Source organism: Caretta caretta, chromosome 10, assembly GCF_965140235.1.
Source record: "Caretta caretta isolate rCarCar2 chromosome 10, rCarCar1.hap1, whole genome shotgun sequence".
In the NCBI taxonomy this organism is placed as follows: domain Eukaryota; kingdom Metazoa; phylum Chordata; order Testudines; family Cheloniidae; genus Caretta; species Caretta caretta.
Window position 1 is genome coordinate 26,095,853 of NC_134215.1, and position 144,179 is coordinate 26,240,031.

Genomic DNA, 144,179 nt, shown 5'->3' on the forward strand with positions numbered 1-144,179 from the left:
AATGGGGGTTTCTGAAATAGTTATATTTAATGGTAACATGGGGTGGCACAAGAACCCGAGTGGATAAGATATGGTTTATTTTTAATATGCAGTTCATGTTTTAAACTTACACCACTCAATTTATTTTAGCTAAGTATAGAAACGTAGAGGCAGGATCCTCAGGCCTGTGATAACATTGAGTTGCATGCTCATTGGATCCAAGCAGCTGCAGTCCAAAAAATCAATTATTGCTTCAGGGAAATTTGGTGGGTCTAATAGGTTGATCTATGCTCATCAAATCAGAGCATTCCAGGGCACTAATATAGAAGGTTAGTTATCAGCAAATCATTAGAGACCTTCTCCTGGGTTCTTTAAAATTCAGTACACCACTTATTTCCTAAATTACAGTAACTGTGAAGGGAGAGGGCAGGTCAAACGTTGCAGCTTGTGTTGACTGAGCTCACTGCACACACCAGGGACTCCTTCTATCCCTCTATTCCCCCACCCCCACCAGTTCCCTGCTGTGTGCCACTTTCCCACCTCCCTCTATTTCAGTGTTGACAGAGTTCCCTCTCCACTCTGAACTCTGGGGTACAGATGTGGGGACCTGCATGAAAGACCCCTAATCTTATTTCTACCAGCTTAGGTTAAAAATTTCCCCAAGGCACAAATCCTTTCCTTGTCCTTGGATGGTATTGCTGCCACCACCAAGCGATTTAGACAAAAATTCAGGAAAAGGACCACTTGGAGTCCCTATTTCCCCAAAATATCCCCCCAAGCCCCTTCACCCCCTTTCCTGGGGAGGCTTGAGAATAATATACCAACCAATTGCCTTTAATATAAGTACAGACCAGACCCTTTATCTTTAAGGCACTAAAATCAATCAGGGTCTTAAAAGAAGAACTTAGTATAAAAAAGGACCTCTGTAAAATCGGGATGGAAGGTAACTTCAGAGGGTGATAAAAAGATTTAAAACACAGAGAATTCCCCCCTAGGCTCCGCTTCAAAGTTACAAAACAAACAAACAAACAACAAAAAAAAAAAAAACAGGAATAAAACACTAATCTTAGCATAGGGAAAATTCACAAGCTAAAACAGAAGATAATCTAATGCATTTTCTTGCCTTACTTACAATTTTTGTAATCTTACATGTTCATTTCAGATAGGCTTTTAGGAGAGGTTTTTTCCTGCCTGGTCCCTCTCTCTGTCCAAGGAGGGAACAAAGAGAGCCCAAACAAACACCCTCCCCCAGAATTGAAAGTATCTTCTTTCCTCATTGGCCCTTTTGGTAAGGTGCCAACTAGGTTATTTGAGCTTCTTACCCCGTACAGGTAAAGATTCAGTACAGCTACCCGGGAGGGATTTTATGCTACCCTTAGCTGTATGTTTATGACAAGTGTGTAGCCCTGGCTTGACGTAAGTAACTTGCCTCATTTCTTGTGGGCATGACTGAGAGGTGAACTTGTAAATAAGGGCTTACCAAGCAGTAGGCTAAAATGATAGAATATGTGAGCCAGCTAAAATAAGCAGGAATGTCCTGAGGCTAGGAGCAATGGACAAGATAAACCTGGAATATAAAGATCAGGTTCTACATGGACAATGCATGGACAGAACACACTGAACATAGATTGGTTCCTGAAAAGTAACCAATCAAAAATGTGTGATATAATGCAGAGTAAATGCAATGTAATATGAAAAAGTATTCAAAATAAGGTTTCTGTGTAACTTGGAATGTGTGGTACACTCTATACCAGGGATCGGTAACCTTTGGCAGGTGGCCCGTCAGGGAAATCTGCTGGCAGGCTCTGACGGTTTACCTGCAGCGTCCACAAGATTTGGCCGATTGCAGCTCCGACTGGCCACGGTTTGCCGTTCCAGGCCAATGGGGGCTGCGGGAAGCGGCGCAGGCTGAGGGATGCTGTGATCGGCCACACCTTCGGACACTGCAGGTAAATAAACCATCCCGGCCCGCCAATGGATTTCCCTGATGGGCCGCGTGCCAAAGGCTGCCGATCCCTGCCCTATACCCAACCTACGCTTGAGTCTGATCAACTCAACATAGCTTTGCTGTATGTAAAATAAAGGAACCTCAGTGACGAAACCTGGAGTTTTTTGGATCCAAAAGAACTAGATGAAGTGAAGTGTTCTCCCAGATCGAACAAGGTGTTCTGGATAAGCCAAGTGGAAGAGATTTCAGAGGGAATGCCAACACAGTGATTACCTTTGACTTCCCACATTATTTCCTCTATGCTTGAGGCTCTTTGTGCATCCCTTTCCCAATCTCCACTACGGGCCAGGTTCCCTCTCCCTTTCCCCATCTACATTCCACCTAGAAGCCCCATTTTTCTCTCCCCCAACTCCAGATCCCCGCTTCCACACATCCCCAGGTTCCTGCTTCCTTAATCACCACCACTTTGCAGGTCTCTGTCCCCGCCCCCACCCTTCACCAACCTTCCCTGCAGAGCTTTCTTGTTTCTGCTAGAATCCATGAGACAGCTAACCTCTCAACACAGGAAGTTAAGCTGCTGCCTTTAATATGTGTAGGTAACAGCAGGGGGTGGCAGAGAGATTCATTGCGTGCAGGTATAGGCAGACTAAAGGTTCTAATCTTCCCATGAATCAGGCTTTTCTGGTGTTCCAATTTGCATCAATATCAATAGGGTTGTGCTCCCTGGTACCTACAACATTCCTGGAAATTTTGGAATCGACTGAATGCAGCATTCCAAAGTTACCTTAGTCAAAGGAACACCCTCAAACTGTGTGTTAGACATCACCTCCTGTGGCCAACTTATTTGCAAATTACATGCAACAGGGGGCTAAGAAACATCCAGAAGTGGAAAACCTGGGAAATGGGGTCAAGGTGCTATGAGAAAATACTTTAGACCAATGTCTCAAAGTGGGACTTTGGCACTTAACATACGGCTCTCTCTGCCTATGGAATGTTCTAGGAGTCAAATTGGAGAGTGGATTTGGACAAAATGGAGAGAGTCCAGCGGAGGGCAATGAAAATGATTAGGGGGCTGTGGCACATGACTATGAGGAGAGGCTGAGGGAACTGGGGTTATTTAGTCTGCAGAAGAGAAAAGAGTGAGGGGGGATTTAATAACAGTTGTGACAAAATTCCCCCTCTACTTTGGTGGGTCCTGCGCTTATTGGCGGATTTGCTTGCCTCAGAGATTCACAGCAGCCCTCAGTTTGGCCACTTTCGTGGCTCAGATTTGCCGTTCACACAGATAACCTCATCACTGGCCAGCATGGGGAAAAGGAGAAGAACAACCCCTGCAGTCTCTGCTGATCCACCATGTAGGTCGGGGAACAGCCCAAAGACCCCCCCTCTGGTGGAACCCACAGTCCAGGACAACTCCTCCTGTGTCTGATCAGGAGTTGGGAGGTTTGGGGGGAACCTGGGCCCGTCCTCTACTCCGGGTTCCAGCCCAGGGCCCTGTCGATTGCAGCTGTCTAGAGTGCCTCCTGGAACAGCTGTGTGACGCTACAACTCCCTGGGCTACTTCCCCATGGCCTCCTCCTAACACCTGCTTTATCCTCACCACAGGACCTTCCTCCTGGTGTCCGATACCGCTTGTACTCCTCAGTTCTCCAGCAGCACATCCTCTCACTCCCAGCTCCTTACGTGCCTCTCACTAACTGAAGTGAGGTCCTTTTTAAACCCAGGTGCTCTTATTAGCCAGCTGTCCTAATTGATTCTAGCAGCTTCTTCTTAATTGGCTCCAGGTGTCCTAATTAGCCTGCCCACCTTAACTGGTTCCAGCAAGTTCCTGCTTGTTCTGGAACTGCCCCATCACTTTACCCAGGGAAAAGGGATCTACTTAACCTGGAATTAATATATCTGCCTTCGATCACTCTTCTGTAGCCATGTGGCCTGACCCTGTCACTCAGCCTTCAACTACCTGAAGGGGGCCAAGGAGTTTCCAAGGAGGCTGAAGCTCGGCTGTTCATCTGGGCTTGTTTAGTCTGCAGAAGAGTGAGGGGGGATTTAACAGCAGCCTTCAACTACTTGAAGGGGAGTTCCAAAGAGGATGGAGCTAGGCTGTTCTCAGTGGTGGCAGATGACAGAACAAGGAGCGATGGTCTCAAATTGCAGTGGGGGAGGTCTAAGCTGGATATTAGGAAATACTACTACAACAGGAGGGTGCTGAAGCACTGGAATGGGTTACCTAGGGAGGTGGTGGAATCTCCATCCTTAGAGGTTTTTAAGGCCCGGCTTAACAAAGCCCTGGCTGTGATGATTTAGTTGGTTTTGGTCCTCCTTTGAGCAGGGGGTGGGACTAGATGACCTCCTGAGGCCTCGTCCAACCCAAATCTTCTAGGATTCTATGAAAGTGAGTGACGTGCAGCAGATCAGGCTGTAGGAATGGTGTATGAACAACCACCTAAAAGTGAATGTATAACAGCAAATAAAGTAAACAATGTACTAAATAAAAGTAGGTAAAATAATCCTCTGGCAACTACATCAAGTTCAATACTATGCATGTTTTTGCTAGTACTGAGGCAAAGTCAAACGAACTGAACAGCTCAACCAGAGCAGTGAAAGTGAGCACACTCACCATGTGTACGCAAGGTAAAAGGAGGAGGAACCTTTGGAATGCACGTCCACCTAGAAGCTCAAATTGTTCCTTTAATCGATCAATATCAAAACTAATATTGACTAGAGTTTCTTTCCAAAAACCGCTGAAGTTGAAAGAGGACCTCAGACTGGTAGTTGTATGTGAAAGTCATCATGTTGAGCTCATGACATCGTTTCACTTTGGAGAAAAGACCCATAAAGTGGAAATTTAAACTGTGTCTATATACACTGGCAGGGTACTAAGGTAGATTTGCTATAAATAGAGCTGATGTTAGAAGCTAGTATTTCCAGGATTCAACAAACTTTCCACCTCAGGAGGTGATTGATACTCCTCCTTTCAGCAGAGATAAATGCCAGGGTCATATTTTCTTCAGTGACTTCTTCCACACACAGCAACAATTTGTCTGAATGTTTGTAACTAATTGGACTAGTAGATCAGAGATTAAAAAGTTAGATGTTTGGATAGATGAGTGCTCACTTGGAAAAGAAACGACCTCCTCCCCCTCCCGCCCACAAAGGTGTCCAAATGCAATTGTTTCAATTATCAGCTACAAAAGGATAGCTATGCTGAGCATTCTCTTTTCCTTTATAACGTTCACAAAATTACAGGACCTACAGGAGTGGGTGATACTGGCTTATCCTACACCTGCTAGTTTGTAAATGGAAGCATAAGCCTTTAATTCTATTACTAGCTACCAAAATGATAACTGAAATTAGAAAAAACGAGGAAGGGGAACTGTGTCTACAGTGATTGGGGAAAAAAGGCGGGGGGAGAGAGCATGAAACCTCCTCCCTTCTAATTCCCATCCAAGATAGCCCATCTTAATGATTTTGTCATCTACCACCTTAGTTTGCTTGGCAGGCTACGTGAATGGAATCGGAGGCCCCATGGCAATTTCTAGCGGACAGCTATCTGCATCATGAAAGTGACCAACAAAATTGGCACCCTTGATTGTTGTCTCAATAGAAAGGACAGGCAGTGAAAGAGAAGGTAGGCTGAAGATCACTCAAGACAAATCAGCAAGAATCTGAGCTATATCTGTTTGGTGTCGAGGATTTGGTTTCCATTGCAGCATCTTTGCTTATGTATTCAGCTCCTTCCACGAACGCTCAAATTCACTGGAAGAGTTGCTTGCTTAAACTACCCACTCAGTAAAAAGGCAGAAAAACTATCAGGGAAGACCTGAAGCCTGTTGCTTGAGCTACTGAACCCTAATAACCTATATTGTTACACTACATATTCTGGCCAACATTCTAAGATCTAAAGTTGTGTCCAAAACACAATTCAGGCACCAGACAAAAAAGTCTTCATGTCCGCCACCATCTGGCACACCACAAGTGGATATTCTTCACACAGGCTTAGTGGCATTTTCTAAATCATGCTTTATTAGGAAAACATATCATTTTGCCAAACATATAATGGAAGTCATATCAGATAAGGTGAAAACTAAATTTCTGGGTGCAACACTTGTGTACACAATATTTGTACAAACTTTTGGTTTTGTTGCTATCAGTAGAACAAATTAAATTGCTTTAGGCTAAAATGTGCATAGTAAGTCCTCAGTAAGGTCACACGCTATTAGTACTATTTAAAAGTGCTGTTATGGCAAGAAACATGGCTATGTAAGAGCTGCACATTCTTACTCAAAACTTTTATTCTAGGTATGCTGAGTAATACCTGCCTAACTTTCTGGCATAGGTTTTTCCTTTTCTTATGTGTTAGTACTGGACAGCTAAGTACACTGATGAGAGTGCAAGTTCCCTTTCTGGCTCTTGTACCCTCAGAGCTGTTACCTATTTTTGGTTGCAGAATCTGTTTTTGGTGATAAGGGGCAACACAGCAGGACTTCAGACTGAAACTGCAGCCAGAGCCATTTTTAATCGTAATGGGAGCAACTCTAAATGAAAGTCATTGGTCCAAACATGTAACCATTTTTTTTTTTAAAACAACATCACTTTTAGAGTAAAGCCAAACTTAAACATTCCAGAGAGATAAAAGAATTACCTTTGATCACCTAGAAAATATTTTAAGTGAATAAGTGTCACACTCCCTTTTATTTTAAACAGCTGGCTTTCACCCTTCCTCATACAATGGATCTCAGCATGCAATACTCCATTTAGATCTAATCAGAACCAGTTATGTTAAAAAAGGAGAATAAATCTACAATGTCACTCTACCTGTATAATCCAAAGTTTCCTTCTACTGATGGTTGGGTTGACTTTTCAGGCTCCTCTGAAAGTGAAAAATCTGCACAGCAAGAGTAAACACACTACCTTAAGCACACACAGCTTTTCCACATAAAGGGTCTGTTTCACTTATCTTGTTACACCACAATTTCAAAACACAAATTAATTTTCAAAGTAAAACCATGCCGTTAGTATTAACCCAAAAACAACAAAGCCTTTGGCCACACTGATTACACAGCATAACAGTTTAGCAAAAGCACATTCCACAACCGCAAAGGCTCCGCTTCCTTTCAGTAGTCACCACTGACCCAAGATCTTCATGTTTTCTAAAGCTTATAACTTGGTTGTAAAAGTCTGCTTCTAGCTGAAACTTCTTTGGCAGCAATTTATTGACATTATGCCACAAGCTAAGAAATTTGAAACAATTGCTCATTTGTTGTGTTAATATCACTTTAAAAATGCAAAAATGCAGAGTTTTGATATATTAGATAAATGGCACATTTCAACACACATTAAATTGTCAATGCATTTTAAAAAATTAAATACAAGTCCCCCCCCCAAGAGTGATCAACATCCACAGCTGAGGTCAGTTTTTTCAGAACAGCTCAGCTCCCACTTAGGCACCTATATGAAGTGACCAGACTTCTAACACCACTCAGCACCTTGCAGCTGCTTGTCTACTGCTGGGCATGATGCAGTTTTAAAGAGCTGACCACTTCTTTAGATGCGTAAGTGGGAGGTCCTGGGCTCTTGAAAATCTGGCAAAAATCTGAACAGTCAAATATTTACATGAGCAGACTCTAAATGCATGTTCCCCCAAACAGTCCCCACCAGGTGCCACATTTCAGTCTTCAAGAAAAATACATATTTTAAGTCTTCTTGGAGAGATTTTCTGAACCACAAGAAAATTGACAGATTTTCTTCATGTCAGGTTTGTGACTCAAACCGAATATATACAGAATAACATTTTAATAAGTTCAGAAAGCATGCATGTGCACCTTGTCCCCCACTACATCAACTCAGATAACACAACATCCGTAAGACTTTTTTCTGTCACTTGGACCCTAAATCCAACAGAGCATCTAAGCCGATGTTTAATTTTAAGCACCTGAGTCGTCCCAATGAAATCAATTGGACTACTTGCTAGTTTAATAGTTTTGCTGGATTGGAGCCTTAGCTCCCGTCCCTCTGCTGACCAACTCACTCTATTCCTCTTCCTGGACATTCCCTTGCAACTGGCAGCTCCACTCTGCCCCATGATCCTGTTTCCTCTACTTGTTCATGTAGCAGTGCCCCTAGTGGAAGCAGCTAAGTTGCCTCGTTATTTCCACCTATTTTTACTGGCTACTAGACTCTTCTTTGCAATGAAGAGCCTGGATATTTGAAGAAACAAAAATCAGCAGCCAGGACTACATGAACCGTCAATTCTATTGGATCACCAGTACATGCTCTACAAACCAGTAGTATCCCATGGACAGCAACTTGGGAACCCTGAATTAAAACATGGTTTTTATCATTGTATTTGAAGTTAAACAATACTAAAGAAATCCCTGTTTACAGAAGCATTTTTGACATTCATTATAGCCTTTACATGCTCCCACCTCTTTTCAAGGTGTGCAATCCATCTGCATTCAGAGCCACAACTTTGTTATTTAAAAGCTGTAAAAAGTTCACTAACCCCAATGACATACAGAAAAGCAAAGTTCAAAATTAAAGATGCTAGTCAGTACTTAACTCATATGGTTAAAGAAAACTTGTATGTTATGAATAAAATGCCAGACTAAAAAACACTGTGAAGATTATGACACAAGATGATACTACCTAGAAAAACAAAGCTAATCTCATCTTTCTATATTCATTAAATAACACAAGTCCCAGTGGAACTAAGTCAGCCTGATCACATACTATCCAAGATACAATATGTAGCTTCTCTTATCAATGCACCTATCTGGTATAATGAACTATACCTGGGCTAAGAACATCATTACAAAATAATATCCAAGTGTTTTAAGATAGTTAACTAAGCGTTTTGACAGACTGATGTGCTACAGAAATCTAGCCAAGGATATATTAACCATATGGTTAATGGATCAACTGTGTTGTCTAAAGTGCCTCTAATCAAAACAAAACAAAAAAAAAACCCCAACAAAACCCTCCCACAAAACTATTTTAACCCAACTAAGATCACCACGTAGAATATCCTCATGCATGTAAAGAGAAAAATCAGTAATTACTGCCCTAAAAAATTAACCAAATCAAGCATAAAACCTCTTTTAAAAACTACTACTAGAGGCCTTGTTTGGCAATCTAGTATAAAGCGCAATACATTACAACATGAAAGATCACAGCTCTCTGGGCTGGAAGAACTACGGAACCAACACATTCAGAGACAGGGAGCATCATGCTGCACTTGAACCCACTGAAAACAACTCTAAAGAAAGAAGTCTAGAGCTCTTCAGCAGGAGGAAGAGTTCCCACGACTGCAGGTGTGGGGAAAATGGGTGACCATGATGGACCACCAGCACCACCCAAAAAAAAGAAAAAAAATTATTACAGAAATATAGAACATATATCGTGGGGTTTGTGTTTATTAACCAGGAGAGCCGTGATCAACAAATGCTACTTTTATTTTTATAGCCAAGAAGTCCAAGAATATGTGAGTGGGCAATGCAAAAGAGGCTCCATGGCACTAATTTCCTCCTCCTCCCAAAATCTCACCCACCCACAGGAATGTTGTGAGGCTAGAATTCCACGGACTGAAAGAGGGTGGACAATTCATACCACCCTCAGCTTAGCAGGGATTGAACAGCATAAGATGCGAGCAGAATTGCTCCAGAGAGAGGCATACAAAACCTGAACTCTGTGCGTCAGTTGAAATCCTGGCTTCTACACTAGAAAGGTCAAGGTAGGCGAAAAGGTAGTCCTCCATTTTCGTAGTTCATTCTGAAGTTTTAAAAATAGATTGTTTCCTCAACTCAGAGCAACCACCTGGTGAAAAGCAGCTGGGCCTTTTGCAGATCACTCCACAAGTGTCTAGAATACTAACCTGGTATGGAAGTAGAATCTGGCTCTGACTGAGTTTACTGATTATTAGATATAAATGTAAGTGTATGAGATTGACACTTCTGTAACATGGAAAGAGGTTGGATGGGTGGTTATTAGTGTACAGGGACAAAGTCATAGAAAAAAAAATTACTGGTCCCAGGAGTAAAGACACCTTATCACGACTGTTAGAGAGCCAGTATCTGTGGATCCATCACAAAGTTGATAGAAGTAGTTAAGAGTAGTTTTCAGATCTGTACTATGAGGAGCAATTTAAAAACAGCATCATTAAAAACTATAAAGAAATCATCCTTTAAGTGCTACAAGATATATTTAATTAGTTTAAGGCAAATCTGCATCAAAATCTTGGCTTATGGTTCCACTGGGAGCACATCTTCTGGAAAAAACTCTACATTGTTTTATTTGTAGAACAGCATTAATTTTCTGCCTCAAGGTCTTCAGCTGTCTTATGTGAAAGAGGTCACATAAGTGGTTCAGCAATGATCTTCCACAGCTCCTGTGCAAAGGGAAAAAAGTGTATTTTTAGAATGCACTCAGGCCACTATAACATGATAATTATTAAGGAATATTAAATTAGTTTCAACACCCGCCCGTTACATAAATTTGCTTGCAGCATGCATAAGGCAAGAAGTATCTTTGAAGACTAATTTAATTTAGCTATTATTCTTGGAGCTTTGTACCTTTTAGCTACAGCAAGAGAAGTTGAATCTACCTATTCCTGAAGTTAGCAAGGGAATTCAGTATTCTAAATAATTAATATTGCCATAAATTAAATGTCATTACAATAATTTCACAAATTCTGGGGTCTGCAGAAGGTATGTTTTGGCTGATAACTTGTTCTGTGTTTTTTTGCTTGGTTCTGCAAATGGTTCCTCATACAGCCTTCAAGGGTGTAACTGAATATATACATGCACTCAATATATTTTACTACAAAAACGTGAGGAACAGGAGACATTGAAAAGTGTCTCTATTTCTGGAGAATGAACAGTAGAGCAGATGTGTGTTTGCTAAATGGAACATTAGAAAGAAGACTGTCTTGGTCACAAGTGTAATTTATAAGCAGTCCTCTATCACCACCATATTTTAAATTGTGATTAGAGATTTCACTTATAGTTTCAAGTAGAATGGAAACAGTACATTACGGTTTTATTACATACAGAGCACTAAAGACCAACACGATCATAATACAATCTTTGGCAAAAAACATTTATGAAGCATATGAGACCTAGAAAATATATAACACAAAAACAGTATGTTGTTATTTCTTATGGCTTTGGTCATTGTACATATCAAAGCTGAATAAAAAAAAAAATTAACTATGAAACTAGGGTTCCGTCCAAATCAGGTCCTATTACAGACAGATATTTTAAAAGAAAAACACAGAATATTTGACCAAATGAGTTTCAATCTTTACGAACCTCCAAGAGATTAAAAATCTAGTTCAAGGTTACTTATTTTTTCTGCAACAGCAGATAATCACTATTAACATCTAAAATGGTACCAACGGTTACATTCTCTACGTGACTTTAGGTATTACTGAAATTATATACAGTTGGGACAACAGAGCCCTCTGGTAAAATAAGTAAATAAGGAAACCATTTAAAAATTACTGCATCTGGTAATTTTTAAGATTATTAAAATTTATTAATAATTTGATATGATCTCTTTTTCAGTACACTTTAAGTAGCAAAGGTTTTTTTTTACTCGAAACGTGGAAAGGAGCTTTTCTTACATAGAGAAACATACCATGGCACTATTTTAGACATTTACTAGCAAATAAATTAATATTTTAGTTCTGTTTTGTAGTTACTCTGAAAATCATGTTTTCTGTTGCTCTAGTGAGCATGTTTATGATGCAGATTATATTAATTTACTCAAAGGTAAAATAAATCTTATCAACATAAGCTTTGCCAGGGTATGTAATTGATAAAACCTTGATATGCTGTGACATAGCCCAGCATAAAAAATGTAAATATAAAGGTAATTTCTTGGACAACAAATAGCTTCTTTATGAACGTAAATAAAATGGTGAATTGTTTTGTGTTTTTACTCACTATATTGACTGAACTGAAAACTTTTTGAAGTAATTCTCTTAACACATTACATTTAGTGTGATAAACAACACTCACCAGTTGCTCAATCCGTTCATAAACGAGAAATTGGCAGAAAGCAAGCTTAATGGGCTCAGAAGTATATTTCATTTTGCTATCTTGTAAGTTTTCCAGATCATTCAAAGTATTTCGAAAATGATTGTAAGCTTCACATGTAATGTCCATATGTCTTAAGGTAAAGTTCAGCCTGGCAAGAAAGTATCCATTTAAAGTGATATCTCAAAGCATTTTCCCTGTCCCTTGTATCTTAAATAGATACTTAACTTCCCCAAATATAGCAGCAGAGAGAAAATGCAATATAAATTCTTTTTATTGATGTCAAACAATAATGACCATGTTCTTTTCATAGCAAGTGTGTTATCTTAATTAAGATCAGAATACTGATAAGTTCTGGATAATACTTCTGTCTCAAAGAAAGAAACTACCCTCCCTTCCCACCAATTTTAGGCCTTTTTCTCATTTAGCTACATTTGCGTAACTCTACCCAAGGATAGCATGACATGACACATAGCGAGAACAATGAGAGAGAATCATAACTCTTTCTCATGACTTTTGTAGGTTCAGAACCTGAGAACGCTTGGAGGCTAAAGAACATACTGTGCATTGAATACTCATTGAAATGTCTGATCAGTTAATGAGAATCAAAAGATTTGAAGCAAAAACAAAGATCTTAAGGAAGGTCAAGGTGGCACTTACCTCTTTTCTATTGATAAGTAAATTGTGCAAGAGTTTTTCAAGTTGTGGGTGATTTTGTACAGTGTTTTGAATAAAGCATCTGTTAAGTCATCTTCATAAAAAACTAAAATACAAAAGAAACATTAACATAGCGATGAACGTTTGACTGTTTTAGTCATACATGATTTTAAACACAAAACAATCATCCTTACTTATGCAGATTATTTCTAATGAACAATCTTTAGGACAAATCCAGACAGTAGTGTAGGAGAAAGTAGGAAGAGCTTTTAATGGCAACAACTGACTCTGCTATATTAATCACAGCTGCTTTTTGTCAAGCCTTCACTGGTTTCTCAAATGTCAATGCAAATCATTAGTCTGGCAACTTGCATTATCTATAAACAGGCTCTCTCCCAACCAAGAAATACCTTACTGTATGTCTTAAAGGAAGGAGGAGATATAAATCATGAGGCTGTTCAGTGGTAGTGGTTCCACTGAACTCAAAGTTAAACTTGTGTGAGAAGAGAATCAGGCCCATCAAGTTCCTTAAAGTGAAAAGATACAGTATGCCAAAAAAAGGCATCCAGCGACTGGTTACATCATCAGCAACGTAATCATATGATGTATAAGAAACGTTGCCTCCTGATCTGACTGTCTAAAGACACTAGGCAGGACTTATACACACAACTGAGTTCAACAAATCCAGGCACTACTTACTAAGAAACATACTGCAGAACAGCTGCACTAGAAAATATTCACCACTTTAGGATACAAACGAAAGGCTGAAAGTGTGATCAAATTACATAAAAAGAGTAAAGGGCATGGTTTTCGAGGAAAAAAATTTCTCTTGTTTTTTCCACGGTCTACAGTGAAGGGTACAGAGTTAAAAAAATACCATCTAGATAATTTTCATTTTCTGAGAGATAAGGCGTGGTAACTTCACTACTGACTGTATGAACTGTGCTCAGTTTACAACAAATTTGCTTCAGAGAAGTTAAAATTTCGTATGTGGTAAAAGAATATCTATACAATCACAACACTGCCTGAAACTTTTTTTACCCAGTATTGTTAGAAGTAACACCTATGACAATTATAACTCAAACATCAGAGAAACACGTCCCATCAGTCTATTTACTTCATTGCCAATATTTCGCTGTTTCTCCTATATAGTGAGGTCAGTCTGTTTGCTTGTTCTGTTATTTGTAGGAGTCTTTCACTCAGCAACAGGACAGAGAAAAACATGTAAGAAAACCACACAAGTTGGCAGTGAGACTCTGGGCAGATGTAGTTCAAGAAACTACTTGCAACTGTTTTAAAAAATTTACTAAGTTTCAAGTTGCTGCTCCCGTTAAACAGTTTATTCAGATTTTGTTACCAAGTTTATCACCACAAATGAAAGAACAGGCTGTTTCAAAAAGGTTTCCAATTTCTAATTTGTAATTATAATCTATAATTTTTGAAGAAAGACAGCAAGAAACTTTAGATAGTGAAGACTATCATAACTCCGCTGAAGTCAATTAAACTTTACGTCAGCTGAGGATCTGGTCTACTTTAAAAAAAAACAACCCTGAGTTATCCTATTCAAGATTAAATACTTGACATTTGCACATTCATATGTCACTTTCATCAAGTTCCCTGGCTTCGGTTACATTCTCTTACCATCAGCTGCTAGTATCACCGTGGTGTGGTCATGCAAATCAGCAATCTCTGCTTCAGACCAACTGTAGGGAGCTTCAGGGTCTATAACAAAGAACATACAAATTGCCATATTGGGTCAGACCAAAGGTCCATCTAGCCCAGTAGCCTGTCTTCCAACAGTGGCCAATGCCATATGCTTCAGAGGGAATAAACAGAACAGGGCAATCATCCAGCGATCCATCCCACTGTCCAGTCCCAGCATCCGGCAGTCAGGCTTAGAGACACCCAGAGCATGGGGTTGCATCCCTGACCGTCTTGGCTAATAGTCACCCGATGGACCATTCCTCCATGAACTGATATAATTCTTTTCTAAACCCAGTTATACTTTTGACCTTCACAACATCCCCGGCAATGAGTTCCACAGGTTGACTGTGCGTTGTGTGAAGTAGTACTTTTTTGTTTTAAACCTGTTGCCTATTAATTTCAATAGGTGACCCCTGGTTCTTGCATTATGTGAAGATGTAAGTAACACTTCCCTATTCACTTTCTCCACATCATTCATGATTTTATAGACTTCTATCATATCCCCACACACACCCCAGTCATCTCTTTTCCAAGATGAAAAGTCTGTTTTTTTAATCTCTCCTCATAGACAAACTGTTCCATACCCTTCATTTTTGTTGCCCTTCTCTGTACCTTTTTCATTTCTAATATACTTTTTCGAGACGGGCAACCAGCACTGCACGCAGTACTCAAGGTGTGGTAGTACCATGGATTTATATAGAAGGATTATGATATTTACTGTCATATTGTCTATCCCGTTCCTAATATTGTTAGCTTTTTTGATTGCCGCTGCACATTGACTCAGATCTCTTTCTTGAGTGGTAATAGCTAATTAGAACCCATCATTTTGTACGTATAGTTGGGATTATGTTTTCCAATATGTATTACTTTTTATTTATCAACACTGAATTTCATCTGCATTTTGCTGCCCAGTCACTCAGGTTTTTGAGATTTTGTAACTCTTCACATTCTGCTTTGGACTTAACTATCTTGAGTAGTTTTGTATCATCTGCAAACTTTGCCATGTCACTGTTCACCCCTTTTTCTAGATCATTTATGCATATATTGAATAGCACTAGTCCCAGAGCAGACCCCTGAGGGAAACTACTATTTACTTATCTCCATTCTGAAAACTGACCATTTATTCCTACCCTTTGTTTCCAATCTTTTAACCAGATACTGATCTGTGAGAAGACCTTCCCCCTTATCCAATGACTGCTTACTTTGCTTAAGAGCCTTTGATAAGGGACCCTGTCAAAGGTCTTCTGAAAGTCCAAGTACACTATATCAACTGGAACCCACTTGTCCACAAGCTTGTTGACCCCCTCTAAGAATTCTAATATATTGGTGAGGCACTATTTCCCTTTACAAAAGCCATGTTGACTCTTCCCTAACAAATTATGTTTATTTATGTGTCTGAATTCTGGTGATTCCTATCGTTTTAAACAATTTGCCTGGTTCTGAAGTTAGGTTTACTAGCCTGTAATTGACAGGATCATCTCTAGAGCCTTTTAAAAAAATTGGCGTCATATTAGCTATCCTCCAGTCATCTGGTACAGAATCTGATTTAAGTGATAATTTACATATTACAGTTAGTAGTTCTGGCATGGTCAATGCAAAAGGCATCTGGCCTATCGAATGAACATTCCACTGCCCCCAACCCACAATAATCTATCTCCCACAACTGTTACTAGGGCAGCAGTAAAAGCTACAATGTGGAGAAAGGAGTGGATGAGAATTCACAGAAGGCTCCTTGGGGTTGGGTACTGATGAGTTTGTTTACATGAAACTCTTATCCCCTTCAGGAGCTCCAAACCCCACTCCAATGAAGTGCTCTGCTTTCCTTTCTCTATTATGACTGATTCTTCTCAGAATCGGTTGCCTGGGGTGCAAAGTTTTGCTTATATGAGTATAAAGTCTTGCTGCATCCCTTACCACCACATAGGCAGATCTGAATATTTGATTCTCAAGCGATTAAAAGAAATATCACAACAAAGAAAAAACAAAACATAAATAAATGTGAGTTTTGATCAAAATTCCTATTTAATTTCAGCTATGCATTTTAGGTATAGGAATACTGATAGACTGGATTTTTAAATGTCCAAAGACACTATCCAAGAGGCAACATTGCTACTACATATTCAATAAAGTTAGGAGTCAGCCTGTAAAGTCCAAAACCAGAATAGTAATTTTTTCTTCTCTCAAAACTCCATCTGCATGAATGGGGCTTTTTTAATCGTAAAAGAGAAGCACTACTTTTTCTGAAGGCATTAAATCTCATTCCTGCTGCTTGAATGATTACATTGAGACAGGGTCCAAAGAAAGTGTAGTTGTCTGGTGCATACAGCTGCTTGTACAGTTCAGTGATGACAACTTCATTGTAAAGAACCTACAATTTTAACCCAAGAAAAATAGAGGTCCCTTTTATTGATACTGATATTCATTGCCCCCAAATTAGCTGTATTGATTTTCATTTATTCAGAACAAAAAGAACGATCCCCAGCTATGTGCCCTTGCCAAATATTTAAAGTATCATAAGTTCAGCTAAAAAACCCCCAATCCTCTCCCCGCCAAAAACCTCACAAAAAATGGCATACATCCTATCACAGAGCTACTTTAATTGTTCTAACCACCCCACCCCACTTCCCTTCCTAAAGGTTTGGAAGAATAGATGTGTTTTGCAGCCAGCCGGTCAACAGATTGGGCATTAGTGTATGTGCATGACGTGCATTATGTATGCTTACATACACTTCACAACAACATTAAGATAAGATCAAAATGTGACCCATTTAAGATCTTGGAAGCATGAAAACTTCAAAAACTTCAAAAGACTACTATAGTGAGGAATGCCAGACACTATAGTCCCATGGAATATTCATCGACTTTGGTATCTCTAAGTATGGCATAGATCTTTGGGAGCTAGGGACTGCATTCTGGCTCCATGCAGAGAGGAACTACAATCTAGGAGGGATAAATTCTGCAGATTCTAGGACAGATAAGCAACTTCAGAGAAGTACCACCCCCCTGGAGGGTATTGCACATAGATTCATAGATATTAAGGTCAGAAGGGACCATTATGATCATCTAGTCCGACCTCCTGCACAACGCAGGCCACAGAATCTCACCCACCCACTCCTGCGAAAAACCTCTCACCTATGTCTGAGCTACTGAAGTCCTCAAATCATGTTTAAAGACTTCAAGGAGCAGAGAATCCTCCAGCAAGTGACCCGTGCCCCATGCTACAGAGGAAGGCGAAAAACCTCCAGGGCCTCTTCCAATCTGCTCTGGAGGAAAATTCCTTGCCGACCCCAAATATAGTGATCAGCTAAACCCTGAGCATATGGACAAGATTCACCAGCTAGATACCTAGAGAAGAATTTTCTGTAGTAACTCAGATCCCGCCCCATCACATACTGGTTCTGACCAGGTTCAAGAGGCACCGTAGGGAAAGAATGGGGTTTTGGTAACAAGGGGCAGCCTGAACTGACTCAGGGTCCCTCATTTGATCCTTGAACTCAGATGAGACTATAACCAGGAGGTCAAAACACTGTTGGAAGAGTCTGAAGGACTGGAAACCTACCAGTGTCTCCACGTGGTAGGCTTAGCATGAGTGTAGAATATACTGGTTTGTATGTTTTTTTCATGTAATGCTTTTGTCCTAAATAAATGTACTATACTTTTAAAGCTGGGTGGTCATTCTCATAGCCCCTGGGAGATAGCAGAATGGCAGGAATAAGACTAAGGTCAGAATTGCTGGGATAAGCACAGTAAATTGCAATAAGACTGCAAGCGTGTCCACCGCAGTCTGGAGGGATGCGAGTCCCTGCCCATAGAGAACTGATGACTGGAGGCCTGAAACCGAAGGGGGCACCCTTAAGGAGACCATGGAGGGAGAAGAGGTGCAATTACCCACTGAACTGTGACACTTATTGGTTTAATGCAGACTTTTGTAACTCAATACTCCTGCTCTTGGAAATGATCACTAATTTCAGAAGGGGCCACTCCGACTTATTAAAAAGTGATTTTTACTAGAACCTGATGTAACTGAAGAATTGTTAGTTGCAGTTTAGTACGTTTAACTATTTCAAAACTATCATGGAAAACAGTTTGAACTAAATGCATCACAACTACTTACCAGTACAGAACTCATCTTTCAGCCAGTCCAGCTCTTTTACCTTAACTTCACCTCCTGTACATACACACACACAAAATCATCATAAAAAACCTACAGCTGATGGGCAAATTACTGCATCCACCCTTCAGATGGTAACTTAGTGGAGATCATGGGCCAAAAATCAGCAGTGAAGTGGTGCTGTAAGTGGAAAAATGGTGGAAAAAGTGAAAAAAAAAATTGACATGAACTGATTTGGGATTCAGCCAAATCAGACAGTTACACATGCAGAAGGAAACGATGGGAGAAGTGCAGAAGAGGGAGCCTGCTTTACCTTATGCGCTCCTGTTAGCTATTTTACCTGCAAGATAGCTCCCTTCCAACCCTTTAACATTTGTTTTATACATTCCAATGAGAAACTATTACACCACTTCACCATTGACACTCAATTTACAACACTGCTGACTTTGGCCCAAAGACTTCCACGACTCCCAATTATTCCAGGTGACTCTTGAAGGATTCCGTATTACACAATAGCTTTGTGCAGCAACCATGGTTGCCTGTATCTGACTGGAAGAGAGCAGTGCCCTGAAAGAGTCCTGCGCTGTGCTCAGAAGAGCAGCAACTGCAATGTGGACCCTATATAGAGTTTTCATGTCTTTGTTTCTATGAGACATATTTTCAATTATGATAAAAAGTTTCATTATTTGTAAACATTTGGATAGTGACATCAACCTATATGGCCGCCACTGTATATTCTAGGAACAGTTCTACTGACAAAGGCACAAACTTGCAATTGAGAAATAACAAATGGTTCTTACCTGCTGGCTCAGTAAGATGCTTGTTTAATGTTACATTTTGCTCACACATAGCCAGAAGATCTTCACCAACATCTGGAAATAACTGATAATTGTACTGAAAACAATATTATATTCGGAATGTGCTGAAGCCCTGACCTACGTGATAGACTCCTTCTTGGGATGAGAGGATAGCTTAATCTCCAGGGCCTATTCATAGTTCCTGTGCTCTCTGCTGACACTGCCAATAACAAAGCCCAATATTAAGGCCAGCAGTGATGAGCAAATGTCATGATCTGGACACTTCTTCATGAAGAGGTGAACTTAGACTGCCAAACATTTTCACACAGACAACTAGCAGTTAAATACTTAGGATGTATCTGAACAGGAGACCTAGAGTTGAAAGGCTCTCTCTGTTCATAAGAGCAATCATTTTTGTAAAAACAACAGTTTTCTAGAGTGTTACAATCAAAGGCAGATTCATTTCTTCGGAAAACAAATTTAGGCAGGATCCACAATGTTAGTTGTTCTTAGTATTGTCTTTTTCAGACTTTTTGTTTGTTTTAAAAACTGCAGTTTTAGCAAAAGCTAAGCTAATACCTAATTGACTGACAAGGTTATCTCCAACGTGCAGCTGAAATTTCAATGGTATATCTGTCAATAAAATAAGATCTGCAAACGAATACAAAAATAGCCACAGAACTGGTTCTTCATTTGCCTGTATCAATCAAGTTTGAGACACTATGCAAGCTGCGCAAATAAAACAAAATATACAGAAGCTAACTTTCCAAAATTCTGTACATTAGAGACAAGCTAAATAATCAGGACTTTCTGTTGTACACAGCTAGCTTCCTTACGAGAAATGTAGCTGCTACCCAGTCATGTTCTATTTAAATTCAATGTAAAAATGTAACATTCCCTAAAATGACAGGTTTCAGAGTAACAGCCGTGTTAGTCTGTATTCGCAAAAAGAAAAGGAGTACTTGTGGCACCTTAGAGACTAACCAATTTATTTGAGCATGAGCTTTCGTGAGCTACAGCTCACTTCATCGGATGCATACTGTGGAAACTGCAGAAGACATTATATACACAGAGACCATAAAACAATATCTCCTCCCACCCCACTCTCCTGCTGGTAATAGCTTATCTAAAGTGATCATCAAGTTGGGCCATTTCCAGCACAAATCCAGGTTTTTTCACCCTCCGTCGTCGTCCCCCCCCCCCCCCCCCCCAAACTCACTCTCCTGCTGGTAATAGCCCATCCAAAGTGACCACTCTCTTTAAAATGTGTATGAAAATCAAGGTGGGCCATTTCCAGCACAAATCCAGGTTTTCTCACCCCCCCACCCCCATACACACACAAACTCATTCTCCTGCTGGCAATAGCTCATCCAAAGTGACCACTCTCCTTACAATGTGCATGATAATCAAGGTGGGCCATTTCCAGCATAAATCCAAGTTTAACCAGAATGCCGGTTAAATAATGCATTGGAGGGGTTTTAGTTGGGGGCTGAAGGTGACGGCTAGTGGCGTTCTGTTATTTTCTTTGTTAGGCCTGTCCTGTAGTAGGTGACTTCTGGGAACTCTTCTGGCTCTATCAATCTGTTTCTTCACTTCCGCAGGTGGGTATTGTAGTTGTAAGAATGCTTGATAGAGATCTTGTACGTGTTTGTCTCTGTCTGAGGGGTTGGAGCAAATGCGGTTGTATTGCAGAGCTTGGCTGTAGACAACCTATCCTGAAGGATGACCCAACACTCTCACAAATCTTGGGAGACAGGCCAGTCCTTGCCTAAAGACAGCCCCCCAACCTGAAGCAAATACTCACCAACAACCACATACCACACAACAGAACCACTAACCCAGGAACCTATCCTTGCAACAAAGCCCGTTGCCAACTGTGCCCACATATCTATTCAGGGGACACCATCAAAGGGCCTAATCACATCAGCCACACTATCAGAGGCTCGTTCACCTGCACATCCACCAATGTGATATATGCTATCATGTGCCAGCAATGCCCCTCTGCCATGTACATTGGTCAAACTGGACAGTCTCTACGTAAAAGAATAAATGGACACAAATCAGACGTCAAGAATTATAACATTCATAAACCAGTCGGAGAACACTTCAATCTCTCTGGTCACACAATCACAGACATGAAGGTCGCTCTTACAACAAAAAAAACTTCAAATCCAGACTCCAGCGAGAAACTGCTGAATTGGAATTCATTTGCAAATTGGATACTATTAATTTAGGCTTAAATAGAGACTGGGAGTGGCTAAGTCATTATGCAAGGTAGCCTATTTCCCCTTGTTTTTTTCTACCCCCCCCTCCCGGCGTTCTGGTTAAACTTGGATTTATGCTGGAAATGGCCCACCTTGATTATCATGCACATTGTAGGGAGAGTGGTCACTTTGGATGAGCTATTACCAGCAGGAGAGTAAGTTTGTGTGTGTGTGGTTTTTGGAGGAGGGTGGGGGGGGTGAGAAAACCTGGATTTGTGCTGGAAATGGCCCAACTTGATGATCACTTTAGATAAGCTATTACCAGCAGGACAGTGGGGTGGGAGGAGGTATTGTTTTATGGTCTCTGTGTATATAATGTCTTCTGCAGTTTCCACAGTATGCATCCGATGAAGTGAGCTGTAGCTCACGAAAGCTCATGCTCAAATAAATTGGTTAGTCTCTAAGGTGCCACAAGTACTCCTTTTCTTATTCCCTAAAATGAAGATCCTGATTCCATTTCACACTTGTAAGGCACCACTTCTTTTTTGTGTCATCTACTGAGAAATTTTTTGCACGGTATTATCAAGAAATCAAGAACCTGTTACTTGGTGTCAGTATGTATAATCAGAAAAAAAAGAAAAAAGGGCTAAACGGAAAAAACCCAGCAGAAATAAGAGATGCTTCATTCAAATTTCCTGTGCTTCTACACAATTAGACTTTTTTCACGTTAGTGTTTAATTAAAAATAATTGCATCAAAGTACCTGTGCAGTACACAGTCTTCGCAACCATTGCCATGACAATGCTTGTAATTCCAGTTCCTCCTCCAAGCTCTAGTACTGTGCAACATCTGAACATGTCCTGTTTGAACAAGATATAATCTGCAAGAAGAAAGGCTCCTCGCCAGACCTTCAGGAGAGAGCAGAAGGCATAGAAAGTTAAGGCTCTGATGAACAGTTCACGAAGTGCAGGATACCATGAAGAAGATACATACTTGTTTACCAACATCTTCCAGTGGTGTTGCCATTGTATGCTCTGGTAAAATGAAAGCAAAAAAATGAAACAAGTACTTTAACAACATTTTTTTAAATGAACAAGTAACATAAATAAGAGTCATAGCTAAAGATTTTTTTTAAACTTAATGTCAAAGGACACTATCTTTACCGTCTGGGATCATATTCTTTTTAAGTTACATTTTTAAAATTTGTGTTTTTAGACTCACTCATAAAACACAGTAAAAAGTAGGGTGCTTAACACTATACATGCAGTCTCTGAACATAAACAAGGAACTGTTTACAGTAACATAACAATGAATAGGTATTTATAAGTGGCTGTTTTTATGTTAGAACATTTATCACAGATCTTCGATTTAACCAGATAACAGGTGGACTACAGGCAGCGGTAGCATAAGCTTATTTTGTAATTTATCAACTTGCCTCAATCCTGACTTGAAAAAGACAAACTCTATGGATGAGAGATATTTTGTTGTGGACTCTGAGACTACTAAAAAGTATGCTATTGTAGTGCCAGCTATAATCGTGGTTTGAGAGGTGGACAACTATCCTCCAACAAATGGACTAAGATCACATATTCCACTGAAGAGCCAAATGTCAGCAGCTTTTGTTCAGTAACATCTTAAACTGGTATAGTTCAGCAGAAAAAGCTTTCTGGAATTTTGGATCCCTGGAAACCATCGGACAAATTCTGATTCTCTGTATAATCAATCCCCTTCCTTACGAAGGAGTTTTAAATAGAGTAACAGAAGCACTGTTATTGTAGCAATGTCGGTCTCAGGATATTAGAGAGACAAGGAAGGTGAGGTAAACATCATTCATTGGACCAACTTCTGTCGGTGAGAGACAAGCTTTCCACCTTACACAGAGCTCTTAGTCCTGAACGAATAATCATACTATGTAAAGAACTACACACCTAAACATTTTGCTTTAGCAGCTAAAACATGGAAGAGTCAAATATAAGTAGATCACATTCTTCTTGCACTACTGATAAATACCAGAAAAGGTTAACTGACAATACAAACTGTCGTATACACCAACATGTTTACATGTCCCCCCATACTTTAGGATTTATTATAAATTAAAAAAAAGAAGAGAACCCACTTGAACCAGATTAGCCATAAAAACTACACTTAAAAAGAGAAGAAAGTGTCTGTTTTTCAAGCAAATGAAAAGATTCTAAATCTGAAGCTTGAGTTTATGCTCTGCAACAACTAAAGGCCATAATAGCTATATTTCAGAGCCTTGATGGGTGCAGAGAGTCAGGAACTACCTGAGTTACATGACACCTGGTTGATGGGGAATTTAATTTTCAAAAAGAAAATTTCATATCGAGTTACTAAAGTGTTACTACTCAACTAAGTATCAAAGTAAAAGCAAATCAGGTTGGCAGTACCTGTTCATTTGGCATAAAATAACCGCTACTGCTGTATTATATAGCCCATGTTTTCTTTTGTATGAACAAAAGTAAATGATTAATGTCTGCGTATCAGCCTATAGCTTTGCTTACCTATTTTAATAATATTATTGCAGGTACTTTCCTGCTTTACATCTTCAAAAATATCTTCTCCTCCTTTAGTCAGAATTATGGGATATACTTTGTCCCTTGAAAGATCCTCCACGTCTGGATCAGACACATATTGAGGTCTTCTGACCACTTCCAAATCCCCATCATCATCCAGCAGAGCTTCTATCCCTTTAAAATTATTTGCTTCTCTTCCATTTTTGTTGAGAAAATCTAGATCATTACTACCTTTGTCACACAATTCCTTCCCATCTCTGGTTTGGTGTCCCATATTTTCTGTTGTAAGTTCTTTTTCATTTTTTCTCTCAGACTCCCAATTATTTTTGTTCAAAAGGAGCTGGAATTGTGATAGAAATACTAACAGAAAAAAAGGACGTCAAAGACAAACAATGAAAGATTAAAGACAGAATCAATATGAAACTTGCATTTTCTAAATTTATTTCCGTATAAAATATCAAAATAAACATAACAGTATTTTTTTGATAAATCACTTAGTTTACATGAGAGCTAAACCAGATTATGAGACAGTTCTCTGTAGCTGGAAAAATTGGCACTATAATTACAGTGAAATATGTTACTCTGTAAACGTTAACAACTCTTAAAATATTTTATAACTAAATACAATTAGTGCTGACATTTCTGTCTTAAGGCAAATTTTTAATGTCCAATTAAGAATTTAATTTAATCCTTGACACCAGGTTTCATGGTTACAAATAAATTTAAGATAAGATAAATAAATAAATGCGGAGCTCTTATATTGAGTTTTTCATCTGTAGATCACAAAGCACTTTACAAAGGAGGTCGATATTATTATCCCCATTTTACCAATGGTGAAACTCTAAGCACCATCTGATTGTACATTACCTGGCTGTCCAACGGTATTCAATCGCACCATGAGATGTCTTTTGCTTGGGGTGTGTAGATGAACATCAGAAAGTACAGTGTTGCTTCTAAATGTGATGTCATCCATTGTCTTTTTCTTTGCCACATCTACCATAGTATGCTAGGGACATCTACAACAAGACGACAGCACCTTGTGAAATGCTGTCACAACAGGAGATGCTTCTCTTCTCAATACATTTTATTTAAAATGTTTGCTCATTGGAATAACTTCATAAGACAGTTATGGTGAAGATCCCAGGCAAGTCAGAATCATGCAAACTTAGTACATCACTCTCCAATAAGATATTAAAAAAAAAAGTAAAGCAGGATGTCCACTGTAAAAACAATAAATATAAATATAGCTTTGAGTTATAGTCTGGTAGTTTTAAAACTTGCCATATCATTCCTTATAAGAAAAAAACTACAGATTATATCGTTTATGCATTCAGTAAAGTTGCTGACATCTCATGCTGTCCACTACAAAACAGAGGCTTCAATGTGCTGTCAATACACAACCCCGGGTTTTCCAGGCTGACTGGCACAAATCTTGCACCAAACCATTTGGAAAGGGAAGCTGTGTAAAAAAAAATTGTACCACATTCTGAAACCACATCAAACAGGTCTTTACTTCGGTACATACATACACAGATCAAAGTTTTCAAAGCGACTAATGGCTTTTGGTGGCCAGCTTGAGACACCTTTAAAAGGCCTGATTTTTAGATGGTGGGTGCTCAGCACTTTCAAAAAGTCTGGTAACTTTAATGCATTTCATTTTGGGCACCCAAAATCACCAGTCATTGTTGCAAGCTGTGGCCAGTGTGTCTAAATGTTTCATTACAAAAGCAAAGTAAACCCCAACTCTTGGCAACATCAGTATTTCAACATCTTGCAGTGAACATTGGCACTGACAAATCGATTTTCTGCCCTACAGCTTCAGAATTAGAGGGCAAGAGATTTTTAAAATATTAGTTACATTCTTTCTAGTCATTCCTCCATACATGCTTAGGAGCACTAATGTCGAGGGCTTAAACCATGCTCCCTCTACAGAGGCGCAAACATACATTAATAGAAAATAACCCCTCACTGTGGAAATGTTTTTCAACATTTAAAAATCTCTGTAACTTACATGATAATTTTGAACCTTATCTGTGATCCTGTGGATAGACAGACACAAACATCAGCTGTTTGGTTTCTCTTTTTGAAAATGGAAACTTTTGGTCCCTTTCTTATACATTTTGTGGACAGTCTATTCTAACCTAGAACTGTATCTGAATCAGAAAAAATGCACTTAAAAAAAAAATGTTCCCAAAAGTGGTCTTTTATCAGAGGTGTTAGGGAAGCTGATGTGTAGACCGTAGTAGAAAATAAGAAACTAGAAGAATGCGGTAAGCTCTGGGGTGAATATAGGAGGGATCAAAAGTATCTTGTATTTTGTCTCTCGGTCTTTGTAACCAATAAAGCAAGGAGTGTAAGCTATTTCAAATAAAATCTGGGCTTCTATGTGTCTTCTCAAGCAAGTAAACTCCCCCCAGACTACCCGTGACTCTTAAAGAATCTGCTTCTCTCTTCACATGTAAGAGTTACACATTCTAGTGGAAGGAGATGATAACTAAGGTGGAAAATGGTGTGACAGAAAATCCTGTTTACCCTTCTCAATGCATTTCTGACGAGATACAGGAGATTGGGAAAAATTAAAAACAAGATATACACAAGGTGGCATATAACTCTTGGTGTAGCTGCCAACAGTCAACTTTCCAGTCCAGCACACATCATATAGGCTCCTTCTCAGAGACAAAAGTATCACAACAGGGACAGGCCGCTAAGGATACCACCACTGGTTGGTCCTTTAAAATTCAAATAATAGATATGCTCCCTTTTCTCATGAAAGCTCAGCTGCTCGGTGCACTTCTCCACAAAATGAGGCCCAAACCCCTCTATGTGCTTTCCTGATAAGGAGTAGGCTTTTCCTCCATGGGAACTGAGATAAATTTTGATTTTCTGTTTGTTTTAAATTAGGAGTAGTGTTTCCAGTCCAAAAAGCAGTGTGTCAGTATTACAGCATAGAAATGTTCTGAGAACATAATAGCTGTTTTGTTGTCACAGAACAAAAATAGAACATAATCTCTTATTAAACATCTCTTTACCCCACTTCATTTGTATCATGTCCATCTTAACTCATTCTTGAGACCTACAAGGAAAGGACCGCTCCAAGCTACACTTCACAACTTGGGATGCAATTGCTGTACTTTGGGCATTCCCCACCCGCAGGCTTCTCCATATTTCAGGCAAGGAAGTGAGATGCTATTTCAAAGAAGTAGGTGGTAAGCCATAAAGGCAAGCTGTAAAGAAAAGCTGGACTCGTGCCTCATCTCCCCGTTGCTTCTTGATGACAAGGGGAGTTTGCTAACTGACTTCTTTCTCCAAAACACGCTGAGCTAACCCAAACAAAACACGCCGGGCTGCCCAAGGTGGCGGAGAACTCCTTGTTCTGGGGACTGCGTTTCCCTTCCCTGCAGAGCGGGGCGAGCGGTGCCCAGGGGTCACAGACCTGCTAGAAACAAAGCCACGCGGGGCTCTCGCGGACAGCGGCGCCCGGGGTGCGACAGACAATCCGCCCCCGTTCCCAGCCCCCTCTGCACAGCCCGCCATGGCTGCGGCAGCTCCCCAGGCCCGGCGGTCCCAGCCCCGGCGGACTCCCGGGGCACTGGAGCGCGGCCACCGCCGGGAGCCCGGCGTTTCAGGCATGGACGCTTGTGGGGAAGAGGCCCGGCGGCCCGCCCCGGCGTTACGGGACCGCAGCCGAAGGAGGGACCAAGGCCTGGGGGAGCCCGGCCCGGCGCTCACCTCCCGCGGCAGAGCGAAGGCGGCTGTCTCCGCCGCCATGGGGCAGCCCCAGCTCCCCCATGACGCCATCACCCTGCGTCCCGCCCAGGCGATAGGGGGAGGGAGGGACCTGATCAGGGGCGTGGCCTGTTGAGAGCCAGAGGGGGAACAAAGCGCGGCAGCAGGGACCCGGATGCTGCTGCTGTCCGACCACTTACCCAAGGGCCCCCTGGGTAAGGGGCGGGGCTAGGCTGGATTCTCACCTCTAAGGAGCCTGGCTCAGTGGCCCGAGGCCTGGCTTTTAACCCGCCCCCGCCCCCGGCTTTGGGCAGCTCCCTGGGTACTTCGCCTGCCCCCGGGCTGCCCAGCAGTTCCTGCAGCCTCCCCACCTGCGCGTGGGCACCAAGGGGAGTCAGCTGCAGCGCCCCGCGTCTCGAACGGGCTGGCGGCCGCTGGGGGGCTTGCACCGTCCCTGCTAGCGCTTCGTGTCCGATGAATTGGTGCTGACACAGGATGTTCCCTAAAACCCTTTGGAGACATACCGGGGGATTGTCTCCATAGTGTGGCAACGCGGGCTACAGCGGTGTGATTGCTAAGGCACGCTAACCTGTTACGCATTAGTTTGTCTGGGTAGACCAGGGGTGGTCGATTATTTTTTGTCAAGGTCCAAATTTCTCGGTCAGGGTATAGTCAAGGTTCAGAGTCCAGAGAAAATAATAATAAAAAGCAATATAAAGCGCTTTCAGGCTCTGAACAAACGTGTCTGGCACTCCAGATTCAGCCCACGGTTAGCCTATTGAATACCTGCTGGTGCATACTAAAGGTTTCCCCGTGCACTGTAATGTAGAGTTTGAAATGCTAGTATATTAAAGTGCACTAAGGAACCTTTGCTTTCAAAATCACACACCTGTAGTGCACATTGCCCCACTGTGTAGACAAGCCCTTATTTCCTACAAGAGTGACAGGGGCTCAGAGGATGAGGCAGCCTAGTAATTAATGCATCCAACTTGCAGCTCTTTGCCCCTTTGTCAGGGCAGTAACAATATTTGTGCCTGAACTTAAGCCAGGAATCTTCAACTTTCCATCCACATCTGGGCTTTTACCCTTTTAGGGTGTCATAAGGGGGCCTGGGCCCTTCCTCTCCATTGTGTCCCACCCCAGGGTCCTGTGGGAAGCAACACAGGCATAGCTGTCCCCACAGGAAGTCCAAATTAATCTCCCTGGGCTATCATGAGGTCCCTTCAGTTTGGGGTATAACCCTTACAGTCCAGTCTCTCATCCAAAAAGAAAGAAAGAAAGAAAGAAAAAGTCCAAAGGTGCAAGGCCCTGCATTACCTGCTGGTTCTCAAAGAAAGCAGTATTTAAAGAAGGCACCACCTGTGGGCCTTACCTGCTCTCCCCTCTCAGGCTCAACCTGTAGGAAACCAGTCAGAAGAATGGCTCCTTTCTCTTGTAGGCTGTCCACCACCCTTCACCTTGGCTTCTGAGTTGCATTTTAACCAGCTCCTCCAGTCACAGCATGTTCTGCAAGCCCAGAGGTGGGGGCTACATAGGCCAAGTATTGCCTTTTAACCTGTTCAGACAGTGTGAGATTTTTGTACCCCATCACAAGGCCCCATGAAGGTCCTTGGAATTACATGCATCCAATAGCAGGAAAATAAGGTCAAAGAACTGTCATTTACAGCAGACTTAACCTTGACCTGATTTTCACAGCTGTGCCTGTAACTGGTCCTTGAGAATCCCTTATACCTTATAGGGTTGCCAGGCATCTGATTTTCGACCGGAAATGCCTGCTGACTGAGCTGTTGAAAGTCCTCCTGCACCCTAACTCCCTCCTGTACCCCAACCCCCTGCCCCAGCCCTGATCCCCCTTCTGCAGCCAAACTCCCTCCCGGAGCCTGCACCCCACACCCCCTCCCACACCCCAACCCCCTGCCCTAGCCCTGAGCCCTCTCGTACACCTCAAACCCCTCATCCCCAGCTCCAGCCCAGAGCCCACACCCCCAGCCGGAGCCTTCACCCCCTTCTGCACTCCTAACCCCTCAGCCCCAGACCAGAGCCCCCTCCTACACCCCAACCCCTCATCCCTGGCCCCACCCCACAGCCTACACCCAGAGCCCTCACCCCCTCCCGCACCCCAACCTCCTGTCCCAGCCAGGTGGGAGGGGGAGGTAATGATTGGCAGGGCTGCTGGGGGGCAGAAGGTGCTGGGGGTGAAATGGGGGTTGACTGCTGGTAGAGGCTCAGCACCCGCCATTTTTTTCCTGTAGGTGCTCCAGCCATGGAGCAACCATGGAGTCAGCGCCTATGAATACTGTGAATTATTAGGAACTTAGTTCTGTGGCACTCTTAAGGTCCACAATGTACAGTTGTAAGGGGAGAAAAATATCCAGCCTTTCACATCCATTATTGTAGTTACTGTTATAAATTATTTTGGGTCAGCATCAGAGAAAAGTGCTTTGAAGATTTTTTCTTCCTTTCATCTGGCTCTCATGAAAAGACCAGAATATTATTTTGACTTTTGGTGTGATATGCAGTCACCTAAGTTATTACTGGAGCCTCTCTATGCTAGCATAGTCCCTGCTGCTGCAAAGTGCTAAAACCATTCACAGAAGCAAAGCAGGTCATGTTCATCATGAAATCTTATCAATTCACAATGGAGAAAAACAACACAAAAACTGCATCAGTAAATGTCACTATCTAAAAAGTTAAATACTATTACTTTACACAAAGAAGTTTTTAAATCAAAGTGCAAATTAAATGATATAACAATTAATTAGTTTTGGAATTGCTGTCTCAGGGAGTCTGAGGAAGAATGAAATTATCAGGCCTCTGCATGTTATTTACCCAGTGAGCACTGTAGGCCAAATCTTGTGGGTGGCAAAGGGGTCTCCAAGGAACTGGAGTTGCATTGTGCAGAGGTCCAGCTCTGGAGAGGCTCTGCATATGGGGACTCTTTTTGTGGTGCAGGATTCCACAGTAGCTTTCTGTGCCTCTGCCCAGCAAGGCTTTGGGGTCAAGGTAAGCCATGGATGGAAGAGGTAGGGCATGGATGATGGGGCCCAGCTGCTTGATGTTGGCCTAAGTCCCCTGCAGAGGGGGAGAGTAGAGAATGATAATGATGTTTCAGGGGACAGCTATTGCAGAATGGCACTGCCAGTGATTTTAAAATTAGGCAGAACTTTTATAGAAATTAATCCTATTTAGTGGATGTGAAAAGACCAGACTGTGTGTCTGCCAAATCTGGAGCTAAGAAAATAGAAGCCATACTTAATGCTTACATTTCAGAGCCTTTCATCCATAGTTTCTGAGAGACCGATTCCTAACTAAGCTGCTGCAGCCTCTCATAGAATTCCCAGAAGCAGTTATAGGTCAAATGGGTTCAAAACGAAAATGATAGCTTGTCCTATACCTAGCTGACATTTTCATTGTGTAACTCAATTCACAATTTTTCTCTACTGAGCTCTCTCTCTCTCTCTCTGCAGGTACTGTACATTACTGTCAGGGATGCAAGCAGAAGCATGATGAGAATTCAAACAGTTTTTAGTTTTAATTGATAAAACATCTCATCCACAAACTGCTGATTTCTTTTCTTACATCTCATTCTTCCTTTCCCCTCACTTGTTTCCACACACCCCCCCACAAGCTGTGTATCAATCACATGCTGCTAAATAACAGTATTATAGTTCATGTGGAATTTATGTGCCATAACTTCATTACTGAATTTATTCTACAATTTAATTTTTAAAAATGAATGTGTATGTGAGGTGCCTAACAGACAGCCTTGCTGAAGACTGAAGCCTTCTGTTTATAAAACATGGGCTGGGGGGAAGCCCCACTGCTGGGCTCTGTGGGGTAGTGGGTGCAGGGTGTCTGGGCTGGGAGGGAATCCTTCAGCTAGGCTCTGGGTGTTAGGGTGTGTGGGTGTTTGGGCTGGGGGTTGTCCCGCAGCTGGGCTCTGGGGGTAGGTGTTGTGGGTGTCTGTGGTGGGGGGTACTCCAAGGCTGGGCTGGGGGGAGTGAGAGGGAACAGCTGTCTGAGCTGGGGGTGCCCTGCGGCGGGCTCTGGGGGGAAGAGGTGTGGGTGTCTGAGACCAGAGGGGCAGAGTTTTCCCCCAAGATGTGTCCAGCTGGCATGTGTGACACACCCAGACTGAGGTGCACAGTTGCCAACTTTCATGCGGTAAATAAGCACCCAGACTTTCACAATAAGCCAAAAATCAACCTAATCCCACTTCAAAACAAGCCACCTCTATGTGACTAGATCCCCCTGGCATGCAGTCTGGGCCCACTGTGCACCTCTGACTCTCTCCTCCCCTTGCCCCTGCTTGCCAGGAGCCGATCAAAAAAAAGAAGCAACAAGCTACAAGCCAAAAAACTAGCCAACAAGCAACTCACAAGCCAATTAAGCCAAAACCAAGCCCAATTTCTGCCTTTTTTTCACGGGTTTGGCATGTCTGCTGAGGTGCACAACAGAGAAACAGGAATTGGGTTGTCACTGGGCTTTCTTTAACTCTCTACTCCTGGGGGAATCTTTGTTGTCTGTATTGTTACAGACATAATTGCTGACAGATATTTTGAAATAAATTACTAAAATAATTGAAACTGGTGTGATTATATTGTGTTATTTTGAGAAATAAAATATGCAGATTTTTTTCATAATTTAAAAATATTGTGTGCAGAATTTTAAATTTTTTGTTGCAGAATTCCCTCAGGAGTAGTAAATTTTTCTAATGGTTAATTACTTTCACTGCTAAAATGTTATGCTTTATTTCCAGTCTGAATTTGTCTAGCTTCATCTTCCAGCAAGTGGATTGAGTTATACCTTCATCTGCTAAACCCATAGACTTTAAGGTCAGAAGGGACCATTATGATCATCTAGTCTGACCTCCTGTACAATGCAGACCACAGAATCTCACTTACCCACTCCTGCAATAAACTTCTCACCTATGTCTGAGCTATTGAAGTCTTCAAAGTTCATAGTTTAAAGACTTCAAGGTGCAGAGAATCCTCCAGCAAGTGACCCATGCCCCATGCTACAGAGGAAGGCAAAAAACTCCCAAGGCCTCTGCCAATCTACCCTGGAAGAAAATCCCTTGCCGACCCCAAAATATCGTGATCAGCTGAACTCTGAGCATGTGGGCAAGACTCACCAGGCAGATACCCAGGAAAGAATTCTCTGTAGTAACTCAGATCCCACCCCATCTAACATCCCATCACAGGCCATTGGGCCTATTTACCATGATCCATGATCAATTAATTGCCCAAATTATGTTATCCCATCATACTATCTCCTCCATAAACTTATCAAGCTTAATCTTGAAGCCAGATAGGTTTTTTGCCCCCACTGCTTCCCTTGGAAGACTGTTCCAGAACTTCACTCCTCTGATGGTTAGAAACCTTCATCTAATTTCAAGTCTAAACTTCCTGATGGCCAGTTTATATCCATTTGTTCTTGGATCCACATTGGTACTGATCTTAAATAATTCCTCTCCCTCCCTGGTATTTATCCCTCTGATATATTTATAGAGAGCAATCATATCTCTCCTCAGCCTTCTTTTGGTTAGGCTAAACAAGCCAAGCTCTTTGAGTCTCCTTTCATAAGACAGGTTTTCCATTCCTTGGATCATCCTAGTAGCCCTTCTCTACCTGTTCCAGTTTGAATTCATCCTTCTTAAATGTGGGAGACCAGAACTGCACACAGTATTCCAGATGAGGTCTCACCAGTGCCTTGAAAAAGGTACTAACACCTTCTTATCTTTACTGGAAATACCTCACCTGATGCATCCCAAGACTGCATTAGCTTTTTTCACGGCCATATCACATTGGCAGCTCAGAGTCATCCTGTGGTCAACCAATACTCCAAGGTCCTTCTCCTCCTCTGTTACTTCCAATTGATGCGTCCCCAGCTTATAACTAAAATTCTTGTTATTAATCCCTAAATGCATGACCTTACACTTCTCACTATTAAATTTCATCCGATTACTCCAATTTACAAGGTCATCCAGATCTTCCTCTATGATATCCCGGGCCTTCTCTGAATACCTCCCAGTTTTGTGTCATCCGCAAACTTTATTAGCACACTCCCACTTTTTGTGCCGAGGTCAGTAATAAAAAGATTAGATAAGATTGGTCCCAAAACTGTTCCCTGAGGAACTCCACTGGTAACCTCCCTCCAGCCTGACAGTTCACCTTTCAGTATGGCCCACTGTAATCTCCCCTTTAACCAGTTCCTTATCCACCTTTCAATTTTCATATTGATCCCCATCTTTTCCAATTTAACTAATAATTCCCCATGTGGCACTGTATCAAACCTTACTGAAATCAAGGTAAATTAGATCCACTGAGTTTCCTTTGTCTAAAAAATCTGTTACTTTCTCAAAGAAGGAGATCAGGTTGGTTTGGCATGGTCTACCTTTTGTAAAACCACGTTGTATTTTGTCCGAATTACCATTGACCTCAATGTCCTTAACTACTTTCTCCTTCAAAATTTTTTCCAAGACCTTGCATACTACAGATGTCAAACTAACAGGCCTAGACATTATGCAGCCATAGACTGCAGTTCAGCTGATTAGCCACCATGACTCCCAAATCATTTTCAGAGTCACTGCTTTGCAGGATAGTATCCCCCATCCTGTAAGTATGGCCAACATTCTTTGTTCCTAGATGTATACATTTAGCTATATTAAAATACATATTGTTTGCTTGCTCCCATTTTACCAAGCTATCCAGATTGCTCTGTATCAGTTTCCTGTCCTATTCATTATTTACCATCCCCCAGTTTTTGTGCCATCTGCAAACTTAATCAGTGATGACTTTATATTTTCTTCCTGGTCATTGATATTATATATATTATATATATATATTATATATATATATTATATAATATATATATAATATATATATATTATATATATTATATATTATATTTTCTTCCTGGTCAATGTTAAATAGCGAAGGCCAAGAACTGATCCCCTTAGGATTCCACTGGAAACATGTCTGCTTGATGATGATTCCCCATGCACAATTACAGTTTGAGACCTGTCAGTTAGCCAATTGTTAATCCATTTAATATTCTAGTGTTCATTTTTTTAATTAAAACATTATATGATACTAAGTTAAATACCTTACAGAAGTCTAAGTATATTACATCATTGTTACCTTTATCAACGAGACTTGTAACCTCATCAAGTTAGTTTGATAAGATACATTTTCCATAAACCCATATTGATTGGGATTAATTGTATTACCCTCCTTTAATTCTTTATTAATCAAGTCCCATATCAGATGCTCCATTATCTTGCCCAGGATCAATGTCAGATTGAAAAGCCTTTTGCTACCCAGATCATTCTTTTTACCCTTTTAAAATATTGGCACAATTAGCTTTCTTCCTATCTTCTGGAACATCCCCACTGTTACAAAACATATTGAAAATCAACAATAATGGTCCAGCAAGCTCCTCCATCAGCTTTTTAAAAACTCTTGGATGCAAATTAGCGAGACCTACTGATTTAAAAATGTCTAACTTACTAGCTGCTGGTTAACACCCTCCCGAGCGCCTATTGAAATGGAAAGAGAGTCGTCGTCATCAATATATGATTTGCAAGTCTTCTACCTTATTTCACTGCTTTCTGCTTCCAGTCCTTAATGTTTTTGCCATGTAGTAAAGAGCTTCAGATGCTTTTAGAGATAGCTCTACAAATAAAACGAAGCATGTTTATAAACCATTATATTCTTAACTGCACTCTTTTGTGTCTGATGCGTTTGTGCTTAGATGGAGAATTTTCCTTGGGCGACTGCTGCAAAAAACCCTCTAATTCCTGCTCTTGCATTTCAGTCAGCTGCCAGCCTTCCCCTCTGTTATAGCAGTGTTGAGGCCGATGAGACATTTGAGCACCATAATCACATCAGGGCTTTCAAGCTGACATTCTTGCTTGTCCATATTTTATATTTTATTAAGTTGCTTCACTCTGGTCTGCTTCTCTTCCTATTAATAGACTATTATGGTTACTATTCTCTTTAGCCCCTTTGCTACCAGCTGTGACAGGGTCGGGCAAGATGGCTACAGGAGAGTGATCCTATTGGAATCCATGAATTGGGCAGGTGGAAGCCTGGCCACTGCTAAAGGACCTCCCCACAGCCTAAGGGGAGGATCCACAGGACCTGGAAGCCAAATGATTCCGGGGGACAACTAATGAGATAACAGGGACGCTCCTCGAAGGCGTCAAGGGAACTACAGGAGAGTGATAGAGAGTGATAGAAGCAGGGCCAGCTCTAGGATTTTTGCTGCCCCAAGCAAAACAATTTTTGGCCACCCCCACTTTTTTTCATGCCCCCCCGCCCCCGGCTCCACCCCAACTCTGCCCCTTTCCAAACCCTTCCCCAAATCCCTGGCCCCACCTCCTCCCCTGGGCATGCCGCATTTACCACCCCCCATTGCTTCCTGCGGCTCCCCCCACCACAACCCCCTGCCCTAGCTCACCTCCGCTCCACCTACTCCTCTGAAAAATGCCACCGCTCTGCTTCTCCCCCCTCCCTCTCAGGCAAGGGAGAGGCAGCGCGTTCAGGGGAGCAGGCGGAGTGGTGGTGAATGAGGGTGGGGGGCACAGCACATAAAGTAATGGGGGGGTAGAGGAACCACTCCCCGCCCCAGCTTGCCTCCGCTCCACCGCCACCACCGCTCAGCTTCTCCTCCGTCCCTCCCAGGTTTGCTGCATGAAACAACTGTTTCACGCGCGGCAAGCCTAGGAGGGAGCGGGGAAAAGCGGCAGCACCCTCAGGGGAGCAGGCACAGGCGAGCGGAGGCGAGCTGCGGAAGCGAGGACACATTTCTAGGGGTGGCCCCAAGCACCTGCTTGTTTTGCTGGTGCCTAGAGATGGCCCTGGATAGAAAGCAGATATATTAGCCCCAGATTAAGCAGGTCCCTTTTCCCTGGGTAGGGTAATGGGGTGGTTCTAGAACAATCAGGAACGTGCTGGAACCAATTAAGGCAGGCAGGCTAATTAGGACACCTGATTTAAAAAGGACCTCACTTCAGTCAGTGAGGGGTGTGCAAGGAGCTGAGAGTGAGAGGGCATGCTGCTGGAGGACTGAGGAGTACAAACACTCTCTGGCATCAGGAGGAAGGTCCTGTGGTGAGGATAAAGAAGGTGTTGGGAGGAGGCCATGGGGAAGTAGCCCAGGGAGTTGTAGCTGTCACACAGCTGTTACAAGAAATAATAGCTTATCTTAGTTAATTAGCCTCTTACAGTTTGTATGGCAACTTCCACCTTCTCTGTATGTCTCTATATATCTTCTTACTATATGTTCCATTCTATGCATCTGATGAAGTGGGCTGTAGCCCATGAAAGCTTGTGCTCTAATAAGTTTGTTAGTCTCTAAGGTGCCACAAATACTTCTATTCTTTTTTTGTAGACAGCTGTGAACCACAGGGCCCTGGGCTGGAACCTGGAGTAGAGGGCGGGCCTGGGTTCTCCCCATCCCTCTTTCCCCTACTGGATATAATAGGAGTTCACCTGGACTATGGGTCCCACCAGAGGGGAAGGTTCCTGGCTTGTCTCCCGATCCACTAAGTGGATCAGCAGAGACTGCGGGGATTGTTCTCCTTCCTTTTCCCCAAGCTGGCCAGTGATGAGGTTAGCTGAGTGAATGGCAGGTTTGAGCCATGAGCAAAAGTAGCCAAACTGAGGGATGCAGTGAATCTCTGAGGTGAGCAAATCTGCCAATAAGCACAGGAACCACCAAGGCAGATGACAGGTTTCAGAGTAACAGCCGTGTTAGTCTGTCTTCACAAAAAGAAAAGGAGTACTTGTGGCACCTTAGAGACTAACCAATTTATTTGAGCATGAGCTTTTGTGAGCTACAGCTCACTTCATCGGATGCATACCGTGGAAAGAGTGATTTTGTGTGGGGGGGGGCGGAGGGTGAGAAAACCTGGATTTGTGCTGGAAATGGCCCACCTTGATTATCATGCACATTGTAGGGAGAGTGGTCACTTTGGATAAGCTATTACCAGCAGGAGAGTGAGTTTGTGTGTGTGGTTTTTGGAGGGGGGTGAGGGAGTGAGAGAACCTGGATTTGTGCTGGAAATCGTCCACCTTGATTATCATACACATTGTGAAGAGAGTGGTCACTTTGGATGGGCTATTACCAGCAGGAGAGTGAGTTTGTGTGTGTGTGGGGGGGGCGGAGGGTGAGAAAACCTGGATTTGTGCTGGAAATGGCCCAACTTGACGATCAATTTAGATAAGCTATTACCAGCAGGACAGTGGGGTGTGAGGAGGTATTGTTTCATGGTCTCTGTGTGTATATAATGTCTGCTGCACTTTCCACGGTATGCATCCGATGAAGTGAGCTGTAGCTCACGAAAGCTCATGCTCAAATAAATTGGTTAGTCTCTAAGGTGCCACAAGTACTCCTTTTCTTTTTGCAAGGCAGATGAGGAACTTTGTCACACAGCATAATACAAGCTACACACATTTTCCCTTATGTTTCCCTATAGATTAAACCATTTTCTCTTTCTTATCTTGAAATGAAAAGCATTATCTTTTTCTGAGCAGTTCTTAACAACTGTGTATTTTTCCCCTCAGCATTTTGATGATAGTATCTCATAACAAAACTTGCTTTAGATCTTGAAACATTACATGGCAGAGCAATCTTTTGTCAGCAATAGATTTGTGATGCTAGCTTTCCTTATTCAATCCAAAAGCATAGAACTAAAACACTATTAAATGTTGGTGCTTATTTCTTACACAGTCCTATATATCAATAAATCACTGCCTCTTGTCTGAGCCTTACTAAACTTTTATTGCTTTCTATGCCAACTATCCATATTGTGATTCAGAATAGCAGCACTGCCAGCCTCATGTGTTTAAAAACTCATGAGACAGACAAAAAAATCATGACACTAGCTTAAAAAAAATCATGAGTTTTTTTTAAATATATAAGTATATTTTAGGATTTTTAAATTTGCCTTCTGGTTTTTGAGTCTTAGGGTGCACTGTGACCATGTTTCCAAGCTTTTCTCCACAGCCAAGAGGGCTAGCAACTTGCTTTGTTTGAAAAAAATAAAAGCAGAGGGTTTCCTGTAATCACATGATTCCAGAAGCTAAGGCTTTAAGAGAAAAAACAAATCTCATAAGAATTGCAATAAGATCATGAGATTTGGCAAAACTGGAATAGCAGCAGTAATAACTTCTCCCTGAAGCTGCATTAATATTTGCCCAGTTTTTCCATGCTAGGAAACTGCCCTTAAAAAGGGACATTGCTACCAGGGCTGTTGACAGGAAATGTCCTTGCACGGTGACTCCAAGAGAGCTGTGCTATCAGAGCACAGGAGTTGGTGCAGGAGGCATAGAGAAGAGAAAATCCATGCAGATGACCCTAGGACAACCATGTAGTTCGGGGGCAATCCTAGCCCTTTAGAGTGATTAACGATATGTCTACACTTCAATCAAAGCATGTGATTTCAGCACAAATCAACATACCTGAGCTAGCTTTAATGGTGCTCACTTGCCTACTGATAGAAGTGAAGCCACGGCAACATGGGTGTACAAGCTCATCTGAGACCAGGGTAATTCCTTAGACAGCTAGTCTGTGCTGAAGTTTTTGCTGCTGTGGCTTCACTGTTATTGGTATGTGAGTTAGATTAGATTACAGCTACTTGATATTCATGGTGAACCAAGATGAAACAAATAATGGAGGTACCTGCAGAAATCAAAAATGGCCAGCATGATACGACCTAAAACAAGAGCTGGAGGCTTCATGAATGGAAATCAAGGAGTATCTGGAGGTTTGCCAGAAAGGGCTCACAGAGGACTTTGAGCCAGAGGTGAAATCTCTGTTGGAGCAACAACTACAAAGCTTCTGGGCAGATCTGCAGCTGGGTTTCCCAAACGCCTTGTCTAAAATGGTAAAACGGAATGATGAGGTGATCAATAATCTAGCTGCTATAAACAAGAAGTTCTTCCATGAAACTGTGGAGACCAAGCAAGTTTTAGTCAATCTGGAATTTGCCTACAGAGATGAGCTGCAGCAAGTACTTATAGAGCTAAAAATTCAGTGACAGGAGGAAATCCAACAGTCATAAACCACAGTGGAAGACAGCCATCTGAATGAGGAATTGATCCAGCCAGAGGACTAAGGTAAAACCAGACATTTACAACAGTTTTCTACCCTGCTTGTAACCCACAGAGACCCAGAAGGGAGAGGGCAGGCTATATATATAGCAGCTCAGTGCAAAAGCCCACAAGTTTTGAGGGGGAAACTCTCAGGGGGTGGGGGAGAGGGGGCTTATTTGGCTCAGTTAAACATTATAGCTCAAATGAATGGCTGTGAAGGGGGACAGAATGGTGGGTTTCTAGCAGTCAACTTGTGTGGCCCAGCTCTGATTGTGCTGCAGAATTCACCCACATAAAAGAGACTGCACTAGCCAGACCTGGTACAAACCTTGGGCCTAGCCATTAATTTGAGTTGGCTTGGAGCTAAGGACTTGAAGAGGGAAAGAAGAAACCCCACCTGAAGTGGCAGAGGACCTGTGACGGCTTGTCCTCCTGGCATATCCGGATGCCACAGATGTATAGATGCTCACCTGGACTTGCAGATCTGGATCCGAGAAAGGGAGCCAAGGACACTCCAGCAGGCTGAGGAATATGCCACAGATAGAACTTGAATCTTTTCTTGCAGCTGTTCCCCAGACGGGGAAGCAGCTGCTAGACAGGAAAATGGGAACCGATTGCCATGAGCCCTGTAAGTACAGGTCTGTGTCTCATATGTATGACGAAAGAGGGGATTCTAATTTGGTTCAGGACCATATTCAATGGTTAGAACAGACAATAAATGTGGTTTGAAAAAAAAAAAGGGAAATTGGGCAATTTAAAAATCAAAGGAAAAGTTCAGTTAAAAATGCAGGTAGTGTGACAAAATTGGCCACAAAATTTAAAGTGGGCCAAGACAGACTGCCACAAGCGTCTAGGTACCTCTCTCCCACTTTGGGAAACTGAGGGACACTAAGCTGAAGGGGCAAAGCTCGGAGATAGAAGGATCAGCTCCACAGTTTTAGTTTAGATCTTGGCAGTTCAACAACAATAATCGAAGTTTGGCTACTGAGTGTGTAATAGAATCTGTGATGTGTATAGGGCTAATTGACACAGGCTCAAACATAACAGTTATTAGACCAGAAACACTAAAAAGGCACAGGAATAGGGGATCCAAAACTGAACCACCTAATTGGTCTCCAATGGAGACAGTGACTGGAGCAAAGGCACCTGTTCAAAGACTGGGCAAATTGGGTTTGAAGACTGGAACTCTAAAATTTGAGCAAGAAGTCTGGGTAGCTGAAATAGTGGATGAGCTAATAATTGGCTTGGATTTCATTATGCTCTAATAGCTGTATAATCAAGAGAGGTGTCTTGAAAATTCACTCAGTGGAAATCCCTTTGAAAGATATGGCCCAGGAGACAGAAATGTTTTGCAAACACTTAGTTTGCAGTGAACAAATTGCCCTGCCCTTGTGGGCAGTAACCATTATAATGACTACATGCTGCTGTAGCTTTCCTCCAGAGGACAGATGATAAGCAGTTGAAAGCTGTTTTGAGACCCAGGGTCTTGGTGGAATCTTAGCTGCTAAAGTTCTTGTGGATCTCAGCTGATCCCTGTTCATTTATTGAATGTTTCTGACAAGCAGTAAATAGTAAAAAAAGGAAACTGCAGTTGCAAAATATGAACCAGTAGATCTGGTAAATTCTGGTATGGAAGAAAACTGCAATGAGGGAACAGATAAAGGTGAATTCCCAGAGTTGCTATTGGACTTGTTCCAATACTATGCACTACAGTTAAATGGGAAACAGCAGAACAGTTGAAGAGACTTTCTTGCTAGGAATCAGTTGTTCTCCCAATCCCACAAAGATATAGGTTTTACTGAACTGGTCCAGTACAAGATTGATACTGGGGATCACCAACCCACTAAACAGTCACCTCACCAGTTACCAATAGCAAAAAGGGAAGATGCACTACAGGCCATCAAGGAAATGTATCAAGAAGGCGTAATTGAGCCTTCATCTAGCCCTTGAGCCTCACCCATTGTCCTGGCTAGGAAAAAGGATTCTCTGTGGACTAGAGAAAATTAAATGAAACCATTTAAAAGGATTATTACCCATTACCATGGAAAGATGATACCCTGGATGCTGCAGCGGATTCAATCTGGTTTTGCACACTGGATCTTAAAAGTGGGTATTGGCACGTGGAAGTTCATCCAAAAGACATGGGAAAAAAACTGCTTTCACAGCAGGACAAAGCCTGTGGCAATTTAAAGTGATGGCTTTGGGCTTTTGCAATGCTCCAGCCACATTTGAGAGGCTGATGGGGAGGGAATTACATGACATGCCCCTCTTAACCTGTCTGTTACCCATAGATGCTATCCTTTTACATGCTACAACCTTTGAGCAAGAGCTGAAACATTTACGAATGGTCTGTGATAATCCAAAGATGGCCAATGTGAAACTGAACACAAAGAAATGCGAATTGTTACAAAGGAGGTAATCTACCTTCAGCGTACAATTAGTGAGGAGGGCATTTCCACTGACAAAAGGAAAATTGAGGCTGTACAGGCCAACTCCCCAGACACTCACAGATGTGCAAAGTTTTATAGGGGTCTGATCCTATTACAAAAGGTTCATTTGTGGGTCTGCTTACTTTGCAACACCACTGCATAGGTTGGGTGAGAAAGGGAAACCATTCCAGTGGTCAGAAGAGCGTGATGTAGCATTTTCAGAGTTGAAAGAGGCTCTAATGATTGCTCCTATCTTGGCTTATCCATGTTTCCAAACTCCTCACAGAGATGCAAGTGCAAAGGACTTGTGGGGTAGTTTATTACATCAAAAGTCTAAGTTCTCCTGAGAGAAATTATTGCACCACCTATAGATTTAACAACTGCTAAGAAATCCTTGCAAAATGTTTTCATCACAACAGTATCTGTATGGGGGAAGTTTATGGTCAAGACCTACCACCATGCTTCCCTGCAGTGGCTCCTTAGATCCTAGAGGACAGCTTGCCAGGTGGGTGGAGAATAAGGAAAGTGGGTCATGACCCCATTTTAATGGGGTGACCAAGGGCTGGCATTCGCCTTGCTGGGGCCCAGGACTGAAGCCTGAGCTCCACTGCCTGGGGCTGAAGCCCAAGGGCTTGAGCCCTGAGTGTGTGTGGGGCTCCCCTGCCGCCAAGAGCGGTGGGGCTTTGGCTTTGCCCCCCCACCAGGGGTAGCAGGGCTTGGGTGGGCTCAGGCTTCAGTCCCCCGTCCCCCCGGGGTCATGTAGCAATTTTTTTTGTCAGAAGTGGGTTGCAGTGCAATGAAGTTTGAGAACCCCTGAACTAGGCTCTCATTGTCAGGTGTTCCTAGATTCCAAGGCCAGAAGGGACCATTATGATAATCTAGTCTGACTTCCTGTGTAATACAGGCTATAGAATTCCCCCAAAATAATTCCTTTTTGAACTAGACCCTGTCTTTAAAAAGACCCCATCCAATCTTCATTTAAAAATTGCCAGTGATGGAGAATCCACCGTGACCCTTGGTAAATTGTTCCAGTGGTTAGTTGCCCCCACTGTTAAAAATTTACACATTATTTCTAGTCTGAATTTATCTAACTTCAACTTCCAGCCATTGGCTCTTGTTATACCTGTGTCTGCTAGACTGACTGGCCCATTATAAATATCTACATGGGGAACAAATATTTTATAGATGAGACCAATTCAGTTCAACTCTCCTCTTTGTTAAGTTGTACAGATGGGGCCTTTAACACAGGGGGAACTCAGTTTGCCCCAGGCTGACATACTGTACCAAAGAGCTATTGAATGGGGGAATGGGGATGCCATCTTTCCTCTCATATTGAGGAAAACAAGCAGACTGTAAAAAACTCAGTATTCTGAGGAACAGGCCCACAATTTCTCAGACTCTTACAGAATGGAATGTTACAGTCTGTACTTAAGCCAAAGCTCTCCTACTGCAGAGCTCATTCTATTTTATGTCAGCCAAGTCAATGGGTTACATGGAAGACCTCCAACCTAGAAGTGCATATGGCACTTGATCCTGTGCACAGTATAGGCTTAAAGAGTTACATTTTAGTGCAAGGTAAAAACTGTGATGAGCAGCATAGGGACCACACAGGAACTAGATCCTGCTTGAGTGAGAACATCACACTGCCCCCTGCAGGAGTAAAACCAAAGAAGGGAATGTTTGGCTAAGACCCCCATCAAGAATGATGGTTTAAGCCCATGACTCCTCAGAAACACTCATTCTCTGCTGCCACCTTTTGCTCCTTGTTCCCCTCCTCCCCCCCAACAAAACCCTCTGTAGTCTTGAGAATAAGGAAGTGGGCATGTAGATAGCCTGAGACATACTCTGTTTAGTGTGATCAAAATAAGAACATGCGGTGAAGTTCTGGCCCCATTAGCTCTTATCTTTACATCCATGGAGTAGCCTCCACCCATGTTTGTGCTGCAGTGCAACAACATTGCAATCTCTATTCCACATTATGTAAGCAGATGCTATAGCTAATGCAGATGGAGATGCCAGGGAAGCTGTTGCCATAACAGGTACAATTTCTCTCTTTCGTAAGTGTATTTTTTTCTAGTCACACCACTCCACTGCCAGACAACAATATTCTGGTGTCTGAATTCACTTCCTCCCTGCCAGCATCTGAAGGGAAGTATGACACACTGCCTGACACTTGCTCCTCTAAAGACCTGCTTTGATCAAGCAATCTGAGTGGTAGGATGAAGTTGACAAAAAAAAAAAAAGTAGAAAAATCCCAAATAGATTTGTATTAATATGCCTAATATTTTTGTTCAGGATTAAGTGCATCTCTAATTTCCCAAGGCATACTGACAAAAAATTGCATTTGTCCATAGATATGCCATTATCATGAGCCCAGACACTGAAAATATTTTAAAGTTTAAGAAACAAATAGCTGAAAGTAAGTTGAGCTCTCATTTCAAATTGTATTTAATCCAACATGGATTCTGACCTTCTGATCTTACTGTTTTAAATTAATACCTGTGGAAACTTGCAAAGACTGCAGGATTTGTCCCATTATGATTATTGCAGTAACAGTATTGGAATCAATGACAAAACTCCCATTAACGTCAATAAGGCTAGTATTTCATCCAGGGGCAGCATATTTAGTCCTGCCACGTCATACAGTGCTTAACCTTGGCCAGCCACCCTCAACCTCCAAAATATAAACACCAATCGGTTAGCATGTGTGGAAATGACAGTTTAAATAAGCCTTTTTCTGGTTCAGTGTCATTACAATTTTGACATAAAGCCAGATTTTTATTTTTTTAAATAACAAATTTGTTTCTACCTTATACGAAGTAGCACCTAACACAATCAAGAGGTGAAATTAGAATTAACTCGATGGGATCACTTAGCAACTGTGTTTTCACATGAGGGGAAAAGTAACAATTTCTCTCCCTTTATTGTATTGACCTCCTTGAGTGTGTAGATACAGATTTTGATTTTCACCTGAGGCAGGATTGGGGGTTGGGATGTATGTGCAAGATAGTGTACTGCAGATTCAAGCTCAAAGTATCCTCCGAGTGTCCAGATTATTTTACCATTCCCAGACAAGAATTACATTAAAGTGGAACTAAAGCTGAGAGTACATGCCAGTAATTTAGGGTAAAACATCAGATGAAATGTATGACTGTGTGTGGCATATGCTCCGTATTTCATTGTGTGAGTGAGAGTCACAAGAGCCCTTGATACACCAGCTGGTGTGCAGAATTCATAACATTAAATTCGTTGCACCATGTTCTTGTCAAATGGTGTGGAGGAGCAGCAAGCAGCATAGCTAGCAACTGGCTTTTGGGCCAGTGATCCCCCTAGTAAACAGTGCCAGGACTGTATTGATCCCAGATGTTCAGACTCTCCCAGCTGGAGTTCCTAGGTAGCTGATGAGAATTTGCCTCTGAAATAAAATACTTGCAAAACTGGTGGGTGCACTGCACACGGTGGGCAGGTGGATTCTAAAATCCAGTAGACAAACAGGTTCTCTGCAGCAGACATCTAATTTTCCGAGCCTCTAGGAAAACAGTACACAGTGGTTTCTTTTCTCCTTCTCCTTCCCAGCCTGAGCTGCAATTCTGCCCCATGTTACTGTCCTAAAAGGTGACTTACAGTCCATGTGTACAGGCAACAAAATATCCTTTATCTCAGAGCAAATAACTCACAATGCATTTCTTTTCTTCATTAAATACGATATGGCTATTTAATGCATGGATTTACTCTACTTGCTTTGCAGCATCTTCCTACCATTGAATCATTCAAGACAAAAGATGGAGAAGACATCTTAGGTCATCTTATCCATACTCCCAGGGCATGTTGGTTCTCACAGGTTATTTTCTAGTGCTCTTGTCCAAGCTGATTTGAAATATCCTAAGTGATATTTAGAACAACAGGAGTCCCATGATTTGTGACAGGAAACAACAAATGAATATTTCTGCAGTAAGAAAATAGTCATGTCAAAGAGCATAAAATCTTGTCTTCATCTTCTTTCATTTCCACTACACTACATCAGTAAAACACTAAGCAATTTATCGTAGCATAATACTTGCTAATAGAGGTTTTATATCCTTCTGCAATTAGAGAGAATCAATTGGTTCTTGACCCTAAATAAACTGATCCCTCTAGGCTAAATGATGATGAGGGAGTGCAGAGACACTTTTCTTTGGGCTGATCTGGAGTGTACCTGCTCTGTAAATGAGAGAAGTCTCAGAATTTTAGCAGACTCTCTCTTTAATATAGAGTCATGCTGTAAAAAGGTGAGAGACAACTTCATCATTCTACGCAGCTCTGCAATCCAATTTATTTTTAAGCACCTCAGACTGAAAGATTAGCCAATCACTGCAGTTCTCAGCATGAATAAGCTATGCAACGTATTTCAAAAATATTGTGTCAAGTTTCATTTAAAAAGAAGGTACAATCTAAACATATCTTCCAGCAAACATAATGGCATGTTGTAGAGGTTAAAGGATTGTCCAATCCTACAGCTAGAATAGGTCAAATTCATCCCTAGCATAACCTCATGGAAGTAAATGAAGTTACACCAGGGATGCATTTGGTCCAATAGAGCAATTTAGTACAGGCAATACACAGTGATAGAAATTACAGTTGTTTGCAGATTTTAAGATCAGAAGGAACCATTAGATCATTTAGTCTGACCCCAACCTTGTCTAATCAGACTTTCATTTCACATAGGAAGACCAGGCCCTGCTTGCCACAGTCTTGGAAAAGTCCTTGATTTACAGTCTCAAATTAGGCAGAACAAAATACTCAAAAGATTTGCACAGGTTGGTGTTATGGTTTACACTGGCACATACTCTTTGGCAGAGAGCTTAATGGAGAGGCTCCTTTCTAAACAGTAGCTGTCTGTTGCCAATTCTAACCAGATGCAGTTGTTTTTCTACTATGGAGACATCCTGAAACTTACTACCCAGCGCTCATCTGCTTAGAGTAGCTTTCCTTTCCTAAGGGTTGGCAGCTAAGCATCTAGCTGCCCTTTAGAATAATTTTCTATTGGACATCCCAAGAATAGCACTAAAGTAGGTATCTGGGCCCGCTTACATTCTGTAAGTAACTTGATCAGTTCTCAAATTTCCACCATGCTTGGATATGTGGACAAGATCTGCAATACGCTGGTTTTGGTGGGAAGGTTCCAGCCTCCAGACATAACTGGCCTTCTGAGCTTCCCATTGAACATCACTTCTGAGGTTGGAAGTACAGATCTTGCTGGAATGTTGTATTTGTGACTCTGGTTGCCCCATAGGACAGTCCATAAGGTTGACTGAGAGAAGAGAGGTAGGAGTGAAAATGTGCCAAAGAGATGGCACTTCTTTCCTGCTCCAGCTGAGATCCTTGGGCACAGCCAGGGATCTCTCAGTGCAGAAGCCAAGAACAAAGCCACTTGCAAAAACAGCTAAAACAGAGCTAAAGTGGTACATTGGCACTCTGCACAGGAATGAACTTGATCCACAGAAAACTGGAGGGGAAATGTTGACCCTCAGTTCTAGTTCAGGAAAAGCCTCCTGTTAAAGTCATTCCTGAGAAAGCTCTACGTATTGCAGCTTATTCCAGGGCAAATGTGCTGTTTTTTTCCCTATTACAATACATTTAAGCTGTTCATCTGAGAAAGATGAGGGTCAAATTTTAAATATACAGGCTGAGATTACTATTAGCCTCATCTCTTCAGTTCATATCTGGAGTCTCTTTGTGCATTGAATAATTTCCATGGGAGTCTTCTCTTGTCTCCAGTGCTGTATACTTCTAGTTTCCCCAGGACATTTTTACTCCTTATCTCGAGTCTCTCTCACTCTCATTTAATGAATGTTCTCCCTTCAGCAAATCAGCATGTATAACACATCACTGCTTCTCTCCAACTGGAACCCTGCCACATTAATAGCCTGGATGTGATGTCATACATAGCACCTGAGAGCAGAGGTGCCAGGATTGATTCCTCCGTTTTCATAGCTCGTTATTTACAGCTAATCACCGTGCACACATTTGCTGAAATAGGTGGCACAGTTTTCAGCTATCAGATGCTACTATTCATATGTAATAGATTGATCCACTGAGGGGCTTAGTGCCTTCAATGGGAGTCACGGGTTCTCAGGACTTCGTAAGACTGGCCCCTCAGGTATTTTGCCACTACTTGTGGTAAACGGCCTTTTCATGGTGGAGAAATACAGAAGATTTGACCATCAGCAATTCCCCTTTGGTTTGATATTTATTTTTCTACTCATTGTTTAAAGATTGGGCCAAATTCAGAGCAGACTCTAGCTTAAATTGGCATAACTTCGCCTTCTTCCAGCCTTCTCCACTCATGTATTTTACACTATTTTAGTCTCTGAAGTCTTGAACCAACTTACTAGTGGGTAACTCACACCTCTCCCTCATGCATCTCCTCTAATTTGGCCCACTGAGTGTAAACAGATGTAATTCACACACCAAGGGGCCCCAGGAGAAGAGTGCAGCAAGAAAAGCAGCTAACAAAGGGGTGTAAGAATGTATATAATTAAAGTAGGCCATTCCCAACTTTAACATACAAGTTTTTCTGGTTGCTTGACATGTAAGCATACACCACTTTAGGCTTCCTGACCGATTTGCAAATGGGGCTAGTGGAGTCTGAGCTAAATTCTGCCCTCATTTACATCTGGGCAACCCTTATTCTTCAGACAGTTTCAGCTGTCTAGAAACTTGAAAGATTTCCCCCCTTTGTAGTGTACCATTCTTTCCTTCTTAACTTGTGACTAGAGTTAGTGCAATCAGTGGGAGTTTTGTCATAGACTTCCATGGAAACACAATTGGGCCCTTTAGGTTTTACGTTTCCATGTACTCTAGTCCTCAGAGCAAGTATCTTTGATGGGGTGGGCTACTGTTCGAGCCACTTTCTTTCCATCCTTATTTCCTTGGGAAATCCTATTCATTCTTTCAGCTGGGCTGCAAATGAAGGCCACGGAGATGAAGTTATAGTCATTCACATCCATGTTGAGTGGATATTCAGTGCTACCATTCTATATACCCACCCTGGTGTAAATGACTGCACAAGGTGCAGAGCAACAGAGAATCAGGCAATTTTGTTGCACTAACCACCACCTTACCCTCTCACTGCTAAATTTGGCCCTTTTAGGAGATTCCTTGGCACATTCCTTTTATTTCCTCCCAGGATATCTCTATTTTAGATTAGGATTGTGGATACAAGAGTGGCTCAGTGTACGCAGCTGGATAGGTAATCCAGGTCCCACATGGTCCCTACTCCTACAGTTGGTACTCTGCTTAACCCATGCACCAAGTTCTTTAGGTTCTCGTCATCTCTAAGAAGCGGTTTTAAAATGAATGTTAGCAACTTAGCATTGCAGGGTGCATGCTTCCCTTCTCCTGCGTGAATCTGGCTGGCAGCCAGGCCTGATGGAGCACACACCATTGTTCACTGACAAAAGGACGCAGCCTCTTCAGCAGGCCCAACCAAAAGTAAAACATTGTGATCCTGGAGGTTGTGCTGATGAATTCATCCACCATCATCGAAGGAGAATGAAACACCACAAGGTCAAGTGCATTTTCTAAGGACATGACTCAAGGGTCTTTTGCTCCATATCTGTTTGCAAGGCAAAAATTGTTTGGTTGTGTTGACAGCAACATCAATTCCTCCCTGTTTTATCTGCAGGGCTTTTACACCTTGGACTCACTGCGCTTTATTCCCCGCCTTCCCCCGAATTGCTTCCACCTGCATTGTCAGAGCTGTCACCTTTTAGTGCTGCAGGTTATCAGCATCTGTTCCACCTGGTCTGTGAACTCTTCCTGGCTGTGAATCTCTCTCTTAAAGGGTTCTATGAAAACTCACTTGAGTCTAGACTGTACTACTGTGTGCATCCTCTGATTGCTATCAATGGACCAAATTCTACCCCCCAGAGCTCATTAGCTGGAATCCCACGTATGCATCTGAGGGCAGAATTTAGCTCTGTCTCTGTAAATTGATTTCAAGAGCACACAACTTGCCCAAGAAGGAACTAGGTAGGGAAAGTGATTGCTTTTTACTTTCAACACTCATTTTCCTTACTGTCTGGGATTTTTCCAATGTTTCTGAGGGGTGTGAGGTGGAAGTTAGTTTTCCTTGTTTTATTGTGATTGTTAATATAACACTTGAGATAGCATGGCACTTGACAAAGGTATGAAAGACAAGACACCTTCTTACTTATGGGAGCATGTCATGCAGCAGGCTTTCATGATTGAGTCCTAAATTAGAAAGTTAACACACAAGACATACATCAGAATGTGGGTGTGAGAAGGGAAAACCAAGGCCCACACAAGATGGAAGGGAACAATGAGCTTATTTTTATATAATAATTACTATCTAATTTTCTTTTAGAGAGATCATGAGTAAGGTTGCGAGTTTGTCATGGAAGACATGGATTCAGTGACTTTCCAGGACCTCAGTGACTTCTGCAGCGGCCAGTGAGGCTGGCCGAAGGACCGCCTGAGTAACTCAGGCAGCCCCTGTGCCAGCCGCACTGTCTACTGCTGGGGCAGTCTCAGACCACCACGTCCCCTTCCCCCAGCAGCAGCAGCAGGAGTTTGGGTGGGGGGCTCACAGCAAAGGGTTGGGTATGGGAGGGGGTGAGGGCTCTGCATGGCACTTATCTCAGGGGGGACTCCCTGGAACCGGCAACATCCCTTGGCTCCTAGGCAGAGGCACCGCCAGGGGGCGCTGCGTGCTGCCTCTGCCTGCAGGCACCACCCCCAAAGCGCCCATTGGCTGTGGTTCCCAGCCAATGGGAGCTGTGGAGCTGGTGCTCTGGGTGGAGGCAACACGCAGAGCTGTCTGGCCGCGCCTCCATCTAGGAGCTGAGTGAGGGGGATGTCGCTGCTTCTGGGGAGGCATGGAGCCGGGTAGAGAGCCTGCTAGTCCCGCCACCCCTCACCAACAGCCACGGCACTCCCTGGCTGTGCACCTCCGTCTGCCTCCTGGGCTGCTGCCCACCCTCCCAGTACCGGTGGTGCCCCCTGGGCCGCGTGCTGCCCCTGATACCCCCAGCATCCACGGAGCCCCCTTGGCTGTCCCCCCCGCCAGATTTAATCAGGGGCATATAGTCATATATAAAAGTCATGGACAGGTCACGGGCCACGGATTTTTGTATACTCCCTCTGACCTGTCCATGACTTTTATTAAAAATACTTGTGACTGTAGCCTTAATCCCGAGACAAAGATCTGTTATATATCTCTCTCTCTATGATCATGATTAGATGGCAATGGGGAGTATCAGAATGGAGAGGAGTAGCATAAAGCTACACAAACTGAAAGCAGTTGGGTGGGGGTGAGGGAAGGGTGGAATCTTATATTTCACATTAATGATGCTTTCGCTGGGATGGCACTTTACATGTGCTTACTAATCCTCACAACACCCCTAGGAGATAAGTAAGGATCATCCCTATTGTACAGATGAGACAGAGACTTTACCAGCTATATGTTATATTGTTTATCAGCTTCACCCCTCCTTTCAAAAAGAGGAAGGTAAAAATATAGGATTTTTTGGCTCTAGTCTAGCACTCACAAAAAATACATGATTTGATCACTTCAAGGAGCTCTGTGTTTTGCCTCTCCTACAAAAGAATTTGGAGAATCTTAAAAATAGAAAGCGTACCTAAACCAGCTGCTTTAGTCAGTTTCTCTCCTAACACAAACTGTTGAATATGAAGAGTGCTAACCACTTGCAAGCCACAGAAAACTAAGGTGAAGTTTTCCCACATTTGCTTCTCTCTCCCATGTTCCTGGTCAAATAGGATAAAAGGAGGAGTTAAATGATATCTAGGCCCAGTCCTGATTCTCTGCATGGGGTGAATTTCCCCCGAAATACACGTACAAGTAATAAGTGCACTTAACTGAATAAAGTAGCAAGGAATAATGCAAGAAAGTTTTCTTTAGCATGTTTTGGAGCTAAACTCGATGGGAAACATTTCTCCCATCCTGCAAAGATTTTGAGATTTCTAAAGTGTTTCCCATCCCAAATCAGAACAAAAAGTCAAAATCTCAAAATGTTTCACAACCTAAAAAGCCCCAAAAATTTCTGTTCCAGTCGATTAAACCATTTCATTTTTTTAAAATGGTGAGTAGCTTAAATTTAAACAATGAAAAATCATTTCAAATCAGAAAGACAGAATTTTTTGTTTAGAAAATGTCAAAATGTGGTTTCAAAAAAAATCTCAAAACTTCTTTTTCCAAAAACACTTCACGTCAAGAAATTCAGCAAAATTGAGCCGTTCCCATGAAAACTTTCAGTTTTGATGAATCTGCATTTAACAAAAACATGTTTTGTTGAAAAATTCTGAACAATCTGTACCAATTGATTTCCTGGCATGTTTTATATGCAGTTCACAGGACTAAAGCTAGAGCAGATAGACCACAATTCAGCAAAGCAATAAGCACATGCTTAGAGTGCATTGACCAGCATTGGACAGTGATGGGGATCACTTTCATGCCTAGAGTTAAGCATCGGCTTAAGTTTGTTGAACTGGGACCTTAAATCACTAAACATATTTAATTCAAGTAAGTCTCTCTTCCTTTCTTTGCACTTTGATGAGTACTTCCTAGCATGCTGTACCTAGTGATTGGGAAGGCTAATGGGAAAGGGACATTCCAAATTTTGCAGGTCAGAAATGTCAGATTAAATAAGCCACTTTCCTGGGGTAACTGGTGCAAAAATAAACAAACTAATACAAATAAAATGGCCACCAGTGGCTCTTTTTTATTTTAGCTATTGCATTTTTAAAAAGTGTGGGGAGGATTTTCTTGTGGCTAAAGCACAAAATTAGGCATCATGAGTTCTAGGTTCAATTCCCAACTCTGCCACATGTTTCCCATCAAATGCTGGACAAGTTACTTAACTATTCTGGGTCTCAGTTTCCTGGATAACAGGGATAAGACTGAAGCATTGAGAGATCCAATTTATTACTAACTTAAAGTACTTTGAGATCCCCTAGTGGAAGGTGCTACAGAAGTGTCAAATATTATCTGTGATGATAATGCAACTAATTGCATAAGGACAGTTTTTAAGGGAAGATGCAGGGCAGAGAACAGCACATGCGGCAATGTTAATAGTAGGGTTGGGAAGGGGGTTTGTAACTAAGAAGCAAAATGATTACAGCTCTTCGCAGACGGATAATGAAGCCCAAACAATCTCAGCATTTGCAGGTGACCTCCTATATACACTCAAGAGTCCACTGAACTATTTCTGTCATTTCATCTCCTGATGCAAACATCTGTCAATTGTAAGTGATCACTGCCCAGAGCAACCCTATCTTGCTATGTCTTGTGTAATGACTTACGTAGTATTTCCAGGCTATCGTAACAACTAGTGGGGCTGTTCTAGCACTTCATCCACAGCCCATATTTGTGCTTTATGCACATCATTACTTTTCCACATAAAACCATTTTTGTGATGTAAGATATGATGGCAAATAGATTTTTTGGCTCATGTCTGGATTCTGAGGCACTGTTTGTACCACATGACTATCCTTTTTCAGTGTTCAGAGCAAATGGGAACACATGGGCTACAATGGTCATATTCCTTTAGCTTCAACAATGAAGCTTTGGAATGACTGAACAGGGATAATCTGAAGTGACTCTTTTTCGACATTGCCTCAAACTAGACTTTGTTTTGAGATGTCTATTTCATGAATACAATTTAAATAATTCTCTGATGACACTACTTTGAATTGCAGGGTTAAAGGTCTGATTGAAAGCTGTGTTTCCAGCAAATAGCTAAAAAAGCCTTCACTATAATTTGTTGTGTTTGAGTTAAACATCTGCACAACAGGAATTTCTCAGTGCTACCCCCATAGCAAATACCACCAGTTGCAAATGGTTGTAAGCATTCCTTCTCTTGTCTTGGATCAGTCTAGCTCTAGCCATACGGACAGAGCCTCTGTATAAAGCATTTCCCGACTACATTGGTTTCAAATACATTTTCCTACATTGTAAAAAGCAGAACAAAGGATGTTTCAAATGTCATAAATCAATTATTTCTGCTGAGAGTCCAGAAATACCTAATGTTTTTTTTTTTACAAGAAGTTTGATAATTATAGTTGTCTCCCAATTTTCACACTGTTATGATGAATTGGTTCTTTCAGGGACCATTATCTAAAAGTGATGACTTTCCTAGAGAGAGCTGTCCAGGCGTCCTTAACCAACATATTTATCTTGTGTAGGCTGGATGGAAAGCCATTTGACTCATTGCAATGGGATCAAACCAAGCCAAAAACCCCACATAGCACATTTCCGCTTAGTGCAACTAGAATACATAGAGCAGAAAAAGAAAAATGTAATGACATCACTGTTATTTTGCTACTTGAAGTAGCTGGTAAATACTCATGGGCCATTAATGTCTCTAAGTGTCTAAAGTAAAAGAATATGTGTTTCATATCAGAAGTTGTGTGTGTGTGCTTACCTACATATCAATGCTAACTATTTTAGTCAAAATTCTGGTTTCCACTGTGCCCCCATGCACCATTTGAGCACCACAAAGGACTTGGATTCTGTCTGTAGCTGGCCAGTGGAGAATTCCCTTGGTGGAGGAAAACTCACATCTGGTTTAAAGCTGGTGCAGCTGACTCTTGTGCTAGTTGCTATGCCCCACCATCCTCCTCCTCAGGCCTAGCGTAGGGGGTATACTAAGAAAAGGGGGGGGCATGACAGAGCTTAGCTATGTTATGCCAGTCCTACCCTGACGCATAGTGCCTTAGGCTACTGTAACTCACACCGTGCTGGGCATGGCACAAACCAGCCAACAGGAGAGGGGAGTTGTGACTGGCTCCCACCCTTCATTGCAATGAACAAGCTTGGACACAGGAGAGAATCTGGCCCGTTACATACACACACACCCTACCCTTCATGTGTATATGCATATGAGAGATATTACATGACATGCTGATACAATTTTTTATACCATAGCATGAGTTTGTGATGGCTGCCACAAGCGAGCCATATTGGCTTTCCTTACTGAGTACAGCAACATTTGGGAACAAACAATCTAATGTACTTAAATATAATTTGACCAAGACATTGTGACTAACATCCCTACTCTGGATAAAAAGTGCCAAGAGAACTCCCGTGGCCATAAGCGATCAGGAATCAGACTTCATTTTGTAGCTCATCAGAAAAGTGATGCCTGCAATAATACTGTATCCTTCATTGTTAGTTCGGTTCCAAATCACAGTCACTTTGTGCAGGACCCTGGAGGTCTCCCCTTCAAGGACTGATCCAGCATGCCATCATGTAGCTTGGGAGATTGACAAGATCACAATCAAGGTGGCATGACAATATTGTTTACCTCGAAGTATGAATAAATCTGGGTCACAGATGTGTTACATTTTTGTTTCATAATTAGAATAGCCTGGATTCTGCTTTCACACTGGACATCAGTAGTGTTTATTCCTGATTTACACAGGTGAAAAGCCTTGATCTAGCAAAGCGCGTAAGCATAGGCTGACAGCATGCAAGTAGTCCCAGTTACGTTCCAGCCACTTGATTTCAAGGGGACTACTCACCTTCTTAGAGTTAAGTGCATGCTCAAGTGCTTTGCTGAATCAGGGCCTGAAGTGAGATCAGAATCAGTCCCTGTACTTCCAGTAGGAGAAGAGAGAGCATTTAGGAATTATTGTGTTTGCCTGTGAAAGCTATGATTTACATACTAATTTGTGAAGCATACTTAAAGGGAAAGTTTTGCATATTTCTCTCAGTGAAACTGCTCAGCCATATTCAGATGTGTACATTCTTCTTCTGGGGATACATGCTGTCTAATAACAGCCATTCCCTATCTGTTCACAGAGTGTGTTCATATTTCAGTACTAACCTGTCAGTTTATTTGCATTAAAAATGTTCCTATTCACAGATTTTCTTGTTGGCATCATATTCTATGAAATTGTAAAAAATATCTAAATAAATCTGAACGTATTTGCAGGTCTGAGTTCTAAGCATTAATAATACCTTTTAGTATTTTTAGTATTATTTAGTAATACTTTTGCTAAAGCTGCTTTCAGAACCACTGGGGACCAGGGCGGAGGGGGAGAAAAGAAAGAACCTCTGTTCATTAGGATCCGTTAGTTCCTAATGTAACATCTGCACGACTTAATGACCCTATTCTGGTTTGATCATCCTTATTCTAGTATCGCCTGCAGACAGAAATTGTAGTTCCATTTATAGGTGCACACTGAATACACAGATAGGGAGATTTGTTCATTCACTGGTAAGTGATTACAGAAATTGTGTGTGTTTATAACACATAAGCATGTGCTTAACTTTATGCATGTGAGCAGGCATGTGCTAGAGCAGGGTCAAAATGATGTGCTTATTTGTACTTTAAACTAACAACAATTACTAAAGGGACCCTGAAACAGCTATTTAAAAAAAACAAAAAACCTTCTAGAATTCATTAACATTTTCTCTCTGGCTTTTAATGGAATGTTGAATGGTAAACAGGTCTTGTCTTACATTCTTTAATTGATTAAGAAAAAACAGGGAGGAGAAAGTGACATTTCCTGAGAAATTTTTTTGAACACCACCAGATCAACTAATTCCAGTTCCTGGGGTATATTTTAGCTTTGATGTATTCATCTTACAAGTATGCATTCATCAAAGACAGGGGTGGGCAAACTATGGCCCATGGGCCGCATCCGGCCCTTCAGGTGTTTTAATCCAACCCTCAAGCTCCCACTAGGGGGTGGGGTCTGGGGCTTGCCCCACTCTGGCCCTCCAGCTGGGGGCTTGCGTGGCTCCCAGAAGCAGCGGCATATCCCCCATCAGGTTCTTATGTGTAGGGGCAGCCAGGGGCTCTGCATGCTGCCCCCACCCCAAGCACCACCTCTGCAGCTCCCATTGGCCGGGAATCGGGTCCAGTGGGAGCTGCAGGGGCGGCACCTGTGGATGGGTCAGCATGCCGAGCCACCTGGCTGCACTTTCGCATAGGAGCCAGAGGGGGGACATGCCACTGCTTCCGGGAGCTGCTTGAGGTAGGCGCCACCTGGAGCCAGTACCCCTGGCGCCCTCCTACACTCCAACCCCCTGCCCCAACCCTGATCCCCCTCCCGCCCTCTGAACCCCTTGGTCCCAGCCAGAGGCCCCTCCTGCACCCTGAACTTCTCATTTCTGGCCCCAACCCAGAGCCCACATCCCTGGCAGAGCCCACACCCCGCCATACAATTTCCATACCCATATGGGGCTCTTGGGCCAAAAAGTTTGCCCACCCCGATCTAAGACCATAATTTCATTTCAATTGGACAAATGTATCCCAGAGTTAACTTCATGGATTTAAATGGAGTTATGTAGGATTCATACAAGGTTCATGCGCTTGGCAACATTCAGGGCACACCCGGAGTGTTATGCTGGAGCTGTGCACACACAGCTCCTCTCAAGGGCATGAACCTTGGAATCTCGCCCAGATGACATGAACCGTGGGAAGCCTCCCAGGACTGGGCTCAAGGCCCGAGAGCAAGGAATGCGGTAGATAGAAACTGGTAAATAAGAATGTTAAACAAAGCCAGTGTATTCCTTTTATCTGTTGGAGAATGGAATGCGCGGGGGGAGAGAAAGAATAAAGGGGAAGGTGGAATGCTGACAGGCAGAAGTCGGTTGGCAGACCAGCTTGCTTGCTTGCTAAAAGCTCTGTGCTGTCTTGTATTTGAACCGCAACAGAGTTACACTGGTCCAACTTCATCTTAAGGATCTTTAACTTACTGGAAGTCCTATACCAGAGGTGGGCAAATTTTTTGGCCTGAGGGCCGCCTTGGGTTTCTGAAATTGTATGGAGGGCCGGTTAGGGGAGGCTGTGCCTCCCCACACAGCCAGGCGTGGCCTGACCCCCGCTCCCTATCCGACCCCCTGCTTCTCGCCCCCAATGGCCCCCCCGGGACTCCTGCCCCATCCAACCCTCCTTGTACCCTGACAGCCCCCCAGGGACCCCTGCCCCATCCACCCCAACCTGCTCTCGGTCCCCTGACTGCCCCTCGCCGCCCCATCCAATCCCTCCTCTCCTTCCTGACTGCCCCCCTGGGACCTTTGTCCTCATTCAACTCCCTTCCCCTCCCTCTGACTGCTCCGACCCCTATCCATGCCACTGACCACCCCCCGAAGTCCGCTGCCCTCTATCCAACCCCCCCCCCACTCCCTGCCCCCTTACTGCACTGCCTGGAGCACTGGTGGCTGGCAGCGCGGCTGCACCAGGACAGGCAGCCACGCTGCGCTATGCAGCACAGAACACTGGGTCAGGCTGGGCTCTTCAGCCCCGCCGTCCAGAGCATTGTGCCACGCAGCAGCGTGGCTGTGGGGAGGGGTATCAGCCTCCCGGCCAGGAGCTCACGGGCTGGGCAGGACGGTCCCATGGGCTGGAGTTTGCCCACCTCTGTCCTAAGACAAACAAGGTTGTTTACATTGATGGGACATAATGCTGCCCTCTTCTTATTTACAATGTCACCAGAAAGTGAGAGCAGGCATTTGCATGGCATTTTTGTAGCCAACATTGCAAGGTATTTATGTGCCAGATATGCTAAACATTCACATGCCACTTCATGCTTTGGCCACCATTCCAGAGGACATGCTTCCATGCTGATGATGCTTGTTTAAAAAATAACGTGTTAATTAAATTTGTGACTGAACTCCTTGGGGGAGAATTGTATGTCCCCTGCTCTGTTTTGCCCGCATAATATTTCATGTTATAGCAGTCTTGGATGATGACCCAGCACATGTTGGTTCGTTTTAAGAACAATTTCACTCAGATTTCACAAAACGAAAAGAAGGTACCTGTCAAGGTTCCTTCCCCACTCTGAACTCTAGGGTACATGAAAGACCCCCCCCCCCAAGCTTATTCTTACCAGCTTAGGTTAAAAACTTCCTCAAGGTACAAACTTTGCCTTGTCCTTGAATCCTATGCTGCCACCACCAAGTGTGTTAAACAAAGAACAGGGAAAGAGCCCACTTGGAGACGTCTTCCCCCCAAAATATCCCCCCAAGCCCTAACCCCACTTTCCTGGGGAAGGCTTGATAAAAATCCTCACCAATTTGCATAGGTGAACACAGACCCAAACCCTTGGATCTTAAGAACAATGAAAGAACAATCAGGTTCTTAAAAGAAGAATTTTAATTAAAGAAAAAGTAAAAGAATCACCTCTGTAAAATCAGGATGGCAAATACCTTACAGGGTAATCAGATTAAAAACATAAAGAATCCCTCTAGGCAAAACCTTAAGTTACAAAAAGATACAAAACCAGGAATATACATTCCATTCAGCACAGCTTATTTACCAGCCATTTAAACAAAAGGAAATTAACGCATTTCTAGCTAGATTACTTACTAACAAGTTCTAATACTCCATTCCTGTTCTGTTCCCGGCAAAAGCATCACACAGACAGACAGACCCTTCCGCCCCCCCGCATCCAGCTTTGAAAGTAACTTGTCTCCTCATTGGTTATTTTGGTCAGGTGCCAGCGAGGTTATCTTAGCTTCTTAACCCTTTACAGGTGAAAGGGTTTGGCCTCTGGCCAGGAGGGATTTTATAAGTTCTGTATACAGAAAGGTGGTTACGTTTCCCATTATATTTATGACAGTACCAATGTGAGATTTCTAAAGATATCTACAGCACTTGACCCAAAGTTTAAGAATCTGAAATGCCTTCCAAAATCTGAGAGGGACAAGGTATAAAGCATGCTTTCAGAAGTCTTAAAAGAGCAACACTCTGATGCGTAAACTACAGAACCCGAACCACCAAAAAAGAAAATCAACCTTCTGCCCGTGGCATCTGATTCAGATAATGAAAATGAACATGTATCGGTCTGCACTGTTTTGGATTGTTATCAAGCAGAACCCATCATCAGCATGGACACGCCCTCTGAAATGATGGTTGGAGCATGAAGGGACATATGAACCTTTAGCGCATCTGGCACTAAATATCTTGCGACACTGGCTACAACAATGCCATGAGAACACCTGTTCTCACTTTCAGGTGACATTGTAAACAAGAAGCAGCAGCATTATCTCCTGCAAATGTAAACAAACTTGTTTGTCTGAGTGACAGGCTGAACAAGAAGTAGGACTGAGTGGACTTGTAGGCGCTAAAGGTTATATTGTTTTATTTTTGAGTGCAGTTTTTTTAAATACATAATTCTATATTTATAAGTTCAACTTTCATGATAAAGAGATTGGACTACAGTACTTGTATGAGGTGAACTAAAAATATTTCTTTTGTTTTTTTACAGTGCAAACATTTGTAATAAAAAATAAATATAAAGTGAGCTCTGTACACTTTGTATTCTGCGTTGTAATTGAAATCAATATATTTGCAAATGTAGACAGCATCCAAAAATATTTAAATAAATGGTATTCTATTATTAACAGTGCGATTAATCGTGATTAATTTTTTTAATCGCTTTACAGCCCTAGAAATTATATGAATGGTGGAAGAAACTGAAAAGCAAAACCAAAACCCAACTGATTTGGAGATTTAAAAACAGATTTTGCTGGGTACCAGTAATTAATACAAGTTTAGATAAACTAACCTGTTTACACCATCTGAAAGGAGGAACTCTGGCTTTAGCAGAAGCAGGGCTGACTCTAGGATTTTTGCCACCCCAAGCAAAAAAATTTTCAGCTGCCCCTGCTTTTTTTTCATGCGCCCCGCCCCCGGCTCCACCCCAACTCCACCCCTTCCCAACCCCTTCCCCAAATCCCCGGCCCCGCCTTTTCCCCCGGGCGTGCCACATTTCCCCATTGCTTCCTGCAGCTCCCCCCCCGCAATTCCCCACCTGAGCTCACCTCCACTCCGCCTGCTCCCCTGAATACGCTGCCGCTCTGCTTCTCACCCTGCCCTCTCAGGCGAGGGAGAGGCCGCGCGCTCAGGGGAGCAGGCAGAGGCGGAGCGGAGGCAAGCTGGGGCAGCGGGGGCACATTTCTAGCCAGGGGCTGCATGGCCGGCTCCGGAATGCTGCCCCTAGAAATGTGCCGCCCAAAACACCTGCTTGTTTTGCTGGTGCCTAGAGCCGGCCTTGAGCAGAAGAACTGCTATTTCTAATCCAGGCAAACAGTGATATTTTGGCAATAATATGTGTTTGTAATGGTGATTGTGTGCTGTTTCCTACTTTTAACATTCATTTCAGTAAACAATTTGGACGTTCCTGAATGAATGAACTCAAAGTTCTAAAAATCAATTTCAGGCATTCATGTCTCCATTAATAATATATTAATCTCTGTAGTACTTCTGCAGCACAGTGACTTCAAGGATCTCATGTGGACTATGCAAACATAAATTAAAAGTAATTGAACCAACCAGGGCTGCCTTCAGCACAGCTGTCAGGGAGCTAGTTATGGGCTTTCAAATGCTCAGGCTGGTATTTTTACAACCCTCGGGAGTTTAGAGCAGCCTGCTCTCAGCTACACCAGCCAGTGATGGCTCCCAGGGAGCTGTCAATCAGATTGGGATTGTCAGAATACAGTACGCTCTAGCCACATGCCCCTCAATGCCCAATGTGCTGAGAAGTGGAAGTGTGGGGCAGAAGTCAGTTAGGCCAGCTGTGATCTCCCTCACACTGGGGGGAATGCTCGGGTGACTAGATCCAGCTGTTTTCTGGCCTCTGAGCACCACTATGTCTAGGGATCCTTGTGGTTGCAGATTTGGCAGCATCCTCCATACATGTTTGTCACTTACGTATTCAGTAAAGGCAAGTGTGACCAAGCACAAATGACTATTTCCCCCGTCCATGAAAGCCAGTGCAAATCAGAAGCTTCCTTGGTCGAAGATCCTATAACTCTACTGTCTTAGCTTTTGAAGATTTTTGGAAGAATTCAGTAAATTAGAAATTAATCTCTGGAAAGGGAATTTTACCATTTTTGATTTCCCCATTTTCTTTGTAAAAACATAAGAACATAATGTGACGGTGTCCCCCATAAGGCTTTATGGAAATATGCTTATGAATGTATATATAAACCCTGTTATAGTCCTAGCCTTCACAACCTCCTCAGGCAAGGAGTTCCACAGGTTGACTCTGCGCTGGGTGAAGAAGATCTTTATGGGATCTTTATAATGATTTTGTTTTGATGCAGAATTGCCTGTTTAAAAATGTGCAGCAATTCAGTTTTCTTCTGTGATTTCATCTTCCCTCAGGACAAGGATTTACACTTGACTAGACCGTATTGATATGAAAATTAATCTTCCTTTGATATATCCTTGTATGTTGGCTCATCTATCATTACGGCCTATTTGTACAAGCAGTAAGTGTTTACTTCATCAAGATATTAATTACTATGTTTATGTATACCTAGATTCTGCAAAGACATACACAGTGATTTAGCTTTACAGTTAACCCTATGGACTCCCTGTATGCCTAAATTGTGTGTGGGAGTGTGTGTGCGCATGTGCTGGATTAGGGCCTTAGGACAGTAAATTCTTCAGGGTAGGGACTCACTCTTATTATGTATTGTACAGCACCCAAAGCAACTGGGTCACACTCCTCATCAGGAGCTGCTGAGAAAGACACCAAAGACTAAATAATCCTGCATGCACTTTTTTTTTTTAAAACCACTTATTATTGCTTGGCATACTGTTCTGAGACATGAATTGAATCCGCCTTCCTCCACTGTGAAAATATGGGAGAAATACATGCAGTTATTTCATTTAATGGCCCAACTTGCTACTGCTATGAGTTTTAGGACTGAAAGAAAAAAAGTTAGTAAGAAAGAAACTAAAATGTTCTTTTTGTACAAAGATTTTCATGGAACTTTTCAACAAAATGAAATGAAAAATTTGGGGAGTATTTTTCTCCCTCTTTCTGGAAAAAATGGGGGAACCCCCCAAACAACTGAAGTGTAGTCCAGCTCCAGTGTGTTTGGCATGGCCAGCGTGTGAACCCCCGCCCCCTTCGGGGAGGCTAGCCCCTGCCCCTTCTGCCTGAGGTCCTGCCCCTATCGCCCCCTCGTACACCAGAGCCCCAAGCCTCCCCAGCGGCCGGAGGAGCCCCAGCCACTTCGAGCCCCAGACCAGCCCACTCTGAGTCCTGGGCTGCCGTCCGGCTGAAGCTGCCCCTGGCCGCCAGCCAGCCCAAGCACTGGCCTGAACCCTGGGCCGACCTGAGCTACCCTGGGCCACTGGCCAGCCCAACCCAGCCCTGGCCACTGGCCGGCCCAAGCCCTGGCCCAATCACGGGGCTGCCAGCCAGCCGAAGCCCCAAGCTCCAGGCCACTGGCCCAAGCAGAGCCTCCGCCGGCTTCAGGGGAGAGGCAGAGCGAGGGTGGGGCCTTGGGGCAGAGGTGGGCAAGGCCACAGCCTAGGTTAAGGGAAACTTAGCCTCCCCTGGTCTATTATATCTGCTGCCCATGGTGTTTGGATCAGCCATTTCAGCAATTATATCCTCTGACATCCTTTACACCTCTGGATTTCACTGGGAGAAGAATGAGGGCATTTGTTAGAGTGACTCTGAATGAAGGATTTGCTGGTATGAAGGGGTGTGTATACTTCTGGTTTATATTTATGAAAAATAAGCTAATAACATTTCTCCTCTTTCGTATACATTTTATATGGCACTTCCTTTTGTATGTCTGAAAAGACTGATTGAGCAAATAAAAATGACTACTTGATTCATTGTAACCTTTGAACACATTGTCTAATAAGGAAAGATTATTGGGGTGCTATCAAAATATATCCATATATATGTTTGCATGCTACAAAGTTGTATCTGTCTGATTTTGAAGATTATTGACTTCGAGTAAGAACTCTCCTCTGCACAGGGCAGCTTTTCCTTCTGATCATCATCTTAGCTTTATGACAGACCATTTACATGGAATAGATAATTATGTCACAAACTCTGCCTTGTGTCTGCGTGATAGGCACTCTTAAAATAGATTTCTTTCAGAGAGCAAGTAAATCAAGATTGATTGGTGTTTGACCCAGGAAGACTGCTGAAACTCAACGTGAACTACATTCAGCAAGAAAAGAAAATGCCTCATAGGTCCTGTCTATAAGATGTATACATTTCACACTTGTGTAACTACACCAGAGAGAGCCTCCAGTGTAGTTAACCTGCACTGGTTTAAGCATAAATTTGCACTGGTACGATTTGATCCTGGTAAGCAACTGAAATCAGTTGACTTCAGTCATTGGCTCAGATCCATAAGCAGAAGATAAGGTGGCAGCATGGCCAATGCATTGATACAAAAGTGCGTGCTTCTGAGTGACTCACATACACATTAGTCTTTCAGAAATCTTTTGCGGGAAAGAGATGCACACATCTGAGATATCTATGCTCTCAGATGCCAAACCCACTGAAGCACATTGAGTTTACAACTTTATATAATCAGATGCTCACTGCACCTTGTGCTCTATTGGAAGGAGATAGCCAGAGGTAGCGATGATTTGGCAAACATGGTCAGTGTTTAATCCATATTTAAGTTGGTACCTACTCATGAGGTAGAAAAAATGCTTAATTCTTGGCATTAAATTTAAATTTGATTATTTTGTTACTGGACATAATCTAGAGCAGAATGATAAACAGGATATATCATACTGTTACCTATCAATGTATTTTGGTAACATTAGAATGTCTATATATTATGAAATAGCAAATGTTTTGCACATAGTGAGAATATTTTGTCTGGCCATCTTAAAGCACTTAATGGACATTAAACCACACAACACATCTGTGGGTAACCACAACCAGTATTTTGCAAATGGGGACACTGAGGCACAGAAGTGAGCCATTTGCTCAGTAGCTCTTGACTCGATGGCAGAACGGTAAACAGAACCAGAAGAGCTGGCTCTTAGGCTTGCTCTCTGACCACTAGAAATATGCTCTCTCTTACAAGATGTGTAGTCATGGCTGCTCTCATTGCTCATATTTTCAGTGACTTTTTTTTCTACCCGCAAGATACATATAGCTGAGCCATACACTACCTGAAAGGCATGTATTGCAGCAGTTATTCCCCTTTCTCCCACACACCCCCCCCCCCATTCTGAAACGGATTAAAGAAACCCATGCCACTCAGACCTACATTTGGAAAGGTTAAAAAAAAAAAACCCAAACCCACAAGTACACTTCATCATGAATTAGCTGGAAAAAGAGAGACCTACCAAAAAAAAAAGTGTTCAAATGTAAGAAAACATTTATTTTCAAACACTTAGTCTGTCCTCCCACATCCTCCCCATAAATAAGAGTCTGATTTGCACAAAGGGAAGTCTTTCCATTCCTGCATGAGACAACTCTGCTGAGATTTTCAAAGCTCCTAGGAGATCTGGATACTGAATTCCGATTATTTTCTAAGAAGTATTCAAATCCCTTAGGGAGGCTTTGGATGACTCGTCCCCCCCCCCCCCAACAAATCCATCCTTTAAAACTGTTTTGAGACGTACTGATGAAAAGGGCTGTATAAGCGCTAAGTAATTACTACTTAGCGATCAAACAACATCTGCAGGCATTCACCTGTTAAGGAAGAACCAGAGCCTCACGATTAAGATTGCTCTCAGTTGCAGTTATCCAGTTCCCCAGGGCATTGCTGCGGTGCAAAGGACCTCTGCTCCTGGCGTCATGCACAGGGGCAGGGGAGTTCCCCCGTTAATGCTGCCGTGAGGACACTGGACTGGTCCTTCAAGGAGGGCCATGCCAGGCCTGCCACGGACAGGCTGGAGGGAGAGCAGGGCAGACGCGCTTACAGTGTAACTGCCAAAAGGGGAGCAAGAGACGCCGGCAGGGCTGAGAGAGCCAGTGCAGAGGGGAGGGGTGTTTGCAGGATCCTCCCCAGCAGCGGGAACTGCTCCCAGCAAGAAAGCCGGCGGGGCTGGGAGCTGCCGCCCTTGCATGTGGCTGCTACGCGCTCCCAGGGCTTTGGTCCCCGTGTCTCACAACACGTGGCCAACGCGCCCCTGTGCTCCGGCCGGGACTCTGCGGGGGGAGCTGTCCGTGGTGCTGACCCGCGCGCCCAGCCCCAGCGCACCTCGCCAGGGCAGCGGGCCGGTCGGGCAAGGGCTGGCCCAGGGCGGGCTGGCCGGGGAGCTGCCCGGAGCGCAGACACAGCAGCGGCGGAGGAAGCAGCGCTCCCGCTGGCTGCCGGCCGTGCTCGGGGGAAGGCGAAGGGCTGGGGCTGCAGGCGGGAAGAGGCGCTGGGATCGTCGGCAAAGTGAGCCTCCCGCCCGGCGTGGCTTGGAGGGGACCGGAGCCGGGGCTGCGGGAGGTGCACGTGGCTGGGTCCTGCGGACAGACTCGCGCTGCAGCGGCGGGGAAGCTCCCGGAGCCGGGGCGAAGGGGGCCGGATTGGGCGCAGCAGGGCTGGCCGCGCTCCGTGCGGGGGATGAGCGCTGGGGGTGTCCCCGTCGGGCGCTAGGCAGCCGGAGACCCAAGGCAGCGGCACCATGAAGATCAAGTTAAGTGGCCTCGCCGTGGTCGTGGTCCTGGCCGGCGTGTTAAGTTTCATCTTGCTGGTGGTAGCTATAGGGACCGACTTCTGGTACATCATCGACGCCTCCAAACTGGAGCGGTTAAACAATTCCTCCGCGACGCTGAGCTCCCACTCGGGACTCTGGCGGACCTGCAGACGTGAGTACGCCTCGACCTCCTGCGGCCCTCTCGGGATCCACAGGGCAGCTAGACGCAGCGTCCTTCCAGGGGGCACAGCCCCTTAGCGGCTGGGAGTCAGGTCTCAGGGCAGGGACCTTGGGGACAGATGTTCCAGTCACAATGAACAACGCGACTGGATGGAGCGTGTCCCCATCCCTGACACTGCCTGGAAAAATCTCCCCGGCACGGCTTCTCCGACTCCTGAAACAGGGGCTTTCCCCTTGTTAATGAGAGTAGGTTTATTAAATGCACACAGTGCCTAGGTATTGTTATGACAATTACACGGACTAATAAGTACCGTGGGGAAGATTAAAAGCCGGAGTTGCATCTCTTTATCTGTATTTAGGTAAGTGAGAAATCTCACCAATTGATTAGGTGGAATATGTACCAGAAAAACTGCACTAACTAGGCACAATAGTCAATAAGAGAGTGAGGCGATGAAACTTTCTATCCTCTTAACATAATTCATTCCCCCCCCCCCAGACGTAGGATTTACAAGAATACTTTTCAAAAGAAGTGCAAACATGTATTTTTATGTAATTAAAACTTTAAAAAACCCATACATTTTCATCATAAATGCAACCCAAATTAACAAAGGCATCTCATGCCCTCTAGATTAAAATGTAAAATTGTGTGGGTTTAAATGCTTGGGGTTGCGGGGGGGGGGGGGGAATACTTAAGCCACTTTTGTCTTTTTCTTTAGATAAAAGGAATAATTTGAATTTTAACCCCAAATGGTGAGATTTAAAATGACCAACAGCGATATTTTAAAGAAGGTATATGTTAAATTTAATCTTGGAGCATATTTTACAGCCTTGGTCTAGAATGGAAGGCTGATAAACTCCTTTGATGCTGTGATAGGATTTTCCATTCTATTTACCTTCTCCTGGCATTCAAATCACCATGATGTCTGAATTAATTTAAATAAAAAAAATAAGAATCACAGAATTAAGCCCAAACAGTGATTAATGTGTATCAAGTGGGGAGGAGAAAGGATGTTGCCTGGATATGAAAAAGCATTCAGGTGGGATTTTCAAAAGCATCAGGGTTGACCTTTGCTCCCATTCAGCAAAATCTTGGCCCCATTGAAATCAATGAGCATTTAGCCCTGCTGAAGTCAATGACAAGGATTTCACCCAGTGGGAACACATTTAGGCAAGTACTGAAATTCTCACCCTCACACAAAAATAACTGATTAAGGGGAGGATGTAGTAGGAGCTGTATGTGCATGTTGAGGAAAACACACGCTAAAGTCTTCTATTTGCATTTGCAATACAAACTTAGCATACTATTTTCCCCCTTCTCTATCAGGTAGGAGCAAATGCTTCCCTTTGATGAACCCTTTCTGGTACAAGAACAACAACATGACTGCTTCGCACAAACAACTCTTACGTGAGTAACTTTTATATTATTTGCATGTCTTCACCCCTCTGCATCACATGGGATGAAAGCAATGACCTATGTCTGGGATATAATGTATGCGCTTTGGGGCAGGGTTTTCACTAGGTGTGTACGCAGCACCTAGCACAGTAGGGTCCTCATCCCTGAGCAAGGCTGTAAGGGGCTGCCACACAGAATTAATATTAATAGCTCAACTGATGTCAAGTGTGTTCCTAAAGGACTTCAATAGGATCAGGACTGGACCCAGGTGATTGTGCATCAGTGTATGACCTGCAAATATCTTCAGTACTGACAATGGGATGTGCACTATTTAGGGCTTGATATTGCAAGCTGCTGAGCACTTCGCATGAGGTAAATACTTGGCTGTTGCTCAGGATGAAAGATCTGCTAGTGATATTTTACTATTAGCAACTATTTCTTAACCTCTGATCCTGGATAAATCCGTTCTCTGTGCATCAGTTTCCTGGTCATTTAATCTCTCCTGTTAAGTGCTTTGAGAACTACACATGGAAATAAAACCACACCACAGGATTACAGAGTTATAAGGAGGATTCAGCAAAAAACCACCACCTCTTGTGTTCTTGTACCTGGCATTGGCGGCCCCATCAATCCTTAGAGATACTGTAGATATTGTAGGAGAAGTCTGATTGGACCAGCAATTCTTTTCTGCTGCTGCCCCTCCACACTGAAACCTCCCCAATGTTTCCTCGGGGACTGGAGAGCAACGAATAGCAGCATGGCTCCCAAGTGAACCATGCTACCACAAAAGAAGGTTGGGCAGCAGTGCAGAGCCACTTTGCTTGCACACAAGCTTTATTTGGCCTGACATCAGGGGTGGAAGTAAAATTTCTCTTACGGGGGAGGGGGCAGCTTTGCCTGCCCTGGAAGGGGCACGGCCTCAGGCGGAAGGGGTGGGCTGGGAGGCATTGTCCCTCAGCCAGCCCACCTGTGCCACCAGGGGCGACTGAAGGGGCCTGGGGTAGCTGCTCCTTTTGCCCCCTCACCCCCGCTGTTGGTGGCCTGGGAGGGGCAAAAGGGGCAGGGATGTTAAAGCACACCTGGCAGGGCCACCGCTGGGGGGTGCAAAAGGAGCAGCGATGTTAAAGCACTGCTATGGCAGTGCTTTAAGCAGGGTCCCTTAAGTCAGCAGTACGGGCTGGTACAGGCGGCCACTTTTTACTGGTATGCCGTACCGGCTTGTACCGCCTTACTTTCACCTCTGCCTGACTTCTGTAGGGTTTCCTAGTGAATCTTGTGCATTCTGCAGGTTTAGAAGGCCATGCAGCCTGTCTAGTCTTCTTATGGGCCTGATCCTTCAAGGTGCCAAATGGCTCCAATTCCCATCAACTTCATTTGCACCTTGCAAGATTAGGCCTTGGGCAGGCTGGGAAGCTGGAAAGCCCCTCTTCTTTCCCATCCATTACAATGAGTGGAAAGCAACTCCACAAAATGAAAGGTTTTTGGCCTGTTTCCTGGTGTGCTGGGAGGGCAGGATAGGGCCTGAAACTTGTCGCTGATAGTGTCAATTGCAGACAGCATTATTGCTTTCATTACCATACAGAAATGCCTACCAAAAGTTGTTGACTGTTATCATCAGATGTCGACATCATGGCACTTAAGACAAAGGGGACAGGCATATATATATGGCAGACAAACATCTGGTGATTGGCAAACAAAAGATAAGTTGTGGCACCTTAGAGACTAACAAATTTATTTGAGCATAAGCTTTCGAAAGCTTATGCTCAAATAAATTTGTTAGTCTCTAAGGTGCCACAAGTCCTCCTGTTCTTTTTGCGAATACAGACTAACACGGCTGCTACTCTGAAACCTGTCAAAAGATAAGTTGTGGGTGAATTTTTTTTAAATGTCAGATGTTTCTGCCTCTGAGCTACTGATGTTTGATTTAAACTGTACCCTAAAGTGCAGTTTTCTTCACAAGCCGTTAGTTGCTTTTATTAAACAGCAGACTCAGGCAGGATGTCTATTTCCCATAGGATTTTTTTTTAAAGCAAACAAAAAGACAGACTGACAATCTTAACTAGATTAGTTTTCTATATTTTGGCATGGCATTCCAGTTTGCACTAAAGTCCTCTTGTGAGTGGGTATTTGGGCTCAGTTCTTCAGTCCCACTGAGCCGGATTCTCTTTTTTCACCTTGTGTAGCAATTTATACCTGCTCAAATCAGTTGTAAACTGGTACTGCTCATGCTCATCATTTTTCATAGACGTAAATGATTATGTAAAGTACAAGGTAGTGGAGTATCAAAAAGCCCATTGACGTCAGGGAGAGTTTTTTGCATACTCTTTAGACATGCATACTGTTAGAGCTCTGTATTTTTCAGACATGCAAAAACAACATGAAATAGAACCAAAAAAGGTATTAAAAATATAAAACTCTCCCCACAGCAGCAGCATCACTTGGAGTGGTGGGCAGCTGTGTCAAATTTGAGTAAGTGGCATTGCAGCCTGGCACAAGGGGTCACAGTCTCTCTCAGTTGTGGCCCAGCTGTCTTTCTGCCATGATGACAGGGGGCAGCCAAGTCAAACTTGAGTAGCATTGAGACCCCATGCACCAGGTTGCAACTCCCAGAGCACTGGGTTGGAAAGGAGCTGCCATGGAAGACTAATGCTGCAATCCTGCACCAGGGCAGGACCCAGCCCCACATCCCCTACATGCATAAAATGAAGTAATATAAAATTCCAGAAAAAAAAATCTAAAAAATAAATAATTTCACAGGGCTCCATATTGCATCTTCTCCTGCAAAATGTTCAACCAGCATCTATATGCTGCTGCATGGATTTTGCAGCATGCACATTAAGATTAAGAATATATTTTGGGGATCTTAATATTTCAATTCTCCCAAGCCCCTGCTAGCTGCAAGCTACAGAACAGATAGAAACATATCAACAGGTACCATATGTCTTTGAGATACAAGTTTGTGTAACTGGAATTTTATGTATGGCTTGCATTCTCCAGCCTAGGAGACACTATTTTAAAAAGTGGGGCATGGTTATCTTTCATATGCAGAAGCTGAAGGAGACAGGGTGAAGATAGAAGCAGCCATCTTTATTTTGCAACCACTTGAAATATCAATGTGGTGCCAACAAGTCTTTCCCCTTATAAAATATCACAATACAAGAGTAGATCAGTGACATGCAAAGTCCAACCAGATGATCTACTATAATGAGATACACAGGCCATAATAAGAAGCTATAGCCGTTTCCACTCATCAAGACCTGTACAATGGTACTCAGTGGCCACCTGATCATACGGTAGGAGAATGCAACTGTTCAGTACGCTCCTCTCTCACCCTAAGGGTGAAGCTTTTATGCAGGTAAGGCTCCATTCCTACAGCTGTTATAACACAAGCAACCTCTCAGTCCAGATCCCATTCCTCATCCATTGTCCCATGGTGCCCATCTGACTTATGGCCAACAAGACTTTTGGCTTCACCTCCTGCCTTCCCAGGCTATGTTTGTGTCACCACAGACTGCAGAAGCTTTTACTTAGATGGGAAGGGATAGCAGGCAGGCACGGGGTGTCCAGGGAGTGTGTACATGGAGGTATAGGTCTGGTCACAGTTATGAGGAAGCTGGATGGGCCTTGCACATATTAATTTGCATAAGGTCCTTCAAAACCTCTGGCCAGTCCTCAGCAGACCTCACTGTGGCTCATTAGTTTTTCTTGTATGGCAGTTCTGCTGCTCATAAGTTTAAATACAGACTGTACATGGGAACATGACAGCAAAAATGCTAGGTGCTCTAATAGCGGGTTGGGGGACCCTAATGAAGGGCAGTGCCTCAAAGCTCAGTGTGTAGCAAGTACCCCACCTCAGAAATCTGAGCACACTTCAAGTTGATTCAGCAAGTAACCATAGTCTTTGCTCCCTCTACAAATGCCAGAAACCGCGAACAAACTGGTCAAGCAGGGTTTCATTTTTGACTATTTTAGGATGATACCCTCTGCCCTACCAATGGTCCTTCCATTTCTGATTGAAGGCAATAGTTTGTGTCCTGGATGCAGATGAACCACTCTGAAAGCCAGAGATCAAGAACCCAGGTATCCCCTGGCAAGCTGGACCCAAATCCTACAGCAAGGATTCTGGTTGTGGTGAGTTTCCAGTGTAGCAGATTGGGAATTCAGCAGAAGCTGGAGTTAGATTTAACCATGAAAACATATAAAGCACCGAGCGCAGTAAGCCTTGTGCTATTGAGCTTACACTAGCCTGTTGTTACTGGTATTGCAATAGCAGTCAGAGCACCCAGATAGGATTGAGAACCCACATCCAGTGCAATGCAGGCATGCAGGCAGACTGAGTCCCAACCCAAAACCTCTACATGTTGCATGTTCAGTATGCACAGAAATTTATAGGGCCAAAACAGGCTTTCACTGCAGTTGGCAGGGGGAAGCAGGAGGTTTAGTCAGCAGGAGATGTGGGGAGGGGTTGGGTCTTCACACTTTTGGAAAACACAGGTAACAAAGTGATTGGCTGTTGGCATTTAAATGAGGGTTTACAGGAAACTTCTCAGTGAAATGAACTGGACGGTTAACACTTCAGTTCCGGTGTCTCAGCTAGTTTAGGCTGTTTTCAGACCCAGAAAAGCGGTGTAGTGGTTGGCACTTAATTCACATTTGGAAAGTTATTTTCACATTGTGAGAGCTAGAAGTATAATTTAGGCAACAAAGCTTAGATTTCAAAGCACAATTCTTCAGCAAGAACAGGATTCTGCAGCCACAGAGTCGTAGGATACAAGGGGGTTCTGCTTATGATTAGACAAGTCTTGTTGGCTTGGAAACAAGAAAAACAGGTCTTCAAAACTGTCAGGAAACGGGAGAGAAAGAGGGGATAGAGTCTAAGATAGAGAATAAAATTGGCTTTATAATGATGGTTTAGACTTAGTGTCTATTTGCGTATCTCAAAGAATAAAAGATTGTTTTCATTCTAATTCAAATCGCATTTCTAGAAAAAAAATGTAGAATGGCCACTAACTTACGGAGTGGCTTACATATTTGCTTAGACAGTAGCAGTTTATTTAGAAATGGCATGCTCATTGGCTAGCCTGATGAAAGAGAGCCCAGTTAGAAGGACTCATTCCAATAAAAGTTTGGTTAGAACAGAATACGAACTGAGTTTACAGGTTTTGCATTTCAGCACAATTAGACTTTATACCTGCCTTTATTCAATCCATTTACTTGGGCTCCACACAGATGCTAGAACTTGGCTGTAATAAATATAACCGTTTGTCCAGAATGGACTTACAGTTAAATTACTCTAAGCTGGTAAGGTTAGCTGATGAAATGAATTGGAAAACATTTGGATACAGATTCATGTGTGGTTTTTTAAAAGGCAAGCAGCCTTAAGGGGAGCACCAGTGAGGTATCAGCTAGAGCAGCAGTTCTCAAATTTTAGCAACCCGAGGACCCCCATTTTGATTTAAAATTTCAGACCCCCAAGTTGCCCTGCTCAGCCCCTGCTCCATCCCTTCCCCGAAAGCCCCCACTCTTCTCACCCGCACTCCACCCCTGCCCCTCCTCTTCCCCATCTCCCCTTCCCTCCCGGTGCCTCCTGCACACTAGGGAACAGCTATTCCAGGGTGTGCAGGAGGCACTTGGAGAAAGGGGGAGGAGTTGATCAGCGGGGCCAGCAGCCTCAGACATGATTCTGCTCCGTCCCCTGAGCTTGCCCCATCCCCGCTCTGAATAAGTCTCTGGTTATCAAAGTCTCTTTCAGTGTCAAGGACTGAACTGATAAAAATAAAGTAGTGATGCTCTCCTAAGCTCCATCCACAAACCTGCTTCCTCAGAAGCCAGATGCCATGCACAGATGACTGGGTTATTAAGAAGTACTTCCCAATCTAAAGCCAATTGATGTCAACTGAGACACTCCCATTCACTTCAATGGGCTTTAGATCAGGGCCAATAGGATCATCCTTCATGTGCGTACAGCAAAAGTGAAATATTTATCAACAATGACATTTTAATCATCATTGTCAGGCTTCAGTTACCACGTGGAAACCATACAGGCGCAGTTCAACCCCACTCCTTACATAGTCCCTTTCCATATACATCACTCATCACAGGGATCCTCACAATGCTAAAAAATAGCTCCAAACACCTAGCTAGACCTAGAGAAAAGAAAGGTCAGAGAAGTAGTGCCTTTCAGCCATTGCCCGTTCTAGAGCCGAGCTCTAACAGAATCATTTTAAATTAGAGCTGCAGCCAGATATGAACACCCATGAGCTTTGGCAATGTGGGGTTCTGGATCTGAAATTAGCAGGCCCCCCCGCAAGGGTTATGTCTTCCATAGGTAGTGAGCACAGCATGCCCACTCCATATGGAAGACATATTTCAGATTCAGCAAGACAAATAATGACTATAAATCCTGCAGGAGAGAGGAAGTAGAGATGTCTCCCTCTGTGATCCTCCATCTCAAATAGTCCCTCACACAGATCAGAGCCCTAGAAGGCAGAATTCTTACACAGAAAGCTGCAGCACACTGAAGTTGCAGCTACACACACAACTGGTCTCAAAGTGTTCAGATACCATTTTTGGCACCTTTGGTTTCTGGCTGGGTATGGAACTAGATGTGTCAAGGTGGCCTGGGCAAAGTCTGTGCCCTGGGCATGAATGAGAGCAGGAGTACTGGTGAAAGTGGACATGTTAAAAGCTTTAGCATTCCCTCCCCCAGATTTCTAATAGCTCACACCTCTTAACTGCTGGTGTCCTTTACAAAGGGATTCAGTTTACTGTCTGCTTCAGATACAGCCGCTGAGTCCTGACAACTTGGAAAGATCGGGTGTGTAAGCCAAAGCTGTCTGTGCTACCAGTGCCATTATTCAGGTAATCGCCTCACATCTTGTTAGCCTTGATAATAGGAGAAGTCATTTTGCACATGGTTAAGCCACTCAAGCAATTTCTCTAATGGAATTGACACAAGCTACATTTTCTTCTACATTAGGCTTCCATTTCCTCTCTTTCCACTTTTCTCATTTTCCCCTCCAACCCCATGATCAAACGCCTCATGGGATGTTTATACATTCTTCTAAAACACTGGCCACTGTCAGATATGGGACGAGATAAACCAGTCATTTGTTCCTGCACAGCAATTTCTAAAATTCCTCTCAACTGGAGATGTGAGTTTTCCTCTGCCCTGCTAATAGTAGCACTTGGTGGTGCTGATGGAAGAGAAGATCTCATTCAAGTCTCTTCTCTACTTTAGAGAAACCGATCGTTCCTTTTCCTACAGTTTTGACTTTAGGGCATGACAGAAGCTTGTTGGCCTCATGAGGAGAGTGCAGGTCAAATTGTGCTTTTGGGCCCATTTCTGCAAGAATGCACTTTGCCAACAGCAGCACCGGATGTGGCAGTAGATACAAATACCTCCATACAAGGGGTCTGAAACATGCTTGCATTCGCAGAGTAGCTTATATTTATATAGTGCATCCAAAAATTTTGAGTAATTATTAGTGGCTCATATACAGATCACTTGGTTTACCTAACAGAGGTGTTTACTGGAGCACAAGATGAAAGCCAATATTGTAGCCAACTTGCATTGCAGGGGGAAATCAGATACATTAGTCAAGATACAGTTACATAACTGCAAACCAGTCAGGACACCCTGACTATTACAGAAGGGATCTTTAAACCTGAACTGTTAGCTACTTGTGAGAATTACATTAAATCTGAAAGGCAGAACTCCTGGCAGTTAGCTACCTTAATACTATGCAAGGGCATCAGTTCAACAGTGATTCAGAGGGAAGATCACCCTCTGCAGAATGGAAAGGTTGTTCTGCAATACGTGGTGTTGCTTTTCCTTTACAGTAGAACAAAAGAAAGCACTAGCATTCAAGACACATTTATCATAATGCGGATAGTAATTAGAGTCCTGTGGTTACCTTTAGGGTTAAACAGCACTTGCCAGTGAGAACCTCCTTTAAAAGGTGTCAGCTATCAGCAAAACAAAAGTCTGTCCTAAATTCCTAATATGATTTCCTGTGTCTGGTTTGGGAGGTGAGCAGAGAGAGAGAGGAGCTGCCTTCATTGTAGACCCAATCAAGCTCTCACTAAATGTCAGAGGGGTCCCCATAGATTTGAAGGTGAGCTGGATCAGGCTCTATGAAAGTAGTTCTGTCATTTGTGAGCAGGAGAGGCATTGCTCCAAGTCAACATAACATTAAGGGTCAGGTTCTGCAGTGACCAAAGTCAAATGCAATGGGAGAGAAGTGTGTGCATTCTGGGCATATCAGCACGACAGCTGGGTCCTTGTTTTGAAATAAAGAGTTTGTTCATGGGCGGGAGGGAGGGAGGGAGGAATCAAAAACAGAGTCTAAAGGGAAAATATATTTTTTAAATGGGAAAAAATTTAACTTTTGGAATTTCTCTCATTACCATGAAAAAATATTGGAAATACATTTTCATTTACCAAAACCTAGTTTTCACTAAGGAAAAAGTATCTAATGATTTGAGATGGTTTTTAACTCTGCAAAACAGACACAATTTCAAAAACTTTCAACCAGCTTTAATGAGAATTGCTCCCCACGCTGGGCCTTGTTGAAGATCACAACCAACCTGACCTGCAGGGGGAATTCACCAGCAGACATCTTACTGCACACCTACTGTTAGCATTCTCTGACAAAAAGTCTGCTATAAGCTTAAATTTCAGTTTTCAAGAAGTAAGGAAATCTGATCCTGGGCAAACCTGCTCATACCACTATAAGATGTACAGTGCTCTGCCGGTATTACACCACTGTGCACTGATTAGATAGCCCAGCCCATATAGCTTTTTGAACTGAATTTAAGGATCAAATCCTACAAACAGGACCCCTAACTGATTTCTGAACTAACATCAATTTGGGACAGGGTTCATGGTGTTCCTATGTATGTACAGCACCAACCCTCATGGGACCCTGATGCTGACGGGGGCTTGTGGGTGCTACTGCTATACACACACACTTTAATAAAAGTGACTTCAGTTTTATATGAGTGTTGTACAGTTTGCAGATCCCTGAAAATGGATCGGGATTCTCTTCTCAAATCAAGGGCCTCTACTAGTATACCAAGATCTTTTAGTCAGTAGCTTTTTGGTATATTTTCTAGCGCTAAATTGATAAAGACTTTTCAATTCTATTTTGATTTGGGTTTAAAAATACAGTGAAAAGAAGGGCACAATTATTTGCTGCTTGAGCAAAACGAGACCATTTTGGACCAGATGGTGCTCTTGATGCCAGCAGCTCCAGTTTCCCCCTGTATGAGGTCAAACACAATGAGCACGGCCACAGGCCTGCAGGGAGGTGCTTTAATGCAATAATGATCTTTCATCTTGTGTCTTGAACCTGCAATCAGCTCTGCACCTGTGTGGATCCAGACGCAAGGCTGGGGTGATTGCGTGTAAGGAAACAAATGACAAAGATTAGAGTAAAGAAAAGTCTAGAGGGAAGACCATTATTAATGGCTGAAACCCTGGTTTGCTTTCACATACTGTGTGCACCACAGCAATAAATACATTAGACACCTGCAAAGCAGGATTTAATCATTGTCAATTCCAAAGTCACTTAAGTACCTCTTAACGTCTGCCTACTTGGAACTATATAGCTATGGGAAATTTAATGTTTCTTGTAGAGGGACAATGAATCTTTGCTGCAATGGCTTATCTCCTAGTTATGATAATGCAGCTGCTCTATCAATTTCCCTCTCAAACTAAGTTCATTTAGCCCTCTGGCTAAATGAAGACACCTATCTTTCCAGCATAAGGACAGTTCAGCCACCAGACAGAAGTCCACCTTAAAGAGTTCTTTAGCTCTACTCCCGTCTCCGGAGTATAAACAGATGCCCAGTCCCTTGATTCCCCACTCTGGGATTGGATTGCTCTGGCTTTCTAGTCAGAGCATCACCCCTGCCATGTGGTACTTTACACACAGCCCTTTGGCTGTCCCTTTAGGCCTCTCCCAGAGCCGCTGCCCCCATTTCGTCTTGAGAGTCCCAAGAATGGTCTTGTTCCCTTTATGAATTAAGGGATCTTACTTATATCTCTGCCTCATTTCCCAGCATACCTTGCTCTGAGGCTTACAGTACCCATGATCCCTTGGAATTACAGTCTCCAAAATCCCCCTTTTCTAAGCTGAAATCAGTAACAGTGCAGAGCTGGACCTTGCTTCTTAAAGGCCAATTCATTGTGGTACAAACTAAACTAATATAACTAAGTGTTTTTATCTTAAATCATGTAGTAGGTACTTAGTATGCTATAATGATTTTATTAGTTTCTGAGCTACTGTGCTTGGTTTCCCATAGAAGTTCTTCAGTGATTTAATGAGATTATCTCAGACTTAGATCTGCAGTGACTATTACTCCAAATGAATCCGACTACTAGATGAATGGTTTGATATGAGAATTTCATTAGGCTAAAAAACAAACAGAACATGGGGCTTGGGGGAGAGAATGGGAAGGACATATTTTATTATGATATTTTCTTCTTCCTTCTAAGGCAGTAATGCTTATTGCCTGTTTTATAGCTTTGGCATGGCTATTTCCCAGACACTCAAAACCAAACTTTTTTTCCTTAAAATAAATAGGTTTTTTTGCAGTCAACACAATAAGATTAAGCAGAGAATGGAATTAAAAATATAGGGCCAGATCCTAAATTGGCCTAACTCCATTTACATCATCTGATTTTCTCATTAATTCAGTAAACGCTTGTAGGGGCTACTTCCAATACTCCATCTTGAATGATGACTTTAAAATATTTACAGATCTGGACAAATACTGCAAGAAATTTCCCGCAAACATTTGGTTGAAGTTTGAAATGAATTAGTTTGGGCCACTTTTGTAAGTTTCAGCATTTGTTTTCCAGAAACATTTGAATTATTTAGTTTGACTGCAGATGAGATTGTCCAACAAAGAGTGAAAACAAAAAATGAACAAAAACCAGAACAGGCTGTTCCAACCACACTGCTAATCTACTAAGGGTGAAATTTCTTAAATAAAGCAATAGGTTTTTAACCATATAATCTCTCCATGTCACCAGAATGATCATGATTATAGGACACATATGACCATGAGTTTCAATCTACCCGAGAAAAGCGGGAAATGGAGTGGTTATCAGCAGGAATCACATCTGAGCCGCTTGCATAGATGGATCACTGAGGCCAGAAGTGTTCTAAAGATATTTAAAATAGCATCCTTCCACAGACTAGTTTGGTCACTTATGGCACAGTGTAATAGCTTAATGACAATCCGGAAGGCCTGAGTTTGGATCACTGAACAGTTTCCATGGCAGCATTTCAGAAAAAGTTTCCCAGGCAATGACTGTCTGTATTGAAGTGGAACAAAATGAGTATTAGGCTTTGGATTCACACAGTATAAATGCTAAATGCATTGTTTAACCTGATGCTGCACAACTAACTAGGAGATTTCAAATCACCACATTTTCTCATAAGCCACTGGAACCCAATACCACACCTAGAGAGAGCAGTACTCCACCCTGAGAGGATGCATGGGTTTCACCTAGGCTATCCCTGAAATTTGTTTCTAGTGGAGAAGGCATTAAAGAGAGTGTGATTTTGCATGCGGCTGTCACAGGGGATTAACATTAGCTAGCCAAGCCTGCATGGTTAGACATGGGAAGTGCTCCATCACTTTGTGAATCCATTTGGAAGAATGGTAGCCTGAAGTGGATTTCTGTTCCCTCTGCAGCGGGCTCTGTCTTTTAGTACAAGAGGATGTACTGTATCCAGATAAGCATGTTGCAAGAAGAAGTGCATTATATTTAAATCCACAATATTTAGTTAAGGCCTTGACTCACTGAAGTAAAACGAGAGACAGGAAAGCAACGGTTCATCAGCCTGTCTATCCTGCTATATCAACTAGCGAAGGACAGTGTTTTGAAAAGCAGGTAACAGATCTGGAATGAAGTCAGCCTTGCTGCTCATGGTGTCATTCTACAGGCCCAATGATAGCCTTTGTTTACATGGTGCTACTCCCAGCAATGTCAGTTCTGAGGGTAGAATTGAGCCATTACAATTTTACTCCTTTAATTTAGTTGCGGAGTGATATTACGCTTTGCCCCCAAAAGGCCAGATTCTCCTCTGACATGCACAGGAGTAAAATAACCCTACAGAAGTCAATGAAGTTATGCGGATGTAAAACTAGTATGAAAGCAGGATCAGGCTCAGTGTCTACAGGAAGCACAAGGCTGGGCCTGATCCTGCTCTTATTGTGTCCTAGGAATACAGGACTATCACTCCTCCCTGCTCCCTGACCAGAATCCATGCCATTTGAATTTAAGTTCCAGGACAAAGTCGGAGCTATTTTTACTACTGCCACTCAACACACCATTTCAGGTTCTATGGTACGTACTAAATACCAACTAAAGTTTAACATACCGAGTCATATCTTTTAGTTTGTGTGGGAGTTGATCTGAAGATACTTTGGCTCTTAACATTTGTTGACACCTGGCACTCTTAGCTCTGCAGTGATTCCTAGGGTTTCCTCAGATGGCAACAGAACAAATGGCTGGTCCAATGTATCAAACTACTATCCAAGGAAGTTCCAGAGAGCATCTTAGGGATCAGTAACCATAAGGGGAGACCATCCATCTGCTGAAGATTGCATCCCATGTAAACTTTAGCTTGAGAACCGGAAAGCATTAATGCACACAAGTGTATTTAATTTTCAGGAGTCCTAAACTTCTCCAACCAATGCAGCATTTAGAATTGGATCCAAGGTTCATTTAATAGGGGTATGTCAATCCAGGACAGGTCATACTCATCAAAGCAAGTGGAGAGAGAGGGTCACTGGCTGTTAAAGAGCATCCTCTGCAAACTTGGTTTATTTTCATCTGGTGTGCAGCGTGTGAGAGCCAAAGTGAGCTGATAATGGGGATCTGGTATGACGCCTTTAGGATGACGAATCAGAGGAGAACAGTTTGAGTGTCTGGTAACTAAGATCTCAGGGAGGATGCATTTGGGAAGACCTGTGACTAGAAGGGCACTTGTTACGCTTTGCAAATTGATATCAAGGCTGGTGAGAACCAAGCTGAGACCTTATGCTCATAGGCAGGCTACTGGTGTCAGGGAATAGACCAGAAGTGGGCAAACTACGGCCCGTGGGCCACATCCAGCCCGCAGGACCGTGCTGCCTGGCCCCTGAGCTCCTGGCCCAGGAGGCTAGCCCCCGGCCCCTCCCCTGCTGTCCCCCCTCCCTTCCCCTGCTGTCACACCGCCGCAGGGGTGGTGCTCTGTGTGGTGGGACTGTGTGCTTATGCGGGGCAGCACGGCAGCGTGTCTGGCACTTGCCAGGTGGCACGGCTCCCAGACATGCTGCTCTGAGTGGGGGCCGAGGGTTGGATAAGGGGCAGGAGATCCTGGTGGGCAGTTGGATAGGGGGTGAGGTCCGGGGGGGCGGTTGGGGCAGGGGGTCCTGGGAGGGGGCAGTCAGGGGACAGCTGGATAGGGCAGAGGTTCGGGGGGGGGGGCGGGCAGTAATCAGGGGATGGCGGGGGTTAGATAGGGGGTGGAGTCCTAGGGAGCAATTAGGGGCAGGGGTCCTGGGAGGGGGTGGGGGCCAGGCTGTTTGGGGAGGCACAGACTTCCCTACCTGGCCCTCCATACAGTTTCGCACCCTGATGTGGACCTTGGGTCAAAAAGTTTGCCCACCTCTGGAACAGACCCATAACTATATTGCACAAAGAGCCTACAGTTCTAGGGCCGGCGGTGACATAACCCCTTACTGTTCTGGGTGGGCCCCAAAGTGTCAGAGCCAGATCCTTAGCTGCTGTAATGTGGGTAGCTCCATTGCCTTCAATGGAGAACTGTTGATTTATACTAACTGAAGGTCTGGCCCATTACGTTTAAACTCTTCTCCACTACTGGCAACCCTATAGTGCATTTAATCTTCAGGAAGCCTAAACATGCAGTGGTTGAGATTAATGATTTTATGGGGATGATCATGTGAAGCACATCTGAAAGCCACAGGATAGGGTCATGTAGATAAAGGTAGATGGATGAGGGGTAGGGGAAGGACCATGTGGATCATGGCCCCCCTAGGACGGGGCTACCAGCCTCTACCCAGGGAATGTTTCCCCTCTCCCACTGTGGGGAGAGCAGGCTTGTGGTGGAGGTGGGCTGGCGGGCTACTCAGTCTGCGGAGTCATTTCTTCCTTGTGCTCCTCCCACCCCATGTTTGAGACATACCTGTCTCCTCCTATGTGCTCATCTTCCCCAAGGCACCTACTCTGAGTACACTCCCCTGAAAGATCAGATTGCTCTCTCCTGTGGGACACAACCCATGCATGCTTTAGAATGGACCAAATAGGCAGGTAAGGTTTAAGGGGACAGGGTGGGTTGCAGCAGCTGGCAGGTAGGTGTCAATGGGGCAAGCAGGTGGATCTCAGCATCTGGATGTCAGAGTGGGCTGCTGACCATCCTCGGGGGCAGGACCATAGCAGTGGGAATAAGGGTGTTTTTCTTGATCTTGGGGTGAGCTATATAGATCATGGTAGATAGGTGCTTCTTGATCATGGGAGGGGGAGTGATGAATATGAATAAAGAAGGCTTTTGAAGGGAGCTGCAATGCAATGGGATAATAGCAACTCTGTTTACACAGCTGTTATAATACCCAACCAAAGTGGGTCAGGGTGAAAAGGTCATCACAGACAAATGTAAAACATTTAGTATGGGAGGAAGGACCCAAGATAAGGCAAATGGATAAATGAAACAGCTCTCTAAAACACTGATAGCCAGAGAGATGCGAGGTTATGGAAAAATTCAGATCAACCATTAACCCAGTGAACAGCTGCAGGGAATAAAAGGCAAACAAGACACTGTCAATTTAGCAGAAGGACAGAAAACACAGTAAAGTATTTGTTGGCCCCCCCTAGGAAACTGAGTAGTGCTGGTCAGAATGTTATGTAGCCAGGGCTGGTTGCCCAACATTTCCCGTTGTAAGACCCTGCTTTCAGTTGTTTATAATTTTGTCAAACTTTCATTCTGAGGCAGTTATTTAGTAACCCAAATGGTTAATTTTCTTGGAAAATTTCAGCCAGCCAAAATGATTGAGCTGTTTCTGAGAGGGCGGCTAGGAAAAATGTTGTTTTGCCCATGTCAAAGAGTTCTGAAGACCTTTCTTTTTTGAACATCTCCAGTGGCCCCTCTTTGCAGCAAGGGCTTGAAATTTGGCAGAGGGTGACCTTTGTATCAGGGATATGCCTTATTGCCTTCCCTGTGAAGAGTTGCTCAAGTCATAAGCCTTTGGGGAAGGTGGGGTGGAAATACTACAACCTGCACATGCTCAGTAGAGACTTACATTTTAACATTGAATTCCCTGGAGATTCCCTGCACTGGGCATGTTTCAGCCTGGGGCTGGACAGGCCTTTCCTTGAAATTGCAGCTAAGACTGCTGTGGGCTCTGCTGGCTCCAGGTCTAGACACCTGAACTGAGAACAAGGAGCCTTGTTCAGAGCCCAGGATGGACCTACCCTAGGGATGAATCATGGTTGTATAGTGTAGAAGTCTGTTGTCTGTAGGACCCCTGCCTCAGCTGTTGAAGTTGGAAGGTGTGCAGTGACTGAGGCAGGGGATTACAGGAAGATAAAGGATGGCCTCATGGTTAAAGCAGTTGAATCCTGTCCTGAAGACTTGGATTCTACCTCTGTCTCAGACTGCGTGATGCTGGGCAAGTCACTTCAACCAAGGTTTTCACAAATGGTCACTAGTTGTGGTTTCTCATTTTCTGGGGGCCTGACTTCAGATCCTGGGGTCTGATTTGCCCAAGAGCTGAGCAGGCGGGTAGGGGCCTCGGGGGAGGAGGGCAGAGCAGGGGCAGGAGGAGGGAGCGAGGGCGGGGTCTTGGGCGTGGAGCAAGGTTGGGGCACCCCGGGGAAAACTAGAAGTCGGTGCCTATGATGAACATCATCTGTCTTAGGCATTAAGTGAGGGAGCGGTGTGATGGGATAAAAAACCCAGTATGTGGTCACATAATTGGAGATGATAATAAGGTTTATGCACAAGAGGGCTGAATTTCAGGCAGCCTTGTGTTAAGTACATGAGAGGATGGCTGGGATGAAGTAGGACAAAGGCAAGGACAAAAGGCTTATGAGATCATGTGGGAGGCTATCAGACCACTTAAAGTAACTTTGGCTTTGGAGAGGATTCCATGCACAGCAGCAGAGATGAATCCAAGTCTGGAGAATCTATGTGATGAAGTCTTAGGCGAGCTGGGCTGAGGACAAAGAAGGTGTTTCAGTGAGCTAATGGAAGTGCTCAGTGTTCTGAGAACGACTAAGATGAAAGAGACTGCTTCCCCCAAAGGACTGAAATGTGTGTATGTGAGGGGACACACATGTCACAAGGGAAGAGGGGCAGAGCTGTCTCACACACAGCATAACCAACCTATGTAGAATAGGGCACCACAACAAAAGGTGGAAGAGCAAGAAGCTGGTTAAAATAATATTAAGCAGAAGAGGGAAGGCATGCTGGGTTAGATAATCTTAATGCTTCACTAAAGTTAATGGATAAATATTCCTGCAGTGTCATCAGAAGCTGGAGAGTATTTATTATACCTCCTGCTAATGTCAGTGTTGTAAAAGGGAAAGGACTTGCTTATGTTCCAGATGATGATGTGGGCATGCACACAGTTTGATATGTGTGTGGACTAATGCTGCCCTGATTTACACCCTGTGCAACCCCAGTGGTTTATGGGGCTCTCGCCTATTCTGATGAATGCCTTTCATGCATGGATCTCAAAGTGCATTACAAACTATTAAGGGACAAGTCCTCTTAGGCCTTCAGTGGCTGCAGGACCAAAATACAGCAGAACCTTGTGGTACCTCTACATGGAAAATGCTGGGAAACAGAAGCTATCAGTTGAGACCCTTCAGCACTCAGTGTGCACTGGAGCTGGGCTCTGTGGTGGTTGTTCAATGGGAATGTGGCCACTATTGCAATCCATGGGCAGGAATGGTAGCCTGGGATTTGCAGGTGTGCTGAACTCTGTCTCTGGCTTGTCCTCCTCAGAGCATTGTGCTGGTTTCTTGCACAAAGCCTTTCATACAGGCTTGGTGTGTGAGCAAAACCAAGGTTTCAAACTAACAAGTTAAGCTTCACATCACCCACATCCACATAGTTACACTGAGGCAGAGACCAGTAACCTGTGACTTATCCAAGGTCCCTGCATGGCAATGGTAGAGTTGAGAAGAGATGCCGGGGTCCAGGATCTCAGCGTCTGCTGCTTCCATCACACTACGCTCCCCCCTTCTTCTCCAACCCCAGCACTTACAATAAAAAGCAGGGATAATAGAGTATTCTAGGAGGTAAAAGCCCAGCATTTGAAGAGAAGAAATCAGCAACAGCAATGAGAGACAGGGTGAAAAATTAACTTGAATCAGAAGAGAGTTTCAGCCCTCTGACCATGGCCTTGTGCAGAATTGTCATTTAAAAGCTTTGACACGAGTTTTTCAAGGGAATTCTGAAATGCATCTGGCAGTGAGCACCCACTTCTGACATCACCCTAGCCATTTGCTGTCCCATTATGTCACTAACCTCTCATCCCTACAGATTCTTTGAAGTTAGTTAGCACTAAGAATATTCCATGTTGTATGGAATCTAAGAAAACCAGGACCTGGAACTAACATGAAGCTTGCAACCCATCACCTTGATCTTTATGGGCCAGATTCTGATACCCTTACTCACAATGAGAAGCACAATCAGTAGAGCTGTTCACTGAATAAAGTACTACTAAGTCTAAGTGAAGGGATCAAAATCTCATATGTTACATCTCATTTCCCTCACCCTTCATCCTATCTATTTAGACTGTAAACTCCACGGAGCAGGGATGGTCTTACTATATGTTTGTACAATACCCGGCACAATAAAGCCCTGATCTTGTTTGGGCACTACTGCAATACAATCAATGGCAGTGATAATGAAACATTGATAACTTTCATTTCTCTCTAGACATGCATGGGACATTTGTAATCCTGCTGCCTCTCAGCCTGATCCTGATGATTTTTGGAGGAATGACTGGATTTATCAGTATTCTTGCCAGGGCCTACCTGCTGCTTCTAATGACGGGATGGCTTTTTCTTTTTGGAGGTATTGTACTGAGTCCTATTTGTTGTTAATGAGACTAAGGGTGACAGCTTCGAACTGTAGCACTTCAACGACCAGAGGGGAAACAGACAATGAGAACAGAACCAGCCAAGTGTCTGCTTTCAGACAGAGTGCCAGTGTTTATTCACTTCATGGGCTTTCCCATTCAGCTCCTTGCAGATTGAAAAGCTAGTAAGGTGGATTCTGAGGTAATCAGCTGACATTTACAACAAGGAATAGCAGAAAGTTACATGTAGTTGTGTCTCGTGGAGGATTGAGAGACATCTTGAACACAGTATCTTCATCTTTGAAAGGTTAAATACCCTTTTGGCAAACGTTATGTCAGTTTTTTCTGCTCTAGAGACAAGATTTTTTTTAAATCTAAGTAGAATGCAAGTGGCTTTGGAGTTTCTGAAACTTAACTCAACACAGTTCAAAGCTGTATAATGCCAAGGCTTGATCTTAAACCCAATTTAAAAACCAAACAAAAAAAACCAAAAACAGCCATCAGTGGGAAGATTTCCATTGACTTCAATGGACTATCATGAGTAAAGGGGGGCTTCCATGGTCTGTCCAGGCATTTCATGTATTTTATCCTTACTATTTTCTTTGAGCTAGGAAGCTACCACCCAGCCCTGTGAGGTGCCAAATGCCCTCAGTTCTCTGCTCAGCACCATGCATGAATGGCTCCAGTTAATAGCAAACAGCAACAGGTTCAAGGCTTCAAGTGTCCCCATCAGTACTCTAGGGAGAATATTTATACTTAGGAGCAGGAAGGGGAGGATTCCTGGAGCTGGCTTTATAATTATCCCCTCTCCTATTGTAAGGATTTTGATTTGGTGGAATCAAAAAGCAGCGAGCCAGATTGTGACCCAGTCGCTCCCACTGACTTTGTGACCTGCTCACCACTGCAACACAAGATGCCACAGTGTGGGCCAGTGTGAATGAGTATTAAAGCCACTTCAATGATCAAACTGAAAACTAACTGAAACTGACCCCCCTGCACCATCTTCACTTACGCAAGCCTCCCACTAGCCATTTCTACATGGACTGTTTTAAGGAAAGCTACCATTGCCCTAGCACACGTGCAGCTTCATCAACGCCAGCAATGGTGGAAGAACCACTGTAGGCAGGCCACTAAGTTCTCAAACCACCATGTCATCTGCACTTGCTTGGAGCATCCTAAAGCACCACATCCTTAGCAGTGGCTTGCAGTGTAAGGGCCTGATTTTCAGAGATGCCAAGCACCAAGGCCCATTCTGCTGCAAGGTGAGGCCATCACAAGGAGACAGACATTCCTTCCTGGTAGTTGCATCCACTTTTAACTCATCTCCATTTTGGCCAGTTTATATTTCCCTCATGATACTAATGTAAACTCTGCCAGTAGGGGTTTGGGATCATACAAGTTGTATGATAATAAATAGGAGAATTCCCATAATCATATTTAGAGTTTCCAGTGTCTAATCCTACACCATGCTAGCATGTGTGGAAAGCAGAATGTAAGCAGATGGGGCTCCCACTCTTCTCCTAACAGTACACATTCACTCTGGAGCGGTTCCAAACACCTTTCTGGGATTTGCCTTTATTGTTAACAACAAAACAAGCCTCAGACTAAGCTTTCTCTCAAGGTTGGTCCTACAGTTTTCTATTGCAGGGTTCTATTTCTGCAGCTACTCAAAGAGACACACTTAATTCCCTGTATACATCTGGATTTAAGCTAATTGTTAATAGGACCCACGTGGTCTGGATGACACCGAGTAAGAGTAATTGAATCTGTTCAGGGTCCTAGCACCTGACCTCAGTATGAGTCAGCAAAACAACTCTGCATTTCTGCCCAGGTGTCTGGAACCCGATATCTTGTTACAGTGACACAAACATTTTGAGAGGTTCAGATGGCAAGAGTTGAGATATGCAGGCCAGGATGCTCTGACATCTAATCTAATTTAACAATTTCTGACTGATCATCATAATACCTGCATGCAATCAGTGTTTTACAGTGGTGCTCACTATGGAATCTGAGCAGCAAGCCAAAGAAAAATTTACAAGCAGAATCTCTCAAATGAGGAGTGTAATCCTGTATTTTACAAACCTCCAGTAGATTTTGATCCCTACTTCCTAGTCCTACTTCTTTCCAGGGAATTTGCTACAGGCATGACGTTAGCATTGTGCACGCAATGCCAGAGCTCACTGTGTACAGATGAACCAATGAATTCTCTCTTGGAAAAAGAGAGAAGAAACATGGCAGCAGCTTTAATGCAATGTTCTTTCATAACATACATTGCCTTGGTAAAGCAACAAAGCCTATAAATACCCACCTTGCCTCACATAAGCATTAATAGCAATCTTCTATCCAAGTGACGTAGAAGCTACTTAGGGCAAGACTTAACAATACTAACTAAAATCTCACAGCACTCTATGAGGTATCTTAGATTAGGCGTAACTTTCTTTCACCAATAGAATAAAAGTAAAACGGCTGGAAAGGGCCAGGTAAGCCTTTTTAATTCACAAATGTACAACAACTTGACACGCACACACTCAGCTTGACAACAGCCCTCTGTGGTAGGATTAGAGGGAATATTTCACCTGTGACATGAAATGCAGCCAGCTCTGCAGTGGTACTTGGTAACTGTTTTTAACAGTCCACAAGAATGCTAACACCAAGTGTAGTGGAGGTTGGTGATTGCAAAATGATCACATATCGGTGTGCTCAGAACTTAGCAGCAAAGGGTGAAGGCTTATACTCTAAGCAGAAGATAGAGTTGAGGGAAGAGGGTTTGGGGAAATACATCCTAATGAAAGGAATAGCCAAGTATACAGAATTTTCCCCCTACAACTCTGATGTTTTGTGCTTTTGATATTTTACAGCAAGTTGTAACTGGTTATTAAGTAACACAAGAAGTTTCCCCGCAGTCAGACAGGCGCAGTACCTTGGTCACACTAATGCCAACAATAAAACCTCAGTCTCATGCCCTCCCCTGCCATCCCAGTGCTAGTGGGGGTCAGGAGTCCATCTTAGCCTAGATCGCTCTGCCTAAGGTTCTTGCAGAGCACTGCTCTGTAACAGCTGCTCCACAGTTGCTTGTTACTTCCCCCCAAATCAATGGTAACATCAGCACTGTTCACTCAACAGATAAATGGGCCAGGAATAGACCTACCTGCTGAGCTGTTCCAACAGGGGCATGCTGCTGAAACCTGACCCAGACCATGCTGCCTGCCACCCACCTCTGTCAGTCTGCCAAGTCCTGACCCTTTGGTCAGGCTGAGTTTAGGAGGAACGTCACTAGTTCATGTCTGCATTATTAGAATCCAATTACACATGGGTCATCGGATCAGAATATCCTGTTTCTAAAAGGGTAAGAGAAGAAGGACTAGAGTTGCTGGAAGCAAACAAGCAACTATTTCAGGGCTTTGGGAGCTCGGGGCAGAGTGAAGTGCACATCACTGTTTGTGCTTTCACAAGTCCAACTCATCATGTAAGCTCCTTGTTTCTGCAGCTGTTCAAGAAGCACCATTCAATAGAAGTCATGAGAGCAGTGTCACAACAGATTTTGGGGATTGGGAAACCACTGAAGATAGTGTTAAGTGAAAAGCTAAGACACGGAGGATTTGTAATTTATAATGCAGTTTTTCTACTTGGGTTTGATTTGGCCTACTGACTCCTGTAACTCTAAGAACTCAGTTGAAAGGAAAATCTTGAGCCAGAACCTTAGCTGGTGTAAACTGCTGTAACTACAAATTCTCATGCTGTAGCTTAATGTAGACACACACAGTTTAATATAGAGTGCCACTTTATCTGCTGTTCTCTATTGATTGACAGTGCAGAACAATATAAAGAGATACTTTACGCTGCAGACACAAACACCAGGGCTTTTTCCTTGCCAGCACAGTTTGTGTGTTCCAGGTACTGTAACAATTTAGCTTGCCACCTCTTAAATACGCCCATCCTGGTTAGAGACCATCAGAATCTAGCAGATCTTGCCCAAACCTCCATGAAAACAATCCCCCTTATCTTTATTTGGCAGTTTGTGTACCGGGGGAAGAGATTCACCCTCATGCCAAGGTCTAGCAAGGCCCATGCACTACTTCAACCAAGAGTATGAATGTGTTTTACCTCTCTGATGTCCAGATGCATCCGTGCCTCAGTTTCCCACCAAAGAGGTCTTTCACAGGCTGGTAGGGCAATTTGACCACGGTCAGACTAGATCTCTCCTTCCTAGAGAAAAAGGAGCACAAACAAGACCACCACAAATCTCCTCTTTAAGTGCTCCACAGATAACTTCACTATTTCTGGGCCATGGTCCTTAGTCACATCATTGCAGCCCTTTCAGGTGGCACGGCAGAGATGTAGAGGAGCCCATATCCTTTTGCTAGTTAGCCTTGAGAGCCTACATAAAAAAGCATTCCTCAGCTCTAGCCACCACATTTTCACTGGGGCTATTCCCTACACTTGCAAGCATCCTAGACCCTCTCACACTTCCTCCATACAGTCCTTTCTAGGCTCCTCTGCCAGCAGGGAGACACACCAGCTCCAGGCCAGCCCTTGCCTCTGGAGAGCTTCTCAGGGTGCTGCTATTGTCCTCCCTGGATCTCTCTCAGCTCTCTCCTGCCAGAGAGCCACTTCTAAGCACTCTGCAAACTCTAATTACCAGGGAATTGTCCAGTGGGCTGCTCCTGCTACTTCTCTTCCACCATTTATCCAGTTTCCTTCTTCCCAGCAGCCTTGCTGCCCGCCCACAGTCACATGATCCAGGTGGAGAAGAGCCAGGACTCTAAAGGCCTCGCTTACCCTATGATAGTGAGGGAGAAAGTGGGACTTCAGTAATGGGTGGGCCTCATGCTAGCCATCTGTACTGAGGAATTTCTCTATTTAACACCTGACTTGGTAACTCTCAATTGCTTTGCACCAGCTTAGGGCCTCATCCTCCCTTATGCAGGAGCAGGGGACAGGAAGCTCTGAGAATTTTAATTTACACTGCTCTCTAGGAGTCCTTCCATCAGGGGAGTGGGATTAGGGTATCTCCCACCTTCGTGCAGAAAAGACCTGGGGGTCCAGCCCCCCAGATATCATGGATCTTAGCAATTGTCTCGAGAACAAGCCATTTATGGAGGCCCCACCCTTTGTCTAAGTTCCGCGGATGCATGACTCCATTGCAAATGCAGGGGCAAAGATGCCCTGCTCACTGCTACTGCTGGTCGGGGAGGGAGGCAAGCCAGCCTGGGAAGTCAGGAAGTATTAACTTTAGAGTTTTCTCTTGGGGTTTTAACAAGGAGACAATCTGGGAGGAGCCTAGATGGCCTCCCTGCCTTTAGCCCTTTCTGTCCTCACTGGAACAGAAGCAGTTGGGAGATTTCTTGTATGGAGCTAGGGGGACATGCTGCAGAGGTGGAAATCTCCTTCTCCACGGGCAAAAAGTCCCCTCTGCATCTGCATGGGGAAAGCAGCATGAGGCTGAGTCCACAGCAGGCTCTATACACTGCACCTAACAAAAGAGCTGTCCGGAGTGAGCATGCCCCTCTTAAACAGCCTTACACTGCGATCCTATCTTGAATTTAGATTTCACCGCCTGCAGCAATTAACAAATTATGCAGCCACTCTTGAAAAATGTGGATGCTTATTCTGAGCGCCTTGATTTTTCAGGAGCCCAGCTTGACATACCTACACTCTGATTTTCCGGAAGTGATGATCATCCACAATTCAAGTTCCAGTCCAGGAGCTGACAATAAGGCTAGAGAGACAAAGGAGGTGAGGTAATATCTTTTACTGGACCAACTTCTGGTGGTGGAAGGTACAAGCTTTCAAGCTACACAGAACTCTTCTTCAGCTTGTGCCTTCCACCAAGAGAAGGTGGTTCAATAAAAAAATACTACCTCACCGACCTCCTTTCCCTCATAAACTGGGACCAACCCAGCTACAGCAATTCTGCAAACGGTAAAGCCCAATGTGGTTTAAGCTGAGGACTCAACGTTAGAGACCGCACTTGAAAATTTTAGCCTAAATACAAGCAGCATCACTGAGCTGAAATGTATAATCCAGTTCTCTACTTGCACCTGGTGTAGTCATTTACAGCTGTGCAAAGTGTCTATAAAACACTCCCATTCACACCCACTTTTCACATGATTACACAGGTATATGGTAAGGCGCAAAGCAGTGGAGAATCAGGCCAATGATACAATTTTGTAAGTTGGGCTGTACATGTCTTATGTGTCTGAAACACACATCATTAGGTGTGCATTGCAGGAAACATGCTGTTTTACATTTTGGTTCATCACCTAAGTGATACAGAGACCAAAACAAAACTAGAGACAAGAAACAAAACCAGAGGGCAGAAGAGAGTCCTGCCGGAGTATATACGGAGGGATAGCAAAGGAGATCTAGCAGAGCCATAACCAAGCAGTTTGGACTGAGGTGAAGTGGACCCCAACACTCTACTGCATTTGTGTTTCCTTTAGGCCTTGTTACACTCACTGGGATCAGTGTCTACATTGCATACTCAGCGGCTGCCTTCAAGGAAGCTCTCTGCCTTTTGGGAAGGAACAACCTCTTGGAGGAAGTTGACATCAAGTTTGGCTGGTCTTTGGCACTTGTGTGGGGCTCCTTCATTGCAGAGATGCTGACTGGGGCAGCGTTCCTGCTGGCTGCCCGAGTGGTAGGCCTCAAACAGAGTCGGGAGCAGAGGATCTGAAGAAGCAATGCAGCCCAATGATACCGTGGAATCTAACAAGGTGAACTGACTGGATCAATGTGGATAAGAATGGCAAAGCTGCTCCTGAGCGTACCACGATGCTGAGCTAGCTCTTCTCCTAACAAATGCGCAGTGCTCACTATGGCAACAGTTCATTGTCAAATGTTAATGAGGTGGCCTTTGTGTCTTTAAAAGAAAATAAATTGTGTATATTTAGTGCTCACTAAGGATGCTCATTTGACAAGCCCAGAGACTGAGCTGCCTCTTTTTGTTGCAGGACAGGTCTAACACAAGACGACTTCTCTTTTCTTTCCCCCTTCAACTGCCCCTGACAAAGTGCCTCATGACTGCACTGGAGTCCTGTCTCCACAGCCCACTTAATCCTGGGCCTCTGCTGAGACTCCTAACAAGGGTGCCAATTAGTGCTAGCTGTGATGGAAGCCTCTATCCCTTAACAGCTGGCCCAAGACCATCCTACATTTATTGTACATAAGCTACTAAGCAGCCCTTAGACATTGTGACCTTCATGTCTGCTCTTATATAGATTCTATATATCTGAAGACTGGTTGAGAAAGACAAAACACATATGAATAATAAAAATGTATATCCTAGCACAGTTTCACTGCGCAGAATGAGATGCAGATTAGTGATTCAGAGTGCCATGGACTTCAGACTATTTGAAGGGTGACGTAAACCACCCAAATGACAATCCAGAGTACCCCGGCTTCCAGCGTACTTTAGAGATATCCCAGGTACAGTAGTAGGACTTGGTCTGAAGTGCAATTCAGTATCAGTGGTATTAACACTTTACTAATCACAGATTAGTAATTAACAATCTTTGCTAATTACAGATTCTCTCTGTTCTCTTACATCTCACTTCAGACATGGGAGACCTTCATCTCTTATACCATACCTGTGATTCTGTTTTTTAGTGACACAGACGTGCATGTACACACACAGAGCTAATGTTAGAAATGAAACAGCCCAAGAAACCTGTAAGCCAGGTCAGGTATTTCTAATTTCAAGGGAGTTCCTTCAGAACATAGCACTCACTTTACATGGTAGACGATATTTACCCCTCACCGTTTATTACACATTGCGAGTTGCATTCTTGAGATGCATGATACTTTAACATTGTCATTTACTTTGTTCTCCAAGGTGTTTTTACATCTGGATTTGTAATTTCAATGGGAACTCTTATCATGCATTGTGACAGGACGTATTTAACTTGTATAAAATCATACATACAACTCAGCCGAAATTTATCTTACATGCCGAGTACTTGTTTTTTGTATCCTGGCCTATAATGCCTAATAGAGGGCCTGCTCCAGTGCCATTAACCCTCAAACTCCCAGTGATTCCAGTGGGCTTTGGATCAAGTCCATATTGAGTCAACAGCTCCACTATATTCCTGTTAAGGATGTGTGTTTCTTTATGACTTCAGTGTAGTGATCCATATGCAATGGATACATGGAAAACCATTCCGAAATAAGGAGACTGCAAATCTAGCATAGGATTGAGAGTCAGGATGCTGCGGTCTTCTCAGTGGTGCCACTGATGTGCAATGGGACCTTGGGCAAGTCCCTTTACCTCTCTGCATGGTAGTTTCTCCATTACTGAAAATGGGGATAACTGTTCTCACTTGCTTCTGTTAAATGTTATAGTAATTTATTATTTTTTGTATTCAAAAACTGCATCATTACTTATACTATGATGTCTAGAGACCCCAGCTGAGAGCAGAGTCCAATTGTGCTAGGTGCTGTATGGACAGAGAGAGAGAGAGAGAGGCCTTGCTCCAAAGAACCAGCACTGTAAACAGGCTAAGGCAGGAAAGAAGGGAATTTAATGGATTAGGAATAAAGAGATTAATACTTTGCCCATAGCCATGCAGGAACCCTGTGGCAGAGCCAGAAATCAAACCAGATCTTCTGATTCGTAGTTCAGTGCCTTACCTACAAAACCCTCTCCCTCCTTTTCATCGGGATGAAATACAGGTAGGATTTTTTAAAGCTCCTCAGTGATTTAGGAGAACAAGTCCTATGGACAGTCAATTAGACTTGAGCTCCAAGGTCACTTAGGTGCTTTTGAAAATCTCAACCCACCACATTCCACTGTTATTGTATTTTTCAACATGTTGCCGTGCACTTGAATTAGGCAGGATACATTTCTGTCTGTGTACTATCAACATGCAATCACTTTACCAGTGCAAAAATATAGTAACAGCTTTAAAATGGAAGTAGGGAAAATCTTTCATTACCAAAGTTACACACACTTGAGTATGGTACTTTAAATGTTTTGTGTTAGACTCAGCACCTGTTTATTAACAAAAGTCTCTGTATGTGTGAGATCGCAATTTAATGTGCCAAAATTTGTATGATGTAACTCTTTGTATGATGTAACTGTAACTCTAAATCTTTGTTACTTATAAATGTATTGTAAACAGCAGCTTCATGCTGATATCTGAATATTTATTACCGCTACTCCATTAAAATGGGCCTGAATTGTGATGAACCCCCTAAAATGATATCTCACAGCTGAACATGGTTTACAAAAGCACAGGAGAACTAAGAAATATGTTTTCTATAAGGAATAAGGCATTTTTTTGTGCAGAGTTATTCTATAATTAATATGATATGCTTTCAAAGTGCCTCTATAAAACATCTGAACTGTAGCGGCACAAAGTTTTTATAAATATAAAATATATACGTTCATATAAAGGAGCTGAAGAGGTCTGAACTAAGTACAAAACAAATGAATTTGTCACCATAAATCACTAATGGATTATGTTTCTGTGTCTTCTAGGAGCTTTTAAAAAATCTTCCCCACTTCCTTATTAGAACTTCCTACACTATTTGGATGTGATGATGGAACAGAGTTATTCTTCCTTGAGAGTTTATGTAAAATCCTTAAAGTTCTCTGAAATAATTTCCCCCGTGCAGCATTAAAAAACACACATATACCTTGAGAGAGATTGGGTGGAACAGTCCATGGGAATTAAGGGTCCTCAGCACCTGTTGGATTAGGCCGAGAGACAGGAAATAGTGTGGAGGCAGCTTTATAAAGTCTGACAAATGTGACCATCATGGTTCTTTCTGCCAGCAAGATTAATGCCTGTTTGATACCCAGTAGTTTGCTGTGCTTCCCCACAATGCATCACTGAGCCTGGCAGACTGACTTGTCCCATTAACCCCTGCTGACATGTAAACATGTCTAGGTAAAATGGCCATGGTTAAAATGAAGGAAAAGACTGACATACTTGGGGCACATGAGAAAAAGGACCCTTGGCCAGGTCAGAGACGGGAAGCCAGACTCAGGCAGTGCACAGCACTGGCTGCTTGCAGATGGTAATAGCTGCCTGGGTGGCTGTGGCTGTGGAGGTCAAGGCCCAGGAGCCCAGGCTGGAGTGGGTCAGAACCGGCTGCTGTGGGTAGCCCCAGACCTCCCACCCCATCCTGGGTGGTGCATCCCAATGGGCGGGGACACGGGCCGGGGGCTGCTCTCGGGGCCCCCCAAACCCTTGCTTGGGTTTACTCCTGTGCCGCTGCTGGAGCTGGGCAACCAGCCAGCAGCCGCTTCTCTCTCCACTCTGCCTTCAGAGCCAGGTGGCTGAGGCAAATTTTGGGGTGGCTAGAGCCCCTGCAAGACCCCCTGTTAACAGGATACAGATAAGTGAACATAATGCAATTAACATCCCATTAGTCTTCATGAAGTTTAAACACCAAATCCACTCATATATTTAACAATCCCTTTGATTATACTAATGCTCAAGGGAATAGGCCTGGGGTTTTGGCATACGCTGGCACCTGGACTGCCAGCATCACAGTCTCAATGACAGAGATGATGGGTCAACATCCATGGGAAATGCTTTTGAAAGTAAAATGCTGTTCATAGATTTATGCACACAATGTTCGGTGAGATAGGGAAGTACTATCCCAGTTTTACAGATGGGGGCTGAGGCATTGGGTAGATTAATAACTTGCCCAAGGTCCCATAGGAAGTCTGTGGCAGAGCCCAGCATTAAATCCAGTCTCTCCCAAGTCCTGTTCCAGTGCCCTGCTCACTAGGTCATCCCTCCTTCCCTCTAATCTCTTTCACTTATTTTAAACTCTATCAAATGCATTTTTTCATGCTCCAAGGATGGAAAGAGTTTTCCTAAAAAGTTCCCATCAGCTTCAAGTCCTTGCACAGAATATTTGGCTCCACAGGAGAATTTATTTTTAAAGCTATTGAAAACAGGAAGCTATAAGGAAAATTCGGACAACTTTTACTGCAGCTTTAGCCACCAGAAAAGCATTTGCTTTAGATCTGAGCTCTCTTAAAACTGTATTTTATTCATTTGGGTTACAAAAAAAAAATGCTATATTGATTTTTTTAATTGCTGGAGTGGTTTTCTGTGTCATTTCTCTCTCCATCTTTTTGCATTCAATATTTCATCTAAGAGAGCAGAAAAAGTCTCACTTTAAACACCTCTTTCTTTCTTGCATTGTACAATTGTTTTGCAAGAACAACAAGGAGTCCGGCGACACCTTAAAGACTAACAGATTTATTTGAGCATAAGATGCATCTGAAGAAGTGAAAAGAAAAGGAGGACTTGTGGCACCTTAGAGACTAACAAATTTATTTGAGCATAAGCTTTCGTGAGCTACAGCTCACTTCACTCACGAAAACTTATGCTCAAATAAATTTGTTATTCTCTAAGGTGCCACAAGTACTCCTTTTCTTTTTGCGAATACAGACTAACACGGCTGCTACTCTGAAATCTGAAGAAGTGGGGTTTTTACCCACAAAAGCTTATGCTCAAATAAATCTGTTAGTCTTTAAGGTGTCACCGCACTCCTTGTTGTTTTTGTGGATAAAGACTAACACGGGGTACACCCTGATACTTGTTTTGCAAGAGAGGAACAGTGGTCTCTACTGACATCTAGTGGCAACAGTACATCACTATATAGAGTTATTACATTTTATGAAATGGGCATAGTTACATAACCATTTAATTTTTCCATAAAGTTTAAAGCCAGAAGAGGCCATTGTGATCATATAAGCCTACATTTCCTGAAAAGCACAGTCCAGAGAATTTCACCTACTGATTGCCGCATTGAATCCAATAACAGAGCGGATCTTCTAGAAAGACATCCAGTTTCAACTTAAGAATTAAGAATCAGTGAAGAATTAGTCATGCATTTTTAAAAATATGGATCAATAGTAACTCATTAAAGCCATTTACTGTACTACAGTGGTGTGTGCTACAGAAATTACATAGACTGATTAGATAAAATAAGATTTGATTAGCTCGGACTGAATTAGTTTTATATGATTTCAAATCTGAAACTAAGCCCCCCTCCCATAAAAAAACACCATTGAAGAGAGGCCTGCTGTGTGTGTTTGGAGAAAGAGCCCCCTCTGCACTACCCCCAGTCTCTGTGCAAGCACTGGTTCCTGTCCCATGGGGCTGGGCTCAGCTCCCTACCCCAATGTCCCATGGAATTGCCACCTGGCACACAAAGTCACAGAAACATTCAGCTTTGGCCTGGACACAAGGGGTGCCTGGGCCAAAACTGAGTGAGTGGTATTGTGACCTGAAGCACTGGGTCACAGCACCATTTAAGTTTGGCCCAACTGCCTCTCCATCACGGATGGGCAGCCGGGCCAAATCTGAGTGGTGCTGCGACCCTTTATGGCAGATTGAGAGGGCACCAAATTAGGGTTGCTCCCAGGCATCCGGTTTTCAACCGGAATGGCTGGTCAAAAACAGACTCTGGCAGCTCTGGTCAGCACTGCCAACCGGGCCGTTAGAAGTCCAGTCAGCGGCGCAGTGGGGGCCCGGGGCTAAGGCAGGCTTCCTGCCTGCCCTAGCTCCATGAGTCTTCTGGAAACGGCCGCTAGGTCCCTGCGGCCCCTAGGCGCAAGGATGCTCTGCGCGCTGCCCCTGCCCCGAGCCCACACTTGCAGCTCAAACCCTCATCCCCAGCCGGACCCCTCACCCCCCCCTGCACCTCAATCCCCTGCCCCAGCCTGGTGAAAGTGAGTGAGGGTGGGGGAGAGCAAGTGATGGAGGAATGGGGGGCGGGGTCTTGGAGAGGGGGCAGGGCAGGACTGTTTGGTTTTGTACAATTAGAAAGTTGGCAACCCTACCCCAAACTGAGCAGCACTGCAAACAGGGGAACTGGGGCAAACCACCACATCCCCCAGTTGGCCCTGAGCTTTGCACCCTAGGACCAAATTTTGAGTTTGACTGAGTAATAACTGAGTAGGATGGACTCTGATATCTGCCCTACAGATTTTAGTAGGGGTGTGCAGGAGAGAGAGAGGAGGATTTAAATGTTTTCAGTGGCTGATTAATACACCCTCTAGTGCAATGGTCACCAACTGATCGATCCTAGAGACTCCCTGGTTGGTGATGCAGCATGGCTGCTACTAAGTAGGGCTCCCTGCCTACCCCAGCCCCACACCACACCCGGAAGCAGCCAGCGCAGCCCTGCGGGGCATGGGTCTCCCTCCATGTGCTGCTCCTGCCTGCAAGCACCCCCCGCAGCTCCGGGAATGGGGAGCTGTGGCCAATGGGAGCTGCGGGAGTGGTGCTTGCAGAGAGGGGCAGGGCGTGGAGCCATGTGCCCAGTGCCCCTCTCTGGGGGCCACAGGGGCGTGTTTGGCTCATTCTGGGAGAGGCGTGGAGCTGGCCTAGGCAGGGAGCCTGCCTTAGCGGCAGCCACGCTACACCACTAACCAGGAGCCGCTGGAGGTAAGTGCTGCCTGGCAGGAGGCCTCACTCCAACTCCCAGCCCTGAGCCCTCTCCCGGAGCCAGCACCCCAAACACCCTCCTGCACCCTAACCCGCAGTCCTGAGCCCCTCCTGGAGCCAGCACCCCATACCCCCTCCTGCACCCTGAACCCCCTCCTGCACCCCAAACCCCAGCCCTGACCCCCCTCCCAGAGCCAGCACCCTGTACCCCCTCCTGCACCTCAACACACTGCCTCAGCCTGGAGCCCCCTACTACACCCAAACTCCCTCCCAGATCTTGCACCCTTCATCCCCTCCTCCACCCCAACCCCCGGCCCCAGGCTCAGCCCAGAGCCCCCTCTGACACTGCGAACCCTCAGCTCCAGCACAGAGCCCGCACCGCAGGACTCTCCCCAAACTCCTGCCCCAGCCCAGTGAAAGTGAGTGAGGGTTGGGGAGAGCGAGCAACGGAGAGAGGGGGGGATGGAGTGAGTGGGGCGGGGCTTTGGGGAAGGGGCAGGATAGATCCTGGGCTGCTCTTAAATTAAAAAAGTGATCTTGGGCATAAAAAGGTTGGAGACCACTGCTGTAGTGGTTGAAAGATTTCGTCTGACCAATTCAGATAAAAAGTTCTGGATTCTGTAAAACCTGGGCAATTTCAATGCAATGCAATGAGACTTTCTAGGCATGTCAAGCTACACAAGTGTTGCCGAAGTAAGAGACAGACCCCCACCCAAGGCATCAGTCAGAGAGAGATGTGATCTGCCTGTAGTTCTCATTTGATCTCCTGTGTCCATTCTGATCCAGTGGCAGGTTGCTACATAGACTGGTACCATGTCTCAGGCACAGGTTTTCCTCCTTGCATTTTGATGGGAAGACTTTCATGATTACTGATCATCTGAGGAGCTAAATCTCTCCTGCAGTTCCTTGTAATTTGGATATTGGAACAGAAAACCAAGAACTGGTCAAAACTTGGAATTGCCATTCTAATGAAAATTCTCATATTTCAAAATTTGTTTTTGTTCCAATTCAGAACAAAAAGTTTAGAAATTTCCCACTAAATGAAATTTTTGAAAAAAATTGGTGTGTGTGAAAAGGTTTCATTTCAATAAAATTGAAGTGTTTTCTTCTGATTTTGGATTTTTTATATTACATTATAAAACACATTTCAAACAAAAGGTCAATTAAAGAAAATCAAAGTCCATTCCAATAAAGTCTAAACAGAACATTGTGACCTCATCAAAATACTTTGTTTCAATTTTTTATATGCAAAATTTCATAAAAGATTGACATGTTTTTGCAGGGATTACGCTGAAGTGATCTAAAATCACTTAAATTCTGAATGAGAGAGAGTCCACCAAATGGTTTAAGGCCCTTTAATGTGCTTTAACTTCACACCTTTGGTTAATTTAGTTATCTTTCCTGAGCCTCTGTGAAGTCATGCACTGCAGGAATTGACACTACAGGAGTCTGCTAATGTGACAGTTCTATGCAGGGATCTCTAGATACGGTCTACAATCTCCAATAAATTCATTGGGCTCAACTCTGCTCTTATTTACCATGGTTGCTCAAATGCAGAGGAACTACACTGGGCTCCATTTACACCACTATAACTTGAGTAGGAGTTGGCCCATTTGATTCAGCAGGTACACAAATGTAACTCAATGCATTTGGCCCTCAAGTTAATGCAGTGTTATTGTTATGTTGCTGTTTGAAGTGTATGTATTTAATCAAAGTATTTTATTCACATTAGTTAAAGGATGCCAATAGTTGCCATGTAGGTATTATTGTTATTTATTTCCAAGTCCCCGAAGAGAATATAGGTAAGTATTCATGATGTGCATTCTGAAATACAGCTTTCTATGGGGTAAGTCTTCACCTAACCCACCTCAGAAGCTGAGGCACCTGGATGGGCCATAATGAGTAATTATAAAACCTGAATAGCAATATGTATTAAGCAAAACATCCATTTTTATATTGCACCTTCCATTCCCAATGAGCCAAAAGTGCTTTAGGAACGTAAGCCTCATCCTGCAAAGACTTCCCCATGTGCTTAGCTTTCAGCATGCGTGTGGTTGCAGTGGACGCCAGGCTTTGCAGGATCAGGGCCTTAAATTAAGATATTACACAAGCAACATTTCAGGATTTCTTTCCCCACCACTGAAACGCCGCCCCCATTGGGGTGAAGCATGGCAGCTGATCGACAGCCTACAGCTGCATGACACAACAGCTATGTGGGGAAGTGAAGGACAATCAAACTCCGCACCTCATTGGAACTACAGCAGGAGCAATACCCAGTTCATGAGGTTGTATAATAGACACCACGCACCAGACCTTAAATGAGCCCTTCAGGTCACATCTGCAACTGCAGTCCGCGGTGTAACTGCAGCATGGATAGACATATCCACACTAGCACGGCTAAACAGTGCGGCACGGACGTGGCAGTGTGGGCTTCTGCGCAAGCCGTGCAAGGACCCGGGAACCCAGGCCACATACTTGTGTTGCTACCCCAGGCTGACGCCCAGGCTCCGCGTCTACTCTGCTAACCAGACACGGATCCTAGTGTCCCAAAGGGTGGTGGAAGAGGGGAGACGTTCCAATTTTTAAAACGACCAGCTGGAAGAATTTGCTGCTGAGGTTTTAAAAAAAGGGAAGATGTTTCCTGCAGAGATTTAATACTTCGTTATTTTGTTGTTTTTTCTTTTGCCCAGAAGGTAGCTTATCACATAGCACTGGGTCTTGCCTAGTGTAATGATCCCTAGGTGTTGGGAATATATCTGCCAGAAGCCAAATATATCTGCCAATGATCCCTAGGTGTTGAAAGGAATATATCTGTCACAGGCCAAACAGCATTTTGCAAATGACTTCTTTCTGCTTCTAGAGTACACAGCTGGCTGCTGTGGTAGCAGACTTGCTTCTCCATCCAACCTGGCCTCCTCAAATATTTACAAGGTAATATTCTCTAGAATGCACGCAGCATACAGAGGGAAGAAGCTGCACCACACTGTGGAGTAGTTTCATTTCCATAACAATTCGGAATTGACTGCATCAGCACTGAGAAAAACCTTTGGTAAATAAACCTTTTATTGTAATGACTCCCATTTGACTAGCATTATACAAAGAGGAAATTTAATTATGCAAAACCACATTAAAATAATATTATAACTGTCAGACACAAACAGACATGGAAACAACAAACTTTGCAGGACTCACAAAAATAAAGCCTTTCAAGGTCTATTATGTGCCTTCCTCTTTAGAAACCCTAATCTATACAGCAAACATGCCCACAGCAGCTTCTGGAATGAGACTTGTATTAAAATTCTATTAGGCTAAATCCCATTCCTATTAAAGGTAAAATTCCCACTGACCAGGGTTTTTGAAAGCATGGAAAAGCTTCCACAGGAAGAGAAATCCAAAAGACTGGGTTTAGAGAGGAGAAAATAGGAGAGGACATGAGAGAGGGTCTATGATATTTAAAAGCATAGAGCAAATAAACTGGACACTCCCCTTTGCCCTCTCTGCTAAATAAGAAGAGCGATATCTGATGAAACTGAAAGATGGCAAATTTAGAACTGGGAAATGTATGTTGTGTGGAAAAACTCTAAGTGGCCAGTAGAACTCAAGGCTTTTGCAATGCTTTCTTTGGAACCCAGACCCAGTCACAGAAATCCACGTCTTCTTTACCTGCAGGATGGCTTCATTCCCTGCTACTAATCCCTTGAGCTGCTGCGGTGATTCTCTAGAATTCATGTACACAGCAGCATTCCCTGTCAGTTGGGTAACATTGAGTTACATTCTTCAAAATGACACTCAACTTTAAATAATCCCCCTCTATTTGAATCATTCCAAACCCTAAACCATATCCCAAGGAAGGACATATTGCTCTCACTCTTGAAGTATTTACCCTCCAGCAGCACCCAGGACCTGATCCAGATCCCATTAAAGTGGAAACTCTCCCATTTACTTTACTGGGGGCCTGATCCAACTTTCATTGCAGAAATGTGGAAGAGGTAGAGCATTGTCAGTGATCCAGTTCTATATGGAGCCACTTAACCTGATCTGTGACATGCCATGAATGGGCTCATGGGCCTGGGGGTGGGGGTAAGTATTAATAATCCAGGTGGATAACAGCCACAGTGGATGGATTGATTAACTGAATAGCATAGTCTGATTTTTTGAACAGTTTATTTTGTAACATTTAATTGTACACATGCTTTGTTACAGGTGCATCCAGAGCCTCACCAAGCACTGTGACAAGCAGGGATTTAGCCAGTCTGGCTTCAGGCCCATCTGCTGCCTCACTTTTCTCTCAGATGCTGACTCACTGTCTTCCTCCAGCTCTCCCACTATGGTGACTTAATCCTACAGCTAAGTTACAAAAGTTGATTCCTTCTGGAGTTGATCAGTTAGAGTCCACAAGAAAACATAAAACTCAGTCCTCCCCCCAGCCAGGCAAAGCCCTTCCTCTGGGGGTCGATGATCTTGGGCTCCAATCAATCCCTCCTCCCCTTTCACAAGGGCTCCAGCCTCTGCTACAGCTGACCATAGGTGCTAGAACTGGCTTGAAGAGGTTTCCATCATATACAGGGTTTACAGTTTGGTTCAATGGCTCTCAGCACCCTCACTATACAAATTGTTCCAGCACCCCAGCAGCGGAGTAGCCCTGAGACACTAACAATTGTCTTATTTCTGCTCCATCACTCAAGGTGCCCTGCCTTTCTTTCCCAGGGCCTCTTCCTACACACCCATCCTTGGCCTCGCTCCTGGCCAGTCTTACTTTCTTTAATGGAGTGCGGACTCCTAGGCCTGCAGTCTTTGGAGTCTCCCTCCGACTGCCAGCAGCCCTGGTTCTTGATTGCATGCTTTTCCTGTCATGTGACTCTTGTACTCATCCCAGCCACCTGGGAAGGTGAGCTAAACCTGGTGGAGGTAAGGCTAAATCCTAATGCCCCCTTCCCTTAAGGGGCCAGCTCACCCTGTGATTGGCTCCACTGGGCTGTGCACTGCAGAAAAGATACGGTACAAGACAGTCCATGGTCCAGAGGGTTTGCAAGTTTAAATAATCCTGTAGAGGGAAATCATCTCTTAACAAATCATATATCACAGGCTCCTAGTAACTCAATGCTCCTTACACTTTAAACAGTGTAGCAGGCACGTTAAAGAACAGGAAGTAGTATGTTCCTTCAAAATAAGAGCAAGAAGACTCTGCAGTCTATACCTGATTTAGCTATTGATTCACTGAGTGGTCATCTCAATTAATATTTCCATGCCTTAGTTTCTCCATCTATAACTGATATACTAGTATTTATTAGCCTCACTAGTGAAAATGCTTTGGATAAAAGGTGTCATACAAATGTTATCATTAACTTGTTGGAAAGGTAGGTGGCAAAAGTAGAGACGGACTCCAAACAGGTGGAAAGAAAATCTAGGAAGTTTTCAGTCTGCTATACCAGTCAAAGCCAAGGCAAGCATTATAAGCCAATAAAAAATTAATATTAATTTGGGAATTGAGCCAAAAATGTAATTTTTACAGTGGCTATATTTTAATAGCACTGTTATACAAGGAATCAGGATAAAGTGTAAATTAGTAACAGGACTGCTTTTATGTGTATAATGTAACTCACTATTTCACCAATCTGTCATTTCTGTACAGCATTATAGCTCCTTGGACATATAAATAAACCATTAGGTAAGATCTGATTCCTGTAATATTGGCACACCCTGATCTAGCCCCAGCTACCACATACCTGTGATTAACCCAGCTAGCCACTGCATGTCACTGTTGTTCCATATAGTGCAGTCAAATAACGTTATCCATATGAACAGGAAGGAAGAGCCCCTTTGCCCTTCAAGATTTGGGAGGTGGGATGGAAATGTAGCTTGACACTGCTCAGAACCAAGGGCTGGATTTCATTCCCATGCAATTAAAGAGTAATTTTGCCTCAAGTCTGGGTCTCTGATTTGCTACTGAAGGAAAAACATACTGGTTGCTCTCTCTCTCTCTCTTTAGCATGTACTTGAGTTGGGAGATTTTTCTTCCCTGTCTCCTCTTCCCCTTACTGATGTGAAAGGAAGGACAGCCCACAGGTTAGGACACAAGGTTGGAACTCAAGAGACCCAGGTTTAGTTCCCTACCATAGGCTACCTGTATGACCACAGGTTAGTCACTTGGTCTCTGTGCCTCAGTTTCCCCTCTGTAAAATGGGGGTAATAGCCCTGTCCTACCTCATAAGGGTGCTGTGAGGAGAAATATATTAAAGACTGTGAGGCGCTCACATACTATGGTAATGGGTGCCACATAAATACCTTTCCCTTTCTTTCCTTTTTTCATCCTTAATGGAATCTTCTGAAGTGAAAGGAGAACGTTTGAGGGTTTTGTTGTAAATTTAGAAACAGAAGAGCTGCTTATGAATTTGGCAGGTTTTCTAAAGCCTACGATGGGAACTGGAATCAAGTCTCAATGATCTTTCTGGAGGACAGGATATAGTCAGAAAAATTTCTTTTCATGGCCTTGTAGTTCAAGTCAGGTGACCCAACTAGAGCCTATGACCAGGCAGAGATTTCTGGTGGCAGTTAATATTTGCATGCTAATGATGGTCTGTGATCACATGATCAGAGATTGCAATAGCGTTGGGCTACTGTGCCATCAAAGCCAGTCACGAACAGAGACTGGTGGCTTTTCTAGATACCAGTGCTTTAACACTATGAGCCCCTTCCTCCAGGCAAAGATCATTTTATAACATGACTAATGGGACAAAAATCAAATCCAATTTTTTCAAATCACACGTGATTTTGTCGCAGTCCTTTCACCAAGTGCTCTCGTCTGAAATGCAGCGTGAAGGCTCAGTTCCTAATTCAGTAGGGTTTCATACTAAACAATTTGTTTAGAAGCCAAAGGTGAAACTGTCAGGAATGGTGACTCACACTGCTAGTGGGAAAGAAGAGACTGGAGGACAGAGTGGAAACAAATAAAACCAAGACATTGGAACATTTGGGGGAGGGAGTGGGGGAGAATCTGCTATTAGTGATAGAAGGGATGTATAGCTTGGACCAAAGAAATGGCCCAGCAAGTAAGGACCTGCTTCACTGGAAGGGGAAAGTACTCAGTACCTCTTAGGAAACACTCAGAACCCAGCAGAGCCTAAAGCATCATTTGAGACTCTAGAAAAAATAAAACAAAACAGCGGCTAATGGCAATAGGTACCCGGTGCTTAACTCTCTTTGGCCCCTTTAAAGCCCCAATAAGAATAATAGGTATCAAAAATCCTGTGTCTATTCAGATATATGGAGTGTACATTCTGGGCAGGAGGAGGAGATCATCCTAAAATGTTTCAGAATTTCAGAGGGGAATTCTATTACAACTGCCAACAGTGATTTTAGCCCTCTGGAATACCTAAGTTCAGGCCAGAATTTGCCATGCAGCCCAAGAATAAGATTTTCTTTTTGAAGGGAGTAAACCACTGATCATTGTATAAATCCAGTCCCAAAAACCAGAGTGAAGAAGACCAGGGAGAAGGAAAACTTTTCCTGAAACAAATGACTGGGCTGCAATGCTGTATCCTCCTGAGACAAAGCTTATTTATAAAGAGGAAACATAAGAGCTTTGAAATCAAAGCAGTTGCCAAACTAAGTGAAGGAAGGGAAATATGAAGATGAATCAGAGTCTAGATTCCCAGACAGAGGATTGTGAACATCTGTTCAGTAGACATGGGGGGAAATTTTGGATTTGTTGACTTGTTTATTGGACAAAAAAATGCAGTTTTGATTGAGCTGAAATTATTTGCAATTTTGACAGAAAGAGTTTTGGTCATTACTAAAATGTCCAGAAGAGGAGAAGAAGAAGGACGTGGTGCTTGACCCCCCTCCCCCAACCACTCCTGCAGTCGTTAGGGCACACACCCAGGATGCGGGAGTCCCAGGTGTGAATCTCCACTCTGGCACAGACCCATAATTAACTTTTTCAGTTTACTGAAAATTCAAAAAAAAAAAAATTCAGGCCTGAACCAAACTTTTCTTCACTATTTCACACCTGCCACTGAACTGGAGAATCCGTTATTCACCCAGCTCTACTGCTCAGCCTCAGACTTTGTGCAAAAACCGTTGCTTTTGCCTCGATCTCTGGTTCCCCATTCCTCTTGTGCTGCAAAGGAAGATTTAAATCCAGGGATTTAGGTCTCTGTCACACAGTGGCATGCACCAGTCAAGATGATTCTTGCTGCTGCCCTGCTTTTCCATGTACAGTTGAGCTGCAATGTGCTTTTCTTTCTTATAGCGTGGAAGGATATTTAGAGGAATCCAACGCAAATGACTGGCCACATTCTCTTCTGAACCACAGTTCTCTTGGAGCAGGAAATGGGACATCAGGGAGTTATGGCCTTCTGATTCTCAGGCTGTCCCAGAGCAGAGCTGTGTGTTCTGCCTCACCCCTAAAAAGCCTCTGTGCTGGCGTGGGTTGTCAGAGGAACCGGCAACACCAATTTTACAGCTGCTGAGAGCCTCCCTCTGCTCGTGGACTTCAACAAGGCAGCTGTGGCCAGATTCCGGCCCCTTTGTGCCATGCAGGTGGGGCGTAGGGGTCGGAATCAGGACAGAGAATCTGGCCTGATGTATCCTTAGCCTGCTCTTTGTCTGTTCTTAATTTAATTGCAAGATTTGCTCCCTAGTTACAGCCAAATGGAAGCTTGAAGAGACTTGCTGATGGGGCTATATAAAGCTCTTCAGCATACTGGCTGCAGGTCTAGCTTTGTATTATTTAGGGCTTTTGCTGTTGTTTTAGGTTTAATGTGTTTGCTCTCTTGATGGCTTCGTCAATATACATTCCATGCTGAAAAAGTTGAAGTGTCAATAAAAAAAAAGAGAGAGGGCCCAAAATAGCCACCCAGGAGTGTGGAGATGGAAGGCAAAAGGCAAGTTCGTCAATAGTCTGTTTGGGAACAATTTAAAATGCGAATCACTTCATGATAAGTGTTGTAAATATTGGTTTAGGGATGCTATCAAATGGCCAGTGCATAGTTAAACCTTCCTCCTAATCTATTTACCCTGCCCTCACTTAACTTTAATGGACTTTGGATCAGACCCTAACAGGAGTCTTTCCATTGCTTTCAATAGGCTTTGGATCAAGCCCTTAAAGTGGATGATGTAGCTTTAGCCTACCTGTGGATCCAGCATTGGGGGGAACTGCAGGTTCCGCTGTGACTTCTGAGAAATTAGGCACACACAGGTACAGGATGTACCTTTAACAAGGTGCATGCCATTGCTGGATGTGCCTTTAGCTTTCCATGTAGCTAGTGAACCATGCCAACACAGAGCAGCCTTAAAAGATGACTTGAAGAGAGAAAAATAGGAAGGTAACTGATGAACCCTAGTAACACAGCATTTTGCAACAAGGGCTCATAATGGTGTGAAACTTTCACTACAAACCCAACGCTCAGGGTAAGGGGGCTGACATTTGAGTTTTGAGCAAACCTGAGCTAATTAATGGTTTGGTAGCAAGAACCACCATGGGAAACTTGGTGGCTTTGGCCGAGTCTTGCTTTGAGGTTTTGGTTCAACCAAACAAAACTTTGGGTCACCACAATGAACATGCCAAAAAGTTAGTATAAAACCTGCACACTAAAATGGTTTCAGATATAGTCAGATTTGAGGGAACTCACCCAATTAAAAAAAAGTTAGTGGCTACTTCAGAAAATCTTGGCCTTAATCTCTCTGTGCCTCAGTATCTTCCTCCAGAGGTGGTGGGGCTCGATTAGCTGTAGAACGTTCCAATATCTTCAGATGGTAGGTTATATTATAAAGGCAAAGAGCTAGTAAGTGCCAGAGTTTTCATAAGGGTCAGTAACCAGGGCCAGATTTCCCAAAGTGCTCACCATGCTGGGTACTTGTAATCTGATCAATAGTATCACAATGGGAGCTACTTTTTTTTGTGTGTGTGGACAATCTGACCCTTTTTAGGTGCCCAAATGGGAGCTGGGATTCTTTGAGAAATCTGTTTTCAGGTTTTGTTGGTGCTGGACACCTGAGAATCTGGTGCTTGGTTTTTATAAAGTCTCCTGTTCAAATCCTGGCTCCACTGAAGTCAATGGAAGTTTTGTTATTGACTTGAATGGAACCATGATATCACCCCTGATCTCTAATATCTGTAAATGTTTGAATGAAAAACTCCTTCCTCAGTTCTAGAAAGACAAATGCTCAGCACACAGTATTTCAACAGAGACATTCGAACATTGCTTGGGGTATCAGAATGCCCGGCCTCCATGGAAGGAATTAGTTCATGAAGCAGAAAATAGGACAGCAAATTTGCTCATGCTTAATTGCTTTAGGTATAGTAGTCTATTTTAGTACATCTGCATTTTTCACCCACTCCCCCTCCTCCTCCTTTTCCTGAGGGAATAAGGTTAAGAGAATTCTGCTGTGGCAAATCTGGAACCTGTCTAGTTCTCCAACTCTGGTGCCCATCACAAAGAAAGCTGTGATTAAGGGTGACAAGGCCCTTAGGAAACCAGAAGGTGAGGTGGCAGGCTGAGAAGAAAATGACAGGGACTCTAGAATTATTTGTTCCCACATAACAGGTGTCAGCAATTTCAGAGAAAGGGAGCACTGAGAGTACCACAGCTCTAGGCAGCACTTAGAGGGAAAGATGTATTTTTAAAAGGGCATGTTCTCTCAGTGATAGAGTGCACGTGTTGTGCTAAATGTCCTTAAATCCCTCTGGTAACGCAGCCGTCTCTAACAATAAATAGCAAATAACTATTGTCTCCTGTGAGACTGAAGCTATCATGCTACCAAATAGGAGTCGTCCTGTTCTAGGTTGAGGTGTAAGAGCCCATGCATTCATTATGTTTCCAAAGGAAAGACACAAACACTGTATTTATATATTTACCCTGGAATCTTAGCTTGCTTGTGTCCAAACAGGCAAAATCAACAGTAATACTTAAAAAAAATCCTTCCAGATTCAAAAGCAAATAAAAATTCATCTATGTTAGAAATAGTGGTATCATCTTCCTGTTTGTGAATTCCAGATATTACCCCTTAGTTTCCAGGTATGTTACAATTTTAAATCTTCTCACGACAACATTGAAAGACTCTCAATGGTTGCAGTGATAAGTGTCGATATAAGAACCTGGATTTACAGAGATGAGATGTCAAACTGTGTGGATTCATGATCTGTTTTGTAGCAACTCAAAGTCCAGCTATTTGTCCCATTTTAAACTATATACACATTGTTTGTAAGCACTGTAAGAGAAATATAATCCTGGCAGAAAGAGACAACTGTGCCAAGCTGAATGATATTAAGCATTTAGAGTCCAAAATGCATGTTACAAATATTAACTAACTAACCGCCACAACTCACCTCTAAGTATCATTGTCCCCACTGTCCAGACGGGAAAACTGAAACACACAAAAAGATTGAGAAATTGACCTAAAGCAAAGCAAACAAGTGGCATAGTCAGCATTAGAACCCAAGACTTCCTGACTGCTGGCTTTGTGTACAGACTGCCAAACTATACCATAACCCGCCACTCCACTATATATGCCAAACATCTGTCTGAAAGGATTTTCATTCTTTAAATATAGGTGAGAACAATTCAGAACCAGAGGGCACCCAAAATGCGTAAGGCCAGACTCTTCCTGCTTTTTATGTGACTATGTAAATAGCCCCTCTTGCCTGCATGCCTCATAGAACGCTGGACACGCTGTAGACTCCCTCCCTGAGGACCCTGGTGCTGGGGAGGAAATTGGCTTTGCCCCCTTCACACTGGCCCATGGTGCTGCCCAAGCATAGAGGGTATCATGAGAAGGGTGTCATGCTGCACCACCATTGCAAGGGGTAGCTGTGGCCAGAGGAACCATTCAGTGTGGTCTCTGCACCCCAAGTACCTCAGAAGAGGTCTCCACACCGGCCTTATAGACTGGTGTGGAGAGCAGTACTGAGGCTGGTCTGTGGATAGCCAGGCTGCTGCAGTGATGTAGTGGTTCTAACATACTAGACAACCGGTGCAGAGGTAGGGAGGCTGCTACTCCAGCTTTGGCCCCATATTCGTGGTAGGCTGGGCATTAACTCCTCAGGACTGAATATACTGAGTGATTGGAGTTGACTAGGTAAGGATAGCATATCTATTCCAAAAGAAGTCTATAGAAGTCTATATTGGCCATTATCTTTGAAAACTCGTGGCGAACGGGGGAAGTCCCAGATGACTGGAAAAAGGCTAATGTAGTGCCAATCTTTAAAAAAGGGAAGAAGGAGGATCCTGGGAACTACAGGCCAGTCAGCCTCACCTCAGTCCCTGGAAAAATCATGGAGCAGGTCCTCAAAGAATCAATCCTGAAGCACTTACATGAGAGGAAAGTGATCAGGAACAGTCAGCATGGATTCACCAAGGGAAGGTCATGCCTGACTAATCTAATCGCCTTCTATGATGAGATTACTGGTTCTGTGGATGAGGGGAAAGCATTGGATGTACTCTTTCTTGACTTTAGCAAAGCTTTTGACACGGTCTCCCACAGTATTCTTGTCAGCAAGTTAAAGAAGTATGGGCTGGATGAATGCACTATAAGGTGGACAGAAAGTTGGCTAGACTGTCGGGCTCAACAGGTAGTGATCAATGGCTCCATGTCTAGTTGGCAGCCGGTGTCAAGTGGAGTGCCCCAGGGGTCGGTCCTGGGGCCGGTTTTGTTCAATATCTTCATAAATGATCTGGAGGATGGTGTGGATTGCACTCTCAGCAAATTTGCGGATGATACTAAACTGGGAGGAGTGGTAGATACGCTGGAGGGCAGGGATAGGATACAGAGGGACCTAGACAAATTGGAGGATTGGGCCAAAAGAAATCTGATGAGGTTCAGTAAGGATAAGTGCAGGGTCCTGCACTTAGGACGGAAGAACCCAATGCACAGCTACAGACTAGGGACCGAATGGCTAGGCAGCAGTTCTGCGGAAAAGGACCTAGGGGTGACAGTGGACGAGAAGCTGGATATGAGTCAGCCGTGTGCCCTTGTTGCCAAGAAGGCCAATGGAATTTTGGGATGTATAAGTAGGGGCATAGCGAGCAGATCGAGGGACGTGATCGTCCCCCTCTATTCAGCATTGGTGAGGCCTCATCTGGAGTACTGTGTCCAGTTTTGGGCCTCACACTACAAGAAGGATGTGGATAACTTGGAGAGAGTCCAGCGAAGGGCAACAAAAATGATTAGGGGTCTGGAACACATGACTTATGAGGAGAGGCTGAGGGAACTGGGATTGTTTAGCCTGCAGAAGAGAAGAATGAGGGGGGATTTGATAGCTGCTTTCAACTACCTGAGAGGTGGTTCCAGAGAGGATGGTTCTAGACTATTCTCAGTGGTAGAAGAGGACAGGACAAGGAGTAATGGTCTCAAGTTGCAGTGGGGGAGGTTTAGGTTGGATATTAGGAAAAACTTTTTCACTAGGAGGGTGGTGAAACACTGGAATATGTTACCTAGGGAGGTGGTAGAATCTCCTTCCTTAGAAGTTTTTAAGGTCAGGCTTGACAAAGCCCTGGCTGGGATGATTTAATTGGGGATTGGTCCTGCTTTGAGCAGGGGGTTGGACTAGATGACCTCCTGAGGTCCCTTCCAACCCTGATATTCTATGATTCTATGAAGGGATGGGGAAACTGGTACAGAAAACATAACCTCTCACTTCCCCGTCCTTCCCTTCACAAGATTTTGGCCCATTTATAGACCTGATCATGAATCCTTGGGGAGGTTCTGAAATGTTTGGTTAACATTTTGCCTTCCCACCCCTCCCAATTCCCTTTAGTTTTCCTGTACATCTGCATCTCCTAGTCCCTATCAGGACTGAAAATGGATGTGCTGAAAGCTCTCCCAGGGATTTTCCAGCTCATACAGAAGCAGAAACACTAGAAATGTCACAAGAAAACTATTCTCTTGAGATTTCCAGCCAAATGTTATAGATACGAGAGGTTTAATTATGGCTTGAGAAAGCATTATTAAGCATCTGGGCTGAACCTGAACTTAGCATGTGTGGTTCAGCAGTCACGTACCTATGTGATATTTTGAGGCTGAGAAGCAAAGAAATAGATTTCACATATTCAGTCTGATCTGCCCATTCAAAGTGCTTCTTATTGCTAACCACTGTTCTAACCACTAGACCCACACACCCTCCCAGAGCTAGGAACAGAGCCAAGGAATCCTGATACCCCACAGTTAATTTCTGTCTCCCAAATAGCTGTGTAACTCACTGCAATTGGATGGAATTTAAGGCCTAAACCAACACTTGCTGGCTTCAGTGGGCTTTGAATCAGCCTCTTAAAGAGCAGCACATTTAGCCTGGTACTTGCTGAAGATTATGACATTAATCAAACTATGGCAAAATTCAGCGGCTCCAAACAGAACCTGGCATACACATAGACATATCCTAAAAGAGCCTTTTAATTTGAGTGAGTTTGGCATAGGCTATATAGGTGTCCATAGTTGGTGTTACAGGCATTTTTTGTACTATGCATCAGGCCTGCAGTCGAGTAATCCCTTCCCCACACATTTTAGTCTGCTCGTCGAGACTGGAACTGTAAAGTCAGATACAGAAATCTAAAAATCATGCTACGGCTTAATGGAGAACAAAGGTCACTTAATCATAGGAGTGACAGCTATCACGTTTAGCATGATGAAATGGCAGTCACAACCTTCACTGAACCGGGCCCACGGCTGATGTGCATTCTCCGCACATCATGTTGATTGGCTGGAAGGTAATGGATGGAGCACTTACAAGCCTGCACTACTTACAAGGATTTAGTGCCTCATCAATAGGGATAACAAGGTCTACTGGTCTAGTTTTTCTTGTTGCTATAAAGTAAGATTCAAATGGTTTGCTGGTGGGTAGAGCTCTGCAGTTCTGTAGGGTTCAGATATTGTGTCCCATATAACATGATCTAAATTAACTGTATGGGCCAAAGTCCATCCCCTTGTGTAACTCCACTGCCATATTACTGTGAATGGGTGCCTATCCCTTAAGGACCATCCATGACCACTCTCTTAGCATGGTGACCCATGTTGCATTACAGGGGAAGAATGACTACAGCCAATGCCAACTACTACTCATATGGAATGTCTTCCCTTTTCTCCCAGTGGAAGACCTGGCCATGGACCTTTTTGGGAGGTGCCAATCTGTAGCCAGAGGCTGCAGGGAGATTTTCTTGCTGCTGGAAGGAGATTTACTGGACTAGGATGAAGATCTGGATTTTTGTCTCTGCTTTTGTCTTCTTCCTATTGGTTGTTGTCTCTCTTTTTGTCTCTTCTCCCCTAATTTGCACCCTCCAATCCTGCTCATTTATCTCCTCCCAGTGTGAATCCCATTGATATGTGCTTCTCCCTCAGTCCCTCTGCTCACTGGCTTACCCTGGAAAGACATGGCCAGAACGGGGAATGCAGCATCTCTCAGAGAGGTGCTACTATGCAATAAGCAGAGAGAAGGGTTCTCAGTTCAGCAGAGCTCTGCTGCACACTCAGGCCAGGAATTTTAGACAGAGCTGGTGTTTGGGGTAGAGCAGACTGGCAGAGGATTTCTGACAGGGCTGGGGCTTAGAGGAAGACAGATAGCACCAGCTGACATCTACTGAAGACAGACTTTTCCCCTTATAAGATTCAGCGAGTGCTCAGGAGGCAGGTGGGTGAGAAGGCCCAGAACTTTTATTAACTGCATGAATACTCAGCTCAGTTTGAATCTGCTTGGGTTTCTGAAGACATACTGGACACCAGGCATGCACGGAGGCTTAACACAGACATCAGCAATGTCATTCCTATACACAACTTCTGTGTTTCCATCCTGTTTTCTCCCTCTCTTTTTAGGACATAACAAAACCACGCCCAGTTTTCTGCTGGCTCTTATGCTTTTATTTTGCTCAGTACTCCTGCTTTCTGGCCTGCTCCTCCCTCCCTCCCATCTTGAACCTTTTCCCTGCCCTTCCCCCATTCTATCTGGGTGGCTTACCCAATTCACTCGGTTTGTCCTTATGCCAGATTTCTTACAAAACTCCCACTTGGCTGTGTATTGTATTTGGCTTGCTGGATTGAAATTGTTTTTATTTGTTTTGGGTTTTTTATTGTATGGGGCTTAAAAATCCTATAAAATGGATTAAATTATGTACATATTATGAATATACACAGATGAAAAAGGAGCGCTGGAATGAGAGTGTGTGAATGGGTGGACAATGGTATTACAGAGATCAGCTACCTTAATGTACTTAAAATGGTTCCTGTGTTTTGAGTTGATAAAGTAGCTGAAGAAAAAAATTCAGACGTGTGTGTGTATACACACACATATATACATATAAAGAGCAGCACACAGAGTAAACCTTTAAAGCAGTCAGTGTGCACACACTTTCCCATAAGTTATACATAACCGTTACCTGGGCATGCACTTTCATCAGTATGAAATTCATCAGTCGTTTGCACTTGTTGAGTAAGTGCACGCTCTGTGCTGTGCAAGCAAGAGGAAGACTGGTCTTTGAGAGTTTTCCTCAGGTTTTACTCTCTTTTAAGCAGGAGTGTTTGTCTTGAGAAGAGGTCATGGCCTGCACAATTTTACAGTCTTTTAAAACTTCTGTGGCCCATTTTAGTGTCTGAAGAATGACAGAATTTCAAGCTAGCAGCAATTACTGGAAGAGGGAATAGATAAAAAGCAAGGAATGTAGCCTCAAAATCAGCCTGGCTCTCTTAACTTCACACAGTGGCATATAATTCTCCGCAATTGCTAAGGTAGGTGCTTAAATCCTAAACCAATGAAACAGAGAGGAACGTAAGTATTATTTATGTCTCCTCCTAATGGACAACAACTGTTACTCTCCTTTGGAAAACAGGGACAGGCACCCATTTTCCTTTCACTCTGAACTGAGCAGAGTCAATATTATAGTCTGTAGTGAGGACCTCTGGCTGTGCATATATGGGCAGGTCAGGTGTTTGCCAGATACCTGTATTTAAACTAATCACCTTGACCTTATAACACCAACTGAATTTCCTTTGGTTCTTTCTTGCATGGATCTCAAAAGCCTCATTTTTTCCCGGGCACCTCTCTGTAGAGAAGAAACAAAGGGAAATGTCCTATTCAATTTCAAAGGCTTCTAATGTATTGACATCGCTAGTGCTGGAAACAGACAACTGGACTAGAGATAGTGGTTTTTGCAAGAGAGCCATTCACCAGTCATGTATATAAGGAAAAAAGCCCTGACAGTCATTTGTCACTATATCAGATTGCTGGATCATAGGCACAATGACTGGGACAAGGTATAAAAGGGTGGGTGTTCCCCTAAGTTTTGCATTTATTATAAGTCTCTCAAAATGCTTTGTTGAAAATCCTTGATGTCAATTCTCTTTATCCACATATGCAGTATGAGGCTGCCTTGCATATTGTCTATTTTAATTTTGGTATGGCTTTTAATTAGTAGATAGCTAATTAATGTGCTATAAGGTTATCTTGTTAAATGTTAATTGGATGTGTAAACATTTATTACAAGTTTAATATGTTAACAAAAAATGTAATATGCATTTGTTGCTTGTGTCATTCTGAATTAATTACACGACAGCCAGATTTCTCCCTTCCCAACTTGAGAACCTTCAATAAGTACTCTTTAAGAATCAATTGATATTTAATTAATATGTACTGACTGTCTTATTTAATCTAAATTAATTCTTTCAACACATTACAGTGTGGCTGAAAGACACAGCATGCTTACACAACTTTCAATGCTGCAGAGTATTCCACTTTTTAGCACAAGAGGGCGCTTTGAGAAAAGACTCCAAGCCATCAGCCCATATTTCATGAGGAGGCTCCCCGCCTCTTCCTTTCATTTTGCCAAGAACAAAAACTATTCACATAGAAATCTTTATACGAGTTGCATATACTGTGCTGTCTCTCATTCTGCAGGGGGCTTCGGACTGCTCAGGGCTTTGCCAGGAGGGCTATCTGGATGGTGTTTTATTACGTTGGATGATGAGGTCAATAACCTTATCTCCTCATCAGGTAGGGAGCTCAGTCCACATTCCTTCACTCCCCTTTTATGTTACCTTCCTAACATCCACAGATGAAATACAAGTAGATTTAGCTCATTGTTTCCATGCATTGATCTTCCTAGCTACAGGAGAATAGGATTACTGAATCCCTGAGGGGCTGAATTCTGAAATGGATGCATGGCAACAACATTCATGTTTAATTTATTATCTGTATGAAATCCTTAACATCAGCAAAACAGCCATGGAGTTTGTTTTTCCTGTCATCACACAGTAAGGTTGTTAATGAATAAGAGACATCTCTGCACACTGTAGTTTAACACATACCCGTTCAGAGTAATGGTAAAGGGGTTCTGGATGGATTTTTGCCTGCCAAGCTTTGTGTTCGCCATCCTGAATATTTTGTGCAAAAGCAATTAATGATTTTAACTTCAGTAGCACTATTCATCCAAGGAACTCAAAGCCCTTTACCATAGTAACCAAGTCTCAGGTGATAAAGGTATGACTATGCATTATTACTGATGAGTTAACTGAAGCACAGAGAGTTTAGGGATCTTCCCCAAGGCCATAATGCCATTCAGTAGCAGCTCCCAAGAGTCATGGTTCTCACCTCCTCCATCTAAAGACAAGACAACACTTCCTGTCAGAGGCAGCTGCACTCATTGCCCAGCTCTTGTATTTGTGATCATCAGTCATTAGAGGGGAAACACAAAACCCTGAATGGAGGCCATGGCTAATAAGTTTAGGCCTGATCTAGGCCCCCACCCCCCAAAAAGGCAATAGAAAGTATCCCATTGACTTCAGGGACAGCATTCTGGAGAAGACGAAAGGCCTGATTTTCAGAGGTGCTGAGCACCTGCAGCTGCCATTGATGGAGGTAGGTGCTTTGAGCACTCATCATTTCAGAAACCAGTGCAACTTGTCATGGTCACACAGGAAGCTTGCGGCAGAGTAGTTTTGCCCTGTTGTCATGTCTCTGGATTTGCTAGTCCTACTGATCTGCCCTCTAAAGAGATTTACTCCATTTCTTGTAGCCAAGAAGGCTATTATCTCAAATAGAAGGAGCTGAATGAGTCTGAATGTGCTGCAATTGTAATCACTAAATAACAGCTTTCTGCTAGATGTAAGTGGCACACCTATTTCTACCTAAGAAAGTTGCTGTCAGGTTAGAGGGTACCTCTTATGGGTGAAATAATGCAGCAAGATGGCACAATCCAAATGTTACTAGATAGTTTGCCAACTGAACAACATGAATAGCAGCTGGTCAGCTCATCTCCAGGCTTTTAGCCAGTAATAATAATCATCAGTATTTTACATATTTTTCTCATGTGAGTATTTCAATACGGTCAATCTGATCCTTCAGTTCTTACTGAGGCATCATTGCTATCAAAGTTCCATTGTCTTCAGCTGTCTTTTTTTATTGTCATTCTCCCAGTTTTCCCATTGCTGTAAGTTCCAAAGTCTCCTGCAATGGTCTCATTCTGAGTTTAAACCTCTTACGACCAAGGGTAAAATATTCAAAACCACCTACGTGACTTAGGAGCCTAAACCCCAGTGACTTTCCTTGATACTTAAGCCCTTAAGTCACAAAGGTGTTTTTGAAAATTTTACTCTAAGGCCTCTGGAAATGTGCACCCCAAAAACTACATGTTCTAATTTGGATTTACAGTCTGTCTACACAGTTCATCTAAAAAAAAAGTGGTTTCCGGTAAATTTAAGATTTCAAACAAACAAATGAACACAAACAGAACCAAAGCCTTGCTAGCTCTTCTGTTATAGTTTTTGAAGATGACATTCAAAATATGTGACCCAGTGCAATGCTGCTAGCCTAAGTCTTCAGAAAGAGCATGAATCCATAGATCTATGAGACATGTAAATGGGAACCACCAACTCAATGGAGTATTAATGTTTAAGAAACCCACTGATTATGATTTAATTGTCAACACTGTTAGATGAAGTGATCAGGAGCGAAATAGCTAAGAATTATCCTGTCAATATAACTATACTGAAAACCCACCAACCGCTATGCCTACCTTCATGCCTCCAACTTCCATCCTGGACACACCACAAAATCCATTGTCTACAGCCAAGCGCTGAGGTACAACCGCATTTGCTCCAACCCCTCAGACAGAGACCAACACCTACAAGATCTTCACCAAGCATTCTCAAAACTATGATACCCACACGAGGAAATAAGGAAACAGATCAACAGAGCCAGACGTGTACCCAGAAGCCTCCTGCTGCAAGACAAGTCCAAGAAAGAAACCAACAGAACTCCACTGGCCATCACATACAGTCCTCAGCTAAAACCTCTCCAACGCATCATCAGTGATCTATAACCCATCCTGGACAATGATCCCTCACTTTCACAGGCCTTGGGAGGCAGGCCAGTCCTCGCCCACAGACAACCTGCCAACCTGAAGCATATTCTCACCAGCAACTACACACCGCACCATAGTAACTCGAACTCAGGAACCAATCCATGCAACAAACCTCGATGCCAACTCTGCCCACATATCTACACCAGCTATACTATCACAGGACCTAACCAGATCAGCCACACCATCACCAGTTCATTCACCTGCATGTCCACCAATTTAATACATGCCATCATGTGCCAGCAATGCCTCTCTGCTATGTACATCGGCCAAACTGGACAGTGTCTACGTAAAAGGATAAATGGACACAAATCAGATATTAGGAATGGCAATATACAAAAACCTGTAGGAGAACACATCAACCTCCCTGGACACACAATAGCAGATTTCAAGGTAGCCATCCTGCAGCAAAAAATCTTCAAAGAGAAACTGCTGAGCTTCAGTTCATTTGCAAATTTGACACCATCAGCTCAGGATTAAACAAAGACTGTGAATGGCTAGCCATCTACAAAAGCAGTTTCTCTTCCCTTGGTGTTCACACCTCAACTTGCAGAAGAGGGCCTCATCCTCCCTGATTGAACTAACCTCATTATCCCTAGCCTGATTCTTGCTTGCATATTTATACCTGCCTCTGGAAATTTCCACTACATGCATCTGACGAAGTGGGTATTTACCCATGAAAGCTTATGCTCCAATACGTCTATTAGTCTATAAGGTGCCACAGGACTCTTTGCCACTTTTACAGATCCAGACTAACACAGCTACCCCTTGACACTCCTTGATACTTGACATCCTGTCAATATGTTTCATTTAGGGCTAATCCACAGGAATAAGGGGCCAAGTTTATAACTCTTACTCCCACAAGAAATCTTTTGCTCACATACATTGTCCCATTAAAGTCAACAAACTAGATCACAGGTCACAGGAAGAATTTACATAGTGCTTTTCCCATATATTTCTCAAAGATATTTTCAAAGGTGGGGAAAATTTATTTCTCCTTTTAAAGAAGGGGTAACTGAGCTGCAGAGAGTTAAGTGACAGGAAGCCTAAATTAGAAATAGAACCCTAGGCAGGACACTTTATGTCTATTTCTCCTCTCACTCCTTTTTCTGTACTGCCTCTTTAGATTGAAAATTGTTTGGAATAGGGACTAGCTTTTCAGATAGTTTGAAAAAATGCAGCTCGGTTTAACTGAAGGCAATTGCAAATTCGGGCTGAATTTGGTGAATAATTTCAGCTGGAAAACTTTTTTCCAAGATGTCAAAACACACTACATTTTAAAACGAAATATTTAGATTTTTCCATTTCAAAATGATTTGTTTATACATTTAACTATGTTTATTAAAACACACACAAAAAGGCAAAAAAACCCAACCCACCCAACAACAACTGTAAAACAATGAAAAAAAATCACATTGAACAAAATGTTTTGCTTGAGCCAAAAGAAAATTTTTATTGGATTTTCCATTTTGGCCACTGAACTGAAAAATCAATGGTTTTCTCAGCTCTAATAGACAGTGCCTAACATACTAGGATCCCGAGCTTGGCTAGGGACTCCAGGCACCAGTGTAATACAAAAAATGATTATGGCATCAGATTCATTCTTGTATCTACCTGATATCTTGCCTGACTGGGCATCAGTATTCCAAGTAGCCTACACAAGTCTGGGGGCAAGATCTTTGCTTTGCACCTTTAAGAGGAATTGGTGTAGGAATATCTTTAATCTCAGCCAGTATAATAGGGTTAATCCACCACCACACCCCTCTCCCTGTCTACTTTTGGGCTTTTAATGGTAATTTGAGAATCAAGGAAAAAGTCTGATCTGTGGAAAATGCTTTCGGGGAAAATTGATTTCTGTGTTTTTAAAATATGAACCATTTACTGGTTGTCCTCATGTATTAGCTGCTTTTCCTTAAAGAAAAGGGGAGGGGGCAAGTCTAACTCTAAAGATTTTTAGTGCAGCTAAATATCCAGAACAAAGTATACAGCACTGCAGAACTTTTCCACAAGGGAGCAAGTTTTTCACCCTCCTTCTTATTACAAGATGTAACAGCATGGCAGCTACCTCTTGCAAGTGCCCCCTTCTGGTCAGGTGTGCCTGCAGTCTTTAAACAGCCCCAGCCCTCGTATCAGGCTGTATCCTCAGGGCTTCTTCCCTGGAAGCAATGTTTTTTCCCGCTCTGGGCCCTTCTGGCCCCAGCTGGGCCAATAAGTAGTTCATATCCCCTTCTGGGGGGTTTATTGCTGTCTAACTGGAGGCCAGTTCCCCAGTTGCCTATAGGAGACTGCAGGAGATCCTAAGAATAGCAGCCACATACCACCATGTCCCTTTAACAAAACTGCTTTCAGTTCCCTGGGCCACTTCCCCACAGCCCCAGCCTTCACCAAAGCTTCATCCTTACCACAGGGCTGCTCTGTGTTCAGGCCCAGCAGCCAGCCAGGAGCTCTTCCTCACCCCCTGCCAGCACTGAGCTGTCCATGGTGCTGCAGTGCCCTTTGCTGGCCAGGAGCACCATCTGTACTTCTCTGCCTCAAGCAAGGAACTAGCCTGCACCTCTCTGATTGGTTAGCCTCTTGAAGCCTCACCCTGATTGGCTGCTTCCCACACAGTCTCTCTAGGCTGCTTGGAGGAGGAGGACTTAGCTCCACTGCTCCTTTCCTGGGAAGGGTGTGGCAGGGGCCTCTAGGTCTAGGCCACCCCATCTCACAAGGAGTTTTAGAGCAAGTCTAAAAATATTGTTAAGGTGTTTATGAAAGCTCAGTGTGGAAACTGACTTATTTTCAGCTTTCATTACATACTTTTATTTGCAATTACATCAACATAATGGATGAAATCAGACTGAGTATTTTACTTTGATAATCCCTGAACGCTACAGGCCAGACTCTCATTTGGATGAAGGCCCTTTTACCCTGCTCTGGTAAGGTAAAGCGACCTTAAATCTCACTTAAAGTCCCCTTTTCAGTGCCAGAGTGGTATAAAGGCACCTTAGTGTAAATGAGAATCAGGTCTTCTGCTCCATCTCTAGTGCAAATATGAAACTTCTCTGATAAATGCTTTGTGTGGAAATCCCTACATTTTTTTTTTTTTGCAGGAAATGCCAACCATGTTGGATTAAAGTATGAACTGTCACCAGATTTCAGAGGGATGCAAAGTGGATTCATTTTACAATATCCAAGCCAGCTGTTTACAAAAACATCTTTCACTTTCCCGTAGCTTACTAATCATTGCAAAAGACAAGTACAGAAGAGGATATCTCAACTGACATGGAAGAGCACAAATGTTGACACCACTATGACTCTGAATTTTCTGACAGTTGATTGTGTTGCATTAACAGATTTAACAGACATGCCACTCAGCAGACTGGGCCCTGTTTAATGCTTCACTTGAAGGATCTGCATGATCCTTGGGGCTGTCAGTTCTGGGAACCAAGGTTCTTCTTCTGTCCCAGGACATTATACATGGTAAGAATACAACCTACACTTGCTTCCAACATGCTGGCCTGTTGGTGACCTCAGAGCCGCTTGAAAAGGATTCCTTTTTCTTGATCACAAGATAATTCACCCCCAGCACTGTCCCTAGCCTGTCTTGAGCAGATGTCATCAGTGTCACATGCTGGTTAACCGAAGCAGGACATGTTTAGACATAGTGGCTTTGTCATGTTCTGTGGTGCCTCCTGGGGTGTAGTCTAAGACCAGACAGTCCAGACCAATTTAGATTTCAGATTGATATAACATCAGGGTGAATGAAAAAATCCCATAGTCACTTGAATACACAACACCTATTATAAAATTATTGAGGGTGCCTCAGGTGGCCCAAATCCTGTGGACCTGACTGAGCAGAGGGGAACTCTGCAGTGAGCTAACTGAGCCACAGCATGGCCAGGCTAGTGGGATTCAGGGTGAGGATTGCTGCCCAACTGGCATACATCAGCCTGCAATGAGGCAATCATGCAAATGAGCCCCTGCCCCTGGGCCTCTGTTATCCCTCTCTTTTGACTGCATGGTAGCCCCTGTGGAGCAGCCTTATATTAGGGGTGGATCAGGAGCAGGGCCGGCACTGGTGAGAACAAATCCCCCAAATGCTATCTGGTGAGTAGAGGGTGGCAAGGGGGCTTTGTGTGACAGCAAATATAAATTTGGACTAATGGCATTAATTGGCACTTACTCTGGATTTGCACCAGTGTAACTGGGACAAGAATGAAGCCTACTATCTCTAGATAGTAGCATTAAATCCACAAATGCATTGTGTATATAGTTGGCCTTGTATAGGCCCATCTATGATTTCCTTGGGAAAAATACCTGTCCTTTCTTGGAGTTGTGGAAAGGAAGTGTAAAAAATTATGGCTCCACTTCCATACTACTTAACTGGGCAAAAATCTTACATATGAGAGGGAGAGAGTTTTGCCTCAATAAGGATTTCAAGGGCTTAGATTAAGTATAGATATGCTGTGGTATTGTGCTTTTGAAAATGTCTGCTGGAATCTGGCTGGGTTTTCTTTTAAGAAAATGCATGGTATACTGTAGCTGAATGGTACTTATTAAGAGGAACAGCTGCTTATGAAGAGACAGATATGCTGAAACATTTACTGATGTTTTGCTTCCTCCCCCCGTGTCACCTGAAATCTATCATCACACTGTGGTATCACGCTCCTGCTTGCAAATCTAGGAAAGCAGGGCAGTGGTGCACATCCTTCAGAAGATGATAAGTGATGTGTCAGGCTAACATATAAACATGGGCACTGACTCCGACGTGTTACCTATAAATCTGCTCATCAGCAGTCGAAGAACCATATGTGCCTTCTCTTCCTTTAACATAAAAACATTAATTACATTATATTGTTCTACAGTAATGGGCAACTCATTGCCCGAGACTTGCCAAAGCCTTAATTTTAACCATAAATCTGGAGGCCCTGAGCTGGTGATTCCAGCTGCTTTAAACAGATGAAGATAAAGTTGAAGTTGGTCTGTATTACAGCAGAGTAGCTGCTGGCAGGAAAGGATTGCTGCAGGCTGACCATAGCCACTAAGGGCTAGATCAGAACCTTTTAATCTGCCCTGTCCCAGGGGTAGCATCTAGCTGGGCTGGCCCAGGAGCTGACCAGACAAGCTACTGCAACTCAGAGTAACAATTTATCCTCTTCCTCCACAGCTCTGGGGGAGAAGTTTCTGCACGACCATGGAATAGCTTACTCCCACGACCATGGAATAGCTTACTCCCCACTATGCTGGTCAGTGACTGGAGGTGAGGCACAGCCAGGGCTCCTCCCACTTTCCTCCTCTCTCCCCCGCTCACTTGCAGTGGGGAATATTGAATGAATAGCCCTTCCTTTGCTCTTCATGGTTGACGTTACAGTCGGCACCAAGGTGAAGAGGTGAGCTGGGGTTGAGGGTGTGGCTGAGTCAGGGCTGGGACAATCTAGCCCTAACTGAGTTAGTGAGTGGAGTCGGAAGGAATATTAATCACTAATAACACATACACTTCCATATCTGCATTGTGGTAGTGCCTAGGGGCCCGATGTGTCGGTACCCCATTGTGCTAGGCACTGAGCACACAGAAAATGAGAAGACAGTCACTGCTCCAAAGAGCTTACAGTGGGAAAAATCCTGCTGATTTGGGGGTGAGAGATACAAGGAACTGAGGCAACTGGAGATTAACATACCCTTCTCTTCCTGCAGATGTCTATTCCTAACCAAGTAACTTTTAATCTAGAATTAAGTGTCTACACAGGGAATTATACCAGAATAGCGATACAGGAGTAACTCATTCCACTATAGCTGTGTCAGTCAATTTCCCATATAGGTTAGCCCCAAGTTGGTGGGCTGTTTCACCAGCCCCGGGAAGGAAGATGATCCCCACACTCAAGTCTGAGGCCCTTTCCTCAGAGCACCAGTTATGGTTTGAAAACAACACAGTAACAGGTAACAGCAAACCTGTAGCTCCCCTGACAACATGGCTTCCGCCCACCGAAGCTCTCTCATACTGCCCCCATCAGGGATAATAGGACTCACCCTTCCCTCCTTGACCCAGTTTCCTCTTCCATGTGTATGCCACTAGGACATGTGATAGGTGAGGATCCCTTAACCCTTTCCAGGCTGCCATTTCATCTTGCCATAGATGGTTTTAAGTAGCTCAAACATTTGGTTCAGTTGATCCTGGAGTGCTTAGAAGCATTGGGCCTGATTCAACACCCCAAAGGTGGTGGTTCTGCATGGAAAATGCTCTTTCTCTGTCTCTTGACTGAAATACTATAGCTTTCTCCCCAGTGTATTAGCCTAATGAGGAATATAGAACAGCAAAAGATAGGAAACAATTTGGTAACTCTTCCAGGGAGGGCAGAGGTTGTGGCTGGTGCGATGGGCATTTGTGGTTGTTCCCCCCATCAGATCAACTCCAGAAGTGCCAATCACAAAGCACAACACTGGATATTCACTGTGCACTGGACAATAAGATTTCATTTCATGCATCGTTAAGAAACCACATCGATTCCAACAAATCACAGCACCACATCCTACACTTGCATTAAGGCAAAAAATCTCTCTGGCTAGCTGTTACTACATGGTTTAAAAACCTAAAGCAATAGACTTTCCAGGCTTAGATGCTCTTGGAGCTCAGAATGCCTAAAAGAGCACCCTGTAACTTGTATTCTCTCTTAGGACAGTAGGAACTCTGATGAGTGATTTCAGTTCCCTGCAACAAACATAGCTCAGCCTTTGTTATTTAGCACACTTTCATTGTCAGGGGGTGTAATATTTCAGTGAAGTCTCATCTTCCCAGGCCATGCTGTAGGCTATAAATCTGGGGAAAAGCTCAGTCCAAATCATAATGAAAAGGGGGAATTCATAAGAGAAAAAACTTGGCCAGAGCAACCATTTTTGGCCTTACTCCTACAGGCTCAGTAGGTTCTGAAGCATTTAGTATGGGACAGTAGATTGTTGATACCTTCTCCGATGCTGCTGTCTCCAGTGAAACTCACTGAATATCAGGTACCATCAATGCTGAATGTTAAACTGAAAGCAAACGGGATAATACTGGAGCTCGGCCAAACCAACAGCATTTGTAACCAGATCTACATTGCAAACATCCCAGAGTTCAAGAAAGTTCAGAGCTTGGGTTTAGTTCAATCCATTCCAGAGCTGGGAGCCAACTGTGGATTTTGGATCTGGATTGAGGTCAGGAACACAGCCAAAATGCAGAGGTGTTAGGTTTGTGGTCAAGATCACAGCTAGATAATACTACATGACACTTGTCTGGCTGAGAAGAGACAGTTCTCAGCTGCAAGAAATACAGACACACTATGGAAAAACCTCTCTCCTCAGTTCACAGGCTAATTAGAACACTAGGATGCCAGGGTCACCACACTGGGTCTACCAACTCCTGGCCTAGAGTGAACAGTCATGGAAAGGACTGTTAAACACATTACAAACTCAAGAGCCCTGCAGTGCAGCTGGGAGGGGTGTGCTGTAGTGTGTCCCAGGATAGGAGCAGCAGCCAGAAACCAATGATTTCTATTTGTGGTTCCATCACTGACTCGTCTAAGGCCTTGGGCATGTCACTTAACCTCTCTGGTTCAGTTTTCCCAGAATCATTAGCACTTACCTCTCCTGAAGTGGTATTCGTGATACCACTAAGGTAAAGAGCTTTGAAGATGAAAAATGCTACACTATGTGCATCAATAAATCACATTACTCAGATTACTGGTAGGAACGATCACTGTTTCTCAGCTAAATTCCTCATCTTGTAAAATGACCCAGGACTAAGAGATCGAAGTTTCACCTGCATCTTCACTGATGGCTTGTAATGGCATCCAACTTCCTAACCAGAGACTATTCGATTCTCATTGACATAGTATGTGAGCGCCTTCTGTACGGGGAGACTTTGGCAAACCAGTAAAGTGCCTGAAACCACTATGGCTTATGGCTAAAAGCAGCCAAGTCAGCAGGCTGTAAATTAGCCAAGTCAGCAGGCTTAGCTTAACCAAGGCAGGAGAGGAGGGGGGGTTTTGGGTGTCACAGAGAAGGCAGCTTGACCCCACGTCCTTCCTGATAAGAATTGTGTAGAAGTTGCTGATACATGTATCTTAGAAGAGCAGGATGTGCCCTAGGAATGTCTACTGGGGCCTCAAGGCTGCAAACTCTGGAAAAACCCACACCTGGTTAATCAATAATCAGAAGGAGCCTCTTGCTTGCCCATTGGAACTGCTTACTTAACAAGTTTGCTTTAAGGGACATGTCATTCTATTAATAATATATAAATAAGGGGAAAAAGTTTGAGGTAGGGGGACTCTTCAGGACTGGACTCTCCCTCTGGATGCACCTTGTGTTCCCCACTAGCAGACGGGCTGCTGCTGTGCCACTCGAGAGTCACATTCAGCTTTGGTAATTATCAAGGGTTGGGGGTGTTTTACTAACCTGTTGCGGATGTGTGTATAAGTGCTTGAAACTAAGTAAAGTTTAGCTTTAAGTGAAAGCACTCTTGTGTTGTCCTGTTTGTGCCAGCCATCTATCGGTCGGACGGCCGTGTCTCCCCTGATTTATTTCCTGACACCACCTCGCACAGAATTAAAGTTACCAAGAGCTTTGGGTTGAAAGAACCCCGGATAACACTTCCAGCAGTGAATTAAGCAATGTGGCTAACATTGGTCACATGTTTGTTCTCTCATCCTCTCCCTGTGGGAGAAGGGTGTGCAGGGGAGTGTTATGGTTTTTCATTTTTTTCTTCTGGGGTCAGATGCCAGCAGCTGTTTGGCTGGCTGATTAGCCCCACCAACTGCACTTGAGAAAGAGCTGGAACTTAATTAGCTGACCCTTATAAAGGGCAGCAGGAAATGGAGGGGGAAACTGCAACATCTTCCAGAAAACTGAGGGGCCAGGGGCTCTGCTTCCCAATGGATTGCTACTGGAGCTACTGCAGAGAGGACTTGCTCCACAAACCAAACAGACAGAAGGGATTCTGTGTGGAGTCCTTTATAACTGAGGCTCTGAGGTAAAAGCCAGGACGTTTTGGTTACTGACGTTACTGGCGTAAGGGGAAGACTTGGGGACGGGACTATCTGGCCTGCACAGACTTTGAGGGAAGGGTCTGTGAAGTTTTGATTTGTTTATTAAGAAGGCTTAAAATAAAACAACTAACCCTGCTGGAAACTGCTTCCGGGATTTCTTGAGTGAGCTGAGACAGAACTAACCCAGGGGATGAGCTGACTCAGCAAGACCAAAACCTGGTCCAGTACGAGGCGGGCCCTATAAGATAGGCCCCAATCCTTTTATGTTAGGCTTATCCAGTCATAGGTTTCTAAAGAATTTGAGACCTTTTTGATTTGCCTGTTGTACCACGTGCAATCCCACATGCATTAGGCAAGACCTCATCTACAGAACAACACCTCTTTTAGAGTCCACTTTTTATAAATGCGAAGAAAATCTCATGCCTGTATCATTCAGGTAAAGAGGAGCATATTCAAAGGACAGAAGAGGGGACTGGCTAAATCACTCTGTGATCTTTCTAGATACAAAATGCGGTAACAAGTCTGAGCTGTAAATACAAAAGACAACCTATTTTTTCCTCTAAAGAGCAGAAGCAGACCCAGTTTATTGCTTGGGCAGGACAACTTTCTTTTGGAGAGCTTTCCTGAATCTGTGCATGTGGAAAGCAGGTGGTGGGAGGACTGGCAGGAAAAGATTTACACCTGAGCTTGTCTTGTCACCAGCTTAGCTCCAGTAGACAAGTTAGGAGGATATTTCTGACTGCTAGCCTAAGGGAGAGGATGTCTTTTAAAAGTTGGGAAAACCCTGCCAATGACTCATCAAGGCAAATTACACTGTTCGCTGCATAATGCAGTCATGCATCAAATTCAAGGAATTTCACAATGTACAGTCAAACTAAGAGTCTTAAAAATTATATACAGTGCAAACCTAGACATATGAAAGTAATGTATACTACCTATGGCATGCGCATCACCAAACTACATCACAGAGCCATGTGAAAATCTAAATTTATCACTGACTTTTGACCTGCTCCTATGCCCACCAAACTGATCTCCAGTAGAAGTACTGCTCACGCTCCAAATTGCTCATCAACTTCAAACACCCACTATTTAAAGAAGAAAACAAAGAAACACAACAGAAAATGTTTTTTCTTTACCATGCAAAACACAGAATTTCTCCCCCAAAATCACATTGGTGTGAGGTGCAGGTCAGACGACAGGCAGGCCTGTAACAGGGACAGGTTTGAAGTATGATTTCTGACCTAGAGAAGACCACTACTGACAGTGAGAAAACAGTTCTGATTTCATGCCCATTCCATCTGAATAGTAAATATGTGCAAGATCAGTGACAACTGAGGTGTGTTTTTGGTGAGGTGGACACCAGTTCGCTAGGAACTGTCAGACCAGCAAATCATTTCATAGAAGGCACCAAATAAGAATAGATAGCTCCTGGCTTGGATTCCGGCTGATATTGTTCCTATGAAAGGAGGTACAGATGCAGAGAAGCATGGTTTGATGGTTACGGGAACAGAAGGATTCAGGCAATTTGTGTTCTATTCCCAACTTAGTGGTTAACTTTCTGTGGAGCTTGGACTTGCCATTTCACCGTTAGTGGTGCTGTAAATGAGGATGATGGCAATAAAGTATCTACTTCACAGCTGGGCTGTGAGTAGAGCTGGTCAGAATGTGCCAATTCACTGAAGTCGAAACGGTCCATGAAGATGGTTGGATTTTGACAAAGTTCCGATAGAACCCTTCCTGCTGGGCAGAGTTCCACTTGAAACCTGCCTGCCTTCCTGCCAGCTCACCTGCCCTCTTCCTCAAAGACTGTCTGGCAGGCTGACAGGGATCTCAGAGTCTGGAAGGCCTGGTTCCCAGCACTTCAGCAGTCTAGGCTTCCATGGCCCCTGGCTTCCTCGGGCAGCCCACCAGGCTGACTGCCTCAGAGTTGAGGACCCCAGGGCTTCCAGGGTCCATGGCTCCTTGGGGGTAATCCACCAGACAGACTGCCCCAGATGTAAGGCTCCATTTCTTTTTGTGGAGAATGCTGGAATGTTTAGTTTTTGATCCAAATTAGAATGAAACCAAATGTTGAAATATTAGAATTAGCTTTCTCTGCACAGCTCTAGTTGTGAGATTTAATTAATTCTGGTTCATTAAAGACTTTGAGATGCTTGAGCAGAGGGTGGAACAGAACTGCTGACTGTCATACTGTGAGAGGCTACTGCACCCGGATTCCGTTTGAGGCTTCCAAACCCCGAGAACGGTTGCTACCACCCAACACCTGCAGAACCCTTTGTGGGGTACTCAAACAATAAGCGCACTGCTCTGACACATACGAAACCATTAAAGAGGTTTCATTACTCGTAAACATTGAGTGTCTTTAAAATAATTAAAACATGTCAGCTAAAGAGAATAACTTCTTCTCTCTAATCACAGCTGCCTTTGAATGGCAAAACTTCCCCAAAGCTGTGAGTAGGCAAGGAGCTCATTGTACACCTCCCACAGAGCCATTAGGTAGCCCCTGCCATGTTCAGAGATACCATGCAATTATCTCTTTATGGTACCTCCTGACTGAAGGCACACTAACAAACCAAAAGCAGGTTAACTGCAGGTTGCTAAGTACTTGCCCGCCATCAATAGAGAGCGACTGTGTACAGTACTTGGTCTAAATTGTGGATTGCAATTTGCTTAATGGCCTATAACAAGACTTAATACTTACATGACACTTTTCATCTGGAGAACTCAAAGCAGCTTACAAGGTGGATAAATCACCATTAACCCCATGAGAAGGACTGTCCACTTGCCCAGAATGGGGTGACAAATTCTGCATTATGGGACTGATCCTGCATGGTGCTGAGTATTCTGGTCCCAATCCAACAAAGCACTAAACATGGGCCTAACTCTCTGCATCTGGGGCTCAGCCCTTTGACCCAGATCCTCAAAGGTATTTAGGTACATAATGCCCATGGATTTTGATGTAAGTAGTAGGCCTATCGGCATACCCCCAGCACAAATGATCCAGACAGCTCTATCCTCTTTTCCAGTGCTATTTGCATGAGGATCCAGGAAGATGTAATCACATAAGTTTTATCTCACGAAAGTTACAAGAACTGGCATAACTGGGGCAGTGACAGGATATCGTTTACAGTTTTCAATTAGAATCAGTGAGGATTCAATTCTGTTGATTTCCAAAAAAACTCCTCTCAGCTGTGGTGGCCTGTGATGGGGCGGCTGCCCCTCACTGGCAGAAAACGCATTAAAAGCAGCCCTAGGGAGGCTGCACTGGAGGCAGCCAATCAGAGGAGGGCTGAAGGGAGCAGCCAATTAGGGCCAAGTAGACCCATATAAAAAGGGAGCTGCAAGGTAGAGGAAGGCAGTTCTCTTCTGGGAGCCCAGGGAGGAAGGACCGTGTCCCTGAAGAGCCAAGAGAACTGCCAGCACCTTGGACAGAGCAGTGCTGCAAACAGGGACCAAGGGAACCAGAGACAGCTCCTGGCTGGCTGGCTGCTGAAAGGGGTTGCAGATGGAGGCCCTGACATAAGGGTAAAGAGGGTGCTGGAGCCACATGGGAAGTGGCTAGACTGTGGACTACAGTGCCATTGATGGGAAGTGGCTAAATAATGGACTGCAGATCCCCCTAGGAGAGGAGAGCACAGTGTGCGGCATAGCCGGAAGGCTGTGTTGCTGACAAGGATGCTGCAGTCCTCGGAGAGATGTGGGCCCAAGAATGGGAGTCATAGTGGCAATGCACCCCCTGCAAAGGGGGTGCACTGTACCTCAGAGCTAATTTCCAAGACAGGCTGAGGAGGTGCTAGAGTAGTGAGTGAGCCCTGTTACATGGCCATTTAAAAATATTATTTACTCCTGCATAGACTCATGTTCTAGTTACATGAAAAGAAGTCACTACTTCCTCTCCTCCCCAGTGCCAGGCTGTTGTGATAAGAGGTGATATCCATTCAAGTCTCCTCATTGTATTGAGGGTCTTTCTTTCAGTTCCTTGCCTCTCTGCGCTCTTCTCTTGTCAGCTGTCTGCCTCCAAGAGCTCCATTCATTTTCCTTTTTATGCCATTCCTAACTTCTCTCTATTTAGCCCTGCCCCTTCCTGATGGGCAACTCCTGGCCTTTTTCCCCTTTAGTGTCCTGCTCCTGTAGCACCTGCCAAGCTCTTCTCTGATCAGGAGCTCATGTCTTATCTGGAAGGAGGCCATATGTCTATGCCCTGGGGAGCAGAAGGTTGATGCTGTCAGAACAGCTGTTCCTCATATGGGCAGGGCTAGTGGTCCCTCAGAACTTGTTTGAGATAAGCACAAGTGTGGAGAATGTCAGATGTGGGTTCTGCAGTGTTCTAGTTTAGTCTGGTGACCAACGGGTTAATTGTCTGTGCATGTGACCTAAACTCAAGTCCATGTGTTTTTTTTTTAAACTATTGGCTATAAGTGCCTAGAAACATGCACACTGCAATAAAATTATATAGTTTATAGGTTGTTTAATGAATTAGTGTGATCTCTGGATGCAGAGCTGGGCTGGCTGAACTGTTGTATTGATCTGTTACTCCTTGGGAACCTGGTGAGGAATTTCTCTGCCTTCCCCGATATTTAATGATCTCACCCTACGTAAGTGAGTCAGTGAGGTCATGCACTACCTAGCAGTCAATCAGCAGCAAGCAGGGTCAGACCCTAAAACAGCAGTAGCAGTAACATGCACACGGAGAAAGATAAAGCAACATATACTTAAGTCAAATATTGACAAATTGAACTCAGGGCAAGGTACTCTATAAAAGAATGCCTTACAGTCAAGCATCTCAAAGTCTTTAATGAACTGTTTTAAACTAGAGCTGTGCAGAGAAAGGTAATTCTGATATTTCAAAATTTGGTTTCATTCCAATTTGGATCAAAAACAAAAAATTCAGTTTTCTCTGAACATAAGGTAATTATAATTGTGTACCAACAATGGAGGGAAAATGTTTCCTAAATCATACCTTAAAAAGCTAGCAAATTTCTTATCCCATACTACACTGCATTACCACCTACGGGTTTCTTAACTGGAGGTCTTGCATCTAACTTTTAAAAGATAATCTTAGCCTGCTTACTCTGTTTGAGAAACACACTCAGTAATTTTCAAGCTAAATGGATTGGGAATATAATAACTGTCAAACTGGTGTATACATTGGGTGAAGAGGGAAGACACTTAACACATGTGGAAGTCCATGTGATGAACTGCATTTCCATGTGGCCCACTTTATTTAGTAGGCACTTCACATGCCTTCTGCCCAATTTCTTCTAATATTCCAGTTATGTGAGAGGTTTCAAACAGCTGCCACCTTCTTTCGCCAAATGTGAATCCCCCCCTCAAAATTAGATGTTCTTGAAGCTACAGGTGGGCAAGATTCAGTCCTCGGCCAATAACTTTTCTATACTAAAATTTATATATAAGATCTATTTTGCAATGTTGCAGAGGTGAAAATGAAGTGGGGGAAATGCCTAACCTCCCACTGGAATCCAGCACTCATTTATTAGCCCTGGAAAGCCTGAGATAGTCAACTTTAAATTATGACATTTTTAGATATAGAAAAGCTACTTTGAGTTATTTTTAGAGGCTTCTGTGTCTTCCTCTAAGCCCTGTTCAATTGAGTACATTAACTAAGGCATCTGGAAAAAGGATAGGAAAATTGACCTAGGAAATTCTGCTACCAAAAAACTTTGTTACAGGGTAGTTAAGGCTAAAAGGATGTCAGCACACAGCTAACACCTAGCCAAATATTTCAAAACTTCCCTTTAATAGACACATTGAAACAAAACACCCCAAACCATATATCATAAAGACGGGAACTGCACAGCCAGGGTATCCAGTCAGTCCCTACTGTCATATCATAATTCGCTACCATCCCAATCAATTTCTACCACCCAATCAACCTTAACTTTATTTGGTTGTTTAATTAAATCTGGAGGTTGGTCACCTCACTGTGAGCATCTATGATGTCTGTGAAACTTATACACACACACTTCTGTTACTAGGTCTAAGGGACTTCTCCCACCTCTCCAATTCCAGCAGATTCTGTTCGTGTTCTCCTCCGCTGCTCCTCTTCCCCAGTCCCTCCAGAAGGGCTAAGGATGTTGCCTCTAGAGCCCTCTGTTTCCCTCCTTCTGGTGCTGGCTTCTCCTTGCCCTGGGTCACAGTTCTGGGGAGGCTGGAACTGGGCACTGTTTCTGGTTGGTCTTGTTTTCTTCCTGTGCTGGTTGTTTCTACCTAGCATGGGTGAACCAAAGATAAGTGAGATCATTATTATTCAGCCATGTTCAGGTGGTTTAATACTGAGCATACTCAGGAAGGAGTTTCTTACTCAGTTCTTCCATCTCTATTGCCACATTTGTTCATATAAACAAACCATGGTTTCACCTGAGTCATCCAGAAGGTGAAAAAGCCTGAAATGGTGAGATGTGGCACTGTCTGCCTATTACTTCCATTAAATAGTTAAAGAGGGGAAACATGTTATTTTAATAATAATGTTATGAGCTGGGTGAAAGACATCCTTCAATTAACAAACATCAGGATGAGCTAATCCAAAGCTCCCCTGCCCTACACACCTAAGACAAAAGGAGGTTGTGAACTTGCCCAAGAGTTTGGATTGAGTGGGTGAAGCGTTGTTTTGCTGAGTATTGTGGGGATGGGTACCGGGCTGGGGGGCAGGACACACAAATTGAGAACAGACGGAACAGAGAAAAGTAGAGACAAAAACCCCCAAACAGTAGCCAGTGAGAACTGCATAACCCTGGAAAAAAGCAAGAGAGCTTTTAGGTCTGTCAGGGTTCCTTCCCCACTCTGAACTCTAGGGTACAGATGTGGGGACCTGCATGGAAGACCCCCATAAGCTTATTCTTACCAGCTTAGGTTAAAAACTTCCCCAAGGTACAAACTTTGCCTTGCCCTTGAACAGTACACTGCCACCACCAAGCGTTTTAAACAAAGAACAGGGAAAGACCACTTGGAGATGTCTTCCCCCCCAAGCCATACACACCCCCTTTCCTGGGGAGGCTTGAGAATAATGTCCTAACCAATTGGTTACAAAATCATCAAAGACCCAAACCCCTGGATCTTGGAACAATGGAAAAATCAGTCCGGTTCTTAAAAGAAGGGTTTTATTTAAAAAAAAAAAAAAAAAAAAGGTAAAAATCATCTCTGTAAAATCAGGATAGAGAATACTTTAGAGGGTATTCGGATTCAAAACACAGAGGATCCCTCTCTGGGCAAAACCTTAAAGTTACAGAAAACAGGAATAAACCTCCCTCTTAGCACAGAGAAAATAAACTAATCTGCCTTGTCTGGCTTACCTATACTGGTTGCAATATTGGAGACTTGGATTAGAATGGTTTGGAGAAGATGGATTTATATCTGGCCTCTCTCAGTCCCAAGAGAGAACAACCACGTAAACAAAGAGCACAAACACAAGCCTTCCCGCCCCCACACGTAAACAAAGACCACAAACACAAGCCTTTCCCCCCCCCCTCCACCCCCACAAGATTTGAAAGTATCTTGTCCCCTTATTGGTCCTTTGGGTCAGGTGCCAGCCATATTAGCTGAGCTTCTTAACCCTTTACAGGTAACAGGATGTTCCCTCTGGCCAGGAGGGATTTTATAGAAATGTACACAGAAAGGTGGTTACCCTTCCCTTTATAATTATGACCGGGTCTATTGCTTAAAAAGGTGTGGGGTGTTTGAGAAGCAGGACTTTCTACATTCCTTGTGAATAATCAAGATTGCAGCAAAGAAATACCAATCACCATCTTCTTCACGTAACTGGAGCATTCCCAGGGCCCTGAAATTTCACTGGACACTCGGGTCAAAAAGGGGCAATAACAAGGTGTATTTGATTGGGATTTAAAACATGGCCTGATTGTCAGAGGTGCTGAGCCCCTGCATTGCCTACAGGGGAACTGCAGCTGCTTAAAAAGAAAAGGAGTACTTATGGCACCTTAGAGACTAACAAATGTAATAAAGTCTCTAAGGTGCCACAAGTACTCTTTTTTTCTTTTTACAGATACAGACTAACACTACTGCTACCTGCAGGTGCTTAGTCTCTCTGGAAAACCAGGCCGGCAGGTTGTAACCTGAGAGTCGAGAAATCAGGTCAGGAGAACTCATCACCCATTTAAGAACAAATGTGCAAAGTTATCACAGCTTGAGATTTTGTTTTGCTTCTAGTCAATTATTTTCAGCAGGCCTGCAAAGAAAATTGTGTCTCACTGTCAGCCAGATTCTCAGCTAATGTACAGTGGTATAGCTCCACCAAAGTCAATGAAATTATAGCAGCTGAGGAACTGATCTAATGGCTACAGCTTGCTCAGGCTCTGGTCCAGCTAAGAACTTTAGCACGTGTTTAGTTTTAAAGTAGGCCAATTTGGGTTATTTGTGTGCTTAAAGTTAAGCTTGTGCTTAAGCATTTGCTGAAACAGGGCCCAACTGTATGACCTTTCAGATCAAACAAATTGTATATGTAATGCCTGCTCCTCTTAGCTACAGAAGATGGCTTACATGGATTATAAAATCCAGGAACAGCAAGAAACTGATGTACCAAGTATTGCTACATAAAAGCAAGCACTGTTCCTATAAATATGGGAGCAGACATTGACCAGAAAGGAAGGGCTCTTTCTGCATATACGACAATTTCATATAACTGCTGCTGGTTATGATAGAGGCTTCCCAATACACAGTTTTTCAAGGGTTTCTTCCCCTGGACTGTCATTCTCAACCTGTTCCTTCCTCACATGTAGGCCAATTACTAAGATATCTTAGAAGTTTCCTGTCACGACTCAAGCAGCTTTGGGAAACATGTATGTGCTTAAAAAAAAGAATAGCTGGAGGAGACAAAGAGCTATAGGGATATAGCTGCAGGGAGGAAGGAAGAGAGAGTCCTCTGCTTCCACAGCAATTGTGGCTATAGATTAAATGAAACCACCTCCCTCATCAGTTGGGAGTCTGACAGGTTTATCATGGGAGGGTTCATCTGCTTCTATAATAGTAATTATCTGAACTAGAGATCGATTTAGTTTCTAGGGGAGACTTTGCAAATGATTGGGAAATAAACTTTTATCAATGCTTCTCTTAATGTCCCCTCTCTGCTCTAAGAGAAGCTAAGGAGAACTCCCTGCACAGTTCAGTTTTAGAGTAGCAGCTGTGTTAGTCTGTATCCACAAAAAGAACAGGAGTACGTGTGGCACCTTAGAGACTAATACATTTATTTGAGCATAAGCTTTCATGGGTTACAGTCCACTTCATCAGATGCACATAATGGAACATACAGTAAGAAGATATATACATACCGAGAACATGAAAAGGTGGAAGTAGCCATACCAACTGTAAGAGGCTAATTAAGATGAGCTATTATCAGCAGGAGAGAAAAAAAAATTTTGTAGTGATAATCAAGATGGCCCAGTTAGACAGTTCACAAGAAGGTGTGAGGATACTTTTAGTGATTCAGCGGCTATAGTTACAGAGGGGGTATATGCTACAGTATGTTGTGCAGGAAGGGATGCTTTTGTCTGGAAGCGAATGGGCTGGAGCTACCAAAGTTGGATCTGGATATGGGGTTCAAACCCTTCAAAGTTCAGGGGGATCAGATGCAGCCCTTTGCAGTGCTGGTTCAGCCCATTATACAGATGAGCTATGAGATGGAGATCTTACTTTGAATTCTGAGACTGTTTGGATCTGGGATTGGGTTTCATCTCTTTTTTTTGTATATTGATCTTTCGTTCTTTTCTGATTACACATTTCCGGTGTATAGCTTTATACTCCAAAGACAATTGGCTCTGGGGCTCAACAGTGCAGTGCATAATTGCACTAGTCTTATCTCTAAAGACCACAATTTCGCTCCAAACCACAAGTGAAATGATTCTGGTGGCTCATAGACAGAAGGGTCCGAACTATCTAGAGGTGAACTTTCCCAGAGCATGGGGGTGACTTAGTCACTCCATTGAAGAGACATTACCTGCTAGCTTTGCAAGGGGCACAATTCTGATCCAGAACTGGGGTTTCTGCTTGGGCTGATCTCTAGCCTCAACTCAATTCTTAGCAGACATTTATCCCTCCTCCAATCTAAGACACCAGTTTCAATTCAATAACTTGGAAGCCTTAGGTAAGCAGGTGTATTTCAGGTGACTTTTGAGATGCACTGGCAGAGTGGCTTGAGAGGCACATACAGAATCATCACAACATCATTCACTAAATACCCCTAAAAGAGTGTGTGCACATGTGACACTATAAACAATGCTCTATAATGTTCTGATGTGCTAAGCGCTGATGATACTAGTTATAAAAAATGGACTCACTGCCTAAATTAAACGACCATCTCAATAACCCAGAGACTCACTATTCCTTCTCAATTTCAGGTAACACATTTAGTTTTGAATTATTGCTGTTGTCTTTAATTAAAGTTCCCTCCATAGCAAAACTATATTTTAGGCAGACAATGAGTTCAGTTCCACAAAGGGATGTGTGCCCTCATGTCATGGGAATGGAGGATATTAAGAAGCAGAGCATCTCTTGCCGGTGCTTTTAGAGTACTGGGGCCTTTATTAGCTAATGTGACCCCTCCCTTAACAATAAAGTACCAGTTACAAAAACACATTACACTTATGAGCCATCATAAGAGGCATGGGCATTACCCTCTTGCTAACTAATAGTTGGTTGGTGTATCCCCCTCTATAGGCAGGAACCAATATAATCTTTTACCTGCAATATCTTTACTGTACACGAACTATAAAGCCACCTACTGAAAGCCTGCCCCTCCTTCATGGTTTACTTTTGGTACCATTTTAGCATATGCTGCAGTATTTTGCTCCTGAGAGGGAGCCCATGAATAACAAATGAAGATTTGTTTGTGGATTGTGAAATAATAACATGACTAATACTTTTAATCTTCCTTTTTCAATGGTATGTGGAGCTGCTGGTAATCCCACAGGGATATTCCTTAGCGCTGGATATTGAAAACATCTTGTCCTTTGTCTTCCCTCGTGTTAAGTAGGGAATTGAATGTAGAAAAGTGAAGGAAGAAGAACAAATGTGTTCTGAGGTCTGTGGCTGGGTCCACCCACTGCTGCAATACCCCCTCACAGCTGGGTGTAGCATAGTGGGCTCTCCTCTTCTACTAATGCCCCCTGCCAATGGTCACTGGTCCTATAGTGGTCTGCCTCTTCTTGTGACTCAGCCCTCCCAGGTCACGCTTTACGCCCACCCCTTCTGGGGTAACAAAGTGCAGCAAAAACAAATGTCTGATCCCTCAATCTAATCTGCCACTTTCAATTCTGGGTCCAGAAGTTCTCTCAGGGTTTCCAGTAGTCCATATCCCCTTCTGAGGGGTTTCATGCCACCTTACCAGTGGCTGGTATGGAAACCCAACCCTCAACATTGGGCTCCAGTTCAGGGACCTAGGAGAGGCTGTCAAGGCTTATTTCACCAGACTCCTTGCTGCCACCTCCCTGGTTTTCTTCCTAAAATGTCTCTTTGGATGTTCTCCTCAACCTGCAAGAGCCTTCCTCTTCCCTAGAAGTCTCTTTACTCCTTACTACCAGGAGAGTGACTGTACAGTTCAGTCCCCTTTTGCTCCAACCTTTCTCTATTTATAGCACTATCCAGCCTCTCCCCAGCTGGGTTTCATCATTAATTAGTGCTGGCTCACCCTCCAGGTGCAACCAGATGGGTTAATTGACCTCTCAGCCACACATTAACCCTTTCACCACCTGTATGGGATAGGCACCCCATCACAAGGTCTTTCTTTAGTTTCTGAGCCTCCAACAGCTGTATAATCTGTACATGTGTGGGGAGCAAATTCTCAAAATCCGAACATGGCCTATCTTTTTTTTAGGGAGATTATGAATAATCTCCAAAACAATACCCTGATCTCCAGCAGAAATTGGTGACAATTTAGATCCCTCCAAGAAGCTTCATCCATGTTAAGAACCAAACCTTTCCTGAAGTTAGAAAACAAATGGATACATTTCCCTTTCTTTCAGAGTTTCTGACCACAGCCAGAACAGGAACTTGTTGTGAATTTCACAGTCTTACACTAGAAATTCAAAGTTCTGATAAGCATCCAAATATTTGGATGCCTGTTGGAACTGAACCAAACTGTCTACCCTCTTCATATTCACCCATCATTATATATGTGTGAGAGGTGCTATAGCTTTTCTGGGCAAGGGCATCTGAGAACATTCTCCTGGGTGTTGAACAGGAGAATTACTAGATGGAAGTCACAATCTGGGAGAGTCTCATACTAAAATGCAAAACGAATGCAGACAAAAGAATAAAAATCCTGTTGGCTTCGTATGTCTATTGCTCACCTCCTAATAAACAAATTCTGCAAACCAATAATATTGATATGAAGCCTCTTGCCAGGGCAGCAGTGTTCACTGCTGATCAGAACAGGTTGGAAAAATACTAAATTTGACGACAAAAAAAAGTGAAACACTTCTCCTTTATTTCCATTTTTCACCCAGTTCTGCTCTGAATAGTTTTCCATTACTTGTTCAATCAACACACACCTCTACAGTGGTCATGGTCTTACTTGTGAACAATGCTTTTCATCCCAAAGCTTTATGCAGATTATATACAGGGATTGCTTCATCTGCCCCTCAAATGCAGCTGCCACTTTAGGCATGAAAGGTACTGTGGGGCGATGCATCAGTGCAATGACACCCCCCTCTGGCCAAGTGTAGCACATTCCCTAAGATCACATAGTGGGGCTGTTGGTCTATTCCTGGTGCCCAGGAGTCTGAAAACTTTTTTCATGCCCCAGTCCACTGGGGGCTGGTAGGGGAACCCACACCCGACCACTCCTCTGGGTTCCAGCTCAGGGCCCTCAAGCTAGATAAGCAGGGTCAGGGTTCTTCAATTCTGACAGTGCCCTGAGCTTCTTCCTGCCTGGCCCTGGATCTCTGCAGGCTCTCCAGCCTGTCTGTCAATTCGTTCCCTTTTGGGCTGTTGTCTCTGGGCAGCTCTTTAGTAACTTGCTTGCAGGAGCGCCTTTCTCCAGCCTGCTCACTCCTCTGAGTTTCCAATCAGCAGTTGCTGGCAGTGCCTGTATTAACGCTTTGGTCGCTGGGCCAATGTGGGGTACATAAACCCCATGACAGATACCTATACAGATTTGATGAATATATAACCGTGTCTCCTTCCAGGCTCCTGGACCGCAGCAAGTTTCATGAGGCTGTTATTCTCTTCAGGCTAACAGATGCAGGTCTTTTAGTTCAGACTGTAGAGGCTCAGACGTTTAGGTTCAGGGTTTGATTGTTGCTCCTGACAACCAATCCAGTACACTGCATTACACGTGTATGCAAAACTCATTTACAAATACATTAAATTAACGTGCTATATTACAAAATCAGACTGCCAACATATTCAAGAAAATACAATGGATTTTGATTCCCCTTTCCTGCTCAAGTCTGTGCCAATCCCAATGGTATTGTCACTGTTGCAGCTGAAAACACTTTTGCCAATATTCAAAAGATACGCTTGATGTGTAGCTCTCAACTTAGCAAAGCCAAAATGTGGGATCCAATGGGAGACAAAGACCCAGAACAAGGAGCATAAAAAAGCATGCATGCAGGAAACAAAGTGCTATGAGATTGTTTCCCCTAGTATAAGTCATTCTTTCTATAACCTCAGTTCCATGACTCTTTATTTCTGAGGTAAGTCATTTCCAACAATAAAAGTGAGGTCATTGGAGCAGCTTGAAAAATGGATTCCCTTCTCCCTCTGCAGAAAACATAGATGAAAATGAAAAATAAAGATGAATCTAAATCTTCTAGGAAAAATTTTGATTTTTTTGGGCAGAAGTTTGCAAAACAAGATATTTTAATTTGAAAATAGAACTCCCATGAGGTACTGAAACAGCAATTTGGATGCCTCATGCTCCTGTTCCCCTCTGTTGCCTAGGCTCTAGTAATACTACATCTCCCATGATCTATGGTCTCCTGCCTGGAGAGGGGAAGAGCCCCTGTCCATGGTGCATCATGGGAGATGTAGTTGGCCGGGGGGCCCAGCTCAAAGAAGAGAAGGGAGACATGAAGCAACTGAACTGTAACTCTACTAACAAAGAGCAATATTGTTTCCAAATCAAAATATTCAGTTTTTGGCTGAAATATTCTGGTTTTTTTGAGGGAGGGGGAAATCAAGATTTTTCACACAAAAAACTTTTCAAAGTTTTGTTTAGTTAAAAATCCAATTTTTCTGGCAAAAAAAAAAAGTTTTGATTGAAAATTTCTGCCCTGCTTTAGACACACCTAATTGGCCTGGAATGTATATTTTTTTTGGGTAAAATGAGTGGTATCTTGCACAGTGGGATGTTTGAGTGACAGCTTAGTGAGCTCTGTTCTGCAAACACAACCAGATACTGAGAGATTTCTGCTCTAGACAGGAGTACCAGCAATACCCAAGGAAGGCAGGAGGAAAGGTTTAAAGAAGAGGACAGTGTGAATTTTTCAGGACTATTATGGATACAATTGTGTAATCCTTGTGCACTCAGAACTCTCACCAATAAGAGTGTTGAAGAATGAGGTCCTTTGTCCTTTCTAGTTTTACCTTAAGCAATAGTTTAAATTTCAGTGAGAATTATTATGAATGGTAAGAAAGTCCTGTCCTTGCAATCTGATGTAACTAATTTATGATAAGCTGATAGCAATGGCTATAAAGATCATCTTTACCTCTTCAGTTAATTGTGATATGTAACATATGGCAAATATTGTCTTTTTCTTTTAAAATCTGACTCGGGGGGGGGGGGGGGAAGAAGCAATCTTTCAATGGATTAAGAGAACTAACTAACATGAATCAGATCATTAGCTTTGTATTTTCGGTTCTACTTTCTGATGTCCATATTTGACTCATGAGGATGAGCTGGACTGATGCCAAAAACTAAGTGGAAATTAATTTCTCAAAGGCTGATCTGGAAGTTAAGATGCATTTCACAATCACTTGCTGTAAAGATGCCATCTATTTGCCACAAAGAAAGAAAAATAATGCTTTAGGTAGCAACTCATAGTACAAGTTATAATGAAGAAACCACTAAAAGGAGGAAGGAAATGTATCTTAGAATACAACAGCCACTGAAGCCTGCACTGGTAAACAATATCATTAGTTTTGGAGTGGGAGGGGACTATACAATGATTCT

At 43.5% G+C, this 144,179-nt stretch overlaps 2 protein-coding genes across 7 annotated transcripts; one reads left to right on the forward strand and one right to left on the reverse strand.

Moving 5' to 3' along the window:
• Positions 1-9,360: 9,360 nt before the first annotated feature.
• METTL22 (methyltransferase 22, Kin17 lysine) lies at positions 9,361-111,052 on the reverse strand. Of its 6 annotated transcripts, XM_048867251.2 has the most exons (12): positions 27,697-27,792; positions 25,979-26,006; positions 24,835-24,983; positions 23,956-24,327; positions 22,427-22,467; positions 22,197-22,341; positions 19,234-19,305; positions 18,437-18,490; positions 14,260-14,340; positions 12,622-12,724; positions 11,944-12,112; positions 9,361-10,310 (listed from the first exon to the last, which is right to left on the reverse strand). In XM_048867251.2, the coding sequence occupies exons 3-12, from the start codon at positions 24,965-24,967 to the stop codon at positions 10,275-10,277; spliced, it is 1,206 nt and encodes a 401-aa protein (XP_048723208.2). In that variant the 5' UTR covers positions 24,968-24,983; positions 25,979-26,006; positions 27,697-27,792; the 3' UTR covers positions 9,361-10,274. The 6 variants fall into 6 exon arrangements, with proteins under 6 accessions (XP_048723208.2, XP_074988891.1, XP_048723206.2 ...); XM_075132790.1 differs by lacking the exons at positions 25,979-26,006; positions 27,697-27,792 and adding an exon at positions 111,035-111,052; XM_048867249.2 differs by lacking the exon at positions 25,979-26,006 and having other exon boundaries at positions 27,697-27,786.
• Positions 65,656-95,411, forward strand: TMEM114 (transmembrane protein 114). Its single transcript, XM_048867256.2, has 4 exons — positions 65,656-66,781; positions 68,114-68,194; positions 86,149-86,286; positions 92,734-95,411. Exons 1-4 carry the CDS (start codon positions 66,598-66,600, stop codon positions 92,964-92,966), a joined length of 636 nt encoding a protein of 211 aa, XP_048723213.1. The 5' UTR covers positions 65,656-66,597; the 3' UTR covers positions 92,967-95,411.
• Positions 111,053-144,179: the final 33,127 nt, after the last annotated feature.

Excerpts from the sequence above, each read along its gene's own strand:
- METTL22 (XM_075132790.1), bottom strand. The coding sequence starts at position 24,967 with ATGGTAGATGTGGCAAAGAAAAAGACAATGGATGACATCACATTTAGA. Across the intron at positions 12,725-14,259 it reads GGTGATACTAGCAGCTGATG|TTTTTTATGAAGATGACTTA; the intron begins GTAAGAGAATGT and ends TTTGTATTTTAG. Across the intron at positions 10,311-11,943 it reads ATGAACGGATTGAGCAACTG|GAGCTGTGGAAGATCATTGC; the intron begins GTGAGTGTTGTT and ends CCCTTTGCACAG.
- TMEM114 (XM_048867256.2), top strand. The coding sequence starts at position 66,598 with ATGAAGATCAAGTTAAGTGGCCTCGCCGTGGTCGTGGTCCTGGCCGGC. Across the intron at positions 66,782-68,113 it reads ACTCTGGCGGACCTGCAGAC|GTAGGAGCAAATGCTTCCCT; the intron begins GTGAGTACGCCT and ends CTTCTCTATCAG. Across the intron at positions 68,195-86,148 it reads TTCGCACAAACAACTCTTAC|ACATGCATGGGACATTTGTA; the intron begins GTGAGTAACTTT and ends ATTTCTCTCTAG.